This window comes from Tamandua tetradactyla, chromosome 10 (assembly GCF_023851605.1).
Source record: "Tamandua tetradactyla isolate mTamTet1 chromosome 10, mTamTet1.pri, whole genome shotgun sequence".
Lineage (NCBI taxonomy): Eukaryota > Metazoa > Chordata > Mammalia > Pilosa > Myrmecophagidae > Tamandua > Tamandua tetradactyla.
Window position 1 is genome coordinate 35977981 of NC_135336.1, and position 144179 is coordinate 36122159.

General features: G+C 35.8%; 1 long non-coding RNA gene across 2 annotated transcripts; it reads right to left on the reverse strand.

Annotated features, from left to right (window-relative positions):
- Nucleotides 1–18642: 18642 nt before the first annotated feature.
- Nucleotides 18643–85716, reverse strand: LOC143647866 (uncharacterized). Of its 2 annotated transcripts, none has more exons than XR_013158219.1 (4): nt 85580–85716; nt 84253–84370; nt 20279–20377; nt 18643–18759 (listed from the first exon to the last, which is right to left on the reverse strand). It is a non-coding gene; the product is annotated as an uncharacterized LOC143647866 (long non-coding RNA). The 2 variants fall into 2 exon arrangements; XR_013158218.1 differs by lacking the exons at nt 18643–18759; nt 20279–20377 and adding exons at nt 73061–73316; nt 76108–76142.
- Nucleotides 85717–144179: the final 58463 nt, after the last annotated feature.

Genomic DNA, 144179 nt, shown 5'->3' on the forward strand with positions numbered 1-144179 from the left:
ATTTCTAAGGTCATAAAATGCCCAAACTAAGGCATCCAGAGAAAGTTACTTGAATCAAAAAAGGCCAGTAGCATCCAGAACATCGCTGCCAACTGGGAAGGCATGTGGCTGGCATCTGTCTTCCTTTGGCTTCTGGTTTCAAACAGCTTCCCCAGGGGCATTTTCTTTCTGCATCTCCAGATGTCTCCATCTGTGTTGCCTCTGAAGCTTTTTTTCAAAATGGTTTCCTCTTAAAGAACTCCAGTATGCATATTAAGATCCACCTTGAACGGGCAGGGATACATCTCCATGGAAGCCATTAAATCAAAAGGCCCACACACAATCTCTGTAGAAAATTCTGAGAAACCTACAAATGTGGCATTCACAGAAAGATAGCCATATATCTCAATGTAATAGAATATGGAACACAGAAATAGACAAACACATATAAAATGAACTGATTTTTGACAAAGGTGCCAAGGCAATTCAATGGGAAAGAATAATACTTTCAACAAATGGTGCTTACATAACTGAATATGCAGATACAAAAAAAGAACTTGACCCTTATCTCATGCTGTAAAAAATTAACTCTGAATGTGTACTAGACATAATTTGAAACTAAGATTCTAAGAGTTCCAGAAAAAAAAACTCAGAGGAGAAAATTTTGGTGTAATTGGTCATATAAAAGTTTTAAAACAGCACCCTAAAAGCAATACACACAGGCACACAGACACACACATGCATATATATATATATATATATATATATACACACATATATAAAATATATAAAATGTATATATTCCTTTATATATATATAAAATAAACTGGACTTTATTAAAATTAAAAATATTTGTTATTCAAAGTACACTATTAAAAATTGAAGTGCCAGACACAGATTGGGATAAAACATTGCAAATCATAGACATTCAACAAAGGACTTGCATTAAAAAATATAAAGAATTTTTACAACTAAATAAAGACAAATAACCCAATTAAAAAAGGCAAAAGCTTTAAGCAGATAATTTTCCAAATAGATATTTGGATAGCAAACAGGAATATTAAGATATGTTCAATTTTTTCAGCCATTATGGAGATACAAATTAAAATCACAACTAAACACCCACTGCTAGATTGGCTAACATTAGGAATATCTTCTTTGTCTCTTTTAATTTATACTCTAGTAATATATACAAACTAAACTTTCCCCTTTTAACCACATTCATGTATAATTCAGAGCTGTTAAACATTCATAGATATTGTACTACCATCACCACCATCCATTACCAAAACTTTGCAATAACCAAATAGAAATTCTGCAATATTTAAGCATTAATTCCCCATTCCCTACCCCCAACCTATATTTTAGATTCTGATCCTATGAGTTTGCTTTTTCTAATTATTTCATATCAGTGAGACCATATAATTTTCCTTTTCTGTCTGGCATGTTTCACTCAACATAATGTCCTCAAGGTTTATCCATGTTGTTGCCTGCATCATGACTTCATTCTTTTTTTATGGCTTAATAATACTCCAGTGTATGTACATACCACATTTTGTTTATCTATTTATCAGTTGATGGACACTTCAGTTGCTTTCATCTTTTGGCATTTGTGAATAATGCTATTATGAACATTGGTGTGCAAATACATCTTTTCAAGTCCCGCTTTCAGTTATTCTGGGTATATACCTAGTAGGAGCATTGCTTGATCATATGACATGTCTAATTAGCTTCCTAAGGAACTGCAAACTAAGTTCCACAGCAGCTGCATCATTTTATATTCCCAACAGCAATGAATGTTTCCATTTCTCTGCATGCTCTTCAACATTTTTAGTTTTCTGTTTCTTTAATAATGCCATGCAAGTAGGTGTGAAATAGTATCTCATTGTGGTTTTGATTTGCATTTTGCTCATAGCTAATGATGTTGCACATCTTTTCATGTGCTTTTTTTTTGCCATTTATGTTTCCACTTTGGAGAAATGTGTACTCAAGCCTTTTGAACATTTTAAAAATTGGGCTGTCTTTATATGTTTGAGTTGTAGGATTTCTTTGTATATTCTGGATATTAAATTCTTATTGGATATATGGTTTCCAAATGTTTTCTTCCACTGAGTGGGCTTTCTTTTCATTTTCATGATAAAATCCTCCTTTGATGCACAAATGCTTTAAATTTTGATAAGGTCCCATTTCTTTGTTTTTTCTTTTGTTGCTTGCATTTTGGGTGTAAATATAAGAAATCCCTGAAGATGCTTCTCTCCATTTTTCTCCTGGGAGTTTTATAGTCCTTTTATCCATTTTGAGTTAATTTTAATATGTAGTATGAAATAGGGGTTTTCCTTTATTCTTTTTCATATCAATATCCAATTTTATCAGCAACATTTGTTGAAGAGACTATCCTTTCCCAATTGAGTGGACTTGTCAGCTTTGTCAAAAATCAATTCGCCTTAGACATGAGGGTCTATTTCTGACTTCTCATTAGTCTATATATCTCTCTGTCTTTGAGTACCATGCTGTTTTGATCACTGTAGCTTTTTTTTTTTTTTTCTTGCATGGGCAGGCACCAAGAAATGAACCCGGGTCTCCAGCATGGCAGGCAAGAATTCTGTCACTGAACCACCATCGCATTGCCCCACCATAGCTTTTTAATAAGCTTTAAAGTTAGGGAGCATGAGTCCTCCCATTTCATTCTTCTTTTTCGAGATGTTTTGGCTATTTGGGGACTCTTGACCTTCCAAATAAATTTGATAATTGGCTTTTCCATTTCTGCAAAGTAGGCTATTGGGATTTTAATAGGGATTGTGTTGAATCTGTGAATCATTTTGGGTAGAATTGACATTTTAACAATATTTCATCTTCCAGTTTGTCAACATGGAATACCCTTTAATTTATTTAAATCTTCTTTGATTTCTTTTAGCAAAGTTTCATACTTTTAAAAGTTTAAGTCCTTAACATCCTTGTTTAAATTTATTCCTAGTCATTTGTTTTTTTTTAGTTGCTATTGTAAATGGAAATATTTTCTTGATTTACTCTTCTTTTTTCTTATTACTAGTCTGTAGAAACACTATTGATTTTTGCGTGTTGATCTTGTACCCTGCCACACTGCTGCATTTATTTAATAGCTTTTGTAGCTTTATTGTAAAATTTTCAGGACTTTCTATATGTAAGATCATGTCATCTGCAAATAGTGAAAGTTTTACTTCTACCTTTCCAACTTGGATGCATTTTATTTTTTTAAATTGCCTAATTCCTCTGGGTAGAACTTCCAGTACAATATTGAAAAGAGTAGTTATTGTGGGTATGCACCTTTTTCCAGATACATGAAAGCTATATGGTAAATCCTAGAGGAACCACTAGAAACATAAAATACAGGGATATGGTTAATGAGTTAACAGTAGAGATTAAAAAAATCAAAGTACAATAGAGTGTATATTCCTTTTGAATAAATATTATTTTTGAGAGTCTTAGGAGATACTATGATTGCATTTAGAGCAATAAACTTGTAGAAAGAATAATGTTTACATGTATTATATACTTCTTTGTACTGTTTGAAAATTCTTCTCATATGAATGTTTTAGTTTAACTTTATTTGTTTTTTAATGATAGTGCTTAGTTGGAATTGTGGGCCATTTAATTTTCTTTATACATTTCTCAATAAAAAGAAGTAATTGTCATTATTTAAAAATACACATTAACATAATTATGCATGCCTTACATTTTATTAATCACAGCATAACAAACACATAATTATATTTCTGTTTCAAGTGTTCAAGTTCCAAGGTATATATAATAAACTTACTTGAATAAATCTCTACCTTACTTTTTTAAGTTTTTTTAAGTATTTTTAAAGTTTTCTATTTATTCTTTTTTTTTAACTAAAAATCCAAAGGAAAAATAATACACGTGTAATATAACTGCATTAAGTATTATTTGTTGATAAAACACTATAAAAGTAAGTTTGAGTTAAACAAAATCTACTGAATTACATATGAAATATCCATTTACCTTCTTGAAGCCACTACTTCCTGGAAAAGAACTGACTTGAAAGGGTCAGCAGAAGCTTTCCAAGAATGTGTAATAAACAAGGATCTGTTTCATCCTAGCATCCATTAGATAAGGGAAAAGCCACAGTGAGAGCTCTAGAAGGTAAAATGCCACCCTGATGGAAAGGATATTACCTTGGGGGCATTTTCTGCCTTGATGTTGCATCTAATTTTGATAAATGCTTCTGCTTGGTCTCTACATCTACAATGCAGTGAAAAACCATCATACTAAGAAACAGTATTTGATTTAATGCATCACTACAACCAAATGTTTTCTCTTTTATCAGATCACATGGTTAAAAATGGGAATAAGTATTTAAAATACCTTTTTAACAAACTAAGGTATAAATCCCACATCATATAATAAGTAGATTTATGAATTACATAGTGAATTTAATTTTTGACTTTGAACAAGAAAAAATGCCTTTTGCGTCTCTCCAATTTACCACTTTCTCCTAGGAGTGCTTAAAAATACTGAAAGTGGGCAGGCCACAGTGGCTTAGCAGGCAAGAATGCTCGCCTGCCATGCCAGAGGACCCGGGTTTGATTCCTGGTGCCTGCCCATGTAAAAAAAAAAAAATGCTGAAAGTGAACAATTGCCGTTGAGGCCTGTTTTTGGACCACTTTCCTTAGGGGAGAAAGTTAGAGAGGATAAAGCGTTTTAATATGAACATTTCCCGTGTAACTGAATGTTCTTCCAAACATGTTGTTTAATTTTTTTTATGAATTAAAAAATTACATACTGTAAAGAAGAATCACTCATTTTGTGAACTTTGACAAATACAGCTTTGTGACCACCAAATAATCAAGATATGAACTAGTTCCCTCACACCTCCCCTAAATTCCTTTGTACTTCCCCTTTATCTTTAACCTCTCCATCCACCCTAAAACTGCCAACAACTAATCTATGCTCCATCATTATATTTTTTCCTTGTTCTTATTGCCCCATGGAATCACTGAGTTATAGCCTTTTGAGTCTGGCTTTTTTTCTTTAGTATAATGCATTTGATAGTCACCCATGTTGTTGCCTTTTATTGCAGAGTTCCTTTTTAATACTGATTGGTATTTTATCCTATGGATGTACCAGAATTTGTTCATCCATTTACCAACAGAAGCATATTTGAATTGCTTTCGGTTTTTGGTTATTATGAATACAACTGCTAAAACATTTATACTGGTTTGAGTGTGAACATGTTTTCATATCTCCTGGGTAAATGCCTAGGAGTGGTATTGCTGCATCATGTGGTAAGCTTATGTTTACATTTATAAAAAATTGACAAACCGTTTCCCAAATTGGCTGTAGCATTTTACATTTTCACCAGTGATGTAAGAGAGTTTTAGTTGTTCTGCGTCCTCATCAGCTATTGTTATTGTGTTTTTAAAAACCTTTTTAGTAGGTAATGGTAGCACATTGTGGTTTTAAATTGCATTTCCTTGATGTCTGTCTAATGATGTTAAACATTTTTTTTATGTGCTTATTTGGATCTGTGTATTTTCTTTGATGAAGTGTCTATTCAAATCTCTTGGCCATTTAAAAAATTGGGTTGTTTACTTATTACGTTTTCAGAATACTTTATATATTCTGGATACAAGTGCTCTGTTAGATATATGATTTACAAATATTTTCCCCCAGTATGTGGCTTGCCTTTACAATCTCTTATTAGAGTCTTTCACAGGGAAATGTTTTTATTTTTGATGAAATCAATTTATAATTTGTTTCTATTTTGGATTATGTTTTTAGAGTATCAAAACCTCTTTATCCAATAGTCACAAAATTTTTCCCCTGTACTTTCTTCTAGAAGTTTTATAATTTTAATATTTACATTTTTTCTATGTACTATTTTGAGCCAATTTTTGTATGAGGTATGAGATATGAGTTGAGATTCATTTTTTTGCATGTTTCTTTACTTGTCCCAGAACCTTTTGTATAATAGATTATCATTATTCCACTGAATCACCTTTGTCAAAATCAATTGACCATATTTGTATGATTCTATTTCTGGACTTTCTATTCTGTTTCATTGACCTTTGCACCTACCCTTTCACCAATACTACAATCTTAATTATTGTTAACTTTATAGTAAATCTTGAAATCAGATCACATGCCTTCTCCATATTTTTCTTTCTAAAAATTATTCTGAATATTCTAGTCCCTTTGCCTTTCCTATAAAATTTATAATCTGATTGTTGATATCTTCAAAATAATCATGCTGGAAATTTGATGGGGTTTGTGATGAATTTTTACATCAATCTGGGAAGAATCGACATTCTGATGATAGTGAGTTTTCCAATTCACAAACAAGGTGATTTGTCTCTTACCTATTAGATTTTCTTTATTTCTTAAACATTTTTTTAATGTTTTGTAATTTTGGGCATACATCCTAGTCACATTTGACCTTAGATTTTGTGACTTTGCTAAACATAGTTATTGGTCACAAGTGCTCTTTTGTAGACTCTGATTTATTTCTGTGTAGGTTGTCAGATTGTCTGGAAGTAGAGATAGTTTTATTTTCTTCCTTCCAAGCTGTATGCCATTTATTTCTTTTTATGACTTTACTGTACTGCTCAGAATTTCCACTACAATGTTGAATAGGAGTGATAAGAATGGAAACCCTTGCTTTGTTCCTGTTCTTAAGGGGAAGGCATTTAGATCCTCACCATTGAGTATCATGTTGGATGTACTTTTTAAATATATGCATGTATGTAAGTATGTATGCATTTAGTGGATGACCTTTTATTCCTAATTTGCTGAGTGTTTTTATCATAAATGTATGCTGAACTTTTCCAAGTTATTTCTATATCTATTGAGATGGTCATATCGATTTTCATCTTTAGACTGTTTGGTAAGGGGAATTACATTGTTTGATTTTCAGATATTGAAGCAGTCTTGCATTCCTAGGACAATCAACACTTGGTTGTAATGTATTTTTTTTTTTTCAAATACTGCTGGATTTAATTGGATATTGTTTTGTTGAGGATTTTTGTATCTGTGTTTGTGAGGGATATTGGTTTATAGTTTTCTTTTAATATCTCTGTCTGGTTTTGGTATCAGAACAATGCTGGCTTCAATAATATGAGTTGGGAAGAGTTTCCTCCTCTCCTATTTTTTCGAAAAGATTGTGTAGAACTGATGGTATTTCTTCTTGAAATGTTTGCTAGAATTCTTCATTAAAGCGTTTTCTCTTTGGAAAGTTTTAAAATACAAATTTAATTTCTTTAATTAATATAGGACTTTTTTTTTGTTATCTAATCCTTTTTAAGTAAGTCTCGGTAGTTTGTACCTACCAAGGATTTGGCTTGTTTCACCTGAGTTGTCAGTCTGTGTTTATATACATTCCTTCATTTTGAAAATGACAATTTACGCCTTTTTTCTTCTTTTCCTGATCATTTTGGTTAAAAGTTTATACATTTCATAGATCTTTTAAAAGAAACAGTCTTTTGGTTTCATTGATTTTCTCTATTGTTTATTTTTGAGCTTACTGATTTTTGTTTTTGATTAATTCCTTCCTTCTGTTTTCTTTTGACTTTATTTTATTCTCTCTTTTCTTGTGTTTCAACATAGAAGCTTGGGTCATTGCTTTGAAAATTTCTTCTTTTCTAATATAATCATTTAATTTGTGCAAATTTTCCTCTAAGCAATACATGAGCTGTCTTCCACAAATTTTGATTTGGTAAAATGTAGAAGTCTTACAACCATATAGTTTCCTTTACTCTCTCCTTTCATGTTATACTTGTCATATGTATTATAGTTGATTATACTTAAAAATCTCACCAGATAATGTGATCATTTTGGCTTTCATTTTTGTATGCTGTATGGTGGGGGTCACATTTTCATTCTCTTTCTATGTGGGTATCCCTTTATTGCAGCACCCCATTTGTGGAATTTTTTTTTCGTTTGATTTGTTTTTCATTTGTTTGCTTGTTTGTTTGTTTGGGAAGTGCATGGGCCAGAATCGAACCTACATATATATTTTTTAAACTTAAGAGGGGAAAATGGTCTAACTAGATATTTCTGTTGCTCTTTCTTTACTCGTGAAGTTCCAAGATTCCCTGAAGTATCATTTTACTTAAGCCTGAAGAAATTGTTTTGGTATTTCATTAAGTGTTGTTTTCCCTCCATCTGATAATGTCTTTATTTCATCATCATATCTAAAGAAAATGTTCATCAGCTATAAAATTTTGGGTTGACAGTTGTTTTCTTTCACTCTTTTAAAAATGATTTTCATGTTTTCTTATAAGAAAACTGCTGTCATTTGATTTGTTGCTCCCTATATGTCATTTGTCATTTTTCTTTTGCTGCTTTGAGGAATTGTTCTTTATTTTTGGTATTCATCAGTTTGATCATGATATGGCTGGATATGGTTTCCTCAGAGTTTACACTGGTTAGGGTTTGTTGGGCTTTAATTTGTCAGTCTATGTCTTTCACCATTTTGGAGAAGTTTTTGGCTAATATTTATTAAAGAGTTGTTTTCTATACTATTTTCTTTTTTTCTCACCACATAGAATTTGACAACAAAAATGTTAGAGCTTTTAATGTTGCCCTGTATGTCCATAAGACTCTATGGTATTTAGGTTTGGGTGTCAACTTGGCCATGTGCCAGTGTCTAGCTCTGCTGCTGTGGGCATGAGTCAGTGGTATGTGAAGCTCATCTGTTGCTGATTACATCTGGGGGCAGCTAGGGGGAGTGCCTGCTGCAATGAATGATGTTTGATTTGATTGGCTAGATACTTAAACGAGAGAGCCCAACACAGCACAGCCTAAGCAGCTCAGCATACCTCATCTCAGTTCAGGCCTTTGGAGATGCAGAAAGGAATCACTCCCTGGAAAGTTGTTAGAACCCAGAGGCCTGAAGAGAAGGCCAGCAGAGATCATCCTGTCCCTTCCCATGTAAGAGAGAACCTCAGATAAAAGTTAGCTGCCTTTTCTCTGAAGAACTATACTTTTTTAACTAAGTGAATTCGCTTTTTACTTTTTTAACTAAATAAATTCCCTTTTATTAAGAGCCAATTCATCTCCGGTATGTTGCATTCTGGCAACTTTGGCAGACTACAACAGATTTTATTAATTGTTTTTCACGATTTGCCTTCTCTTTCTCAGGCTGGATAATTATTTATATCACCCAAGTTCTCCAACTCTTTCCTCTATTATCTCCATTCAGCTATTGAATGCATCAATGAAGTTTTAAAATTTTATACATTGGATCTTTTTAGTTCTGAAACTTTCATTTTCTTATTGTTTCTAATTCTCTGCTGAGAACTACTACCTTTCTATTCGTAGGTGTTTCCTTTTAACTAATGAAGCATAGTCATAATATCTGCTTGAATGCTTTTCTGTGTAATTTCAACATTTGGCATCTCTATTTTTCCTTGATAATATATCACATTTCCTGAAATTTTGTATTTTCAGTCACTTTGAAATATACATTGCACATTTTGAATATTATGTTTTGAGAGTCGGTACCCCATTAAAGTTCTTTCTACAGTGATGTTCATTTTGTTGTTATTTTAGCAGGTATTAAACTTAGCTAGGGCCAGATCATAGCTTTTCTTCTCTCCCTTCATAGTGGTTTCAAAAATATCAGTTTAGTTTCCAAAACTTGGCTACGTTGTTTTGGGTCTGTGTTATTCATGTGCCACTCAGGGATTAATCAGGTACTTGATGAGCTTTACATTTTAGTTCAGTTCTCAAATACTTTGCTATGCTTCTCTGGGTCTGTTCCATGCACACACAGCTCAGATGTGAGGTTGAGCATTTTGTTGTTTCATTCAGAGAATTAAAAAATTTCCTTCTTCAGCTGTCTCTTCTACTTGATCTCCCTACATTTTCTGTCCTGTAGGGGCCCCTTGCCTAAGTCCTCTGGCTGAAAAGACAGAGGTTCTGTTGGAGTTTTAGGTGTTTATGTCACTATATAATTTCTGGGGTCCACTCTCAGGTCTATATAGTTAGAGCAGAGAAATAAAATTCCTGGGAAAGTCACATTGCATGTGTTGCTACTTGCAGTTTTGAGTTTCCTTCCCCAATCTGCCTGCTTTTGTATACTACTCAGAATACTCAGATAATTATTTTCTGTATTTTGTCCAAAGTTTTTACTTGTAATAACTGAGAGAATTAGGCTTTAGCAGTCTTACTCTGTAAGTCTTACTTATTGCCATTTTACCTGGCAATAAACATTTTATAAACACAATTTTAATAGTTATGTTGTAATCCATTTTAGGGATATTCTAAAAATTAGAATAATTTTTTATGGGAATACTCAAGTTTCTTTGAATTTTTGGTTCTTCTAAATAACACTACAGGGCTCATCAATGAAAATAAATGTTGCTTTTTATATCTCTGATTAGTTCTTAGGAATATGCACCTCTAAATTACTCACTAGGTCAAAGCATATAACATTTTTACTGCTAAGGCATTTTAATTTTATCTTGTTAGTGATGAGACACATGTGCTGTAGAAACATTAAAATCATCTTTGTAATTGAGACAGAAAACTCTGTTGGTCATTAGGGGAATGCACTCAATGAGGAAGGGACGGGGGCATAAGGATTATTCCAGAATCAGTTGTAATGTTCTAAGTTTGGAACTTTAAGTTTTTGAAACAGAATCATGGTGACAGAGAAGTCAGGAATCCAGGTTAAGAAAAGCGTGACTAAGGCTATGGATGACTCAGTGGGCTATGGGGTAGGAAATATGAAGCTGAATAAAATGGAATCAGTTGAAAAGATTTTGGGGGAAGTGGTATTGCTGCAGAAAAATCCAAGTTTTGGTGGAAGTGAGGAAACAGATGGAATAATCTATGGGAAAACAAGGAAGCTGTGTTAGTTTGTTAAACTGCTGAAATCAGAAATGGACTGGCTTTTAAAAAGGGGATTTAATAAGTTGCAAGTTTATAGTTCTAAGCTTACAATAATGTCCAAACTAAGTCATCCAATGAAAAATACCTTAATTCAAGAAAGGCCAAATGGTCTGGAACACCTCTGGCAATTGGAAAGGCACGTGGCTGGCATCTGCTCGTCCCTGTTCCCGGTTCCTTTGCTTCCAGCTTCTGATGCCAATGGTTTCCTCTCTAGGCCCCTGTGGGCATTCAGTAAAGCACTCTGGACAAAAATCTGGGTTTCATTTTTTGGTTTAGCATCTGCCAGAGCCAGAGATTTCTTCTCTTCAGGTTCTGGCTATTTCTCTGAGTCCTTGCTCAGCACTTGGGCTATTTTTACCTTGATCTCCAAATGTCTACATCTGCTTTCTGTCAGCTCTGAAGCAACTGTTCTCCAAGTGTCTGTATTAGCTCTCTGTTGGCTTTGGCTCTCTCCAAAGTGTTTTATCTTTTCAATGATCTCAGTAAACTAATAAAGACCCACCCTGAATAGATGGAGTTACATTTTTGTGTAATCAAAAGGTCACACCCACAATTGGGTGTGCCACATCTTTGTGGAGATAATTTAATCAAAAGCTGATGCCCTACAGTATTGAATCAGGATGAAAAGAAATGACTGCCCCCCCCCCCACCAGATTGGATCAAGATGAAAACATGGCTTTTTTGGAGTGCATGGTCAATTTAAACTGGCACAGAAACAAAAAATTCTTTGGAATATGGTGGTTTTCCAAAGCATATGGTGACAAGGGATAAAATAAATGTCAGTAAGGAGAAAACAAAAGCAAAATGGAAGGTCTAAAATTAGTGTAAATGAAAATATGGGAGAAAGTGGGTGACTACAATAGGAAGTTGGAGATCAACAGAAATGAAAAGAACAAAATTAATGCTGAAAAATCTCCAGTACCTGGTGGGTTTGTAGACAGAGGTGTTTACTTGTGAATACCGCTTGTTTAATAATGTGGCAGCTTTAATGTCTTAGTGAGAAGTCTACCCCTGCTTTGTAGTGAGGTCACTGGCAGTTTACTTTGCCTTGTGCAAATAGAGTCCATCTTTAGTAACCGATTAGTAACTACTCGGTTCACAAACTCTGCCCTCAGCCTCTACCCCGAACATGTAGCCTCCAGCCACTCTAAACTTTTGTCACTCCCAAACTTTTTGGTAGCATTCATAGAACTTTGAACACTGCATCTTGTCAGTTGTGTGAGTTTTGGCAATTTTCTCAACCTACCCTGGAGGAAGTTTCCTATTGTGTACATTGAGAAGGCTAGACTATATGATTTCAAAATTCATCTGTGCCTCACACATTCTCTAATTATATCCTTTGCCATAATCAGTTTTGTAAATCTGTTTTACATACATTTGGAAAATATAAATTATACAAGCTACTTGGTGAATTACTCATCTAGTTCTCAATCATGAAATGGTTCAGTATGCAATCATTATTACTAGAATAAGCAATGGCTGCAGATCCTCATATTGATTTCCTAGGGCTGCTATAACAAATTATCACAAACTGTGGGGCTGAATACAACATAAATTTATCCTTTCACAGTACTGGAGATTAGAAGTCCAAAATCAAAGTGTCAGCACGGCCATGCTCTCCGCAATGACCCTAAGGAGGAAATCATTCTTTGACTCTTCTAAGTTTCTGTTGGTAGCCAGCAATCTTTAGTGTTCCATAGTTTGCAGCTGCACAACTCCAGTCTCTGTCTCCATCTTCATGTGGCCTTCTCTCCTGTGAGTCTCTGCATCTCTTCTCCACTTCTTATTAGGATACAAGCCCTTGGATTAAGGGCCACCTTACTGTGGTATGACTTCAGTTTAACTAATTATACCTGTAATGACCCTGTTTCCAAATAAGTTCACCTTCTGAGGTACTGGTGGTTGACTTCAACATATCTTTTTGAAGGATATAATTCAACCCATACTACTGCTTATGGGCAAATTGTAGATTAAGAGCTGTGAATCTTTCTGATCCAATTTATGTTCAATAAATGTATGATTTTTGCATGGTGGCTACTATCTGATTCTCAATTAACTAGTAAAAGTCTGGAGTGGAGGTGGGGTGTGTGAAAATCTGAACCCTTAATACTTGAAATAGGAGCCAAACAATAGATAACATTTAGCAAATGATTGTGTAAGAGTGATTAAGAAAATAAAGACCACACTATTCTAGACCTAACTCAATTATTAGAGATTCAACAAAGATGTTCTGGAAGCCCTCATGAAGTTAGCCAGAACACATGTTGTTTTGCTATCTTATTCTAGTGCCAGGACTAATGTTTAAGGTGTGACCATAGTTGGTTTTAGAAAGTGAGTTGTTTCCATGTGTCCTAAGTGCCTTCCCAATATCTTGGCTGCCTGAGCTCCTTCCTTCAAACCTCCCTGTGACTCAATAACTAGACATGTAATGCCTCTAGAGCAGTGACTGTCATTGATGTTGATGTATGTAGGCTACGCAGGTAATCATTTATTTTTATTTTAACTACTGCACATTCTCAGCAGTGGTTATTTATTTATTTATTTTTTACTTTTTTAAATGAGTTGCCAATATTGAAACATCTGGATATTTCATGTAAAAGCATTTTCCTGTTATTAAATAAGAAGATGTGATAACACAGGGTCTGTATTCCTACATGGTAACAATTGTCTGGAAATGAATAGTAGCTTCCTTCTCCAGATAAATAGCACCCCTGTTCCCCACCCTCACCCCCGTGTGCTTTATTTATGAGTCATGCTCCTCTGGTAAGGTTGACCACATTTCTCACTTTGCCTGGGACAGTGCTAGTTTACCTTTGTTGATCTATAGTTCATTAATATTATTTCCTGTTTTTTGCTATCAAAAAATGTCCTGGGGTGGGTGATCACTTATATGGTCATACTATCCATAGACATTTGAATCTGAGTCGTCTGATGTAAGAAAAGGATGCAATCTACTATCCAGAATTTGTATACTTAAAGGACTTTACTTTTTATTTTGAATATAGTCATTCATGTACAAATTTTATTAAGCATCTATTACTTGCTAGGCACTGTACCAGAGTCTGGGGATAGAGTGGGATCAAGAAGAGACAGCATTTCTTTTCCTAGAAAGTATGAAATCTATTGAGAAAGACAGGCATGTACAAGGGAATTAAAATAATACCTGATGAAAACATTTTTGAAAGAAATACAAGTTTATTTGGGAACATATAAAGGAGGAACTAAACTTGCCCAGGTGAATCAAAGAATGCTTCCAGACAGAAGCTACGATCTGAAAGATGTTAAGGGTTTATTCAGGCTGGAGGAAAATAGAATAGGAAAGGGTATTCTGGGGAGAGGATGCTAAATTATGAAAGTCTGAATATGATAGCATGTCAGGTTCAAAGAATGGGAAAAAATCTCAAAGTCACTATAAAATAGGTTGGTTTAGGAGGGAGTGATGGGGAATGAGATTGGAGATGCAAATGGGAACTTGGAAGCCATGTTCAAGAATTGATTGCTTATTATAGGGGCAGTGGGCAAAGATTCTGGCAGCAGAGTGATAAAGCATATTTATATTTGTTGAGATCATTCCAGATCCAGTGTGCAGTAACGGTGGGAGAGTCAGGAGGCAATTGTGGTAATCCAGGGGGATAATGATAGTCTAGGCTAGAATAGAGACAGTGAGTATGGAGGAAAATGGGCAGATCTGAGTAATATTTTGGGGTTAAAATTGTCCACAAAAGAACTGGAAACAAAGTGGATAGATCTGCCTTTCATTGAGATAGGGAAGAGTGGAGGAAAAAATAGGTTTAGATGTGAAGATGATGAGGCAGTTTCGGACAAGTTGCGTGTGGAGTGCTATGAGATACACAGGTGAAGAAGTCCAATCCACAGTTGAAAATATATGAGATAGGATTGTAGGACAAGAGGTCGTTCTGGGACTATAGTTTTAGAGGGCACCCTGGGTGAAAACAATCTTTATACATCTTATAGATGGAAACGATCATGATACATCTTATAAATGAAACAATAATTATGCAATCTGAGAAGGGCTATAACAGAAGAATATATCAAGTACTAGTTGAACATTCTTTGTCTCACTGGATGAATAGATAGAGAATATTTACTATGTATAAGACTAAAAAACATTCCAAAGAAGAAACTATTTCAGTTATTTGTGACTAAGTAGAAGTTTGCTAGACTAACTAAAGGGGAGATGTCCTTTAAAGCAGAGAATAGCATGACTGGGGCACCAGCAGAGGACAGTTTCTCTGATGCTTTCATCACCTGCTCTTATTAGTAACACCTGAATTCTCATTAAACAAATATGACATCATTGTGTAGGACCAATCCATACACACTAATGTCGAGGAAATCAAAGCAAATCTCTTTGTTCATGGGTCACTAAATCTAAATCATTAACTGACCTGTATTCTCATTTAACCATTGAAAGGTGGCTTCATTTTTCTGGTGACTAACAGAATCATCAAGCCACAAGTATGCAGTCAGCTTAGGCAAGGCACCAAATAAAATGGAACAAAAGAGAACAACATCATTTTCATACTGAGGCTTTTCTTTCAGGGAGTTCAGTGGTTGTCACATGTATGATCCCCTTAATAGCTCAGCATTTTTTCATTTAGAGTTAAAGAAAGGAGTTATTTGAATAATCTAAGAAAGTTTGTCAGTAAAACCCAAAGTAAAACAATAATCTCTGATGCATGTAGTTGTCTGATATCGGTTATATTGAGAAAGTTCCCATGCTGGAACATCAAGATCATTGCAAAAATAATTGAACACTCTGGTATTTTGAATAAAACATTGCTGAGTCATGGAGGAATAGATCACATTCTTGTAGCTTATTGTTTCCTTATTCAGCAAACCAATAGCTCCTGTTTTTTGGAATAGCCTGTTTTTATCAGATCCCTGTTCTTCTATCCATAAGAGAAAGGGACAGGCTTTAGAATCATAGAGACTTGGATTCCATTCCCAGCTTAGCTGCTATGGGTTCTTGTATATTTTGCTTAAGCCCAGTTCTTTCATCAGTAAAATGGGGAAAAAATTCTCTCATATGGTTGCCTTGAGCATCAAACGAGCTTATGATAGGCCCTGACACATGGTGGAAACTCAATAATGATCTGTTTCTCTCCCCTCTTCCAAACAGAAATTAAACTTCCATTCTAATGCCCATTCTTCCCTTCCTGCACCTTTCTGCTTCCATTGTTCAAATTCACCAGATAATCACTGCCTTTAATCCAAACCAGTATTACCACAACATCTCAAATACTTTCATGTTTCAACTATTACATAGCATTTTTATAAAGAAAAATAGGGAATATTGCTTTTAGTCAGAAGCCAAAGAGCAATTTATAGAAACCGGTTACTTATATTGAAAGCTGCTCATTTTACCTTTGAAATGTGATCTCTAAAGAGAGAAAACCAGGTTCCTAGGGAAAAGTATATATAAAAGCTCTTGAAGTAGCCATTTGAGGGTGGGGGACAGCCCAACAGGGATTGCTCATAAACTTCCATTAAGCAAAGGAAGCTCACCACTGATCCTGATCCATATCAATTATTACAACCATCTAAGTAAGTGTCATGTTCTTAACACTTAACAGGACATAAGACTGTACACCAAGAAGAATAATTAAGTATTAAGGTATTATTTTAAGGCTGTGTTATTGTTTTGACCTCTACTGGTGAATCCTATAGGATTATTTATTTGATGATTTGCTGTTATTTCTCAATGATGTGGCTACTGTATTGTGAACTGATTGAAGTCACAAAATGGGCATCTTTTGGGACTCCATAATTTTTTGCATTTGTAACCTTTGTTCAACTTCTCGCCAGCTTTAGTGTTCCTGAATGGCACGTACCCATTCTTTCCAGGCATTCCGGCTTATTTAATCTCATGCACATCATTCTAAAGAAGGAGAGGAGTATGGAGAGGAGGGAGACATTTTACAAGTAGTTACAGAACCAACAAAATTTCTGAATAACTTTGCATTTCTAGCTAGAAACTATCAGCTCTTACTGAATGGCCTTTTCCAGTATGGAGATAGGCCAACAAAAGACTGATAATGTATAAAACTAGCTATACTCATCATACCTAATGTTATAGGGTGAGAAAATAAGAACACTTCCACTTGTAACACCTGTACATCCACTCAGTGTATTCATTGGGCTTATTCCTAAAACAATGTTTTTGAATAATTTGGTATCATTTTTTATCTTCAAGCATATGCAGGCATTTAATTATAGTATTCAATGATTTAAGGACTTTGTTTTGGCAAATAACTTGCCAATCAGGGGATGAAAAGCTGGAAATTCAAGGTGTAAATGGTTTTACAGTGAGGAAAAATAACTAATTTATAGGAAATATTTATAATAATTGCACAAACACTTGACTTAGCAATTAGTTTCAGATAAGCATCTGCTTTAAGGAAACATACATTTGATTAATTTATCACCATTTTAGCAAGACTATATATGCAGTAACTCAAGGAGTATGGACTATAAATTATCTTTAAGAATACTTACTGCTGTCTTTTTTCTCAGGTAGACTGTTCTATGCTTGTTCAAGAGCATCTATAAAATAAATACCACTTCTTAAAAATTGAATTAAAATAATGTGGAATTGGATAGAGAAAAATTTGCATACTTTAATTTCTAGATCATTGTGAATATCAGTATCTATCTATATCATACATGTGTACATATAGACATACATAGCTGGCATAATTGTATGTGTAGATATTTTGATAAGTGTGTATACACATCCACACAAAACTAAGGGTATGTGTAAGTGTGTGTGTGTATCAGCTTTCCATTTCAGTGATCTAGTTTATTGTTGAATTATGTCTCTGATTAAAAGAATATAAATTGAGGTTTTGTAATGGGATTCTTTTCCAGAAATGGATAGAATGCCTTTAAATCTATTGTAGAACTTACAAACTTCTGGAGGATTGGGGGCACATCTGAGTACATTTTTTCCATATTTGTGATTGTAGAATTTTCTTTGATGTTTGTACTGCTATATTAAGACATGATATGGTGACTTATTTTAAATATTTATAAGAGACTTTCTTATTTTAACTTATAAGGGAACTATGCTTAGCACAGCAATTTAAAAGTGTTTCTGGGCAGATGAAGTAAATAAAAAGCAAAATCCTTAGTGCAAGTTGAAGGCCTGGTTGGAGATATTTTAATGTAAAAACTTCATCATACTTGCATACCATACTTAGGGAAGTCCAGGGATCTACTTCTTGACTGTATCTTCCAACACTGGGTTCTTTTACTTCTCAGCCACTCTAATGATAAAACCCTCCTCCCCTTCTTTTAAAGCTTCCACAGCATATTCTGTTTTTTTGTCAGAGTTGTCACAACCTGTAGCTAATTGTGAATGTTAACCTTATACCCTAATTTGCTGAATTCTACCAGAAACAAATACTCAGACTTTTTCACTTTTAAGACTTTGGCCACAAGTCTTTGGTTAAAGAAGGGCTTTGGGCAAAGCAGAGCCCCGGAATGTTTCTCACGGGGCCATTTGCTCCTCATCTCTTTACAGGGAAAGAAGGAATTTCAACAAATTTTTACAAAAGAGGAAAATGAGTCAGGGTAGGCAATTGATTTGCTTATTGATCTCTTATCATAAACCTTGTTCTAGTTTGCTAGCTGCTGGAATGCAACACACCAGAGGTGGATTGGCTTTTAACAAAAGGAGATTTATTTTGTTAAAAACGTATAGTTCTTCAGAGGAAAGGCAGCTAACCTTCAACTGAGGTTCTTCTTACATGTGAAGCACAGGGTGATCTCTGCTGGCCTTCTCTCCAGGCCTCTGGGTTCCAACAACTTTTTCCAGGGTGATTTCTTTCTTCACTTCCAAGGGCCCAGGCTCAGCTGTGAGTGCTGAAATGAGATATGCTGAGCTGCTTTTGCTGTGCTACATTGAGCTCTCTCATTTAAGTACCAGCCAATAAAGTCAAACATCATTCATTGCAGCAGGCATACCTCCTAGCTGACTGCAGATGTAATGAGCAATAGATGAGGTTCACGTACCACTGGCTCATATCCACAGCAATAGATCTAGGCACCTTCACCTAACTACCACAAACCTGATCTCATATATTAGAGCATAAACCCAATTCTCTGACTCTAGGTCTGAATCTCATTGATATAAATGCATATTTTCTTTATTTGTTTTCTTGGGTAACTGGGAATTTATTCCTTTAAATTGTAATCTGTAGTTCTAGCAATATAACATTTTCCAGGTTTCAGAAGAATGTGAGAATCATAATGACTACAGGGGTCTTGGAGGGTTTTGATGGGTCATGAGGTTTCCTCTTTGGATAAGCATCCCTAAATTTCTGAGTAAGCAAAATCTTAGTTTTAGGGGAAACTTTGGATTAGGTCCAGCCTTGGAAAGAGAAGGAACACATAGAATTATAGCTAAGGGGTCAGAGATATAAATCGTCTTACAGGACATAGGAAAGGTGCATATGTTGGGCTAGCAATGATTTCGGCATGTGGTGCCTTGATAAGTCTGCACTGGCTTCCTGAGATAGACAATTGTAACCAGTAATGTGGATTGTGGGGCCTGAATTGATGTATTTAATCAAAGGGTCACCTACCCAGTGCCAGCCCAGACCACAGAACTTTTCTCCCAGAGACAGAGAGAGTTTTAACCTTCCTTTGAATTTATGCATCCTGGAAGTATATAGGAAGCAACCATGGGGAAAGCAGTATTGTCAGAAAAAACTTTCCTGAGAGGAAGGAAGAGGGCATGTGTCTGGGGGAGAGACTGGAGTAGGGCGAGGACAGATTCTCTATTATTGCCCACTCTTCAGGATCAAGACTGCCCTTCACCTCCAAAGCTCCTCAAACTAATCTCATAAATTCTCTGCAAATGCTATTCAATCCTCAAGTATTTAGATGAAATGCTTACTATTCATGCCAATTATTATGCAACCCTATAACAATTTTATATATCCTTAAAAATGGACCACATCCTGTTCAAACATTGTATTAGTGCTGCATATGATGAATTTACTAGATGGATAACTATTACTCACATTGTGATTTCAGTGTTACTTAGAACACTAAAAATTACTGGATCTGCCTAGTAATTCTTAAGTGCTTCTATGTTCATAAAATGTTACTTTTTTCTGAAATATTAATAAGTATCTGCTAAAATAAAGATCCATTTACAATTTATATTTTAAAAAGTTAAAAAACTTAAATAACCATATATTTGTATACTGTTTTATTTTGAAATATTAAAATTTTTAAAATTCCACAATTCTGGTCTCATTGGCCCTCTAGTTGACAATATAAAAAAATGATGTCATGTTCTGGCCCGACTTGGCATCCCTTATTGAGTAACTATGGCATTGACTCTCTTCACTCTGGTGTCCAAGTCCATACTTACATTTCTTCCTGGAACCAAATTTCTTCACAGGTGGGGATTTTTCTCACTCCCATGCAGGAAAAGATGAAGAACAGACTCTGCACTGTCTCCTTCAGAGTACTGGTGGAAGAAAACTCTTAAGGAAGTTCAGAAACTTCTGTTTATGGCTCTAATGATTACATATAAGAGAGTTTAATCAGCACCAAACAAAGTATATCATGTCTTGGTTTTATTGATGCTGTTTTACCAATAGTACTGTTTCAAGCAGGGTGAATATAACATGGTAAAGTCAAAACTCTGTCTAATGTCTTTATCAAGAGAGCTGAGTCCTTGACATGGTTCATCCTTATGAAGTTAGAAGAAAATGTGTAAGTGAATTTCTAAGAAAGTGCATTTGGTTTGACGATTTTTTTTTTTTTACAGAAACCTGTAAAATTTGTATGTGTACATAAACATCTGGAAACTAGAAAGAGCCTCTGGGGTAGGCAGAGATGAGTATCAGCCCTCATAGCAAGTGGGAAATAGATATTCTGGAGTTCTGGTAGCAGCACGAGAATCCTACCTGAAGATCCCCACTTTGGAAGATATTTGGTACCAGGAAGGAACATACCAGAGGGAAGAAAGCAAGTTAGGGGTCTAATTACTTAATATGTGATTCAGATTATAAGAATAAGTAAAACTGAGCTTGCTTTTCCAGTTAAGCAATGATTAACTGGTAAACTGTATCCTATTTTCTGACTCTGAATTTTCATATTTTATTATTTCATATAAGTTAGATCATAGAAAAGTTTTGATTAATAGATGATTGGGGTAGTAACTTAACATTGTGAATGTATTTAGCACCAACAAATACCTTAAAGAGGTTAAAATGGGAAATTTCAGAATGCTACATGTATTACTAGGAGTGAAAAAACAACTTTAGAACTGTACAGCACAAAGAGTGAACCCTAATGTAATCTATGGAATATAGTTAATAAGATAATTATAATAATATTTTTTCATTACTTTTAATAAAGTTGTCACACTAATGTAAAATGTTAAAATAAAGAAAACTATGTGTGAGAGGCATGGCTTATAGGGAATCTGTACTTTCTACATTATTTTTCTGTAAATCTACAATTTCTCTAAGAAAAAAAATTAAACAAGAACAAAAAATACATAAGGAAAAGTGAAAACAAAAATTGAGCCTGGTTCTTGGAACCAGGATAAAAAACCAGGCAAAAGAGCAGTACATCAACTTTAAAGAGCAGCTATAGGATGAAGCTGTTCTTTTATTTGTCCTATTGTATAAGGATCCCTTTAGTTTCAAAATGCTAGACGGGATTATGCATACAGGAGGGAGTAAATAAGACTAATGGGGAGGTGGAAAAAAAAAGATTTATGAGGATGTCGTGAGACTGCCAATGGTAGGTTAAATTATGTACCCTAATAAAACATGTTCTTAATCTTATTCTATTCCTGTGGGTATGAACCAATTTTAAACAGGACCTTTAAAGATGTTTTTAGTTAAGGCATGGCCAGCTGAATCAGGATGTGCCTTAATCCTATTACTGGTGGCCTTATAAAGAGAAGAAGCCAGAAGTCAGAGACAGAAAAGCAATGGAGAAGAGTCAGAAGCCAGAAGACAAGGAAGCCGGGAAGACAAAAGAGGGGTCATTATCCCGTGATGGGGAGAGTCCAGGAGCCCCATGGATTGCTAGCCAGATAGATTGCTACCAACCCCACAAAGAAGCAAGCCTTCTAGTCAAACACCTTGATTTAGATGGCTTCTGAAACCCAGAGCCAATAAATTCCCCTTTTTAAGTCAACCATTGTGTGGTATTTATCATAGCAACCTGGTAATGAAGACACTGTCCTATATAATTAACTTGGGAGTTAGAGCATTTATTCCAAAGACCCTATGAATGGGTTAAGAAAAATATCTGTGAAAATTACCTGCAATGTTAGAAAACAAATTGTATTAACTCTCAAGCCTCAGTTGTATCATCTGGAAAAATGGTATTATGCCTTTTACAGTTTTGACCAAGATTACCAACAATTAAGTGAAATTAAAGGAGATAATCTATGAAACCAGATGATACAGTGTTGGATATACAGTAGGTGCTTAGTAAATATGTCCTTTATTTTTACCCTGATTATAACATTATCTGTGTGATTTTGAGTAAATTACTTAATCTCTGTTCCTCACTTTCTTCCTCAGAACTTGGAGGCTAGAAGAATTCCTACTTCATAGTATATTGTGAAGATTAAATGAGGAAATGTGTAAATTTGCTTTAAAAAGTGCCTTGTGTAAGTATTAAAATGTTGGTTTTAATGTTAGTTATTTTCTTCTTTTAAAGTTTGCTTCAGGACACTGTGGTATATTCTTTTAAGAAATTCAAAGTGACCACACTTAGAAGTGGATCTGATTTTTCCCAGATAGACAATGTTATTATAAAATAATGTCTTACTATTTATATGGTTTATAAACTATTCTTAAATGAGATATAAGAATGATTATACTAAGAGAGAGACACAGGTATAATGGGATGCTAACAGACTTTTTTTCCCGTGGGCAGCCAGTGGGAATTGAACCCGGGTGTTGTGCATGGCAGGCAAGAGCTCTGCCTGCTGAGCCACCGTGGCCCGCCTGATCCAAACAGACTTTTATTCCACAAAAATATGTAATTTGGAAACTGTAAAAGTCAGGACATTTAAAGAAGAGGGTTGGGTAATGGCCAAGCTTTGGGCATGAAGAAACACTGAGAAAGATGTGCTGAACTCAGACATGTAGGCTCAGAACTTAGAGGCTAGAAGAATTCCTGTGAATATTCATGTCTTTCTAGGGTGTGTAAGTTTGGGAGAGAGAATGCGGACTACCAGGCAATGATGGGTGATACAGGCTCCTTGTTTCCCCTATTTAGGGTACATTGGTTGGTGGTGGTATTGGATTTGGCTGAAATCTAGAAATTAGGCAGGAGATGAATGTAAGACCCCATAGCAGAAAAGGAAAAAGGTCAGGGTTTAGACACGCAGAGGAATAGAGAAATGTACAGGGCATAAACATTCTCAGCTTCCCTGGCTTAGTTTATTTCATCCCCTTACCTGAAACAACCTTTGTTTTTTCTGCCTTTGCCAAATTCCTTTTTTAAAGCTGAGGTCAATTTTCATCTTCTATATGAAGCCTTTTCTGACAACACCAGCCCTTTGGTTATGCCTACCACTTCTGGATTCTTTTTTTTTTTTTATTAATTAATGGAAAAAAGAAATTAACACAACATTTAGAAATCATTCCATTCTACATATGCAATCAGTAATTCTTAACATCATCACATAGATGCATGATCATCATTTCTTAGTACATTTGCATTGATTTAGGAAAAGAACTAGCAAAACAACAGAAAAAGATATAGAATGTTAATATAGAGAAAAAATAAAAATAATAATAGTAAAAAAAAAGACACAAACAAACAAACAGACAAACAAACAAAAAAAACCCTATAGCTCAGATGCAGCTTCATTCAGTGTTTTAACATGATTACTTTACAATTAGGTATTATTGTGCTGTCCATTTTTGAGTTTTTGTATCTAGTCCTGTTGCACAGTCTGTATCCCTTCAGCTCCAATCACCCATCATCTTACCCTGTTTCTAACTCCTGCTGAACTCTGTTACCAATGACATATTCCAAGTTTATTCTCGAATGTCGATTCACATCATTGGGACCATACAGTATTTGTCCTTTACTTTTTGGCTAGACTCACTCAGCATAATGCTCTCTAGGTCCATCCATGTTATTACATGCTTCATAAGTTTATTCTGCCTTAAAGCTGCATAATATTCCATTGTATGTATATACCAGTTTGTTTAGCCACTCGTCTGTTGATAGACATTTTGGCTGTTTCCATCTCTTTGCAATTGTAAATAACGCTGCTATAAACATTGGTGAGCAAATGTCCGTTTGTGTCTTTGCCCTTAAGTCCTTTGAGTAGATACCTAGCAATGGTATTCCTGGGTCGTATGGCAATTCTATATTCAGCTTTTTGAGGAACCGCCAAACTGCCTTCCACAGTGGTTGCACCATTTGACATTCCCACCAACAGTGGATAAGTGTGCCTCTTTCTCCGCATCCTCTCCAGCACTTGTCATTTTCTGTTTTGTTGATAATGGCCATTCTGGTGGGTGTGAGATGATATCTCATTGTGGTTTTGATTTGCATTTCTCTAATGGCCAGGGACGTTGAGCATCTCTTCATGTGCCTTTTGGCCATTTGTATTTCCTCTTCTGAGAGGTGTCTGTTCAAGTCTTTTTCCCATTTTGTAATTGGGTTGGCTGTCTTTTTGTTGTTGAGTTGGACAATCTCTTTATAAATTCTGGATACTAGAACTTTATCTGATATGTCGGTTCCAAATATTGTCTCCCATTGTGTAGGCTGTCTTTCTACTTTCTTGATGAAGTTCTTTGATGCACAAAAGTGTTTAATTTTGAGGAGCTTTCATTTATTTATTTATTTCTTCAGTGCTCTTGCTTTGGGTTTAGGGTCCATAAAACCGCCTCCAATTGTAAGTTTCATAAGATATCTCCCTACATTTTCCTCTAACTGTTTTATGGCCTTAGACCTAATGTTTAGATCTTTGATCCATTTTGAGTTAACTTTTGTATAGGGTGTGAGATACGGGTCTTCTTTCATTCTTTTGCATATGGATATCCAGTTCTCTAGGCACCATTTATTGAAGAGACTGTTCTGTCCCAGGTGAGTTGGCTTGACTGCCTTATCAAAGATCAAATGTCCATAGATGAGAGGGTCTATATATGAGCACTCTATTCGATTCCATTGGTCGATATATCTATCTTTATGCCAATACCATGCTGTTTTGACCACTGTGGCTTCATAATATGCCTTAAAGTCCGGCAGCGTGAGACCTCCAGCTTCGTTTTTTTTCCTCAAAATACTTTTAGCAATTCGGGGCACCCTGCCCTTCCAGATAAATTTGCTTATTGGTTTTTCTAGTTCTGAAAAATAAGTTGTTGGGATTTTGATTGGTATTGCATTGAATCTGTAAATCAATTTAGGTAGGATTGACATCTTAACTATATTTAGTCTTCCAATCCATGAACACGGTATGCCCTTCCATCTATTTAGGTCTTCTGTGATTTCTTTTAACAGTTTTTTGTAGTTTTCTTTGTATAGGTTTTTTGTCTCTTTAGTTAAGTTTTTTCCTAGGTATTTTATTCTTTTAGTTGCAATTGTAAATGGGATTCGTTTCTTGATTTCCCCCTCAGCTTGTTCATTACTAGTGTATAGAAATGCTACAGATTTTTGAATGTTGATCTTGTAACCTGCTACTTTGCTGTACTCATTTATTAGCTCTAGTAGTTTTGTTGTGGATTTTTCTGGGTTTTCGACGTATAGTATCATATCGTATGCAAACAGTGATAGTTTTACTTCTTCCTTTCCAGTTTTGACGCCTTGTATTTCTTTTTCTTGTCTAATTGCTCTGGCTAGAACCTCCAACACGATGTTGAATAATAGTGGTGATAATGGACATCCTTGTGTTGTTCCTGATCTTAGGGGGAAAGTTTTCAATTTTTCCCCATTGAGAATGATATTAGCTGTGGGTTTTTCACACTTCTGGATTCTTACTGCCGTCCTGACAGTAAAACTGATTTGTTACTTCATGCATGCAAGCTTTGTGGTTTAAACATATAAAATTGATGGTGTTCAACCAAACTTGACAAACAAAAACTGCAATTTCATGTTTCAACCTAATACTTGCATTATAGTTGTTAAGAGCATAAGACTCTTGATTTAGAAACTATGCCAAGTAATAGCTTTGGAACCCACACCCTGGGCAAAGCCTCAATTCTCTCAATTGCAAAATGGGTATAACAGTATTATCATGTTTGTGGGGTTGCTGAAAAAATTAAATGAACTAATATAGATAAGCCTATGACGGTGCTATAACTGGGTTATGATTATTAGCTATTGTTGTTGCTATTATTCACCTAAGATTCTGTTTCATTTATGTTTATGTCCTCTGCACATAGCACTGGGTTATTAATACGTTAGATATTTTGTAAATATTTTTAGAAAGAATGACTGATTGCATAAATATATATTGTCCTCTTACTCATTTACACTCTAACCAGACAATACATAATATAGATACATAGAAAATGCTTGTTGATAATTATTGAGTAATAATTAATGATATTCAATAATTGGAAAGATTTACTAAAATTCACCTCTGCATAAATAGTAACCCCCAAATTTAAATTCTGAGTTGTTTTTCTTCATGTTAAAATTTTTCAAAGTTTCCCAATTGCAGCAGAAATTAACCAGTATGCCAGCTGCAGGCTCTTGGCTTTCCTCGATTTCTCACAGTTAGTTCTCAATCATCATCAAATGAAACAACAAAGAATTTTAAACTTTTTCTTGCCAAATGACTGTCCAGGAGCCCCAAATTAATTCAAGATTGATTGCCTAAGTTCTCACACAAATAAAATTAAATCCAACGATGAAAATATGGGCCTTCTTTGAGGAAATTTGAACTTCAAGTTGAATTCTAATGTTTAAAGAATGTTCCTGTGCACTTCAGAGTGGATAGGTAGGATTTAGGCTCTTACTTCTGAAGCCCAGATATCCCTTACTGATCGCACTTCCTGAGACAAGCCTATTCAGGATCAGTGCTGCCAGAAAATGAACTGTAAATGTGGAGTGCTCCAGTGCTCAATCCTGTTTCTCTATCTTAAATCCAAAAACCAGAATGGAGTCCATCAGACTGAATTTAGAAATCATCTGGTCGAATGTTTTCAGGTCATGCCTGGGAACATTGAAGATTAGAGATATGCCAAGCAGAAGTGTCTGTATGCAAGAGTGAGTTGAACCAGAATTTGCAACTCCACTGGTTGTTTCCTGGCACCTTTTTGGTGTGTCAGTTTCTCAAAGGGTTAAAATAAGAGAGTCATTTGATTAGGATGCTGTAAACACCCACAGAATGTCTATCTCTAAGCTGTAATTACTAGAGTGTCTTTAGATTATTAAGATGAATGAGGCAATGTGGAGGCCTTGTGATGATCTATAATCTAGAAAGTATACAAGGGAAGACATTTAAAAGAGCTCTAGGGAACTCTGTAAAATCAAGCACTTATCATTAAAGCCAAAATACTTGTTCATATTTTAAGGAGATTAATGTAAATATTTTGCTAGATGAGATATAATCAAATTAAGGAGATAAAGATAACTTCATTTTGAGCTCTTCTTTTTATTAAAGCTTGAATCCAGGAAAAGTAAGCAAAAAGCACTTTATATTATAAAAGTTCTTCATTAGAATAGTTCAAGCTGCAAAACAAAATCCCACCTAATTATAGAAAAAAGAAGTTGATGCCAAAATACAATACATCTAAAAATGTACTTCTAATCCATAAACATTGAAAATATTCATTGAAAGGAATTTTTATTAGCAGTCAAGGGCTATGAACATTTCTCAGAATTTCCAGAAAAAAATTAATTAGATATAAGCAGAAATTACTGTTCCCTTTGTTTCTTTTAAATAACTCTACTACTTTAACATGTGAGACAGTAAAGGGAAGCAATGATGTCCCAATATCAGATGGCTGGATGGCAAGTAGACCGCATTTCTGTGTACCTGCAGGGGCAAGATTTTCTCTTTTAACAATTCAGAAAGCAGGTGATTTAACATATGGTTGCCTTAGGAAGCAAATTTCCATCTTAGAAGTTCATATTCATTGTATAAAATTAGAAAACTCAGAAAAAACTTTTTCAAAAACCAAAACTGCTTATAATCCAATCACTCAGAAATTACCTTCATTTACATTTTGGCATGTTTCCTTCTGCAAATACAAATGAACTTAATTGAGAACAAAATCTATATACTGTTTTTGCTGTCATGCCGTATGGAATTTAGTATTTCTTGACAACTTTATTTTAAAAATATGCCTCATGTCAGATAATAGTCATATTTTCCCTTTAGTTTGCATTCAATATATTTGCTATTGTGCAGTATCTTTTTTTTTTTGCATGGGCAGGCACCAGGAATTGAACCCAGGTCTCTGGCATGGCAGGCAAGAACTCTGCCTGCTGAGTCACCATAGGCCACCTTTGGCAGTAAGTTTTTTTTTTTTTAATTAATTAAAAAAAATCAACAAACAAAACATTAAGGTATCATTTCATTCTACATATACAATCAGCAATTCTTATATCATCACATAGTTGCACATTCATCATTTCTTAGAACATTTGCATCGATTTAGAAAAAGAAATAAAAAGACAACAGAAAAAGAAATAAAATGATAACAGAGAAGAAAAAGATTATACATTCCATAAGTATGTATGTTTTTGTCTACATCTCCAGTGTTTTCCTTAAGATAGACCAATAGGCTCAAATACTGGGTGAAAGATTGTGAATATTTTTAAGGGTCTTGATAAATAATGCAAAATTCCTCTCCTGACAGGTGATACCAATTAATTTCCCACAGTAGCATGAAAGGTCAATCAATTTAGATAATTGTAAAAGAGGAAGCAATCTACACGAATTTGAGCCAGGTATGGGCAGAGTTGGGCAAGCATCTCAGAAAAGTAAGAGGCTTGAAACAGAAGCAAAGGGACAAGTATCAGGATTGTTCTCAGTCACAGCCACAGTTCTAACCCCTGGCTAATCATTAGAAACAGTTGAGAAGATTTTATTTTGCTTTAGTTTTCTAACTTTTCATTTTGAAATAAAGATTCACCGGAATTTGCAAAGGAGTATGGAGAAGACCCATGTACCCTTCACCTGGTTTCCTCCACAGGCTACATAAGGTGTACAATATCCAAACCAGGAATTTGACACTGGTACAGTGTGTGTGTCTAATTCTATGTTATTTTCTCACATGTAAACATACCACAATCAAGAATGAGAACTATTGGATCACCACAAAGATCTCCCTGTGCCATCCCTTCATAGTCATGCTCATTGTCCCCACCATTCCTAATGCTTGGCAAACCACCTCCTTTCAAAAATGTAATAGAATTATACACTATTTGACTTTTGAGTTCAACTTTTTAAATTTAGCACAATGCCTTTGAGAGCAATCCAAGCTGATGCATGTATCAATAGTTATTCTTTTTTATTGCTGGGTAGTACTCCATGGCATTGATGTATTACAATTTGTTTAACCATTCACCTATTGAGAGACATCTTGATTGTCTCTAGCTTGGGGCTGTTAAAAACAAAACTGTTATGAACTATTGTGTACAAGTTTTTGGTTGGACAGAAGTTTTCATTTCTCTGGGATAAATGCCCTGCTAGGCTGTATATGGTAAGTGTATATTTGACTTTTATGTATGGACATAAAACTGCTTTCCAGAGTGGCTGTTCATTTTACATTCCCACCAACAATGCATCAGAGATTCACTTTCTCTGCATACTCACAAGCATTTGATATTAAAGTTATTAAAGTTATTTTTATTTTAGCTGTTATAATAGCTGTAGAAACACTTGGGGAATTGTTTAAAAAATAAGTTGTCTGGACCCTACTCCAGCTTTTCCAAATCTGAATTGCTGGAGAAATTGAGCATCTCTGTTTTATAAAATTTTTCCAGGAGACTCTAAATGTACAGCTAGAATTGAGAATCACTGAACTGGAGCAATGTTCTCAAGGTGAAGTTCCTGGACCTACAACATCAGCATCACCTGGAAACCTTTTAGAAATGCAAACTCTCAGGCCCTACCCTAGGCAAAGCAAGAAAAAGCCACAGAAGCAAGAAACTGACACCAACAAAACCCAGAAGAGAAGGGAGACACCAGCAGACACTGCCATGTGCCTTATCATGTGTCAGCGGAGCCAAGATCACTGGCAGCCAGTCTCAGAACCTTTGGGAAGAAGGCATCATCTTGCTGATGCCTTAATTTGAACATTTTCATCTCCTCACAACTGTAACTAATAAATTACCATTGTTTACACCCATCCTTTTTGTGGTTTTTGCTTGGAGCAGCCTGGGAAACAAACACCTGTAAAGAAGATGAAGATTAGAGAGTTGTAGTTTGTTTAGCACTAAACCTGTGTGTGACCAGTGCTCTGGAACCAAGGTGAGCTGTTAGCCTGCCGTAGGGCTATATCTAACTGTGGTGTGTTTCCTTGCCTTTTAGAAGACACAGTCAATATTATTCTGTTTTTAGACCAAAGGCTCAGTAGGGTGGATGTCTTCCTAGATACTAAGGGAGTGTCAGCTACCTCTTTCATCCCTGATGCTAGAACCGGAATTGAACTCTGGGAGTTGCTGGAATTTGCATCTTGAATGAAATCTCACTATGGCATGTGAAATATTGCTGTTATGCCTATGCAGAAGTTGAAAGACTCATAGACTTTGTTTATCATCATAAAGAACCTAATTTTATTTACAACAGATCAGGGATCCAGAGGAGGGTGCAAACATTTCTTTAGTCTTTATCTTAAATTTTTTTTCTGTCAGTATTGCATAAACTCCTCATAAGTACCAGAAATACCCTCTCCTTTTAATTTCCTTCTTGTCTACTCCCTTCCCTCTACTTAATCCTGTGTTTCAGCTGACAAGCTCTATTTCACATTGACAATTTCTACTTAGCAAAATGGAGAAGCTACTACATATATAAATTACTTTATCTTGCTAATATTTATCACCTCTTGTTGGTTTGTCATTACCACTTGGTGTCAATTCTAATCCCTTCATATCTTAGTGGCTCCTCTATTCTCCGGTTGTGTGTAAATAAGAAAGACTTTCAACTCTGTCTTCTTTTTAAATGTGACTGTCACAGAAGGGGCTCTCCTTTAAATCTCACACCTAACATTGCAATTATCCATCAGCACATTAGTTATGTATAGATAACTTAACAGGGGATTTGTTTACAACCTGTTTTTAATTGCCAGGACAAGAATGGGACACTGGATAGATGACTGTCTGGGGGTTTCAGTGTGAGCCTCCAGGGGGACAGTGATGCGGCAGACTTCCAGAAGCACCAACATCCCTATGTCATCATTTCTCTTTCCTTGGGAAGCAGATGAGATTAACTGCTAAGGAGCATTGCTTTTATTCTTAAGTGAGTTATTGCAAGGATATGGGTAGGTTATTTGCAGGAAAGAACTGGGATGCCAGAATAAATGCTTAAGAGATGAGGTTCCCAGAAACTGAGCTTTTAGGAGATTACTGGCCTTCTCTGATGACCCAAAGAGGAAAATTATGTAAATCTGGACTGTTTATTCAGGAATTCAATTTAAATTAAGGTTTCTTTAGTTGACCTATGCAAGCTTTATGTTTCTTTAAAAATGTAGACAACACATATATACGTGGAGGACATTGTTGGTTTCTACCAGCTTTCATTCTTTCTTTCCTTCTTTCTAAGGAAACCCTATTAAGTATTTTTTTCCAGATATTCATTTCTTCCTCAACCCTCCACGTGTCTCCAGAAAAATGATCACACCTCTGGCTTCAGTGTGGACCTACTTGGTCTAAGGGTAATCCATGACTCGTTAAAGAATAGGTTTGTAAACCAATTCTGGCCAATAAAATATGAAGATAATTTTGCTAGGGCTACTTGGAAATAGTTTTCCTTACTCTTAAGAACTCCACAAGAAGAAATCATTTATCCGTACATTGTCATGTACTCACTTAATTCAATATATGAACAAAAAAAGGGGGGAACATGTTTCAGAGTAAGAAAAGAAGTTGAGCATTTAGTGGGAGATTTTCATATGAATAATCAGAAAACCTTTGCATCTTCTGAATGTTGTGAAAGTCTTTGGATCCAAAACATTTGGAAGCTTACTGAGCTCTTTTTCCCTTGGCTATTTATTCAAGAAATTAAGAGGTGATTTGCTTCTATAATATTTTTCATGTTTTTCTTTTCTTTTTTTTATAATGACTGTGTTTTACAAAATAAATACCTATTCCTTGAATACTGATGAAGATATGGAAAAAGACACATGGGACATGCTACATTTTGAATGTGTTTGAGGCTGATACAAAGAACACATCGTTGGTTCATTGTTGTTCCCAAATGGGGAGGACCTAATATTTTATTCCACTGCTACTAGGATAAAGAACATGTAAGGTCCCAAGACTTTCTTCCCTGCCTCATAGATACATTTTAATCATGCATTCCCTTCTCTGTAAGATCCTTCTTCATTCAACTATTTCTGTGTAGGTCAGCTCTCCTATTTCATCTTTCAAATCATTTTTGGGAATGACTTTTTAAGAGTGGTAATTGATTTTTTATATTTGAATATTATTGTAAATCATTCGAAATTTTCTTATAAAGGATAAATCTTCACTGAAATTTTGTGATATAAATAAAATTCTTAAAGATTATAAATCTTTAGATTACTAGCAACATGCATATTATTTCTTACAATAGTATGTCTCCATAAAATTAGTTTTTATCACATTTTAAAGAAAATATGTGATACTTCATATTTACAGATTAACATTTTCAAAGAAATAGTTCATATCTTTCCCCAGATTATAGTCAAATACAGTTTTTAAGTTACATTCTGTATAAATTGCTGGAAATAATGATTAAAATTCTAAATTTGCTTTTGAATGATGTATTTTTTGGGGCTAGGGACAGTTTTAGCATTGGCAAATATCCAGGTCTTTTCAAATTCTTATTTTTTCATGTTGTAAAGTACTTTTTTCCATTTTATGCATATTTCTTCTCAATAATTTAGTTTTAGAATGTGCAACTTTAAGTTCTCTACTGTTTGAACTTTCACATAAAATTCTATTTTATAAAAAATGTTTTTTTCTACTGCAGAATGTTTGGGAAAATTTAAAAGAAAGTTAGGACAATGAAGTACTTTAAAAATCATATTTTTGCTAAACTCAAATGTACTTTGAAGAATTTTAGTTTTAGTTTAAATTTTAAAAACCTACATCATTTAGTTAGGTTCAAAGTGAGTTGCTTCATCTTAGTGGTTTAATATTATTCTACCACCTTTTTTTTTTTAATGCCTAATTCAGCCTTTCTGGAATTCTACCCTATATCTCATTAAGAATGGGTGTGATCGTCAAGCAAATTGGAAAAGTGTCACATACAATTCCCCTTCAATATTAATAATGCACAACATCATAAATAAGTCTGATGGTAAAGACGTTTGTTTGATCCATAACAGACATGTGTTTATTTATAGGATCATTTTTTCATTTCATGGCTTTGGATGTTCCATGGAACTAATGTGTCATTTCACATGGTTTTGAGGGATATCACCTGAAATAAGTCTTACTATCCACCCAAATAATCATTGGAATTTCTCTGGTTAAGCAAACATAATTTATATAGCCACAGAACTACTTTAATTATTTTAAAAAACATTTTAATTGTAAATTGTCAGTTGTCATGGAAATGCCTATTGACAAAGCAATATCTCAATTGCTTTCTCACCACTGGAGATACCAAACTTGATTGGTTATCGAGTTCATTTAACAATTTCCTAACCTACTAATTGCATTCCCTATCACTGAGGGGAGGGTAAAGATTTGCATTTTCCTTTCACCCGTATCAATTTTTGCTAGATATTTTGTTTGGGAGTTGGAGACTCAGCCAAATGATTAGTGTAAATTGGGTGGTAATGATTATTGCAAGAAAGCTAAGAGAATTTTCCCCTCATGCAAAAGGTCATTTCTAAGGTTTTTGATGTTCTTTTTCACATTGTTACACACAAACATTCTAAGCTTGACTGGAGACAGAAAACAAAAGAACACTGTGCCACAAGCTGACCTTCTTATGGCCTTGGGATTCTGAAGATGCACTGTGTGTTCTCTTGGGCTGTCATTGCATGATCTATTGCTTGATAAAGAGAGAGAGAGTCTGTGTTCTCTGACCCCAATTCCTTCAAGCCTGGAACAACACTTCACATTTAAAATTTTAAATTGACCTATCAAGTGACCATTAACTTTCCACATATAAATGAGAAATGTTTCTTAACTTATTTAAAAGAATAGTTTAGGTGTTAATCTTCCTTTCTCCCATTAAAAATGTGTAATCTATTTTATTTGTTGTGCTTTTCATACATCTCTAATATTGTCCAGCCCTTGAGAGAATTTTCTGATTTTTAAAATGTCAACTTTAATAAAGGAGATTATGAATGATTTTTAATTCTTTTCTTCCTTATTAAAGCCAAAGAAGGTATCTTGATACATGCTGTCACATGGATGAATGATTTTCTCTTGTGTGAAATCCTTAGAATAAGCAAATCCGTAGAGACAGAAAGCAGAATAGTGGTTACAAGGTGCTGGAGGTAAATGGGAATGCGGAGTTACTGCTTAATAGGTATGAGTTTCTGTTTGGAATAGGAAAACTGTTCTGGAAATAGATAGCAGGAAGATTACACAACAGTGTCAAGGCACTTAATGCTACAGTGGCTAAAATGATTTTAACAGTGTGCGTATTTTACCACCAGAAAACAAAAAAGGGGTGGCAGAACTTAAAGAGACTGATAACTAATATAATACTTTCTGTTAGGGTTTTAGGTGTCTCACTTTTAGGGGTGTATTTTGCAATGAAACTAGTCAAAACAGAAGATGTACTGCAGAGATCTGATTATCTGTCCTGACTCTGTCACTCAGTGAACATTTTTGAGCACCTGATTTCCTAACACAAACTTTCTAGTGTAATTGGATGAACATTCTGCCTGTCTTGTGACTTGAACTTCTCATGGTCCTGTGATTGTCATTCATTTCTGCCCCTAAATTTTTCATTTCTGTTATTCTCTCGGGCTGTAAGTTCTTCTCTTTTATTCTCAGCCTATTTAAACTCTACGCACGATCTAAAGAGAAGTACCTATTCCATCTCCTTAGGATATTTGCTCTGCCTCCCTTTAGTCCTTATTTAATAATCTTTCTTCTGGATTCCCACAGTACATTCACAATGAGTCATATAATTTATAGTCAACTGTATATAGTTTCACATCATTTATTTGTAAAAGATTTGTCTTCCCAGTTGCATTGTTACATTGTGAAGTCTTAGAGATCAGCAGTCCCTGTTTTTTTAGCTCCTTCAAGCCCCTGGAACATAGTAGATACCTAATAAATACTTGTTTATAGATATGCTGATTTTTTTCATTTGTTTGGGAAGACAGTACTATATAGGACTATGGTATCAGGCTATCTAGACTCAAATCTCAGCCCTGCCATTTGGTAGCTGTACCTTTGGGCAAATTGCTTAAGTTGTTTTTCCCTTCTGTAAAATGGGATGGCAGTAGATCCTCTCCACATGAGTTATTTTGAGGAATGACTGACACCATGCATACAAAATATTTAGTACAGTTCTGGAACTTGATGAAGTCAAGCTATATTATTGAACTCAATGAAAGCCATTTATTATTTCTAGAACAGCTGACACAACCCATCTGAAATGTAGTTGCTGGGAAGAATTTCAAGAATTAAGAGCATAGGCTGGGGTAGAATTAGGAAGGGAAGGCAAATGAAGACTCTTACATCTATAATTCCAATAAATGTCTTGCACTTCCAATCCTGTCTTGGCATCCGCTTCTCAGAGAACTTGAACTAACACTCCTAGCTAATCAGAAGTTTCAAAAAAATATTATTTACTTTCCTTTATATAATATGCATATATAGCTTCTTATACATCTGCTTAGTTCCATTATTTTCATCCAGACCTTTCTGCTAATTATGTTGCCATATCTTCTCCAGACATTTAATTTTATATAGTAGGAGAGCTCCATCAAATTATCTTTACTGGTACTGAACTCTCCATAATTAAAATTAATAGATTAATTAATTTTATTATTATAGAGGTTCCCATAAAGTAATACTTTTTTAGTTTTCAAGGGAAACAAATCGATTAAAAACATTAAGGCAAACCAATACTTTATGCCCTTTACCTTGTTATTCAACAAGGGAAGAAGATATGTAATATTGCAAAATTCCCATTAAATGACCCTCATTGTCCAGAAATGTTGCTTGTGTACTACTTAATATTTCTATTAGAGAATGGAGAGAAGGTACATTTTAATACTTTAACTGAGGTAAGAAAGTTGTTTTTTGATATCACATTGAACCTACCTAAAGTGAGGTAGAAGTTATGTCTAGATATCACCTAAGGCTCATGAATTCTGTTCCTGGGAGTTAAGAAAAGGAGCTGACGTGCTCTTTCTCTTCATGTACAGGAGCTTGTCTGTGGGATACGTCATTTTGTCCAAGCAAGTTTACAAGCTTAATTAGAGATCCTGGACTTTATATGTTTGAAGTGAGTCTATCTTGAGCTGAAAGCTAGAAGCAATGCAAGTATTATTTGAATGTCTCAGAGAAGGAACAAAGGAAAAGGAAAAAATTCCTTTGGTTTCTGTCCCTTTGTAGTCTGAAACTTTCATTTGCCAACACTGAAAGAATCAAAGCAATGCCTAGCCCAAAGAGGGTAGTTGCTATTCATTTTAGCAAGGTCCCAAAACTCCTTGATCTCTTTTACTTTTTACAGAATAAACCCCTAAAGTCATTCACCTACCTTGTAAATAGTGCTTTTGAATACAAACAAATCTGGTAGGAGATTAGGATTTTGGAGGAAGAGTAAATATATCCGCACAGATATAATCAATATTTTGCTTTAGAAATTGAAAGAGTAAGTCTAGTTCTGTCAACGGTTTTGGAAAGTTTTCTTATCTGACTCATTTTTAAACATCAGTCTTATGTATCCATGAATCATCTGCAGAAGAGTAAAGCTGAGATTGAATGACTTATTTACCTTAAAAAATTGTGATAAATGTATAATCCAATTTCTTTGATGATGTGGTAGTAGAGGAGACTAGAAAGAGAAAGTACTTTTTTTATTTGTTGTCAACTAATAGCAATAATATAATTTAAACTTTCATTTAAATAATGGGAATAGGATTAAGTAATTCAAGAAAAATAAAATTCTCACAATCTTCTTATTGATTCTGTATGTATACGTATGTATGTAAGACGAAATGCCTATATTGTGGTCTTTTTTTTCATCTTTCTTATCATCTTACCTCAAGGCTTATTTGACTATTGTGAAAGAGTGTTTCTTAAATTTCTAAGTTTTAACAGGCAAAGAACAGCTAAAACACCAAGAGGAGAACATATAAACTTACTTTTAGGGAGTTATAAATTTATCTTGCCTTAAAATGCTTTGTATGATGCTCAATAAATACTTGTTAACTGATTTGTCTAGCATTTAAAATAACAAATTATGAAGGCATAAAATAGCTATTAACCATTTCTGAAATCATGTTGCATTTGGACAAATTTAGCTTGTTAATTTTTGCAGATGTCACAGGATGTTACCATAGAATATTAGAGAAGGACGAGAAATCATAGATCATCTAGTTTGGAAGTATGGCCTCTACTAGCATCACCTGGGAAATTTGTTAGAAATGCAAATTCTTAGATCCCACTAACCCAGACTCACTAAATAAGAAATTTTGGGGATGGGGCCCAACATCAGAGTTTTAACAAGTTTTCTGGTTAATTCTTAGTGTGAAATTTGAGAACCTCCGATCAAATCCAATCCTTTTGATGTACAATAATATAGTTGAGATACTGGAACTACTTGGCCCCCTTATTCTTTGTTCTCTTCAGGCTTTCATATCACACATGGCTTCAAATACTATCTATACGTTTCTGACATCCAAACTGATATCTCCAGTCCTTTTTACTAAGTCTCATATATCCAGCTGCCTACTTGACACCTCCACTTGGATATTTCACAAGAACCTTGGATTTACAGCTCCAACCCCCTCAAATAGCTTTTCCCCCAGTGTTATACATTTCAGCAAATGTGAATCCTTTTGCCCAGCTGTTCAAACCATAAACCTGGGAATCTTCTTTCACACTTCTTCCTCATTCTCCTTTATTTAATTCCTCAAAAAATCCATCAGTTCTACTTCATAAATAGCTAAAAATAATTTTCTCACCACCTCTACCGCTAGCTCTCAGTGTAAGGTGTCATCATGTTCTCTTACTTTCAGATTCCCCAGTTTCTCTTTTGACTCTTCCAGATCTTTCTGTAGAGAAGAGACAGGAGTGATCTTTACAAACTGGTCATATTATTACTCTGCTAAATGTTAATAGCTTTCCATTGCACTTAGGATAACGTCATAAATCCTTCAAACTGCTTACCAGTGATCCTTCTTAAACTATCTCTCATTCTGTTCCAGCAGAGATTCTGTCTTTTTTGTTTTATTTTACTTTTTACATGCCCCAAATGGGACAGCTCTAATCTAGCCCCAGTCTCTTCTAGTGGAAGATAATATAGGCCATTCTACTCTTAACAGCAGCCCCACATGATATGGCTGTGACTGAACTTTGTTTCTGAGCCCTAAATTCTAAAAAAATGGTTCTAAAGACTGCTAGAATAAACAAAACTCTGCTAATAAAAGTATTACTGGATTTTCAAAACATATATACCGTGATATGAATTTTGCTTTAAATCATGTACTATAGCTAGCCATCATGATACTAGCTTTTCAATGAAAGTATTAGATGGACAACTGGTTTATGTTCACATGTGTACTATTTTTACTCTTTAATGTTATCATTTATATTAAAATTCTCATATGTATCATCAATATTTAGCTGCAATCAAAGGGAAAAACTGCATCCAACCAGTCAGACGTTATTCCTTTGGAAAAGTCCAATTATCACTTCCTGAATAATAATCCCCTTTCCCCCAACAATAACCTACGAAGTGGATGGTAATTGGTTGGCAGATACACATTAATTGTGAATACAATTATTATTCCAAAAGTCAGGGTATTTTTCTTTTCTTAAATAGGAGTCTAAACTCTGGGGGCAACTGTGGGCTATCTGACCAACTGTTGTGAAAATGTTCTTACAGAACATTATTCATTTATTTGCATTGTTGTTTTAAAATCAGGCTCCCAAAATTTTCAGGATAGCCCTGATTTTAAACATCCCACCTTGCTAGTGCTGAAAACATCAAACTATCCCAAGAATCCTGAAACTTTGGCAATAACAATGGGAAAACTCAAGGAGAGGCGAAAGAGGAAAAAATACTTACACAACCTGTAAAGGAACTTTTACATGATACTGAGAACACCTCCACAGAATTAATGCCAGAGCAATTGTTGCTCAGCTGAGCAAGGCAAAGCTGAATCACTGATTCAAGGTGATAAGTATAGCAAATATTTCGAACTATAATTGAAGGCAGTTATTTTACCTACCTTGCTAGTATTCTTTGAAGTGTGTTCAAAAGAAATTATATTTCATTTTAATGTCAAAGTGAAATGCAAAAATCAGGAAAACGTGTGCTTTCAAGCCAACTGGGTAAACAGATATTCCATTAAAAAAGAAATAACCCATAATCTGAGTGATATTGTGCACAATGTAGAAGTGAGATAAATATCGCTTGCACTGGGAATTCGATATGACTTTAGATACTCAAAGAGAAGTCAATTCATTTTATGCTCTATTAATTTTTAGGTAGAAAAAAGGGAGACTTTTTTTTTTGCTAAATTCAAAGAAACCTTTCTTACTTTTTAAGGAAATGGTCTTTTTAATAAACATTCTTAAAATATACATAAAGCTTGTAAGCAGAATGAGGTGAACAGATTATACAAACCAGAGATGACTAATAAGATATCGATATTTTTGATGAGAACCTTAGAATTCCAAATATAAAAATTATGTGAATTAATTGTCATTTTATTAAGTACAAATGCAATGATAGAAAGGTCATTTCTCCCTAAATGATAACTTTTTTGGGTGTGTGTGTGTGTGCATGATCCGGGAATCGAACCTGGCTCTTCTGCATGAAAGGTGAGCATTCTACCACTGAACCACCCATGCACCCTTTATTTATTTATTTATTTCTAACTTTTTGACATTAGAAACACATGTATCTCAAAAATGTCCATAGTCCAAGTGAAAATCACAGACACTTGACAAGACCTTTAGAAGATAAATCAGTATATTTTTAAAAAACATATTGACGTCTTCAAAGCTAGTACATTACTACCAGTCTCACTAGTAGTAAAGTAATCAAAATTCTGACATAAATTTCATATGGTTATTTTACTAAAAATTTGCATTGCATTTTATGTTATTTTATTTTTTTCAGGAAAGGGTATTTTTTATGTGATTGTGACTTCAAAATTAATTTTCAAATTTGCGAAATAGTCTTTAACAATATGTCTCATTTCTATATTCTATATTTCTTGAAATATAGAAATACTATATGATAAATATCTATTTTGATTCCAGGTCTGTGTTATAATAACTGAATTTCTTCACTTTGGAAGTGGACCTTTTGCCCAGAGAACCCATAGTGGCACTTGTTTATTAGCACTGGGAAATATCTGTAGGATCAGGTCAGGGTGTCAAAGGGAAACTTACTAAGGATCTAGGTGTTATGACATGCAGAGATGTCTAGAAAATGGTCTCTGCCATGAAGTGTCATCTCCTCTAATGTTCTCTAAGTCCTCTAATGTTCTCTAAGAAATTTGAGGACAAATAGGTAAATAAGATTAATTCTTACTGAGAGAAGCCATTGAGTGAATGCCAAAATGATTAAAGCAAAATTAATCTTTATATTCTAATTCTGTTTAGTGGTAGTTTACACATAGCAACTGTTCTACTAAATTAAAGTCAGCATAGACCCTTGTGCCATCTTGCTGGGGGTTGTGATGGAGAAGGCCACTTTGGTTTTTGATATAAGTGCCTGGGAACCTTAGTTTTACCCAGGGAACTGAATTTTAAAACAGTAAGTTAAGCTTAAATAACCATGAAGGTATTTTCCATTAAAGCTTAAAATTTTTTTTTTCAACAAGTGTTTGCCTCATATTATCCATCAACAGGATATGCACCGCTTTAAATGGGGACTTAGAGAAAACACTTGTCTCAAATATTCTTTTTTTATTACATAAAATTCTATAGTTGGAGGTCAATTTCTTTGTTAAAGCATCAACTCCTTGTGAAGCTAAATGTCCCTGAGAAGCCTGAAATATCATGCTGTTATCAGTTACAACACATGAGTGTGTGCCAATCAGCATTTTTAGCACTATGAATTTTTTAGTAAGAACTTAGCGAGATATATCTAAGAATGTTTCGAAAGACATTCTTTTGAATGTCCCCATTGGGCCAGTGGGGAGCCCTAAGAGACAGACTCAGAAGAGGGGAGGAGGGCTTTAGAAGAGGAAATAGGAGACATATTTCTCCAACCTCAATGTTTCACCTAGGACTAGTCTTAAGTGTAAGGTTGTGCTGCATGTAATGACTGTTCGGTAAATTTAGTCACTGCATTTTAGTAGACTAGATCCTTTCAATCACTTTAACGTGAAATTGTAATCAAACAAATATTCTGCAGGCTGTGAGGTAGGTCAGAATTCTTTGTGCAGGTCAAATTCTGATGGGTCAAGCACCCATAGTCACAGTGGGCAGCCCAGCAGTTACACGTTATAGATATAGAATAAGGGGATACCCCAAAGGAACAAAGGAATGAAGGTTTCTACACTCATGATGCAAACTACTTAAATATTCTTTCCTATTTTTCTCCCTCCTTATATTTAATGATAATATTCATATTATATTTGATATTGGAAATAGATAATATACTTTATAATATTAAATATATGTATATGTTAGCATTTATTACATACTCAGCTGTGCGAGGTATGGTTGAAATACCAGCCCAGCAGTATTGTATTGATCCTTACAACTGAAGTTCAAATCAAGTTACCTAAGGTCATACATGCATTCAATAAAAAGCAGAACCAGGATTCTAAAGCAGGACAATCTGAATCCAAGCCAGAGCTTGTAACCATTCTGAAATAGAACCCTCAAAATAGGATGGAAAGGGCGGGCCATAGTGGCTCAGTGGCAGAGTTCTTGCCTGCCATGCTGGAGACCCGGGTTTGATTCCTGGTGCCTGCCCATGCGAAAAAAAAAAAAAAGGGATGGAAAGAAAGCCCACCGGGATTCTCATTCTGCCTCAGCTTCACTTTATGCCTTTGAATTTGCCAGCTACTCTCTTGTGGCTACGTGCATCAAGGAGACTACATTAAGTGAGCTCAGTAGCCCTTCAAGCTCAAACATTCCATGCATCTCTGTACCTTGAGATCTATTAGTGGTGGTAAGGGGGTTGACATTACCCCAGAGGGAACTTTATCCCCTACTTCATGATGAGCACATTTGGCAAATGAGAAGAACGGGCCATTTGCTTTCTTGCCCAGGTGGAGCTGGAGTGTGCGTGACCTGTGGGCCTCCCAAAGCCTGCTTTCTCTGCCAAGCCTCTTGGTTGTGAATCACCGGGCATGCCATTGCCATATATGGCTAGCACACTGGGCTGCCTGGGTTAACTGGGATTACCAACAACTGTAAAGTTGGTGTCTTGATCCTCAGTGACTCTGCTTTGAAGCTGAAGGGCAAGGTGCGAAAATACTTACGTGTCTTAATTTGGTAATAATAGAGTGCTCTTCAGATGACAAGGCATGCTGCAAGTATCCAAGTTTATACTATGCATACTGTTGAAATCTGATACAATATTAAGTTAAACCATGGCTTGTCCATTTGTCTAGATTTTGTCACTTGAATTCCAAACACTTGTCATGAGTAAACTTGGGATGTGATCGAAAAGTCATTAGGGATTGGTCCTTTTACTTTTCCAGCTCAAGTGTCATACATTTGCTGTCTTCTTAGAAATTTTCAGATGATTTTATTTGTTTTTGCATACCTTTAGTTGTCAGATTAAAATGAATATTAATTTGAGGTTGCTTTGTTTTGAAGTTATTATAATTACAGGCAAATATCACTGCAGGGATTTCTAGACCCATAGAATACTAGTACTCAAATCAATCTCAGAGATCATTCAGCTTAACTTTTTTTAATCACAATCCTTCTTCCTGTGCCTACAAAAAAAGAGCACGGATTTTAGTATCTGAATCAGATCCAAATTCTTGCTGTGCTTTCTTAGTAGCTATGCAAGCATGGGTAAGTCACTGGACTTCTCATAGCCTAAGTAACCCCAACCGTATAAAAGGGAGTTGATTGCTTCTACCTTCACAGATCTGTTGTAAAATGTAGAAGCATAATGTGTATGAATGTGCATAACTCCAGAGCCTGGCGCAGAGAGTTTGCTCAGTAATTGTGTTTTCTTCTTTCTACTTTACCTCTATAATAACATGCTCCATTTCAATTTAATTTAATTTTAAATTAAAATCCTGTATATCAGAAAGCATCTGGGTAAGGTCAAAAGATGTACCATCTTTTATAATAACACTTTTTTTTTTTCTCTTTTATTCTGAGGATGTAAAAGGAGTTGTGAATTCAGATGTGGGGCCTAGATGGAAAAGAAAACTATGGTGGGAGAATAAAAGAGGATCCACATCATTTTAAATTTCCAGAGAACAGGTACAGGGATAATGAAGAAAGGAGAATGAATTCCTGAAAAATTCCTGGGGGTGGAAATGGAAATGAATATATATGCTGTGATACTGGAAGAATAATTTAAATAATGCTATGAAGGATAAAGATTTAAGATAGACTCCATGACAATGAAAAACAAAATCCTTTAATATGAATCGTGTAAGCCTACTCAAATATTTTTCCTATTCTAAAAGCCATGGAAGAGACAGGATGAAAGTCTGAATTTAACTGAAAATAGATTCATCAAGAGCATAGTCTGGCATTAAGTGAAGAAGCTGAATGGAAAAATTTCTTCCTTTGCTGTCTTTTTCTGGAATAAAGACATGTAGATTGTCATATTTAGAAACAGGGCTTAAAACATTTTTACAACATTAATGTTTCTTGCTTAAGGCAATATTAATCAATTCATTCATCCATTTATTCAACAAATATGTATTGAATATCTATTGCATACTATTCCTAGGTGCTGCAGATATAGTAGCAAATAAATACAGACAATAAACCTGGTCCACATGGAGTTTACAACATAGTAGGGAAAGAAAGACAATAAATAAACACACACACACACATATACACACAATTATGGTGATAAATGGTAAGTGTTACACAGAAAAAAGTTACAGGAAAGGAGGAGAGCTAGTGGGGCTGTAGTTTTAGGTGGTAATGTCAGGGAAGTCTAAAGGTGGGAGGACGCGTTACGTGTTTAAGGAAGAACTAGGAGGTCAGTGTGGCTGGAGCGGAACTGATGGAAGGGAGTAGTAGGAGATGGGATCAGAGAGGCAGTGGGAGTCACAGCAGGCAGGGCCTTGGAAGGTATTGTATGACTTTGGCTTTTTCTTGGAATATAGCAATTAATTTATAATATTTTGAATAACTAGAACAAAGAAAATTAATCTAGCCAACTGTCCAAGAGAAACCTCTAGATCTCATATACCTTAGTTTCCTCCTTTATGCCTCCTTGCCTTATCTAAGCATCTACCAAGGGCTGGCTTCTTTTCTCTCTCCTCATGACACTGGGGTTAGTCCAGGCTCTCATCATCTGTTATCTGGATGACTGCAATAACTCCTAAATTCCATTTTCTGCCTCTGTCTCTCCATTATCTCAAATCCATCCTTCTCACTGACAGTGATATCTTTCAAAACACTAATCTGTTTATGTGATTCTGCTGCTGAAATATCCTTTGAACTTGTCTCTTTTTTCTAAAGTCTGGCTCCTTACGAGACTCTCCTCTGTGATCTAGCTTTGACGCACATTACTACACTCAATTCTACTACTCTTCAGCCTGTGCTCTGTGTTCCCCAAATATGTTCTGAGCTTTCACACCTTGGGCTTGGATATGCAGATTTCTCTGCCTAGAAGGATTTCATGTTTTGAGTCTATCATGCTCCTATTCAACCTTGGGACCTAACAACAATTCACCTTTTCTGAGAAGCAGTTCTTGGCTTTTTCAGGTAGAACTGATAAATCTTTCTTCTGGATATCCAGTTCGCTTTTTCTTTCTCTGTAATAGCATACATTGCCCTTTAGTGTAATTATTGGTTTAAATATATTTTTCTCTGCCATATTATAAGCTCCTGAAAAAAAAAAGACTATGCCTTATTCTTCTCTGTATCTACAGCACCTAAGGTCCCATGCCTGGTACTTAGGAAATGCTTAATAAAATATTTTTGGAAAAATAAAAGAGTATATCACCACATGACTAGGCATATATGGGCAGTTGGGTATAACTATGCTAAAAATAAATAGTATGGGAAAAATAAAGGGTTATATTTTGAATTCCACTTATTAATAAATATTTGGGAAATTCTTTTCTTTTGATCAAATATTTTAGAGTTAGGTTTTTTCTTTGATAAGTAGAATGATGAGATGGATGATTCTTAAGACCCTTGCAGCTCTAAGAAATCATTCATTCATTCATCGATCCTTTCATTCAAGTGGGCATATTTAAATGCCTACTATACACAAAGCAAACAACTTTACCAAACCAAAAATTTTTTTGTTTTATATTTTAATTTAGCCAAATATTATGATGAGACTATAAATAAATGCATGGTGTTTCTTTCCAGTCTGTCAAAAGCTTATAAGATTAGAAGATGTTGAAGTGCAACCTAAATACGCAGCATTAAGGGAATTCAAGACAGAAAATGGATACTGGAAATTTAAAATAGCATTTGAGGTTGACTGACATCTTAATACCACCACAGACATGGAAAAACCCATGTCATCCTTTCTATAAGAGATAAAGGGATTTGGAAGAATATCTTGTTACTATACATGCTGGAACATATTCATAGAATTGCTGTAATAACATTTCAGCATTCTCTGCATTTAACTGATGAGAAAATGCATTGATATCTATGGTACTTGAACTTGAAAACTTATGTAGACTGAAAGCTAGGAAAGAAATTTACAATGGAATCAGCTAAACTAAAATAATCTCCCACAATCTGTCAGTATTTCCACAAAAGTGGGATTTATTTATTAGAGAATCCTGACCTTGAGGACTGCTGTTGGTATAAGGCAAAGAGGAACAATCTGAGATCTTATTTTCTAGGACTGAATGGAAATTGAGATTATTTTTAGATTAAGAAATTTCAGGTATAGATTATTCTCTATTTTCTCCTTTAATTCCTACCTCTGTGCTCTACCCTTCAAAACTGTAAACAGAATCATGTTTCATACGATGCCTATCAAAAAGATTATTTGGATCCTAATTGGGTATTTCATATATTTGTCTTTGTTGTATCAGCTGAGAGCCTAACATTAACCAAAGAAATAACCCTTAGGTCATGTGTTACAGAAAATTTGTCACCACGTGCTCTGTGAGTACAATCATGTGAAATTTTCTATGGCAGAAAGGAGCCATCTATAGAAAATGAGGCAAAGTCCTGCCCAAACCAGATGCTTCTGGATCTTATACCCTTATCTCCAGGCAACATCTTCTTGCATTCTATAATAGTAGTCAACAAATATTTCATCACCAGCATGTTTTAAATTCATATCAGTCCTTATGAACTGCCAATACTGAAAATATATCTTTTTCCAATCCAACTGCATTTAGTGAATAGTAATTCATATTTTCCTTCTTTTATACTAAACAAGCACATGATTTTTCTCTTACCTTTCTGAGATTATCTTTTCTTTTTAAAGTTTTAATTTTGAAGTAATTTCAAACTAACAGGACAGTTGCAAAGATAATACAAACCCCTACAGAGAGAACTCCAACATACCCCACTCTTCCAGGAATCCAGAACCACCAATTATAATATTTTGCCACATTTACCATATCATTCTACTTATCTATCTATCTATCTATCTATCTGTCTGTCTGTCTGTCTATCTATCTATCATCTATCATCATCATCATCATCATCATCATCATCTATTTTTTAAACATACTAGAGTAGATTGCACACATACTCCTTGAACACAATACTTCCATGTACATTTCCTATGAACTATGATATTCATTTATGAAATCACCTTTTTTAAAGTACAGTTATCAAGTTCAAGAAATTTAATATTGAAATAAAGCTTACATTCTATATTCCAATCTTTTCTTATGTTCCAATATGTCCCTTTAAACCTTTTCTCCTCCATTCTTAGATCTCATCAGTGTTACATACTGCACTTACTTGACATTATCTCTTTCTTTTTTTTTTAATTGTGGAAACATATGCAATATGTAAATATTTCCATTCCAGCCCCTCCCAAGCAGAATATTCAGTGGAATTACTTACATTCATAATGCTGCAGTTCACTCACTGCCATCCATTACTAGAACTTTCCCTTCACACCAAATAGAAACTCTACTTCGTTTTGCATCAACTCCCCATTGCCCCTGCCCTCCACTTGGGGTAACCTTTATTTTATTTTTCATCACTATGAGTTTGCATATTTTCTAATATTTTCTTTGTGTTATTTAATGTCTTAAATCTGTAACAAACTAGTTTGTTTTGATACCAATTACCAACTGCAACAGCATACATAAACTGTGTTCCTATAATCCTCTGATCCCCCACCTTTATGTAGTTCTTTGTCACAAATTGCATATTTTTACATTATGAGTCCAAACCAATAGATTTATTATTACATTTTATGCATTTGCTGTTTAATCCTGTGGAGGGTAAAGAGTAGAGTTACAAATAAAAAATACAATACTACTAGTAGCTTTATTTATATTTGCCCATCATTTTCTTAACCAGAGATTTTTATTTCTCCATGTGGCTTCAGTCAAATGTCTAATGGCCTTTCCTTTCAATCTGCAGATTTCTCATTAGCATTTTTTGTAGGTCTAGTCTAGTGGTTACAAAGTCCCTCAACTTTCATTTATCTGTGACTGTCATAAACCTTCCTTCTTTTTTGAAAGACATTTTTGTCAGATACAGAATTCTTGGTTGGACTTTTTTTTTAATTTTTGCTTTCAGAATTTAAATGTCATCCCACTGTCATCTTACTTCCATGGCTTCTGATAAGAAATCAGCACTTAATCTTACTGAGACTCTCTTGTAACATACTGCTTCTCTCTTGCTACTTTCAGAATTCTTTCTTTATCCTTGTCATTTGACAGTTTAATTACAATATGGGGTAGTATGGGTCTATTTGGGATTAGCCTGCCTAGAGTGTGTTGAACATTTGGAAGTGTATATTCATGTCTTTTGTTAAATTTGGAAAAATTTCATCCATTATCTCTTTGGATAGTCTCTCTGCCCCTTTCTCTCATTCTTCTTTTGAGACTCCCATAATGCTCCACACATCCCTCAGGCTTTATTTGCTGTTCTTCATTTTTCTCTCTTTCTGTTTGAAAACCTATTTTGACTTCTCCAAGCTCCACTGGACAACTTGTTTTTCTTCACACTTGCTAAACTTTTTCCTATCTCAAAATCTTTATTGGTGCTATTCTATCTGGAATGTTCATTAACTAGACCAGTGGTTCTCAGTTAGGGGTGATTTTGGTCCTGCAAATCACATTTGACAATTTGTAGAAATTTTCGGTTTACACAGTTGTAGGGGAGATGTTGCTGTTGACATCTGGTGCATAGTGGCCAGGGATGCAACTAAACATCCTGCAGTACACATCAGGTCTCTCTTCCCCAACAAAAAATTATTTGGCCCAAAATGTCGATACTGGCTAAGATTAAGGATCTCATCTCAAGATTTTCTCATAGCTGATTTTTTTCTAATTTTTAGGTCCAGGTTTTAGCCCATATATCATCTATCCAGAAGAGGCCAATCTCTGATCAGTCTCTATTCTATTAACTGTTTTTTAATAGCATTTATTTATTTCTGAAATTACAATTGAATATAAAGGTCCTTAAAATAATCTTTATAAGAGTAGGGCTTTATCTCTTTTTTTTTAATTAATTAAAAAAAGAATTAACAAAACAATTAGAAATCATTCCATTCTACATGTACAATCAGTAATTCTTAATAACATCACATAGTTGCATATTCATCATTTCTTAGTACATTTGTATCGATTTAGAAAAAGAAATTAAAAGACAACAGAATAAGAATTAAAACATTAATAGAAAGAAAGAAAAAAAGAAAAAACAAAAACAAAAAACCTATACCTCACATGCAGCTTCCTTCAGTGTTTTAACATAATTGCATTACAATTGGGTAGTATTGTGCTGTCCATTTCTGAGTTTTTATATCCAGTCCCATTGTACAGTCTGTATCCCTTCAACTCCAATTACCCCTTCTCTTTTTTTTTTTAATTAACAGAAAAAAAGAAATTAACCCAACATTTAGAAATCATACCATTCTACATATGCAATCAGTAATTCTTAACATCATCACATAGATGCATGATCATCATTTCTTAGTACATTTGCATCGGTTTAGAAAAACTAGCAACATAACCGAAAAAGATATAGAATGTTAATATAGAGACAAAAATAAAAGTAATAATACTAAAGTCAAAACAAAACAAAACAAAACAAAACAAAAACCTATAGCTCAGACGCAGCTTCATTCAGTGTTTTAACAAGATTACTTTACAATTAGGTATTATTGTGTTGTCCATTTTTGAGTTTTTGAATCTAGTCCTGTTGCACAGTCTGTATCCCTTCAACTCCAATTGCCCATTATCTTTCCCTGTTTCTACCTCCTGCTGGACTCTGTTACCAATGACATATTCCAAATTTATTCTCGAATGTCTGTTCACATCAGTGGGACCATACAGTATTTGTCCTTTAGTTTTTGGCTAGACTCACTCAGCATAATGTTCTCTAGGTCCATCCATGTTATTACATGCTTCATAAGTTTATCCTGTCTTAAAGCTGCATAGTATTCCATCGTATGTAAATACCACAGTTTGTTTAGCCACTCTTCTGTTGATGGAGATTTCGGCTGTTTCCATCTCTTTGCAATTGTAAATAACGCTGTTATAAACATTGGTGTGCAAATGTCCGTTTGTGTCTTTGCCCTTAAGTCCTTTGAGTATATTCCCAGCAACGGTATTGCTGGGTCGTATGGCAATTCTATATTCAGCTTTTTGAGGAACCGCCAAACTGCCTTCCACAGTGGTTGCACCCTTTGACATTCCCACCAACAGTGGATAAGTGTGCCTCTTTCTCCGCATCCTCTCCAGCACTTGTCATTTTCTGTTTTGTTGATAATGGCCATTCTGGTGGGTGTGAGATGATATCTCATTGTGGTTTTGATTTGCATTTCTCTAATGGCCAGGGACATTGAGCATCTTTTCATGTGCCTTTTGGCCATTTGTATTTCCTCTTCTGATAGGTGTCTGTTCAAGTCTTTTTCCCATTTTGTAATTGGATTGGCTGTCTTTTTGTTGTTGAGACGAACAATCTCTTTATATATTCTGGATACTAGACCTTTATCTGATATATCATTTCCAAATATTGTCTCCCATTGTGTAGGCTGTCTTTCTACTTTCTTGATGAAGTTCTTTGATGCACAAAAGTGTTTAATTTTGAGGAGCTCCCATTTATTTATTTCCTTCTTCAGTGTTCTTGCTTTAGGTTTAAGGTCCATAAAACCGCCTCCAGTTGTAAGATCCATAAGATATCTCCCAACATTTTCCTCTAACTGTTTTATGGTCTTAGACCTAATGTTTAGATCTTTGATCCATTTTGAGTTAACTTTTGTATAGGGTGTGAGATATGGGTCTTCTTTCATTCTTTTGCATATGGATATCCAGTTCTCTAGGCACCATTTATTGAAGAGACTGTTCTGTCCCAGGTGAGTTGGCTTGACTGCTTTATCAAAGATCAAATGTCCATAGATGAGAGGGTCTATATCTGAGCACTCTATTCGATTCCAATGGTCGATATATCTATCTTTATGCCAATACCATGCTGTTTTGACCACTGTGGCTTCATAATATGCCTTAAAGTCCGGCATCGCTAGACCTCCAGCTTCGTTTTTTTCCTCAAGATGTTTTTAGCAATTCGGGGCACCCTGCCCTTCCAGATAAATTTGCTTATTGGTTTTTCTATTTCTGAAAAATAAGTTGTAGGGATTTTGATTGGTATTGCATTGAATCTGTAAATCAATTTAGGTAGGATTGACATCTTAACTATATTTAGTCTTCCAATCCATGAACACGGTATGCCCTTCCATCTATTTAGATCTTCTGTGATTTCTTTTAACAGTTTTTTGTAGTTTTCTTTATATAGGTTTTTTGTCTCTTTAGTTAAATTTATTCCTAGGTATTTTATTCTTTTAGTTGCAATTGTAAATGGGATTCGTTTCTTGATTTCCCCCTCAGCTTGTTCATTACTAGTGTATAGAAATGCTACAGATTTTTGAATGTTGATCTTATAACCTGCTACTTTGCTGTACTCATTTATTAGCTCTAGTAGTTTTGTTGTGGATTTTTCAGGGTTTTCGATGTATAGTATCATATCATCTGCAAACAGTGATAGTTTTACTTCTTCCTTTCCAATTTTGATGCCTTGTATTTCTTTTTCTTGTCTAATTGCTCTGGCTAGAACCTCCAACACAATGTTGAATAATAGTGGTGATAATGGACATCCTTGTGTTGTTCCTGATCTTAGGGGGAAAGTTTTCAATTTTTCCCCATTAAGGATGATATTAGCTGTGGGTTTTTCATATATTCCCTCTATCATTTTAAGGAAGTTCCCTTGTATTCCTATCCTTTGAAGTGTTTTCAACAGGAAAGGATGTTGAATCTTGTCAAATGCCTTCTCTGCATCAATTGAGATGATCATGTGATTTTTCTGCTTTGATTTGTTGATATGGTGTATTATATTAAGTGATTTTCTTATGTTGAACCATCCTTGCATACCTGGGATGAATCCTACTTGGTCATGATGTATAATTCTTTTAATGTGTTGTTGGATACGATTTGCTAGAATTTTATTGAGGATTTTTGCATCTATATTCATTAGAGAGATTGGTCTGTAGTTTTCTTTTTTTGTAATATCTTTGCCTGGTTTTGGTATGAGGGTGATGTTGGCTTCATAGAATGAATTAGGTAGTTTTCCCTCCACTTCGATTTTTTTGAAGAGTTTGAGGAGAATTGGTACTAATTCTTTCTGGAACGTTTGTTAGAATTCACATGTGAAGCCATCTGGTCCTGGACTTTTCTTTTTAGGAAGCTTTTGAATGACTAATTCAATTTCTTTACTTGTGATTGGTTTGTTGAGGTCATCTATGTCTTCTTGAGTCAAAGTTGGTTGTTCATGTCTTTCCAGGAACCCGTCCATTTCATCTAAATTGTTGTATTTATTAGCGTAAAGTTGTTCATAGTATCCTGTTATTACCTCCTTTATTTCTGTGAGGTCAGTAGTTATGTCTCCTCTTCCATTTCTGATCTTATTAATTTGCATCCTCTCTCTTCTTCTTTTTGTCAATCTTGATAAGGGCCCATCAATCTTATTGATTTTCTCATAGAACCAACTTCTGGTCTTATTGATTTTCTCTATTGTTTTCATGTTTTCAATTTCATGTATTTCTACTCTGATCTTTGTTATTTCTTTCCTTTTGCTTGCTTTGGGATTAGTTTGCTGTTCTTTCTCCAGTTCTTCCAAGTGAACAGTTAATTCCTGCATTTTTGCCTTTTCTTCTTTTCTGATATAGGCGTTTAGGGCAATAAATTTCCCTCTTAGCACTGCCTTTGCTGCATCCCATAAGTTTTGATATGTTGTGTTTTCATTTTCATTTGCCTCGAGGTATTTACTAATTTCTCTTGCCATTTCTTCTTTGACCCACTCGTTGTTTAAGAGTGTGTTGTTGAGCCTCCACGTATTTGTGAATTTTCTGGCATTCCGCCTATTGTTGATTTCCAACTTCATTCCTTTATGATCCGAGAAAGTGTTGTGTATGTTAAGTCTAGCTCCTTTATAGTAATATTCAGATTCTCTATTTCTTTATTGATCCTCTGTCTAGATGTTCTGTCCATTGATGAGAGTGGTGAATTGAAGTCTCCAACTATTATGGTATTTGTGTCTATTTCCTTTTTCAGTGTTTGCAGTGTATTCCTCACGTATTTTGGGGCATTCTGGTTCGGTGCATAAATATTTATGATTGTTATGTCTTCTTGTTTAATTGTTCCTTTTATTAGTATATAGTGTCCTTCCTTGTCTCTTTTAACTGTTTTACATTTGAAGTCTAACTTGTTGGATATTAGTGTAGCCACTCCTGCTATTTTCTGGTTGTTATTTGCATGAAATATCTTTTCCCAACCTTTCACTTTCAACCTATGTTTATCTTTGGGTCTAAGATGTGTTTCCTGTAGACAGCATATAGAAGGATCCTGTTTTTTAATCCATTCTGCCATTCTATGTCTTTTGATTGGGGAATTCAGTCCATTAACATTTAGTGTTATTATTGTTTGGATAATATTTTCCTCTACCATTTTGCCTTTTGTGTTATATATGTCATATCTGACTTTCCTTCTTTCTACACTCTTCTCCATACCTCTCTCTTCTGTCTTTTTGGTTCTGACTCTAGTGCTCCCTTTAGTATTTCTTGCAGAGCTGGTCTCTTGGTCACAAATTCTCTCAGTGACTTTTTGTCTGAGAATGTTTTAATTTCTCCCTCATTTTTGAAGGACAATTTTGCTGGATATAGGAGTCTTGGTTGGCAGTTTTTCTCTTTTAGTAATTTAAATATATCATCCCACTGTCTTCTAGCCTCCATGGTTTCTGCTGAGAAATCTACACATAGTCTTATTGGGTTTCCCTTGTATGTGATGGATTGTTTTTCTCTTGCTGCTTTCAAGATCCTCTCTTTCTCTTTGACCTCTGACATTCTAACTAGTAAGTGTCTTGGAGAACGCCTATTTGGGTCTAATCTCTTTGGGGTGCGCTGCACTTCTTGGATCTGTAATTTTAGGTCTTTCATAAGAGTTGGGAAATTTTCAGTGAAAATTTCTTCCATTAGTTTTTCTCTTCCTTTTCCCTTCTCTTCTCCTTCTGGGATACCCACAACACGTATATTTGTGTGGTTCATATTGTCCTTGAGTTCCCTGATACCCTGTTCAAATTTTTCCATTCTTTTCCCGATAGTTTCTGTTTGTTTTTGGAATTCAGATGTTCCATCCTCCAAATCACTAATTCTATCTTCTGTCTCTTTGAATCTATCATTGTAGGAATCCATTGTTTTTTCTATCTTTTCTACTTTGTCCTTCACTTCCATAAGTTCTGTGATTTGTTTTTTCAGTTTTTCTATTTCTTCATGTTCAGCCCATGTCTTCTTCATGTCCTCCCTCAATTTATCGATTTCGTTTTTGAAGAGGTTTTCCATTTCTGTTCGTATATTCAGCATTAGTTGTCTCAGCTCCTGTATCTCATTTGAACTATTGGTTTGTTCCTTTGACTGGGCCATATTTTCAATTATTTGAGCGTGATCCGTTATCTTCTGTTGGCGTCTGCGCATTTAGACAGATTTCCCTGGGTATTGGATCCAAAAGTTTGGAAGATTTTTCTGTGAAATCTCTGGGTTCTGTTTTTCTTATCCTGCCCAGTAGGTGGCGCTCGTGGCACACGTTTGTCTGCACGTCCCACCAGTAAAAGGTGCTGTGGGACCTTTAACTTTGGAAAACTCTCGCCGTCCGGGAGGGTCGCTAGCCGAAGTGGCTTGGAAGGGTTCGAGCCGGCCCGGGGTCCGAATGCGGGGAGGGTTGCTGGCCGCCACAGCCCGGGAAAGTGCCCGTCCAAATTTCCTAGTCGCCCGGGTGACAAGCATGGCGGGAGGGCGCCAGCGGCAGCGGCCCGCCCGAGAGAGTGCACGTTCCCGGGGAGTCACGGGTTTGGAAGGGGCCTCCCCCACCCGTCACCGTTCTCCGCAGCCTGGGGATTTCCGATCCAATTCTCTCAATTGGTCCGGGGGGCCGCGCGTGGTGTGGGCGCCTGCCGCCACGGTTTCAGGGGACCACCTCTCCAATTCTCCCAGCCGGCCTGGGAAGGGGGAAGGGAGTGACTCCGGCCGCTTGCTGTCACGCCCAGTGAGGCCCGCGCGCCTCGGCAGTCTCACCCGAGTGGCTTCTCTCAGCCAGCCAGCCATTCCAGGATGGGGTACGCTGTCTTTTTTATCTCTGTTGTGGCTTTCGGCGCTGTTCTGTATCGTTTCTACTCCCCTAGTAGCTGTCCTGGAGAAGAAACTAAGATCCGCGCGTCTTACTAAGCCACCATCTTCTCCGGAAGTCTAGGGCTTTATCTCTTGCACTATAATATCTTCAGTGCCTACAAGCGTGGCTGACACACCACTGACACGTAAGAAAAATTTGTTGAATGAATGTTTGAGGACAGATGAACTGCCAATTAGTATGTTATAACTAAATGTACTCCAAATATTCACTTCAAAGGAAAAATAACCCATGATCCAGAAAAATAGCAGTCAATTGAAACAGACCATGAGCTGAGCTAGGTATTAGAATTAGTAGACAAGGACTGTAAAGTAATTATTATAAATATTTCAATTATGAAAAAGAAAATATAGTCATAATGAAAGTATAGACAAGGAATTTCAGCACAAAGGTGAGAACCATAAAAAAGAATCAACAGAAATTCTGGAACTTATTAAAGCAATATTTAAAATGAAAAAAAAAAATCACTGGATAGCTTTAACAGTAGACTGAGATACCAAAAGTAAAGGTTAGTGAACTTGAAAAGATATCAGCAGAAATGATCCTATCTGAAGAACAAAGTAAAAATATATTTATCAAAAAGAAAAGAGGCCCAGTAACCTTATAGCAGTAAGTTTACTTTACAATAGTATATACAATAGACTATTTTAACTTGTCCCCTCTTGGCCTCTACTATTGCTGTTATTCTCATGTATTTTACTTCTTTGCATGTGATAATTCAATTATATTGTAATTATTTTTCTTTAAACATTCAGTTACTGTTTAAAAGCTTTAAATGATTAGAAAATGTCAAATATTTACACATTGAGTTACTATTTTCAGTGCTCTTCATTCCTTTTTTTTAGATCTGTATTTCCATCTAGTCTTTTTCTTCTGTATGGAGGATTCCTTTAACATTTCTTATAAACTTGGTCTGCTGGTAATATATTCTTTTAGATACACAAAAAAGTCATTATTTTATCTTCATATTTTAATGGATTTACTTTTTAAAACAGTTTTTAGAAAACTGTTACAGAAAAATTGAGGAGATAGTACATAAAGTTCTCATATACCTGATACCCAGTTTCCCTATTGTTAACATTAGTATGGTACATTTGCTACTATCAATGAGCCAATATCAATACATTGTCATTAACTAAAGCCCATATTTTATTCATATTTTCTTAGTTTTTAACTAATGTCCTTTTTCTGTTTCAAGAGCCCATCCAGGGGATACAAGGGTAGTTCAGTGGTAGAATTCTCACCTGCCATGCAGGACACCTGGGTTTGATTCCTGGTCGATGCACTTCCCCCAAGAAACAAACAAGTGAAATGAACAAAACCCAAACAAACGAAAATTCAACAAATGGTGCTGCAATAATGGGATACTCACATGGAAAAAGAATGAAATGTGAACCTGCCAAACGGCATACAAAAAAAAAGAGCCCATCCAGGATGTCACATACATTTAATAATGTCTCCTCAGACTAACTCTTGGCTGTGGTATTTTCTCTGACTTTCCTTGCTTATGATAACATTAATAGGTTTGAGGGGTACTGGTCAGGCATTTTGTAGAATGCTTTTTGATTCAAATTTGTCTGGTGTATTTTTCATGATAAGACTATTGCCTTCATTGTCTAAGGATATTTTTGCTCGGTATAAAATTTTAGGTTGACAGCTTCTATTTTTCATATTTGAAGATGTTGTTTCACTGTCTCAACTTGCATTTTTTTTCCAATAAAGAATTTTTTCTAATTATTATCTTTATTCCACTTATTGTGCCATTTTCCTCTGACTGTTTTTAAGATTTTTCTCTTTGTCACTAGTTTTGGGCATTGGTTTCAGATGTGCCTAGGTATAGCTTACTTCATGCTTCTTTTGTTTGTTTGTTTGTTTGTTTTTTGGGTGGTTTGTTGATCTGCTTGGATTGGTGGATATTTATATTTGGAAAAAAATATTTCTGCAAATATATTTCTTTCCTTTGGTGACTCCAATTATACTTATATCAGGCTGTTGCAATTTATCTCACATCTTGATGATAGTCTGTTCATTTTAACTTGGTTTTTTTTACAATGTGTTTCATTTTAGATAGCTTCTATTGCTATGTGCTCAAATTCAATAATTTTTTATACAATATCTAATTTGCTTTTAATCCCATCTAGAACATTTGTATCTCAGACATTGTAGTTTTCATTCCTCCAAATTAGATTTTAGTTTTTAAAATATCTCTCATTTCTCTACTTAGTATTATCAATCTTTCCTCTAGTTTTTTTTTAACAAAAAATTAATACAGTTAATTGGAATACAGTTGCAGTACTGTCTTTAATGCCTTTTTAGGCAAATTCTAATATCAATGTTTGATTTTCTTTAGATTGACAGTACTTTTTCCCCATTATGGATCATATTTTTCTCTTTCTTTGCATGTCATATAATTTTTGAGTTGCCAGACATCATGACTTTTACCTTGTTGGTTTCTTGATATTTTTATATTCCTAAAAATGTTCTTGAGCTTTGTTCTGGGTGAAGTTAAATTACTTGGAAGGTTGACCTTTTTTAGTACTTGCTTTTTAAATTGTTTTAAGACCAGAATGGCATTCAGTCTCAGGCTAATTATTTCTCACTGCAATTTTGAGTATGTTAACCAAAGCCCCATGCATTATAAGGTTTTCCCAGTCTAAGTGGTGGAAAGAGCTACTTCTTTCATTCTTGTGGGAACACTGAGAATTGTTGTGTTTTCTCCTTTTTTAAAAAAATTAGAGAACTTAAAATTTTACAGAAAAATCATGCTGAATCCTCCTTAAAAGCCTTCTGGTGATTATATTAAGCATCACTCACTGCAGAAGACACTCCCTTCAGCTGATTACAAATACAATCAGATGTGGATGCAGCCAGTGTGATCATGGTTTAAGTCCATGAAATATCCTCATAGCAACAGACAGTCCAGCACTTGCCCAAACAGACAACCAGGCACTACTACCTGGCCAAGTTGACATTTGAACCTGATGATGACAGTTACATTTCTTTTCCCCCTTTTTGTCAGGATAGAATCATTGACTCCTTGGTGCCAGGGCTGGGTTCATCTCTGGGAGTCATCTCCCATGCTGCCAGGGATATTTTCAGCCCTGGATGTCATATTCTATGTAGGAAGGAGGGCAATGCTTTCACTTGCAGAGCTGGGCTTAGAGATAATGAGGCCACATCTGAGCAACCATATAGGGCCTCCAGAAGTAACTCTAAAGCATACCGATAGGTAGGCTAAGCTTCTCAGCTACCTACATAAGCTTCACAAGAGTAAGTCACAAGATCAAGGGCTTGGCCTATTGATTTGAGTGTCCCTAAAGTTTAACACACTGTCAGGGGTATTTCCTGATGGTAAAGTTTAATAGTTACATATATTTTCTCCTATTCCTCAAGGGATTGTGCCAATACTTTTTTATTATCTGCTTAATATAGTTTAGGATGTATCCAGGCACTACATTAAGCTATTAAATGTAATTAATAGGCCCTCTTTCTAATTCTTTTAATTAGAATTAAAAGGCCCTCTTTCTAATTCTGGGCTCTCTGTGTTTCAGCTGTTCAAATGAGCTATACAGATTGGTTGAGTTAAATTATGTGCTACAGAAAATTTCAGTTCCATACCAAAGAAACTTTTTTTTCTTTGGTCTGAAAGAGTATGTGTGGTTCTACAATAAAGGCAATGTCTTCCTTAATCCTGTGTTCTGAATTGCTTTAACTCCAACCTGGTTGGTTTTGTTCTTATCTCAGGCTTTGTTTTATAATAAAATTAATCATTTCATTCTAATTTTTTTGGAAATGCAAAGCACCTAGAATAGTCAAAACCATCTAGTAAATGAAGAACAGAATTGGAGTACCTACACTATCTAACTTCAAGTCACGATTAAAATTTAGCAATTAAGCCAGTGCTGTTCCAGAATCAGGATCAATAATAAGATCAGTGAAAATGTACAAAGAATTCCCAGGTAGACACATACCATACAATTCAATGGATTTTCCTGATAAATGCACTGAAACATTTCTATGGTAAAAGGAAATTATTTTCAATGAATGGTGCTGGAGAAACTAGATGTCCATATTTGCAATAACAACAAAAGAGATGTCAACACCTACTTCAAACCATGCACAGCAATTCATTTGAAATGGATCATACCCATAAATGGAAAAATTAAAGCTGTAAATATTCTATAAGGAAGCATAGAAAAACCTTAGCAAACTGGGGCAATTCAGGCACAGAAGACTATGCACATAAAAGAAAAATAATAAATTAAATGTCATAAAAAGATTCATCAAAAGGTACACTTAAAGCAAATAAATAGGCAAGTTAAAGATTGGAAGAAATATTTACTAAACATATATTTCACAGGGGATTTATATTAAGAACATATAATAGAGCTTGAACAATGCTCCTATGTTTATAAGATAACACAATACACAATTAACAGAATACTTGAATACATGCTTCAAAAATAAATTTTGTGAATGGGCATAAGTACCTGAAGAAGTGAAATGTGCATTGAAAGTACAATAAGTTATTACCACACACAAACTGTAATGGCTAAAATCAAAAGAACTGATAACATCACATACTGGTGAGGATTTGTATGGATAAATGGAACTATCATTTGGAAGTGTTCAACAATTTTGGCGAATTGATAGTTTCCTATCAAGTTAAGCATATACCTACTCTGTGGCTTGGCAATTTCATTTCTAGCAATTTTTCCAAAGAGAAATGAAAATATATGCCCACAGTAAGACTTGTATAGGTATGTTCATAGGAGTTTTGTTAATAATAGTCCCTGAATGGAAATACCCCAAATGTTCACTAACAGAGGCATTGATAAAAAATTTATGATATAGCCATACGATGGAATACTATTGAGGAATAACTACTGATATAAACACCCACATAGATGAATCTCACAGATATGCTAAGTGAAGAAAGCTGGACATGAAAGTATACATGTCGTGTGATTTCATTTACATGAAGTTCTAGGATAAGAAACCTGATTTGTGGTGAATACAGGCAGAGAAGTAGTTGCACTGAGAACAGGAGATTGACTTTGAAGGAGTACAGAATATTCTGGGAAGATGAGAATATTTTACATATGGCTAGAGGTGAAGATTATATGAATATGTGGTAATTAACTCACAGTTGTACAAGTAAGAGTTATGCATTTACTACATATAAATTTTACCTAAAAACTGTAGTAAATGCTAATGAGTAGGTTTCCTTTTTGTATTCTATGGTTTACCAATTCTGAAACTATTTGTGAATTCTAGGATTAAGCAAATAAGTAAATACAGTGAAGGTAATGGAAGCCATGTTTTTGTTTTTGTTTTTTTGTTTTTTTCAGTAGAAACAGATTTACTAAAGCCCAGGGTAAGACTTGAATGTAAATTATAACTTTGGATTGGATGATGGAATGAGTATGAGCTCAATATTTTGAATGTATATATTTCTAGCATTGCTTGCTGTAGAGAGGCCCTAGAAACAATGACACACCAGTAGCAATGAACACAACTAGTGTCCAAAGACTGATTTCTTAATATGATTTCCAATTGATAGAAACCAGGAATACTTGGAGAAATGACTGATTCCAGGACCGGGATAAGAAAAAATACAAGATGAGCCTAGAACATCTGTGTATCTGTTAAGCTGCTGGAATGCAATATACTAGAAATGGAATGGCCTTTAAAAAAGGAATTTAATAAGTTATACATTTACAGTTCTAAGGCCATAAATGTGTCCTAACTAAGGCATCCAGATAAAGACACCTTGGCTCAAGGAAGGCTGATCTGGGAAGGCAGTGGCTAGGGTCTGTTGGTTCTTGTTTCCAGTTCCATTTCTTCCAGCTTCTGATGCCAGTGGTTTCCTCTCTAAATGTCTGTATCTGCTCATCCAAACACCTGTGTCTGTGTCTGCAACTGAGGTTTTTCTAAAATGTTTCCCCTTTTAAAGGACCCCAGTAAACTAATCAAGACTGACCTTGAATGGGTGGAGTCACATCTCCATCTAGTCAAAAAGCGATCCACAATTGAGTGTGCCACATCTCTGTGGAGCTAATCTAATCAAAAGTTCACCCTACAATATTAAATCAAGATTAGAAGAAGTGGCTTCCCCCACAAGATTGGATCAGGATTAAAATATGGCTTTTCTGGGTACATAATAACTTCAAACCAGTACAAATTTTTTGTCAGAAAGTAAAGAAATGCCCTGAGAATTTTGGAGGTATAGCAAAAGAACACATGATCCATCTTGAAGGGAAAAATATGAAACAATTTGGGCATTAAAATACTACTATTAATAATGTATTATAACCCATTGAAAAAATAAGAATTCATGAATCCATATTAATAAAAATTTGAATAGATAAAAGGGAGAGAAGGGAAATTTCTTACTTTAGAATGCCAATTAATAAATATAGAAGGAATGATGGAGTCAGAAACCATTAATGGATGCTAAAACTAGGGAGAGAATGCTTCATGGGGAACTGAATAACTATTCTCTTACAAATTACTTTTTAATTATAAAGAAAAATGTAGTCACTTTTCAGGGAGGAATCAGGAAGACGTTAAGTTAACTAAATGAGCAAGCTAGATTTCCAAAATTGGAACAAACCAATTTCATGTGCCTCCTGGTATGATACTTGGAGGAAGATACATCATTTCTCTGTTATTCTTGCCCAAAATATTTAACCTGAATCTAATCGTTAGGAGACATCAGACAAGCTCAGATTGAGAGACACTGGACAAAAATAATTGGTTCTTGCCTTGAAAAACATGAAGGTTGAAGAATTTTCCCAGATTAAAGGAAGACTAAAGAGGCAATAAATGCAATGTGTAATCCTGTATCAGATTTGGAACTAATTGTAAATAGATTTGTAAAAAACTATTTGTAAAAAGATTTGGAAAAAATTGTAAAGGCTACTATTGAAACAGCTGTTGAAATTTTTATATGGACTCTGAATTAAATAATATTGAATCGATGTCAAATTTCCTGATTATGATAATTGTACTATGGGCTATACAAAGAATGCCAACATTCTTAGGAAGTATATACTGAAGCATACAGGAGAAAAGGGACACTATATCTCCAATTTACTCTCAAATGGTTCAGAATAACAAAAAAATTGGGACAAAATGTGAACCATTGGTAAATTTGAGTAAAGGTAACAAAGGAGTTCCTTGTAATTTTTTTTGTATGTTTGATATTTTACCAAAATGAAAAGTTGCAAGAGATTGGAAATAGCTGAATGCCCCATAATGACCTTGTGAACCCACATAGGCCTAGGACTCTTGATTGAGAATCATTGGATTGGCTTGTGTGTGGGCTGGCTTAAGTCTCTACTCATAGTTTCTTTTCCTCCAACCTTATTATGTTTCCTAATAAAGAGAAATTCCCTTCACAGGAAGGTTAAGTCAATCATTTTTAGATTTCCCCTTGAGCGTGGAAATTTTGTAATATCATGTGCTGGTTTGAAAGGAAGTATGCTCCCTAAGAAAAGCCATGTTTTAATATAAGTCCCATTTCATAAAGGTAGAATCATCCCTATTCAATACTGTATATTTGAAACTGTAATGAGATCATCTCCCTGGTTGATGTGGTTTAGTCAAGAGTGGTTGTTAAATTGGATTAAGGGATGACATGTCTCCACCCATTTGGGTGGGTATTGATTGGTTTACTGGAGTCCTATAAAAGAGGAAACATTTTGGAGAAATAGATTCAGAGAGATTCAGAGGGAGCAATACTACAAAGCAGAGAATCCACCAGCCGGTGACCTTTGGAGATGAAGAAGGAAGACGCCTCCCGGGGAGCTTCATGTAACAGGAAGCCAGGAGAGAAAGCTAGCAGATGACACCATATTCGCCATGTGCCCTTCCAGCCGAGACAGAAGCCCTGACTGTGTTTGCCATGTGCCATCTCACTTGAGAGAGAGACCCTGAACTTCATCGGCCTTCTTGAACCAAGGTATCTTTCCCTAGATGCCTTAGATTGGACATTTCTTTAGACTTGTTTTAACTGGGACATTTTCTCAGCCTTAGAACTGTAAACTAGCAACTCATTAAATTTCTCTTTTTAAAAGCCATTCCGTTTCTGGTATATTGCATTCCAGCAGCTAGCAAACTAGAACAATCTCGTAAGGGACAAAGAAGTCAAGCCATCCTGCAATTCTGGTATGATTTACTATGGATGCTCCCACTAAAAACGCCCTGGGTATTCTTAAAGCATTCTTGCTGAGTTGTTTCATTTCAGTCATGGTGAACCTCACTTCTTTCTGAGAAACACTTTCTTAAGGAACATGGTTATATTCCCTCAGATTTGCTCTAAGGATGGCAGTCCTAGTAACATATCTGAATATTATAACGAAGGCTCTGTATAGGATACCTGTCTATGTATTGCTTCTCTGCTCCAAAGTCTTGTAATCCCTCTAGGGCAGAGGTCAGCAAACTACAGTCCACAGGCCAAATGAAATTAAGTTTAATTTACACATCCATTTTCACTTGTTTATAAATAGGCTGTGGCTGCATTCCTGCTACAGAGGCAGAGTTGAGTAGTTGACAGATACTATATTGCCCACCTGCAAAGCCTAAACTATTTACCACCTGGACCATTACAGAAAAAGCTTGCTGAACCTTGTTCTAGATGGCTCCTTCCTTAAAGGCTATAGCAGAGCTTATGCTTTCTTTGCGGTAAAATTTAAAAGCAGACCTCTAGAGGACGTGGGGTAGGAAATGAGGGGTGAATAAAAACAAAAGAAATTACCCTCCACAGAGCAAAGTGACATATAGACAAACTAAATCCTTGGAGGAATCTTAACTACCCTAGGTATATATAAAAGCTAAATTTCACATCCTTTATGTTACAGAAAGAGAAACCTGATATAGATGTAATTTTAGAGCATTACAAATATATGTAATTACCCAACCTATCTATGCACATTTACCTGAAATCTACTATGAAAAGAACCTATATCAGGTGTTACTGTGAATGCATTCTCCCATATTTTGTTTTCTACCAAAATATTGTGTAAAGATCGCAGGCTATGTGGTAGATCCCAATCTTTTTGGTCTTTGCGTTTCTTTACACTATTTAAAATTATCAAGGATCTTAGAAAATTTTCATTTATTTGATTTTATCTGTGGGCATTTATCATATTAGAAATTAAACCTCAAAAGAAATTTTAAAAGAGTTTAATTATCAAAAATCCCAACAACAAACTTTTAATTTTTAATATATATAAAACATATTTTTTACGACAAAGAACTACATTTTTCAAAACCAAAAAGAATTTGTGAAAAGGATGGTGTACTGGTTTGAAAGTATAATGTACCCCAGAAAAGCCATATTTTAATCCTGATTCAATCTTGTGGGGGCAGCTGTTTCATTTAATCCTGATTCAACATTGTAGGTGGAAATGTTTGATTAGATTATCTCCACAGAGATATGATGTGTCCAGTTGTTGGTGTATCCTTTTAAGTAGATGAGCTGTGACTTCACCCATTTAAAGTGGGTCTTGATTAGTTTACTGGAGTCCTTTAAAAGAGGAAACATTTTGGAGAGAGCTCAGAGTAGAGCTGACGTGGATGCAACACTTGGAGGATATAGACATGGATGTTTGGCGATGCTTGGAGCCCAGCAGACATCACCATGACATGTTAAGCAAGCCAGAACCTGGAGAGAGCCAAAGGAAGCCAAGAGATGAAAGCCAGCCCCAGAGAAGCAAAGGGAGGAACCTTACAGCAATAGAGGCTGAAAGCAGCGGAGTCCAGGAGCAAGGGATCAGCAGATGCCAGGCATGTGACTTCCCAACTGACAGAGCTATTCAGAAAAGCCATCAGCCTTTCTTGAGTGAAAGTAGCTTCTTGTTGATGCCTTAACTTGTACAGTTTCACTTCCTTAGAATGTAAACTTACAACTTAATAAACTTCCTTTGTAAAAGCCATTTCATTTCTGGTATATTGCATTCTGACAGCTTAACAAACTACTACAGCTTGCTTAAAATTTTGCAAATCTCTTAATGTCTGCCTTAATAGAACACAGCTGGATTCTTATATCTTCTTCTGCAAACCACTTGTTGTGATAGAACATGTCATGTAGCCTGTGGAAAATGCCATTGTACACTCATGAAACAATGCATGTGGAAAGGCAAAACAACATCTTAATATTTTTATGAAAATCATTTTGATTTTGTGTACCACTGTGAGGGTCTCAGGGACCAAACTTTGAGGTCCACTGTCCTGGAAGACTTCTCTGGCCTCTTTCTGCTCTCTCACTTGAAGAGTAGAATCTCATTTGTGTGGTTAGGGGAGGGCATTGGGCATGTGTGATTCAACCTCTTTGGTCCTCTTCTTGGAGAGGCAGCCTGCCTTCAGGAAGCATGTCTTCTGCTCCTTTAGGCTGTAAATTTCCAGCTCTGCCTGTGACTCAAACGGTAAAGTTAAGTCTGGGATGTAATATTAGGAAGTTCATTGTTGCTACATTTCTTAGCAATGCCAGTTTTTGAGGTGGTAATTTGATCTCCACCATTCCAACTTTTATGGCTTTCTCTTAGTTTTTCCTAAACTTGTAAAAAAAAAAAAAACAGATAATATTACTAGACCCATTCCAAATTCCTACATCAGGATTTTTCGAGTAAAGGAGAATAAAAAGTAGATAATTATTCTAATTTTAAAACCATCAGGATATGTGATACAGATTAAAAAGTAATTTACTTTCTGTAAAATCTGTTTTGTTGGTTTATAACCCTTTTGTCTCAAAGAGCTTTGCTTGTTATCTCTTCTAATTTGCCTTCTAATAAAATGCTAACTACCAAGTATTAAAATCTTACCGTGAGGCAGGTTCATTTCTAAGTGTTTTACACACATTGTTTTACTTCATCCTCACAGCAAGTTGAATGTTGTCATCAGTATTTTAGACATGAAACAACTACAATTTGTTCAAGGGCCTCAGATAGTAAGCAATTGGGCCGTGATTTAAGGTTTGGTTAATTGTAACACAAAACCCAAGTCTCTAACCCAAAGAACACATCCCTTTCTTGACTTTAGGCATCCATTGAGACACTACTGAGTCTGAATTATAATCACCAGTGTCTTCTCCCACTAGGTGGGAACAGGATTTCTCTAATTTTCTCTCTTTGCCCTCCCGGAACTCAGTATAGTACTTTTTCCACAGCTGCTTAAGTCATCTTTGTTGTTTAAAGATTTAAAACCCTTCAAAGGCAGCAATTCTGTTCTACTCATTTTTTGTTGCACCCTTTCTACCCAGCATTAGGCTAGAAATGTCAAATGTCCTTAAATCATGTTAATGGTAAATTAGGTAGGTGATTTGGTGAAACTGATTTCACTAATCACGTATAAAAGAACCTTTCTATTATTTGTAGTGTAATTTTGCCTATTAAGGAAAAATGCAGCTTTAATTTCCTGTGATTATTTACTTATTAATTCATTTGTTTACTATAAGGAATGTGACAGCACCGCATCAAAAAGATTTTATTGGATTTGCTTGATTTTTATAACTTTGGCTACATTTGTTATTTGGACCTCTTAGCTGACCTCAGACATTTATGATTTATTCATATGGGCACCGGTGTGGTGAACAGGGGTGCAGTGTATATTTCTACAAGTCTCTCCAGCACATGCCACAATGTATATTGCACAGTGGGCATAACTTTCCATCCTGCTGTGAAGACTGGGTGTTGATATTCTTCCTATGAGTCAAGAGACTTAGCACACTGTACACAACATGCAGAAATGCTGAAGATGTCAGAACCAGGGACATGCTGCCCAACACTTGACAAGCGAGTGTTATTAGCATTGGTAATACGGACTACCTGGGTCAGTCTGCAAAGGACCCTCAGCTAAAGATCATTTACATTCACTGCACACAAAGTTCAAGCCTGGCTCCTAAATGAGCCAGTTTCAGAGAAGACAATGAAAACCCTGACAGTAAGCTGAAGAATTCGGGCAGAAGTCCATTCATCCTAATTAAAAGAATCTCTTCAGACCTGCCTCCTGGCAATTAGCACAGTTGTGTGTGGTCCCATTATTTAAACTGACAACAGCAATCTTAGGTTCTACTGGCTCAGGGGGCCCTCTCTCCTCCAGAACTCCACAGTCCAGCTCTCCTCTCTGTAAATAGATTCTCTTTGACTTGCAACAGCAAACACTACGAACATTTGCATTTCACTCATTACTTGTACTGCTGCAGGCTGAGCATGACCCTGTTGTAGAATAAATCCAGCTGAAAACTGTCTAATGACATTGGCTACATAACTATTAGATATCCTTGAAACATACTTCCTAGGACCAAACGAAAGAAATCGGATATTTGCACCATGGGAGTAACTTGGTCTGATCTCGTTTTTCATTTCTCATAGCAAACTTCTTTCTCCTTAAATGCAAATTATAAGAACTTGGCTCTTGTACACATTAAGAAGTCAGTGGAAAGGCTACCAAGCTCTGTATTAGAAAACATGGTGGGAATTTACAACAGTTTCTAATATACTTTTCTTTTTCCTTGACAATTATGATTTTGACAGTTGAAACTTGAGGTATGTAGGAATGGCTGGCAATTAGATTTGACTGTGGAGTTAAATAAAATAGCTCAAATTATGTTTTAAAATCTCAACCAGTGACCTTTCTTTGACCCATCACATTGTGTTACCTTCCATCACATTACTGCAGTTTCTCAGATTTAAAGGAGCCCAACCCTTTCTGTTTCCAGGTCAGATACTAATTTAGAAATTTGGTGTGAAGTAATGATGAATAATGGATGAACTGACTTTCTGAATTGGAGTCCCAGATTCTAAGGAACTTGGGGAATCTTCAAAGCCAGCTGGAATATGTGAACTTGACTGCTAGGGAGAGAGGCTCATCTGAAGGAACCATTGGCCACTCCACTTGTCCGGTGCTCTACCTGCTATCGGTTGGAATTTGCCGTGTTTTAAGGAAAACTCAAATTATCGCATGTTAAATAGGTGATATATTTGTTTTTAAATTCTATTTGTATCTATAAATCCTGCTTTGGCTTACCTTTAATGCACAGGACCCTGGTTTAGACTTGGAAAACACAGTCTATTGCTTTCAGAAATCTTTGATCTGCCCGTGGTATCAACCATAATCCCATTTCTGCCCTGTGTTTGATGTTCATATAGGCATCACCTTTTAGAGAGAGTTTGCTCTTTAATGAACAAATGAACCAAGTTGAGATTTAGTCTTCAGAAGTCTTGTAGTAGTACAAGGCAGTTGAATAAATACAAATCTTCATGGGAATATAGGATTATCAGAGTTTGCTTCAACAAATTAAGGATATTAGGTGATTCAGGAATTCTTTTTTAATCGTAAGACTTTTTTTGATCATCCAAATCTTTTCTAATTTTATTTCTTGATAAAGCCTTCCAAGGTAGCCTACTAGAGCTGGTCATTTTGGAGAGTAGAAACTGTGTGATAGTGCAATTAGATGATTTGTAACTGGTTAAAAGATTCTCCACAAAAGGTAATGATCAATGCATTCAAATCATCCAGCTCTAGGGTTTCTAGTGGTATTCCTGAGTCCAAGCTTGCCAAAATTTTTAATCTATGGAAAACATAGAAGGTATTTTAATAAATTTGTAGTTGACAAAAAGATAGGAGAGAGAGTGAATATACTGGATGACAGAATTAGGAGCAAAAAGAGCTTCACAAGCTGAAATAATGAGCTAAATCTATCGAAATGAACCTTAATAAAGAGAAATCTGAGGACCAGTGGGTCCAAAAATAGCCTCACAAGTACATAATGTAGGAGCGTTTATTTAGCAGAAATGTGTGTAAAAAAAGGGAATTTGCTTCACAGCAAGTGCAATGTGAGACAAAATGTGATGTGGCTGCCACAATAAAATTGCAATCTTAGATGCATTTGTAGACACATAGTACACAGGGTAGAGAAAATGATGGCATTGCTCTCTCTAGTGTGTTAGTTTGAAACTGTTCTGTACCCCAGAAAAGCCATGTCTTAATCCTGATCCAATCTTTTGGGGGCAGATCTACTGTTTAGGGTGGAAACCTTTGATTAGATTGTTTGCATGGTGATGTGACACACCTAATTGTGGGTGTGGCCTTTTGATTAGATGAAGATGTGGCCCGCCCTTTCAAGGTGGGTCTTGATTAGCTTACTGGAAGCTTTTAAAAAGGGAAACATTTTGGAGTTGTTTGCCAACTACATCATAGATGCAGACAATTGGAGATGCTTGGAGTGCTGACAGAGAGAGCGAACATCTAGGTATGGACATTTGGAGATGTAAAGCCCAACAGATACCACCATGTGCCTTCCCATGTGATGCTAAGCAAGCCAGAACCCAGAATTTTGCCTCAGAGAAGATACGTGAAAGGCCCCAGACACTTAGAGAGACAGCCCCTGGAATCAGAAGTAGAAAGCAATGGAGCCAGGAACAAAGCACAACGGATGTTGGCCACATGCCTTCCCACGTTGCAGATGAAACCCAGATACCATCTGGCCCTTTCTTCAGAATCAAAGTATCTTTATCTGGATGCCTTAGTGTGGACATTTTAAGGCCTTAGTAACTTATAACTTAATAAATCCCCTTTATAAAAGCCAACCCATTACCGGTATATTGCATTCTGGCAGCTTTAGCAAACTAAAACATTGAGTTTTTCACAATTTTTGAGACAAAAACAAACTAGGGCATGATACACAACAAGCAACATGATGCTATATGTGCAAGAGTTAAAGCTACTAGAGAAATTTGACCAAGAGATAAGAAGCCTCAAGTTAATTTGATGCAAAGATTTGTGGGAAATGTCAATAGGAAGAAGGATAAGACTTTCTCTTGATGACTTCAGTGAGGTGAACTAGGAGCAATGGGTAGTAGTTATAGGGAGATGAACTTCAGCCTAGAACATGAAATGGCTTTCTAATAGAAGTGGCAAAAGATGCACAAGCTGCCTTGCTGAAAGTGTTCAGATCGAGTCTACATGATTACTTTGAAGACATGTTGTAGGGAAAATTCAGAGGGGCAGTTCGAATCGGTAATTGGCTGTGACCCTTTTCCCCTTGAAACTCCTCATTATAATGAGAATGTACCCATATGAACAAACCTAATAAATTTGAGCTTTAGTGAGAAATTATAAATCCATTATATATAGGAAAAAGTTATAATATAAAGGTGATGGCACAGTAATCCTAAGGAGTTTCCGTCCCTGGAAATCTTTAAGAGTGGGATAGATAATTACAGAAGGCATCTGGATCAGATATTTTTTTTATGCTATGGTTTTATATCTGCTAGAAATCTGTATTCTCTCCTTAAAATTATTGTTCATCAGACTTTTTCTCTAACCTTTATGCTGGTAAGTAACCAGATGTGCACAGTTCAGTTTATGGTATGAAATGGGCTTCTCATGACCTTCTGGTCACACCAGGAAGGTCTATACTTTTTTCCTCCTTCCTGCAGGTTGCTTCTCATTTTCTCTTATCTTGAACGGTTTGAAGGATGTGAGTTAAAACATACCATTTCATCTTTATTAACGTTTGTTATTATCCATTAGGAAAAGCCCCTCACAAAGCTAAGATTAAGGTTCTTTGACATTAAGTCGTGAGAAGAAAACTGTGGTGGGATTATTTCCAGAGCACAGATAACCAGTTTGAATTGGAGTTAGATATTTTTGTCCCACTCATGCTAATGTGTGAATGTTAGAAGAAGAAACAGCAGAATACAGAATCAAGGTTAGGAAGGGGTGCCAACAGTCAGAGAACTGTTCTGTGGTAGTCATCCCAAATTTCCCAATCATTAAAATTATCTGAGGAGTAAGAATTATTTGGGGGAAGTCTCTCACTTCTGTACCTTTGGAATGGGGCTAAGGAAGGTGTGCTTGTAACAAGTGTCATTAATGATTCTTTTGACCAGCAAGGAGAATGCTAGCTAGACAATTTCAAAGCAGGAAGCTGCAAGAGACAGACCCAGTACAGAAGTTAAAAACTGGGCTGCTGTATTCCAACAAAGATGTCACAGAATTGATCGGCTAATTTATGCTGGGAGTGCCACCTAAAAACTTTATTTTTAGGCCTTTAGCTTGTAAATTATTGAATTGGCTTATGTGTTCTATATCCATGAGAGAATTTATTCACATGCATTTTGGATAGAGAGTCAGGTCAAGTATTTGCCTTGTATGAATCTATCTTATTTCTTTCAATATAAACAAGTGTTTCTTCCTTTTTTTAATGTAGCAATCAACCCCCTAGTAGATGATATAATGAACAAAATGTGCCTTTTCTTCGTGAAGGAAAACAAAAGAGTACCACCAGCTGCTTGACAGTGATATGTGGGAAGAGATTCAGTTGAAACTTGCTTGCTCCTCCCCTCCTACCAACTGCTTCTCCTGTCCTTGTTCCTTCCTTCTCCTATCTTTTGCAGACGGCTATCTGGCATTGTTCTCTTTCAATTCACCTTCACCCCTATGGGTAAAATTACAGCATTCAAGAGTGCTTGAGGTAACCGTTCTTCTTTTTCCCTTTACAATAAAATTTAAGACGAAAACTTGAATTTGAAAGGCTATATATTGCAAAAGCTATCTTTCAATTAATGCAATTTTTATTCCTGATTGTTTTCCTCACAAAAATACACACAATTTCAACGAAGAAAATTTTGCTTTAAGCAACTTGTTTATACATTGGAGGGATTTTCAGTGCAAAAAGAAGTGTTGTAAACTCTGCATGACTGTGAACTTTTCACCAGAAGTTGTTTAATTCTCAGGAGTCTTTGATATTTAGTAAATGAAAGAAGGATCTCAAAGTACTGCAATTTCAGGGTTGACAGAAGAGAAGAAGAGAAATCTAGACACTAATGTTAATTTCCTCTTTTACCCATACTTTTTAAGAGGGGATATTCAAAAGAATAGACCGATGGGATTATGAGATTAAATAGGGTGGTTCATATTGAGAAATGACACAAAGATGAAATTGGGTAAAAAATAAACCTATTTATTTTCCCGCTGTTTGCATTGAAGTTCACATCACTTTGACTGGTAAGGGTTTAGGGGATAGGATCCTCTATGCCCTTCCTGCCAAAGACGTTATTTCCCTCTCACTATCTATGTGGATATTCTTTGTATTTGAGGAAACATTACAGCAATATTCTTTTAGATTACTTGAAGGTCAAGAAAGAGCTTAAACCCAGTTCTATGGCTCACATTGTTTCATGGAGTCCCTCCTTTTCTATTTCTATTTCTTACCATGTGCAGATGCTCCTTTAATAGTTTTCAGGCTATTTTGTATTCAGTCATATCAAAGGAATACTTTCCTGCACAATTTTGGTAATATTGTTTAAAAAGTCTTGGTTAAAACTTACTACACTCCATCAATTTCATTATTCCAATAAGTCTTTTGAAAAAATGTTGCTTATTTGACTCTATTGTTTTAAGAGGATCCCATTGATATATAACATTTTAATATTATTTTCTTCTAGAAACTCTCAAGTTTCAATTAATACTTATATTAATGTTTGATATTTAATGTCCATTTATACTTTACACATCAAACACATATATTATACATATAGCTTTATTTATATATTATTATATTTAAATATAATTTTATTTGATTTGTTCTTATGTAGAGGTAAATAGGGCAAATAGTAGTCACATATAGGCACACACATAAATTAGGTAATAAATCTTATAGATGAGTGAACTGAGATGTAGTGGGGGAGATAAAGTGATTTACCCATTGTTCTATAGTTAGGAAGCAGTTCATTTGGTTTTCAGACTCAGATTTATTGACTCCATGTCCACTGCTATCTATGCTTACTGTTTCAGTCTGCCAAAGCTACCAGAATGCAATACACCAGACACAGATTGGCTTTCAGTAAAAGGGGATTTATTTAGTTAACATATAGTTCTTGAGTGGAAAGGCAGCTAACTTTCCACTGAGGTTCTTTCTTACGTGGGAAGGCACAGGGTGATCTCTGCTGGCCTTCTCTCCAGGCCTCTGGGTTCCAACAACTTTCCCAAGGGTGATTTCTTTCTGCATCTCCAAAGGCCTGGGCTGAGCCATGAGTGCTGAGATGAGTATGCCGAGCTGCTTGGGCTGTGCTACGTTGAGCTCTCTCATTTAAGCATCTAGCCAATTAAATCAAACAACATTCATTTCAGCAGCACTTCCTTAGCCTATTGCAGATGTAATCAGCCACAGATGAGTCTCACATGCCATTGGCTCATGTCCACAGCAACAAAGCTAAGCAGCTTCACCTGGCCAAGTTGACACCTGAACTTGACTACTACACTTACATTAGTTTGTCTAGTAATTACCATTATTGTTTTTCTTTTTAATGTATTGTGTAGCTGATTTGCAGTTCTCTCATAATTTTTTGGCATCTTTTTCTAATTCATCTAATTTTCAAGCTATTTGTGGCCTGTTTAATGAATTTGGCAATTCCCTCAAACTCTATAGTTGGTCAATATTCACTAAACTGGAAATTTTTCCATGACTTTTTTCAGGTTGGCAACTCAAAGATCAATTTACTTAATAGATAGCACTGTTCTAACAGGTGACTCTGAATAAGTCACATCTAGCTAGTTATGAAAATTAGCCTTGCATACAAAACAACACAAACCAACACAGATTTTTAGCTTATTAAGTTCTCCAAACATTTACCAGTTTGGATAATATTGGGAAAATTATTAAAATTTATGAAATATCTTAAGTCCATGAACATTAATAGAGAATACACAATAGTAGAGGATACATATTTCACAGTAAATCTGAATATTATTTTCAAGTACATTTAGTAAACTGAACTACTAGAATTATTTACTGATCGACAATTATGAAGGATATAGTGTGGGGTAGTGGAAAGGAATGTATTTTTCCTTCAAACTGTTTCTGGGTTGGAATCTGGACAAGCTGGACTTTCCAAAGCAGTGCAATTTTTCTAATTTTATTCAATCTCTGCGTGTAAACCCTCCCTTTTTAAAATGTAAGTGGTAACACCCACTCTATAGGGGATTAAATGAACTCATATAAGTAAACAATGGTTGAGTTTCCTCATTGCTAAAGCAAATACCATGCAAAGAATGGGCTGGTTTAAACAATGGGAATTTATTGGTTCATGGTTTTGAAATCCAAATCAATTGTTATCAAGGCAATGAAGACTGGCATACTTGGGCTGGCTGCTGACTATCCTTGGTCCTTGGCTCCTCTGTCACAGGGCAGTGCACAATGCAGCCTCTCCTGGCCTCTCACTTCTCTTCCAGTTTCCATTGACTTTCAGCTTTTTTTCTCTTTGTGATCTGCTCTATAAGGTCTTTCATAATAAGGTTAAGACCCATTCTGGGCCCTATCTTATCTGAAGCAACCTTATCAAAAGTTCCAATTAAAAATGGGTTTACTGGCGGGCCACAGTGGCTCCGCAGGTGGAGTTCTCATCTGCTGCGCCAGAAACCCGAGTTCGATTCCTGGTGCCTGACCATGCAAAAAAAAAAAAAATGGGTTTGCACCCCTAGGAACGGATTAAGTTTGGGAACATGATTTTCTGGGGTACAGAGCTCCAAATGACCACAGCCTATCACAAAATAGTTGGTCAATAAAAAGTAGTCCACTTCTTTCCCTTGTAGTTGCTCTTCATCTGCTTTTATTAGCATTGTTCTGAGATACGGCAGGGGAAAGGCAGGCCACAGAATAGAAGTTCATGTTATGAAGTCACCTGAAATAAGGCTATTAGGTGGGCCACATTTTGATTTATGGGATCTTAAAAACTAAGCAGAGAGATTTTGTCATAATAATAGCTAATATTTATTACACATTTACTATGTGCCAGACATTGTTTTAAATGCTTTTAATAGATAATTTTTAATGTGTTACTCATTTAATACTTGTAGAAACACTATGATATAGATATTATTTCTATCATTAATCCCATTTTACAGAGGAGGAAACTGAAGCATAGTGAGTTGGACTTATTTGCCAAAGGCCTCATAGTTAGTGTTTTGCAGAGCTGGGATTCAAACTCTAACAGTCTGGCTTTAGAGCCCAAGCTCTTATCTCCTCAGACCCCGGTATGGTGTAGGTAGGAAAATGAAGGTTTTAGATCAGGGGATTGGTATAATCTATATATGAAAGCTATACATGAAAAGTTGCAAATGAAAAAAATGTATATAGGGGAAGTGAATCATTCAAGTGGGGTTATTGTAATAGAGACTTGCTGAGTCAATGGGGCTATACCCTAAAGTGGGGTTATTTTAATAGAGACTTTGGCAATTATGCAGTCTGCAAAGATGAAAGTAGTTCTGTATTGTTCCAAGCCTAATTCTAAGGCCAACTAGCTGGAAAGGTGGTGCCATCGGTGGGGAAGTTAGGACAGGTGGCAGTTTTGGAGAAAAACACAATTTCTGGCTTTTAGCACATAGAATTTGATTTAGGTTTAGAAATTGTGAGTCTAGCACTTGAAAAGAATTGAGATGGATAAAAAAGTTTGTGAGTGATTAGGAAAGAGGTGATAGTGAAAGACATGAGGATAGATGGACTCTCCAAGGGAGAGACAGAAGAGAATAGAGCAGATGGTAGAAGGAGTGGGTTAATTAATAACACGACTAATGGCTAGCCAAGGGTTGCCAAGCAAAGTACCTGCCAGATTTGTTTAAACAACAGTAGTTGTGTTTACACTAACAATTTGCTTAGCCAAGCTTACCCACCCCCACCCCCCACCCCCAATATAGTTTGTGAAGAATGGGTCAATTTGGATTGGGCGTTCTGGATTTGGCTCCCTTAAAGCTCTTAAAATAAGAGCTTTAAGGGAGCCAAATAAATGAAGGCTTTACTAAATCTTCCCTCTTCCTGGCCATCACTTTTCTCCTTTTATTGAATATGGTCCCTTTATCTCCCCAAAGGTACCATTCAATTCTCATTTTTTACCTTATATATCCTGAAAGCTTTCTTTTGCTTTTTACCTAAAGGGCAATTAAAACAAAGTTAGTGGCTCAGTATTTTACTCATCCTGGATTGAACAGTCCTAATTTATTAAAGGGCTTACATTTACCTTCCTTTTTTTTAAATCACATTAAAATACTTATAACATCCCTTACTCATTCTGAATTTCAGAGCTCTTAGCTTTCCCTGGAAATATCAGTTCACTTTATGTATCTGTTCTAGTTTGCCAGCTGCTGGAATGCAACATACCAGAAACAGAATGGCTTTTAAAAAGGAGAATTTAATAAGTTGCTAGTTTATAGTTTTCAGGCCAAGAAAATGTCCCAGTTAAAACAAGTCTAAAGAAATGTCCAATCTAAGGCATCCAGGGAAAGATACCTTGGTTGAAGAAGGCCAATGAAGTTCAGGGTTTCTCTCTTAAGTGGAAGGGCACATGGCGAGCACAGTCAGAGTTTCTCTGTCATCTGGAAAGGCGCATGGTGAACATGGTCAGGGTTCCTCTCTCATCTGGAAGGATACGTGGTAAACACAGCGCCATCTGCTAGCTTCTCTTCTCCTGGCTTCTGGTTTCATGGAGCTCCCCTGGAGGCATTTTCCTTTTTTATCTCCAAAGATTGCTGGCTCGTGGACTCTGCTTCGTGGTACTGCAGCATTCTCTGCTCTCTCTGAATCTCTTTCATTCTCCAAAATGTTTCCTCTTTTATAGGACTCCAGAACCTTACCAAGATCTGCCCAAATGGGTAGTGACATGTCATCACCTAATCCAGTTTAACAACCACTCTTGATTAAATCACATCTCTGGGGAGATGATCTGATTACAGTTTCAAACATACACTATTGAATTGGGATTATTCTGCCTTTATGAAATGGGATTTAGATTAAAACATGGCTTTTCTAGGGAACATACATCCTTTCAAACCAGTACAGTGTCTTTTTTTGTTTTGGTTTATATACCACTATTTTACCCCCTCACCCTTCAATTTTAGGACAGAAAAGAGGTTACTGACACTTTTTTTGCATTTCCTTTAGAAATAAAAAGTGTTTATACTCAGAACAGTCTTCTTCCTTCTACATTATATATGCTATCTTTTTCATTTTATAACTGTTTAAAATATGCTTTTTACATTTGACTTTCCTGATTTAAGTGTATTCAATTAATCAATGTTATCTTTTCCATTTTTTTAATTATTTAAAATATGCTTTTTATATCTGACTTTTTTCTGATTTAAGTGTATTCTATTAATCAATGCTTAATTTGCCAAATGCTACCCATAACAGTTGCCCTCGGATGCTAGTTTTTAAATTTCTTTCCTTTGCTTTTATAAATTGAAAATGATTTCTTCAGAAATGGTCATTTTTCTTTTTTGCTTACCTTCCCTCCATAAATCTTTAATGATACTATGTTGCTATACCATGTGATTCAATATTTTTGTTATTAAATAATAACCTATCACATTGCTGTACTTTTGAACTAATTACTGATCTGAGAACCCTCTATTTTCATTCTTCTTTTCAAACTTGCAGGCTGGTTTTTAGCTCCTGGTATCACTTTAGCCAAACATCTGCTTCTTCATAATTGAATTGCTTGTAGAGTGCATGTCACGTGTTTCCTTTTCCATCAATTTCAAATGGATAGAGTTCCATTTTGCCCATTTTCATGGAAAAGAGCTACTTTGATTTACCTTTGGACTTCAGATCATGGGGTTGGAGGTGTTGACAGAGGAAGGCCCATCTAAAGGAACAGTGCTACTATTAGCATTTCTCGTTCGTTTGCAAACTGTGACATGATGGAGCAAGACGTTGGGCAGCTACTGGGTTAGGCTTTGAAATTTATTAGTGGATCCTGATCTATGGTCGGAATCCTCTGGTTTATGGCAGCATTTCCTAAAGCATATTATGAAATGTCGTAATATTATCATAGATGTTATAAATAAAAGTTATTTTGGGTTTAATGAAGTTGAGTAGATGCACCTGCTGATTTCTGAATTCTCAGTATACTCATGTATTGTGACCTTCCAAGAAGATATTATGTGATGTTGTCATCTCAAACCTTTCTGTTTCTTCTTGCATTTGTTATGGGCCATGTTCCAGGGGACCACGTTCCAGAGACGACATTTTTGGAAATTCCTACTTAGGATTTATATTCCAATATAAGCATTTATAGTGGGTCCAATTGTGTTTTCCATTGGCATTCCTTGATCCCAGGTTAAAATTGTGTAATTTATTTAGGCTTTGAACATATGTTCCAAACTTCTTTTAATTTCTGCATTTCCTAGTGAAACTGTGGACTACCAGCTTAAATGTTATTATCTTTTATTTTGTAAGTTTCTTTAACATTTGGAGTTTTCATAAAGTTGCCTAGTTCCTTTGTTTTTTTTTTTTTCCTGTAAGAGGAAATTACTGACTTCGATATTGAAAGATTACTTTCACTGAAATTGTCACTAAATGTATTCATCTGTACCTTCATTTTTTCAAAAGGTATTTATTGAGTGCTTACATTCAATCATAGGGTGACCAGTGATCACTGACGGTGACCTCAGTGAAACTGAGGCATGGAACTTTCAGACTAAAACCGGGAAAGTCCTGGTCAAATTGGGACTCTTTGGTCATCCTTAGGGAGGTAACAGTAAATAAGAGAGATGAGGTTCTTGCTTGATGGAACTTGCATTCTAGTGAGGAATATCAGTAAGAGACAATAAATAATTAAATAGGTTAGAGAGTAGCAAATCACATGAAAAGATCAAACAGATATTTTGATAGAGTTGGCAGGAGTAGAGTATGGTGGGACTTCTAATGTAACTACCTTAGAAAGAGGGTTAGGAACGGGAGCTCTGTGGAGGAGGCAATTTTGCTGAGAGCAAACGATGAGATTAAAAACAAAAGTGAAAACAGAGAAATAAACAGACACAAAACATCTGGGAAGGGCATCCCAGACAAAGGAGATAGCATGTATCAAAGCCTTAGGGCAGGAACAGGCACATTGTATTCAAGAATAGAAGAGTTAAAGGGGATACTGGCAGGGAGTTTGGTAGGGGTCAAATCATATGTCATAAATTATGTCATGAATTATGATTTTATTGTAGGGATAAAGGGGAGTAATAGGAGGATTTTAGTAAGAGAATGACATCATCCATTTTGAAATAAACAAACATTTTGATGATTGGGTAAAAAATGAACTATAAGGTTAAAAACGGCTATGTGGAAGTCCAAGTGATAGAGGATAGTGTTGCAGAGAGAGGTAGTAACTATGGAGAGTGAAGTAATTTGGAAATATAATTGATAGGAATTGGTCATGGGAAGTTGTGTCTGGCCATACACTTAGGATTTAGGCCAGATCAAATGAATGGATGGAGGTGTCATTTACTGAGGTGGATAATATTACAGTAGGTAACACTTTAGTAGGGAGGGTTTGTGCAGATCAAGATTTCTGATCTGGAAAAGTAAAGCTTGAGATGCAGGTTGACATCCAAATGGAAATGCCAAGTAGAGAGTTGGATATTGAAATCTCGGCTTATTGGAGAGGTCAGATAGTAAGCCACATATTTAAAATCCATTAGTTTATAAACAGTATTTAAGGTCATGAGAGTATTAGATACCGCTTGTTGGTGAATTTAGAAAGTGAAGCAAAGAGGACTCAGAACTGAGCCTTGAGACTCTTCAACATTTAGATGTTGGAAAATGACTCCATCAGTAAAGCCTCTGAAATTAAGGATTATCTAAGGAATACCAGAAACTATCTTAGAGAGAGTATATTTAGATTCCTGGTGATCAGCTAAATGAAACTTCCTTCTGAGGGTGTTCTATCTACTTAATATGCCTTTATTTGATATTTCTATCAAATATCCTATTCAACTATAATTTTATCTGAGCTGATATATCTTCTAGAAAGGAATAGCTTCTTAGATTAGGTATAAGTATAAAAATCTAATTTTGGTAAGAAAGAACTATGGCTCCAAGAATGCAGTGGGTCTAAAAGAGCACCCATGAAGCCTGAAAAGGTCCACCCCTATTATTGAGGCTTATATATTTGATGTTTTTCAAATAAAATCCATTCAACATAAACTGCAATTAAAATATAGATATCATTCCTTAAAAATGTATAAAATAGAGGAAATACGTCTTGAAAGGACGTAGATTCTGTGTTCAATATTGACACGTAGCCTGGGAAGGGTTTCCTCGGGAAGGGGCCTTTGGGGTCTAACACAAATGTGCCTGTTCTTGGCAGATGTATCCCTCTTAAGGGAAGAGATGAATCATCAGAATATTAAAAGTTGATGAAAAATTCCTTACAGACATGTAATTTCCTTTTTTGCATTTAATAATAATTTTGGAAATTTCTGTAGTTTTCTCGAGTAGCTTTTTTCTAATGGGAAGAGAAGGCATCAACCAGCAATATATCTCTTATAGAAAACTAATAAATAAATTGATATTTTGTATAAATCTGTCTCCAGGACTCAAGAAAAAAGAGATAATTTTCTCAGCTCTGTGTAATTCTCTGAACAAAATGTTCAGATTTTGAACCCAAGAAAAGTGACAGACCCATCGCTGAATGGCAAAACTTCAAGTGATGTTATCTGAAAGTTATTAGTTTGCTTCTCAGCTGCCTTAACCTCAGTCTCATTCTTCCCAGGCATCTGATTCAAAGTATGTTTTGCAGATCTGCCTTTCAAACCTGTTTTCTCTTTCTGGTCTAAGATGTGTTGTACATTTTGGATTCTGGTCACTCCCTTATATTGAATTTTAACTGTCCTTTACTTCCTCAGACTCACTCTCCCTAGGTTCTCACTCAATCACAAAACTTTGGATGCCCAAAGCAATGCCAACTGCATTCTGGGGCTGGCTCTGTCTCACCTTCTGTCTGCCTCAGATACTGTAAATCTCAGCCTAGATTCCATGCTCTCCAGCCTTAGGAAAAGGCAATTACAATCAGCTTTCATTTAGGGCATTCTTCAGTTTTCTGTAAGTTAGTGTTGAGAGAGTTTTTAGAAAGTATAGCCAGCCTTCTGGATCTTGTATTCCTTGAGGTGATATGAATTAATAACCCTTGAAATGCTGAGCTCAGCTCCTATGGAGACCAGACTCAAGGTCTAGCTTAAGAAAGTGTCCCATCATTAACTTGACTTGAAGATACAGACCCGGTTCCTGTTATTAAGGGCTCTCACCTATTCTTCATTCGTCAAACTATTCAGAGGCCCTATTCATTCAAAAAAGACTCTAACTTTTAATGTTGTAATAGAATAAGATTTTGTTATTCTTTCATCCCTGGAAATTTATTTTACCCTATCACACCATTCCGTTGGAAGTAACATATCAACTCCCTGAGAAGATTAAAAAAAAACAAAAAATACTGAGTTTCAAAAGCTGCGGACATTGCCTAAAATAATAGAATTAGAAGAACATTTTTGACACAAAATTTTTTTAATGAAGTAACCTGTCATATTCAGAGATAATATGATTATGTATATAAAATATCCCAAGGAATTTATAACTCTTAGAAATATTAAATGGGTTTAACAAAGTTGGATACAGTTTTTTTCATGCATCAGTGGAGATGAAAATTCTATGGTCTCAGGAGAAAGGGAAATCTACAGGACTGTAATACAATGACACCAAAGGAATAAATCAATAGAAGATGCTGGTATGGATCTCTGAGAGTAGTCCCTAGCTCTGCCTCCAGGGATTGGGTCCTGTGGTGAAATCAATAGAATTACCCAATAGATTCAAGGATATGAAACCTGTGCTCACTTCTTAACTGGAAGTCCTGGGCATGACAGCCTTGTAGATTTTCCTGTGTGACTATGATGTGAAATCTCTGTGAAAGATGGTTTCTTGGGATGCTGAGTCTGGGTTTTCTAGAGAAACAGAACTGACAGGATATACATAGATGTATATACTTAATAAATTTTATTATGGGAAATGGTTCATGTGGTCGTGGGAATTGGCATGTCTGAAATCTGTAGGGCAGGTCTCAAGTTTAGAATTCTGATGAAGGTTTTGGTGATTCTCCAGGAGAAGCTGGCTGACTGAAGTAGAGATAGAATTTCTTTCTGATGCCTGAAATCATCAGCCTTCAACTGATTGGATGAGATTTCTCTCATTGCTGAAAGCAACTTCCTTTTGTTAATTGTTAGGTGTAATTAGCCATAGATGCAATCAACTGACTACCGATTTAAATTCACCAAATACCCTCACAGTAACCATGAGGCCAGTGCTTGTTTGACCAAACAACTGAGCACCATAACCTCACCAAGTTGATATAAAAAACTAACCACCACAATTTGCAAAAAGCTGAGAGGGCAAATGGGTAGACTTGGTGAGGTGTTCAAGGAGAGGTTGAAGAGTAGACTGTGCAACCGGATATCTAATGGGAAAGTGTATAATCCTGCAATTGTAGGTGTAAGGGGACAATAATGGCAGAGAAGCAGATGTAATCATAAATATTTCAGCAAATGCCAGAGTGGGCACATGGCTTCCAGAGACCATGCAACTCTCCTGTCCAGATACCTTGATGCTATGAAGCCTATGGAATGAAGATACAACCCACAGAAAGAGGAGAGGAAGAAGTCCTGAGATGGATTTTCTAACTAAAGTTAAATTTTCTACTACCAGGTAGAATAAGGACTCAAGATGAAAGCTGAATTCATTTATACAAAAATAAAGTTAACTGCTTTTGTTCCCCATGAGTTTGGTCTGACATATCATATCCACTGCATTATTTTTGCAATGAAGACTGTGCTAGTTTGAAAGGATGGAGGTACCCTAGAAAAGCAATGTTTTAATCCTAACCGCATTTTGTAAAGGCAGCTGTTTCTTCTAATCCCTATTCAGTGCTGTATGTTTGAATCTTTAATTAGATCATCTCCCTAGAGAAATGATTCAATCAAGAGTGATTGTTAAACTGGATTAGGTGAAGACATGTCTCTACCCATTCTAAGTGGGTCTTAATTACTTTATTGGAATCCTATAAAAGAGGAAAGTTTGGAAAAGGAAGGAGACTCTGAGAGGACAGAATGATGTATCCATGAGAAGCAGAGAGTCCACCAGCCAGTGACCTTTGGAGATGAAGAAGGAAAATGTCTTCCGGGGAACTTCATGAAACAGGAAGCCAGGATAGAAAGCTAGCAGATGGCGCCATGTTTGCCACCTGCCCTTCCAGCGGAGAGAGGAACCCTGACTGTGTTCGCCATGTGCCTTTCCATTTGAGAGAGAAATCCTGAACTTCATTGGCCTTCTTGAATCAAGGTATCTTTCCCTGAATGCCTTAGATTGGATATTTCTATAGACTTGTTTTCATTGGGACATTTTCTCGGCCTTAGAACTGTAAACTAGCAACTTATTAAATTCCCTTTTAAAAAGCCATTCTGTTTCTGGTATACTGCATTCCAGCAGCTAGCAAACTAGAACAAAGACTTTCCCAAGGCATTCTGCAACATGCCATACCTCTGCAACAGGATTAGACAGTGAACTGTCAGAAGAGCAGTGCAGTGTTCCTGTCACGTTTTTATTTAAAGTGTTTAAAGAAAGGTGCTGTGATAAAGGCCATATTTGCTATTGAATAATGAATGAATGATTAAATGACTGTTCTTTAGCTCCAGATGCGGTAAAATGAAACTGAGAACATATAAGGCAATGGCAATGACGTTAATTATCATCATCTTACTTTAGGCAAAGTAACTCTAGAGTTGGTAGGCACTGGCTCAAGGAGCAATGAAATGCCCTTTAACATTTCTGAGACCTAATTTTATCACAAATATCAGAGTGATAGCTTCGTATGTCTTTAACTCCTTTCTAGCCACCTAGTTATTAATGATAATATAATAATAGTAACTAGCATTAGTGGTAAACACAAGTATGCCAAACTTAGTTTTAAGGTATTTCACCTCATTTAAGATCTACAGCAATTCTACAAAGTAGCAATTACTATAATTCCCATTTTGTGGATGAGGAAAATGAGACAGAGAGGTTATGTAATCAGAAACCTACAGCTAGTTAGTGCTAAGATGTGAACTCTGGGCTTGCTTTTAACCATTATGCTATTTTGTCTACAGATAATGGAAAATATATTTGGAAACCATTTGTCTATAAGTTTTGATTTTAAATATTAAGTATTTAACATTTATAAAAAATTACCTGTAATATATATCTGCTTCCGTATTTGCCACCTCCCTCTTCTTTCAAACTTATCTTACATAGCAGAGAAGAAATACTTCTTCCAAGGAGATAACTGAAACCAGTGAATGTGTTGAAGCTGTTGAGGGCAGAGGAAGAAAGTTCTGTCAAAGCAGGTCATCTTCCAGTGACTGCAACACTTTGTCCTGCTGATCATATCTGGGCTGCAGTAAGTGCCAGCAAATGCCAAAGAAAGCATCTTCACTCCTGTAGAACCACTTGGGGTCACACTAGTTGATTCAAGAAAGTATCAAACAAACATCCCTTTCAACTCTTGTGACTTTCAATGCTGTTGTGTATGGGAAGTGGCTACTCCAGTAGAGAAACTGTTTCTCCTTCATTCCTATCATACTTGTTCGGGGTGCTATTACAGACTAAGAATCTCATTTGCTGAAATGGATGGTATATCATTTCAAAATACTACTTCATGCAACATTTATGCCCTCTTTTTCTTCTTAGCTCAAAATAAGACTTTAAATTATCTACTACAGTGCTTTACAACTTCACCTTGTGAGTTTATCTACCACTTTCCTTATAATATACAATTCCCAGCAGTACTGTAGCTAGATATGTGTTATGTCAGGCATATTTTTCTGGAAATCCTCCCCATCTACAGCAGTATGGTTCTGTCTATTCCTACTTGAGTATGCTAAATTGGCCACTTTCCCTCTGAGCTCTCTCTGCTCTTTCTATCCTGAGGGGATGCTGTATTGCTCCTGAGGTAGAATTTCTTTCATAAAATAAAAAACCTTTTCTGAATGTGATGCTGATACTTTAAGGCTTGGAAGTCAATATTGCAGCTATGTCTCAGGTTCCCCCAAACATTATAGCATTCCACTTCTACTCTCTAGCATTTGATGTGTGTACCAGAGATGATTACCCTCTCCAACCTGCCCCAACCCTTTCTTAAAAAGTTCTTCTGATCATAGTATAGCTGAAGACCAAGGGTCAGAAAATTATAGCCTCTGGGCCAAATGTGGTGTGCCACTTTTTTTTGCAAATAAGGTTGTTTTTTTTTTTTTTTGGTAAATAAGGCTGCTTTTGTGCTATAACACAGTGTTGAGTAGCTGCAACAGAGACCATTTGGCTTCCCAAACCTAAAATATTTACTGTATGATTCTTTACAGAAAGTTTGCCATTTCCTGGTGTAGACTATTGCCATGACCCTCTTATACACTATTCCCATAACCCATATGACCAGTGGCCATTGGACTAGGGGAACCTATCTGGAAGCTTGTGTCTTCTAATCAGATTCTCTCCCCCAGGAATTTATGATGAGTATACTCACATGGTCCATCTGTAAGCAGAGTTTAGGATCGGGGCCATATAGAGATTAAAAATTGAAATCATTCTGAAGAAAGAAACAGATGTAAGATTGTACTTTCCTGAGAGAATGAACATGTTGGAAATAACAGCTGCCTTGGCTCTTGCTGACTTTTCTGTTCTTGGTTCTAATCTTTCCAAAGTCCAGCTGCATATTTTGACCTTGGACTTCAGGTGATAACACCACATGATTCCAACAAATTTCCCTTTCCCCTTAGGCTCATTTTGTGACTCAGTCAGTGAATTTTGGCCTTAGGTACACATTGGATTTTCATTTAACATCCTTTATTTTATAAAGTTTGCTTCATTTTCCAGATTTCACAACTGTCTTCTTCAACAGTAAACCCAAGGAAAAAGTATCTGACAAAAACACAAATTAGATTGGCAATTACATTGCAGGGAGGGAAGGTGCTGGTGGGAGAATATGGTCAGGAAATGATACTCCTGTGGTAAGTTGGAACTTTTATCAATGTAGAAAATGTATGTTTCATTATCTTTACTTTTGTGCATATGTGACAGTACAGGTTGAAAATCTAGTGCTTTATTAATTTCACAATATACTGCTTTTTACAATTTTTTTTTTTGCCACACTAAACAGACAATGCTGATTTTAACTTCTTTTGGATTCTCCAAATTTATTCCTAAAAATAGAACACAAAGAAGTGAAAACAAAAACCACTGGGCTTTGGAAGGCTTTTCCAAGCATCTACTTAGCCCAGATCTTAAAATGACACTTTGCTTAAGGCAAGTAGATGCAATGTCATATTAGCCCTTTTCTTCTTTAATTGATATCATTAGTATTTTACTCTGAAATTTAAGTCTCAAGAACTGTTTTAAAAGCAAGCAACATAGCAAACAAACAAATAGAAATGAGTAAGATCATTGTGAGTCATAAGTCATCATTATGTCACTATTGGGTTTATTCTTTCTTTAGAAATTGGATGTTGAGTTTTTTTGTTCCTTGATAGAAGCAGACACCTAATCAAACATGGCCAGTGAAGGAAGCAATGATGTTTAGAGAGCATCACCCTTATTAATCTTTGGGTGCTTTCAAACTTTTGTAGGATTAATAGAATTTATACCTTTTCTTCTTTGTGACAATATATGGTGCTGACCTTATAAAACATTTTAAATTACAGTGAATGGTTTATTTAAGAAGTTTTAGGCAAATTTCGTGGGCTGTTTGAAAGATTAAACTTAGGTTGAGAGAAGCCTCTTTGGTTCTATAAGGAACCATCAGGTTTGAGAACTTTATCCAATGTGCTCTTCACTCAGTAGAATGCTTTTTAATGGAATATCCTATTGACCAAAGAAATAATAAAACCTTTTTTTGATGGTTAGGTTCATTGTCAACTTGGCCAAGTGATGGTACCCAGTTGTCTGGTCAACAAGCACTGTCCTAACCATTACTGTGAGAACATTTCATGGACTTAAGTCATCAGTCAGTTTATGGCACCTATGGCTGATTATAACTACGATCAAGTAAGGGGAGTGTCTTTCGCAATGAGAGAAGGCAATCAGCCAGATTTAATCCAATAAGCTGAAGACTTTTAAGGGAGAGGTGATGACCTCAGCAGCCAGAAGAGAGAACTTTAGTTTCTACTTCAGCCAACCAGCCTCTCCTGGAGAATTCATGCTAAACCTTCATTGGAGTTGCCAGTTTGCAACCTGACTTAAGGAATTTGGACTCATGCAGCCCCACAGTTGTGTGACACACTTTTATAAAATCATATTTATAGATATTCCTGTTGGTTCTGTTTCCCTAGAAAACCCTGATGAATAGACATTGTATCCACAAATTTTCAAGAAATTTGAGGTTTATTCCACATTACTTCACATGTACCTTATAGATTGCAAGATGTACAACTTTGTTCTTTTTCTTATAAATCCAGTCTTATCTTTATTCTCAGTAATTTTAAGCAATGTGTTTTAGGTATTTACATTCTTTATATTTATCTGCCAAATTTATTTAATTCTTTTACAAGCATTGAGTTTTCTATGAGCTAAATACTGTTGTACTTTACAAATGCTAGTTCATTTAATCCTCACAACCCTATGAGGTAACTGTTATAGCTATCACTGTTTACAGAAGAGGAAATTGAGGCACAGAGAGGTTAAAGTAGCTTTCTCAAGGTCAGTTAGTCAGAGGAGGATGCAGGACTTGAATTTAAATCCTTCAACACCAAAGTCAATGCCAGTAACCACTCTCGTACATCGAACGCTTGCCCTAACTTTATTTTGGAGAGACAGAATTTAGTCATTGGAAAATATCTCTTACAATACTTGTTCTATAGAATCAGACAGGCTATCTTAAAACATCATGTCAAAATAAATAGACTTATAAGTCAGTGAGCTCTCTTGCTCAGTGATTCAGTCATCTACCTTTTCTAAGAACACTACTCTTCAGGGAAGAGCAAGAGGAGAATTGTGATTGTAAAAATGTCAATGCTAGTTCTAAGCATCTTCTGTTTGGAGACTAGATTGAGGTTTGAACAAAATGATCTGATAAGCCATCCCCTATTCTAAACTACTTTTCTGGGCCTGATAAGAGATAGATTTACTTCAACCAACCCAATTTCTTGTATTACCAAATAGCTTCAAGTTCTTCTATACAATAAAGACAAATGTGCCCAAGGTCTTAAAGAAAAAGCAGTTTGTTTCTGAGGATTTTTTCTCCTAGCCAACAGTAGGAATCTGTTTTGTAGTTTCATTAATTTAACTTTTTTCTTCATTGTAAATTTAAAAGTAGGCTGACTTAAGTTTGAGTAGAACACTGTTTTAGTTTGCTAAAGCTGATGAATTGGAATATACCAGAAATGGGTTGTCTTTTACAATGGGGATTTATTAACTTACAAGTTTATAATTCTGAGGCTGTGAAAATGTGTAAATTAAGACATCAACATGATACCTGGACTCTGAAGACCAGCTGTTCATGGGAAAGCACATTGTGCATCTACTGGTCTCTCCCTTCTCTCCTGGGTTTCATTGTGTTTAGCTTTTGGCATATTCCTCTCTGAAGTTCTGAATGTTTCTCTCTTTTAGCTTCTGTCTCTCTTGGCTTGGGTGTGTCTTTCTCTAGAAGCTTTTCCCTCTGGGCTTCTCTGGCACTTTTTTCTGTGCCTTTTCTCTGTCTTTTTTCTTCTTATAGAGGACTCTAATAAGAGGTGAGTCACATCTTAACTTAAGATCCTACTTACCCAAAGATCCTACTTACAATAGGTCCACACCCACAAGAATGGATTAACTTTATGAACATGATTTTCTGGGATACATAATAGCTTCAAACCATCACAAGTATGCTATTGCTTATTTTGCCCTTTACCAAAACCTAGAATTTGAAGCCCAACATACTATACATACTATAATAATCCCACAATTTCTTTTCTTTCTCTCTTCTCCCTTCTTTCTTCCCTCCTCCCCTTCCTCCCTCCATTTCTCCTTCTTTCATACTTCAACTCAAGGAAATAGATTCACTAAATCCCAACCAGGAACCAGTGGCCAGGAACTCCTTTCAGGATTATGGGTGGCAAGGTGATTTTAGTTGTGATTTCTACTCTTAAAGAGTTGAAAGTCTCATTGGAGAGGCTGACAACAAATAACTATTCATCAAAGAAATGAGCACCATAATGAGGACTTGCCAAGAGTATGGAATGTCAATGACAGCTCCTTAACACTTCATCTAGAACCATGCCAGGAGGCTGCACTAAAGAACGGTCAATGTAGAAAACAGGTTGGTAGGCAAGAGCATGGTAGAGAGAGAAGACATCAGCAACATCGGGTTATCAGAGGGAACCCAGGAGTGGAGTGGAGTGATATTAACCTCAAGATTCTGGAGTGATACAAAAAAAGAAACAATTAGGAGTAAGTGGAAGGAAAATGTGCTGGAGGTTCATTTTTCTTTTACTCTACTGTGCCTTGTTAGTACAGATCTCTTTTAAAGGAACAGAAATAAGAAGGCTTCCACAGAGAATGCCTTCTGTCCTTCTGATGCTAGGTTGCACGAGATAACCCAGAAGTACACAGGAAACAGTGATCCTTCTGCTGTGGCAAGTGAGGAGAAGCTACTGAAGAGAGTCCATTGCTTGAGCTTAGACTCTTAGATTGATAAATAGCAGTTCTCTAGGAAGATAGTTGGAGGGATGGTAAAGAGGATGGCAGATTATAGAGGCAAAGGGTGTGGTAAATTTGAAAAAGGCTGAACTGTCATCCATTGTGGTTGGAATATAGAATCTGTATCAGAACCTATTGTTCTGATCTGCCTAGCACGTCCTCTTTCTTCTACTCCAAGCATGCCCTGTATTTCTCATTGGTGCAGTCAATTACCGTGTACCACTCTGCATGGGGATGGACAAATGACTTAAGCCTGACCAATCACAATTCCTTTTCCCCTGGTCACATTGACTCCTACGGAAGTAGTCAGGTGGCTTAATTCTGCCCAAATTAGTATCTCTCTAAGGAGTATATAGTAATATTGGTTAAGAGGTTGAATTTCAGAATGTATGTTAGGCTTCAAATTCCAGATCTCCCAGGTTAGTGATCTTGGACAAAGTTACCCCACCTCTCTGTGTCCAGTTTCCTTATCTACAAAATGTGAATGATAATAGTATTGTTGTGAGAATTGAGATATATATATATATATATATATATATATATATATATATATATATATATACACACACACATACAGGGTGTATGGGACATAGTACATACTTTCCAAGTGGCAGCTTGCAATTTATTTATTTATTTAGGGTGAAGGTAAAGGTAACTTGCAGTTTTGGTCAGGAAGTTGAAAGAACGTGAGGTAGAGATTGATGATAGCCATTTAACCTGCCGCATGGATAAAACCATTTATAGCAGGAGTAAATGAAGGCAGCACTCAATCAGCAGCAGAAACAAGATTCATTCATCTGTCTGTCCATCTGTCAATCTGTTAATTGGAGTTTATCTACTTCATGAGTAACAAATTCTCTAACTTTGTTGGATTGTATTCTTATCACTTCCTGCTAAAAGAGGCCTAAATAAATCATGGTTTATAAGAGGACAATGGAAAGAGTTGAGGCTGAGCAGAATTCGTTGAGATAGGACTAGTAATTGAGTTTGGATTTCAGCTTTTAAACTACAGTACAACATTAAAGTTTTTCAGCAAGGAATGGCACAATTGGACATATGATGAAAAAAACGGTTTCAGGGTAGATAACAGAGTGATAGGCTCTTTCATCCTTGTAGTTCTCTCTGCATATATGTACTGTGAAGATATGTGTGGCAGATTATTATTATAATAAAGGGGGTTCTACCCCACTTAACTCTTTTTCAGAAACTAACCATATTGAGTCTCTTTAAAATCAACAATGATATAATAATGTACATAGAGGAGTAATTCTTGACTTAAAATGGAATTTCCTTTCAGTGGTAAGAGTAATATTCTTCTCATGAGAAACATTGAACATTTATACAATGTTATGCTATTAGGATGAGCTGCTCTAGAAGAATAATGAGGGGTTCAGGCCTTACTTTAGTTTTGCAATATACTTCAAGTGAAATTTAAATTTCTCCTCACTTTGAACTGCTCTTCCAGATGGAGCCTACTGAAATAGTTCTCTGAGCATATCACTTCTCTACCGGGAAGTTTCCATAGCTCTTTTGTCCATTGAATAAAATACAAGATCCTCAGTCTGGATTTGAGGTCACAATCTGTTTCCTATTGCAGTTGGATGGCAAGTATTTTATCAAGTGCCAGGAATAGCCTAGAACAGCCCTGTCCAAAAGAAATACAACGTGAGCTACATTTGTAATTAAAAATTTTTTAGTTGCTATATTAAAAAAATTAAAAACAAGTAGGTAAACTTAACTGAAATAGTATATTTTATTTATCCACCATATCCAACATATATATATATCAAAATGCAATAATTAAAATTATTGAGATATATTTTACATTCTTTTTTTGTAATAAGAACCCTGTGTGCATTTTATATCTATAGCACTTCTCAATTTAGATGCTAAATTTTCATTGAAATACATAATCTGCATTTAAATTTAATAAAATTTACAGTTTTTACAGTTGAAGAGGTACATATATACCTAAGTTGTTCCAATCACACTTAATATTTTTCAGTAGCTGAAATGAGTACCAGATTTTAGACCTAAGTTTTATTGATTAAAAGTAAATAAAATTTAAAGTTCAGTTCCTTAGTTTCTTTTGACACATTTCAGGTGCCACATTTGTCTAATGGCTTCTGTATTCAACAATATAAGTCTTGAAGCACAGTCCCAACACTCAAGGAGTTTATGTTAATTCATCTTTTCAGCTATATCTTCTACTTCCCTTCAATACCAGACATATTATACCCTGTCTCAAGATATTTGCTCATGCTCTTCCAGGTAAACTGTTTTTGTCTTACAAAAGGTGGATTTCTCATCTGCTGAAATCCTGCTCCCAACTCTCAGCTCAGTGCAAACATCAACCCACCGAGGGAAACACTTTTCAATCCGCTAGGCAAGAAATGTTCTGTAATTCTATGAACTCTGCAACAGTTGGATTACATCTTTCTTTTGACATTGATTACATGTGGGCTTTGGGGTCATGATTTACACAAATCCAGCTTTGAAGCCTGGCTCTGCCACACTGGGAATGTTCCATAACTTTTTGAGGCTTCTATTACATCATCTGTAAATGCTGATAAGAACACCCATCTAATGCAGTTGTTGGGGTGAGATAATGCTGATAAAGTGCATAACTCAGCAACCAATCTGTTAATAGTGGTAGTATTCACATATACCTCTCATCTGAAGTACAATGATTTCAAGATAATGATAATTGTGGTGATGATGAAGATGAAAGAAGTTTGTGCCAGACACTATTCAAGTTATAATTACATGTTTATATTTTTTCAATACCCCAATCAATTATCTGATCTGATTTAAAATATTATTATCTCCATTTTACAGATGAAGGACCTAAACTACAGAGAGATTGAGTGATTCGTCCAGTTGTCACACAGCTAGGAAAATATGCAGTTGCTATTTAAATGATAGAAGGAATAGAGTACAGTTTAAATATATTTTATTGATATTTCACCTCATATAATTTTGGGAGTTGTATAGAGGTTTTGGCATAGGATCAGAATCAGACAAATCTGGTTTTGAAAGATGTCTGCCATTTATTAGGGATATGATCTTGGAAAACCCACTTACTCTCTAAAACTCCAGTTTTTCCTCTGTAAAATGGGGATAATAAAATGGATTGTATAATGTAGAGGTTAAGTACATAGCGCCTGGCTATTTAAATTCAAATTTCGCTTTTGAATTTCTTTGCTCTATGATATTTAGCAAGTGACTTAATCTCAGTGCTACAATTTCCTGACCTGAAAAATGGAAAATATAATAATACCAATCTCATAGATTTATTCTGATGATTAAATGATGCAGTCCATGTAAATATGTAGAATTATATCTAGACATAATAAGTGTTAAGCAAAATAAACACTGAGTAAATATGAGCTCTTATTACTGTTCCAGTGCAGGTCCTGGCATGGACTGAGCGTGAAATGCATTTATTAACTTCCCATTTTCTTTCCTCCTATCTTCCTTCCTTATACGTATTTGTCTCCTTATAATATATTACTTATTATATATACTATATATAATATAGTATAATATATTATCTTGCATATACTATGTATTCAATAAATAGTTATGTGAATAAATGGAGTAGCTCAAGCTGCTTTTCATACTATTTGTATTTTACCCAAATACATAAATAATATTATTTACAGAAAGTATAGTGAACAATTGCATGTGAACAAGAGATTGTAAATTGTTAATAGTACATAATATTTCATATTTCCCTTGGGTGTGCAGTGATTTTTAGTCATGTTTGAGGCATTTTGAATTTCATGTGCACAAAACTTGCAGTTCAGTTAATGTAGCCTTCTGTCTAATACCGATAATCTTAAATTAGAATATTCTTTCAAATTCAACCACAGTAAAAGACCATACTGAAAATGAATTCATAAGGGAGGCAAATATTGCCATAAGCAGTGATAAAAAGACTTGAATAATGTAAAATGCTACAACAGAATCTGTAGACGTATAATGAATATTATACATATTGTGTTGTATTTCTACTTCTGGTTCTTTTCTGAATCTTTTTTATTATGTTTCCGATTTAATTTGACAATTGTTAGGATTTGTTCAATCTCTGAGCAAAATCATTGTGCTCATTTTTTAAAACTTGAATTTCTCCTTCTGTTTCACATCAGAACTTTGTTTTGGCTCAGGCTTTCCCAGATTATAATTATATATGTTAGACTGGTATCTTGTTCTTGGATATTTGGCAAGGTTGAGTAAAAAAAATGTAATTCAGTAGTCACTTTTATGACCATAAACTATGTATATAGTCCTCTGCCAGACATTGCAGATTAAGACTTGGAAAATCTCTGAAACGTTGGTACTCAGTCTGGTGAGAGTGTTATCACATATATGTATAAATCTAAAACAAAGCAGATGACAATGCATTCTATTATAATAAAACCAAAAATGTCTTTGAAAATAGAGAGAGGGAGAGATGGACTCTGTTAGCAGTGGGTATACAAGAAAGTGTTGCACTGAGTCTTGGGTATCTGGTAAGACTTCCACTTGAGTCGGGTGAGGGTCTGTCTTGAGCAAAGGCACAGAGAAAGGGAACAAATGGTGTGTGCTTAGAAAATAGCAAGGAACCAGGTGAGATTAGACCACAGGCTGGGAAAACTATTCATACTCATTTGTGGAGAATGTTGCCAGGATAGACTTTATAATAATTTTTATAAATTTACAGTTTTTGATTAATATAATTTAATAAAATTTTATAATGTTTGATATATTGAGATACCATAGAAAGTTTCAGCTTCCTGTGAAATGAGTCAGTGCTTTTTAAATCAACGTTGAATGATTTTAGTGTATTCCATTACAAATCACCAGTCCAAATCAAAATCTATTCTTTGGTTCTTCATATTACTTAATTGGAGATATTCATAAATGTTTTAAAATCTGAAAATGCTGATGACTTCAAGACTGTACAGCTTTGAGATTCTCTCTTTTTTTTAAATCCTGGTCTTTAAATTAGAACCTTTCAGGTACATATTTTTTATAAAAGTATTCAACATAACAAATCAAATGACTATTTTGAAAATCCAGTTTCCTATTGCTGTGTAACACATTATTTCAAACAGCAGTTAACAACAAGAGCCATTTATTATCTCGCAGATGTAGGTTAGAAGTCTGGGCATAGTATTGCTGTGTCTTGTGTTCAGGGTCTCACCTTGCTGAATCAAGTTATTGACCAGCGGCATCTCATCTGGAGATCAGGAGCCTCTTCGAAGTCCTTTCAGGTTGCTGGCAGAATTTCATTCCTTGAGGATGTAGTACCAAGTTCTCCATTTTCTTGCTGGCCATTTGCTGCTGTCACTCTTGTCTGCTAGAGATCACCATCAAGTCCTTACCACGTGGTAGTACACTTCTTCAAGGCCAACAGGATGTTTCTCACACCTGAAATCTCTTCTCGAAGGAATGGTCCAGTCTCTTTTAAGGGCTCACAAGATTAGGATACTCTTCCTTTTGACTGACTCAAAGAAAACTGATTTAAACTTTAATTACAACTGCAAAATCCCTTCACCTTTGTCATATAAAATAACCCAGTCATGAGAGTAAAATTCATCACATTCATACACAAGAGATGAGGAGGAGGTTAGGTACAGTGTGTGCATCATGCGGCAGGGAATTTGGGGACTATCTTAGAATTCAGACCTCTGCAGTAGTCATTCCTATGATTTTAATTAAAAATGCAGAATAAAAATTTAAACACACAAAGTATGAAATAACCTTCAGTGACACTATTTTCCCAATTACTTGTACTATATTTTCTATTATCAGATTTAAAATATCTATTCACCCCACATAAACGTGGCTTAGTGATTTTATTACAACCATAACGCACACCCATGGATAAGCCACAATTCAAACATACAGTCTAAACTCAAGTCAACTGTGAGGTTACTCTGCAAATGATATACCTTTCAGAGGTACAGCATTTGGTCAGAGAAGTACTTTCTATTTTATTCTATTCTTCATATAGAAGCCAAGAATGCATTTCTATATTACTTCCAAGAATCTGTAGCTACCTTCTTTCTTCCAAAGAGTTAGAGAACAGTGCTACTGAAAACAAGAACAAATCAACAAAAACAACACTTTAATTTCAATCACATCTACCAGAATAAAGAAAAAAATATGCTAGTTTGTTTAATATCATTTACAGTTTCTCAGATAATCAGTTTACTTTCTTAGTAGGCTAATAATATATATATAAACCCTATTTCATGCTATTCCATTCAATATCTATTTGCTATAACACATCTTGAAAGATACTCTTTAAATTATATATAAACAACTTAATACAATATACTACGTGAATGCATTTATTTTTCTTTTATGTTTTGAGTACTCCCAGGCAATGAAAACTAGCGTGGTATACTATATCCTGTGCCTTTGGCCAGTAGAAAAGCTGTGCTACACTTCAAACCTGATGAGCCAATGAGTTTTCTACCTTTTCATTCTGAATTGAGTCTGTCTTGCAACCTGGGTGGTTTATTTGCTATGGTCTTTTTGCTGTCATTTATTCTGTATACTACTAAGAACTCTGATCCAGAGGACTGACAAAAGGAATGTCAGTGGTGCAGAACTTGTATAAGTGAGTAAAAGGCCATCACTCTGGAGGCTAATTAGCATGTTTTACTGCAGTTTGAGGAAGACTTGTGCAAGAAAATAGCTCAGGAAATAGGCGGTAAAGATTGGCTGTGAATTAGGGATTGTTGGTAGTCCTTTCTTTATGAAGGGCATCACACACACTGTAGCTGAAAAGGACCTCAAGCATTTGTATGAATGGTAGCTTGGAGGCACTATGGTTGGAGGTAAGTATAATCCTTCTACAAGGAAGCCAGGCCAAAGGTAGGAAAGAGAGATAAAGCATGAACAAATAGTATTATTGAACTCTTCAAGTTATGGTTTCTAGTGTTTATATGTATTTTCCCAACTTCAATTTATTTAATTTTATATAAACCTATAATTGTTTTTATTTGAAAATTGAGAAAATGGAGACTCAGAGAGATCGAGTGACCTGTCTAGCTATTTCTTTCAAAATCGGTTATTTGTTGTTTGTGTTGTGAAATAATGAAATCTCTCTAAATATAACTTCCTTGCATAACTTTAGTAAAACCTTTTATAGGAATAAACATATTAATTACAAAAGCTATACCATTCTTACAAAAATGGAATCAAATTAGAAGTATATAAATTTAAAACTAAAATTTCTTTATTACCTTACTACCTCTTCTTTGTGCATATACTTGTATTGTGTGTGAGTGTGTATGTGTGTGCGTGTGTGTGTGAGGAATAAGAATATGACCATATCATGCGTATCCACCATGAGCATTTTCTATGTCAATAAAAACAGAAGAAATTATTTTTAATGGTTATAGAGTACCCTATTATTTGGTTGCACTATATTTTATTTCACTGTTTTATCATTGTTGGATACTTACTTTACTTCAAATTTTCAATATTAAAAATAAAATTGGAGTCAATACATATATTGTACATATACACTTGTGAATTCCTGTAGGAATCCCATAGGATAGATATTTAAGTCTTTAAATACTAAATTTTCTACTGCTGATAGGCACCACTGGAAGTTACGGTAAACATCACATTTAAGGCGGTCACTAAATTAGTGTTGAGACAGATTGTAATATAACCCATAATCCTTCAATTTGCTGAATTCATTAATGTGGAACAGTGGCTGAAAGGATACAGTGTAATATAGTCTCACACATTCAGCATTCATGTTAGTTGAGTCTCATGGACGGATAAGCATGGTCTGACAATCAAGGACCTATGGCTTTCTTTCTTTCGCACTCTCTCTCTCTCTCTCCCCCTCCCTCCTTCCCTCCTTTTCTCCCTACCTACCCTTCTTTCTTTCACAAGATGAAAATTTCTTATTATGTGAGCTGAACAGCTCTGAGTCACAGATTCTTCACCTGTAAAATGAGTTTAGTTGTAGGGTTTAAATGAGATAATTTCAGGGACCTGGTGCATGTATATGTGTGTAACAAAAATATGACCATATCATGCATATCCACCATGGGCATTTGAGCACTTCATAAAATGGAAGTTTTTTCCATTTGTCTTCTTCCTAAGAATCTTAAAAAGCAGGCTGACTGTTAAATATGTCCCTAGCAGGCAGGCACCTAGTTTTCTTGATTAGCAGCCATGTTCATTTGAGTGCCAGCTATCATTGAAAGTGAACACCAGCAGCCTGCTCTTCTGAGTTTCTTTGTTTTTAGAACAACATCCCATTCTCAATCATACTGGTACTAAATAGCTGTAACAGAAGTAAATGATGATTAAGTATTCAATAAATGAAGAGCTAAATTGCTCTGAATATGATTCTGGTCTAACCTTACCCTAATCACTACAGAACATAAGTTCATTAATGCTAACTGTGAAGCATGGAGTATGATGTAAAAGCATCAGTCAGATTCTTCATACTTTTTTATTTAAATGCTTGTATATTTTCAAGTGCTCTTCCCTGTAGAAAAATTGAATGGAGAGTGTTTTCTATTACTCTTCATTAAGAATAATAAATAAACAAATAGTGTTCTCATATCCAGCATACAGGAGAAAATGACCCTCAATTTCAGAGAAATGAATTTAAAAGCTTTGCTATATTTTTAAAATAGAAATACAAGATTATTTTTACAAGGTCAAAAAACAGTTGAGTAATTTAGTATATTTAGGATTTTATTTGTTAAATTTCTGTGTTTCAGTTTGCTAAAGCTGGCAAAATGCAATATGCCAGAAATGGATTGGCTTTTACAAAAATGGTTTATTAAGTTACAAGTTACAATTCTGAGGCCATAAAAATGTTGAAATTAAGTTACTGTCAAGGTCAGGGACATGTGTCAACTTGGCCAAGTTGTGGTACCTGTTTATCTGGTTGGGCAAGCGCTGGCCTGTCTGTTGCAATGAGGACATTACATAGAATTAGATCATGATCACGTCAGCTGCATTTACAGCTGATTCCATTTGTAATCAGCCAAAGGGGAGTGTCTTCTACAATGAATGATGCTTAATCTAATCACAGGAAGCCTTTTAAGGCCCAAAATAGATCTGTGCAAAAGATTGGATTAAAAACATGGCTTTTATGGGGTACGTAACAGTTTCCAACTACCATATTCCACCCTCTGGACCCCCAAAAGACATGTTCTTTAGAAATGTAAATACATTCATTCCATCACTATATCACATAACCCTTAAATAATTTCAGTAACAATATAATTACAATACAAAGTAAAAAATGGTGCAAAATCTCATTAAAACTATAGGCACGGTCAGTCCTAAGGCAAAACTCTCCTCTGGCTGTGGCTCTGTGAGACTTAAAACAAGTTATGTGCTTCCATTATACAAAGGAGGGACAGTCATAGAATTAATTTTCCTATTGCCATGGGAGAAATTAGAAGGAAAATAGGGGTCATTGGTCCCAAATAGTTCTAAAAACCCACAGGGCATACTTTACTAGACTTCAAAGTCTGAGAATAATTTATAGAATGACATCTTATCCTCAGAGCTTAAGAGGGTGGAAGTCCCACCCTCCTCAAAGGATTATGCAGAGGACCTTCTCTCTCCAAACACCTGAGTGAAGGGTGCAACATTGGGCAGCATTGGGGAGACCATCTTGTTCTTGACTCCACCCTCCTTAAGCATCTGGGTGGCACCTGCACTCTCTGCCATCTCTAGGGCACACACTCAACCTCTTCAGAACAATGGGGTCGTGTCCAGGCTCTCCCCAAATCCCAAGGAATATATTCCACACTCTCTGAGGCTTGGGGAACCCCAAATTTCCTGAATATTAAAGCAGAAGGCCCACCCTTTGCATCTGGGGCAAACTCACCCTCTTCATGTGCATGGGTATGTCCATTCCTTGGCCCAAGATCGCTTGGCTCTGGACCCTGCTCCCATGGTTCTGCCTTTGAAGTAATTTTTTCCTTCAGTATGTCCTTTTTCTGTTCTTTTCAACCCAGACTGGCCATAGTTCCATTCATTCAGATCACACAAAAAATTTATTGGCTTGGCATGCAGTGTAGATGGATCACAACCATCAGACAATAGGACTTTCCACAAATCCTTTCTGGATAACTACATTTACAATCTTGGCTTTTCCTGAAATGGTTGACTGGTTTCATGTTTGGTTAAATCATTACATAGGGCATGATTTTCCAGGATGTAACTTTCCAAAACTCAGAATTTCCCAAATATCAGTTTCTGGTTTCTTTGTACCCAAGAGTTCAATTCTCAAATTATCTCTTTCCTCTCATATTTTATTATAGGCTGAAGGAGAAGCCAGGCTGCATTTTTCACATTTAGTTTGGAAATTTCCTCTGTTAGATATCTCAGCTTGTCACTTTCAAATTCTCCCTTCCATCCAACACCAGTACTCAATTTTGCCAAATTCTCTGCCACTTTAAAACAAGGATCACATTCTGTTCTAGTTTGTAAGATGCTGGAATGCAATGTACCAGAAACAGAATGGCTTTCTAAAAGGGGATTTTTTTAAGTTTCTAGTTTACAGTTCTAAGGTGGTGAAAATGTCCGAATTAGAGCAAGTTTATAAAAAAATGTCCAATCTAAGACATCCAGGAAAAAATACCTTAGTTCAAGAAGGCTGATGACACTCAGCATTTCTCTCTCAGCTGGAAAGTCACATGGCAAGATCTGCTAGCTTTCTCTTCAATGGTTTCCCTCGGGGGGTCTGTCCATTCTGATGGCTCTGTCAGTTCTGGTGGCTCTGGCAGCTCTAAAGCTTTTTCCAAAAACGGTTCCCTCTTAACGGGTTCCACCTTGAATGGGTGGAGACACATCTCTGTGGAAGTTAAAAGTTACCACCCACAATTGGGTGGGTTATATCTCCATGGAAACAAAAAGATTCCACCCAGCAATATTGAATGAGGATTAAAGGACAGGGCTTTTCTGGCATACACAACAGATTCAAAGGGTCACACCTTCCTTCTAGTTTGCAACAATGCATTTATCATTTCTGTCTAAAGCCTTATTGGAAGTATCTTTGAGTCCAAATTTCTACCAACAGTCTGTTAAAAGCAATTCAAGCCTTTTCTATCAAGCTATCACAATTCTTCTAGAATTGTCCCCTTATCCATTTAAAAAGCTGTTCCAGCATTGTTGGTATTTACAAATCACAACACCCCATCTCTGGTACTGAAATGTCATATAACAGAATGGATTTGCCCTTCATAAAGGGGATTTATTAGGCTACACGCTATAATTCTAAGGCCGTAAAAGTGTCCAAATTAAGACTCCAAGAAGAGGATAACTTCTTGGAGGAAAAACTGCTGGCATCTGGTTTTCTGCTGTGACATGTGAAGGCACATGGTGATGTCTGTTGGCCCTTCTCTCCTAGGTTGGTTTCAAAATGGCTCTTTCAGCTCCTGTGGGTCCTTCCTGACCTCTCTTGGGATGTTGTCTTTCCTCCTTAGCTTCTCTCAGCTCTCTCCTATAAAGAGGTCCAGGAAAGGATTAAAATCCACCCTGAATTGGGTGGATCACACATCCATGGAAGCAACCCAATCAAAAGACAACAGGTTTGCGTCCACAAGGTTGGATTAAAAGGCATGGCTTTTCTGTACCAAATAACAGTTTCAAGTCAGCACATCCCTCAAAAAATTCATGCTCAGGTGCTCCACGTCTCTAGAATTTTAATTTGACTATAGTTTTATTTAAATTGGTTCTTGCCTTTTAACCATTAACACTTGTTAGAAATGTCAAATATTATGCTTGCAACAGAAATATTTCACTTCAGTTGTATAATTACCAGATAAAATTGCCTTGTACTTTATGGCATGCATTCAGTGATCGATTGTTCATGAAATGTTGATATTTTCTCCACTAGCTTACCTCTTCAATCATTAACCAGGCATTTTCCCCCTTTCCCTCTGGGAGCTGGAAATATAGAACTTTGATTTATATGTCAAAAGTGTACCTCTTATGCTTTCTAATCCATCTTTGGGTTGTTGGTGTCAAAATTGATCTTGTTTCAGTCCTATGTAATGCTCCCAATGCTGCCAATAATGTTCTCAATAAAGCTTATTCTCAATTGTTCTGTTGTAGATACTAAGTTCTGCTAACAGGGAGAAAGAATTGTATGATGGAAAGAACATGGTTTGATTTAGACAGTCCTGGATTAAAATCTCACTCCACTGCTACATGGCTGTATTACCTTGGGCAATTATTTACCCTTACAGAAAATCATCTGTTTTCTCAACCATTAAATGGGCATATGATACCCACTGTGTAAGTTCTTGGCAAATATGGAGAGTGAGAGCGAGGGAAAAAGCAAGGGCAGGAACAAAAGTGGGACAGAGAGCAAGAGAGACAGAGAACACATATAGCACCTGAAAACATTTTACTCAAACTAGGAGCAAGATGCCAAAGGCCTTGGCCAGCCTCAGTGATTTTTTGAACATCTCAGAAGAGTATGACTTATGGGAAGACCTATTACACAAATGTCACTTGAAAATGAGAAGATGTAACTTAAAATCCAAGAAAGTAGCTAAATCTTCAGGTTTTCTCCCCCCAAAAAGTGACTTTCCTGCCTAGTCTACGCAAGCTATCTTCCCAGACTTTTGAAATATAGCTTCCTTACTCACCTTCTCTTTCCCACAGACAACCACTTGAATAATTTAGCCTGTTCTTGACTTTCAATTTCTCAGTTCCCTCCTAAATGAAATTTTAAGGGTCTACTGATAGATTGTTCCTTGCCCTTCTCTGGTCCTAACAGAAAAATTCATATGGAGGTCTATTTTCATTTAATTACTGGTATGGCTATATTTAGGTCTGTCATTTGATATTTATTTTTGTTTCATCTCCTTTTGGTTTCTTTGCTTCTTTTATTGCCTTCTTTTGTGGTTAAATAAATATCTTTAGCATACAATATTAAATCTCTCTTTTGGTTTTTGCTATATTTAACTTTGTATTATTTTATTTTGGTTGCTTTAAGAATTACAATATATATCTTTAGCTCATTGCAATCTTCCAAGAGCTAACACTGGAGGTTCAAGTTGTGAGTAAGATGGGATAAACACATGCTGACCTTCCTTTCCCACTCAATACATCGATAAAAAGTTGAAAGAATGCTGAGAAAGCTATTTGAGAACTCTGAAAAGTAAATATCAGTATGTAAATTGGGAAAGAATACCGTATTTTTAAGTACCACCAAATTGGCTGGAAATTTATCACTTTTTTTCTCTCCAGGATCTGCTTGAATTCAACAGCAATCTAAAACGCTTATGTGCACTCTGGGCAAACAGAGAGAGAGAGAGATCTAGTAGAAATCCTCTAATTCTGTTTAAGGAGCAGAAAACAGAAATCCTAAAATGCAAAGGAAATAAGGAAAATGCCCTGCTGCTTTTCTTTTTCTTTTTTCTGTCCTCTCATCCCCCAGGACTGAGGTTAATGCGGGATGAGGGCCCTCTCCATTTGGGGGTTAGGGTTCTGGGAGGACGTGGGAAATCTCCATTGCCTTTTTGTTTCTGTGTCCTTCTGATCTTTCTTTCTTCCTGACAGATGAACCTAGATATGTAATTGGGGAAGTGAGTAGTTTCTGCCAGATGACAGAAAGGTGAGCAAAATTAGAAACTAAAGGAGAAAAGGCAGAAAGGAACAGGACCAGGAAAGTGGCCTCATAAATTTGTTTATGGACTCCTGGGCTAATCCATGATCTGCTCGTGTATGGGTCTGATCCTTAGTTGCATACCACTGGCTTTGAGAACAGAACCTCCACCCATGTTCCAGACTGACCACAGGACAGCATATGTGCAGAGCATATTCCAGCAGCACTGCAAATAGGGTTGCCAGCTTTAAATAAAAATATAGAATGCCCATTTAAATTTGAATCTCAGATAATCAACTAATTTTTTTTTAGTTTAAGTATGTTCCATGCAGTATTTGGCTTACCTTATTTTATTCGGCAATCCTAAATGCAAAGATACTGATAATTGAACTGACTTAGGAACCAAAGCCCACAAAAGATGGATTGGAAGCTGAGATTAGTCAAGTCAATTGCCTGCCAAAACTAAAATATCAGTGGTCTCAATAGGGTTTATACAAGATCCAGACTCTCACAAGGCAATATTTTCAAAATGTCCAGGAAACAATAAGATTATAATGTATACAGAAACCACAAAAATCTCAATCAAATGGGAAAAGATGACCAACAGATGTCAATACTGATGTAGGAATTTTCTTACAGAGACTTCAAAACCCCATAAAAATGCTTGAAAAGGCAATTACACTCTTGAACCAAGTTAAAATAGAAAGGATTAGCAAAGAAATAAATAATAATAAAGAAGTACCAAATGAAAGTTTTAGTACTTCAAAATGCAGTAACAGAAATGGAAAATAACCCCTCACTGGATGGACTCAATAGCAGATTAAAGGTGAGAAAAGAAGGGATTAGTGAACATGAAGACTGAACAGAAGAAATTTTCTGATCTGTAAAACCCAGAAAAAAAAAAGACTGGAAAAAAATGAACAGAAATTGAGGAAGCTGTGAGACAACAATAAATGTTCTAACATTCATGTCATCAAGATTCCAGAAAGAGGGAAGAAAAAAGGTGATGCTGGAAGAAATAAAAAAAAAAAAAAATAGTGCTTAAACACTTTTGAGAGAGAAAGTGCATGATACCAAAAAGAAATTTAGAACACCAGGAATGAAGGAAGAGCAATCAACTGACAATTATAATAGATAATTTTCTCCTCCAGAGTTATTTAAACTAAGTGTGACAGTTGACAAAAAAATAGCATTATTAGTGGGGTTTTCCATGAATGTAGGTGAAACTGTATCTGATAACTAATATAAAAAGGGAAGGGTAATGGCACTTGTATGGTGGAAAGGTTTCTACTTTCAATTCAAGTGCAAAATATTGATTCTAAATACTCTGAAAAATTAAGTACATAAATTAAGTATTTAATTTCTAGAACAACCCCTAAAAAAGATACAGTTATAATCACAACAGATAAATAGAATAGAAAAAGTTAACATTGAATTACTTCAAGAAAAAAGTAGGACTGCTCTAACAATGCAGTTCCTTTTCTTTTTTTTTACCCCAAATTACTGGGCTGATTTTGCTTTTATCTATTACATGATACCATGAGGCTTTTGAAGAAATTAAGAAAATAAATTGTTTTATATTTAGCCATGCCATAGGATGAGATCACATTGTTGAGATAAAGCCAGAAGAGGAAAAGAACAGAGAACTTCCCAGGGGAGGTGACAAAGTCAGGGAAGTATGGTCATACATTTTGAGGAAAGTTCAGTTAATTTAGTATGGATGGGACAAAGACAGTGAGCCAGGAGTGATGGGAGGTAAGATATGAGAGGTAGAAAGGAACCAGGTTATGAAGGACTTTGTGAGATTTTCTTGTCTCTTCCCTCTAGGAAGCTTTGGAATCAGTCATCTGGAGTTTCCATGGAAGGTAGTGCTGCTTAAGTTTTACTCAGTGTCGCAATCTTAGCAATTAGCATAGTTCCCGGCATACAGTGGATGCATGATGAATATTGACTGGATAAATCAATGAAATGAGACTTCTGGATGAAGGTGTCTTCCCATTATGACCTTATAACTACTTCCTCACCTTGGATCCATAACTCCTTTTTTAAATTTTTTTCCTCATACTCCCTCCTTCCCTATTTCTCTGGTCCAGGACCACATGCCTCTGAGGTCTCCATTCTCACTGCTCCCAGTGTCTGCGGGAAGTGCCTCCTTATGTAGCAGGGCATGCTCCATTGAAACGACATTTGTAGCTCCCAACTTGGCATTCAATAACTTAAAAAAAAATAAAGGTGGTGGATGATAAATACTCCCATTTTCCTGTACAGTGGCTGAACTTGGTAGGCTCTCCACCACACTGCACACACAAACTTTTCATTATGACTAGTTCTTTATAAACTTTGGAACAGATGATCAGGAGAGAAAGAAGGAGGGAGACACACACACAGACAGAGAGAGATGGAGAAAGATAGAGTAATTTTAAGCAAAGTTACAAGTTATTGATTTTTTAAATTGTCTTCTGACAGTTGACTGTGACTTATGAGGTTTGGAAAACTTCTCGTAATCTTGTGCCTATGCTTGACTGCGCTGCAGGATTTTTCAAGAATGCTGATAGCGCAGTGCCAAAAGCCTTTTTGCACTCTTCCACGGTCTCTTAATTATCAGTGACTATAGCTAAAAGTATTAATTTCTATTTGAAAAGTCTCAAGTTATTTTGGAATAGGATTTCCTCCAACTTTGAGAATACCCCGTTTGAATAGTTTCTGAATATTGTTATTTTATTTATATTTCCTCAAGTAACTTATTTTTTAAGGTAAGATTTGTTTATTTTAGATTTTCTTCCTGTCTTTAGTCTCAAAGAACCTAAGTCAGTCCTATGTAACACAAAACCTTGATTTGAAGAATATCAGTCTGTTTATAGAGGAATGTGGTCCTTGGTCGTTTAGAAATTAGATAGTCTTAGTTGGGAATACACAGCCCATGATGCCATACTGCCTCCACCACTGGATACACAACAGATAAATCAGAGAAGGAGGGAGGCACTAAAGAAATTTCCTTTGAATATTAGAGTTAAAAATAATTAAGGAAATGTTACAAAAAATAAGTTGCTTTAAATGCAGCTTATTGTAATTTTAATATTTTATTGTTGTATTTCAACTTTTATTTCATAAATTTAAGATTAACATTCATGTTTAAACTGGGCTATATTTTATCCACTTTCAAAACGCATTTGAGTAACACTAATTAAATTTGCTTAATCAAGCTTAACAATGCTACATGCTGTTACTCATCAGAAAGTAAGTACCATAAACATTTCTCAAAGTGCTCAAGCTAGAACACCAAATAATTTTTTCTGTTGGGGTATCCAAGAGTTCAGTCATCTGGTTTTTATCCCTAATTTTTAATAAACAGTTATTATTCATCTTTATTGTTAACCATTTGCCCTATAAACAAACATGTTTTATGATGATTATTATCATTTTTACCACACTAAGGCCAAGGAGACACAAAGGGAAATGGTTTGCATTCAGTTGCACAACATTAATGTTTGCAAGTGGTTTACCTACCAGCATCAGGAATACATAGATAATATGCAGCTAATATTTAATATCAGATTATACACTGTAATATTTAATAACATTGCCCTAACGCCTTCAGGCCAATAAGCTTTTCCCTACCAAAAAGGGAAAATGTGATCACTTTTAACATCCTGAGGGACAAGACAGTACTATGTTATTTTTTATTGTGTTTTGCTTTTGTTCATAGCTAATCACATTTTGACTACTTTTAAATCCAACCTTACAGATATACAGTAAATCATATCTGATGGAACAAGACTAAAACTTGTAGATGGGATTGCTTTCAAGCTCAACCGGACACGGAACAAACACGGACTGTGGTGAGTTGGGGTCAACTTCAGACTGGAGAGAGGTGAATGAATTTCTTTATAAATTCTATGCTAAAAAATACTTGGTGAAAAATTGAAGCGCGGGGTCTCCAGGGATAATCTCCAGTATCTTGGTGTGAAATGATTGTCTCCAGAGTGACATCTTAAGATAATATCCAGGAAAGTTCATGATACTGACAAAGATGACAAGAAGCTCAAGCATTAAGGGCTTAGCCAGGGGGGAAAAAAAAGGCTAACACTTGAGTGCAACCATGTTCAGAAACTGAGTTAGGTTCCTGATACGTGCCGTCTTATCTTTACATTAATCTTTGGAGAAAGGTACTTTTATCGAAGTTTTTCAGATAAGGATATTAGCTGAGAGGAATTAAATACCTTCTCCAAGGTCACACAAAATAGAGATATATAGCTTGAAAATCTGAGACTGGGTTCTTATTCACTTTGATATTTTAGTGAACTAACAAGGAAAGTAAGCTATCAGCCAGCATATTTTGAGGTTATTGGAAGGAAGTAGCATGTATCATAGAAAGTACTTAATGATTGTACCTCTGGAAAGTGCATAAATTAAGACCAAGCTTAGCAATAAGAACTCATTAGTAAGTGTAATTCAGAGACTGTGGCAAATCCGGAATTACCTAGAGTTCTGAAAACAAGCTAAAATTGTCCTAGCTTTAATCTGTCTTGTCAAGGCCATGGGGCGAGTGCCTTCTCTGTCATAAAGATGGCATTTGTTTGAGGGAGTGGATATCCCCAATGTTCATGAGAAGAAATGAATTTTGAACAATAAGTCTGGTCTTGGTTTGTTGAGGTAGTAACTTTTACCTCTGATAGTGCTGGCGGTGATCTGGGCTTATTCCAGGTGGGGCCTGGAATATAGTTAATTACATGGAGAGTTTGGAATGCATGTCAGAATGTGGGTTTAATTACTGTCAACAGAGTCTTTGGTTATCTTCTCAGAGACTTGAATTAATGATGCCTGCAGATCTTATTCTGTACAACTGGGGAAGCTTCTTTAACTGTTACAGTCAGGTTTTGATACATGGAATGCTAAAAATTACTCAAGTTACTACCATTCATGGAATACTGTTTTAGCACATTTTATTTCTGTCTGAATATCTGCAAATAAAGGCTGATTAAAATAATGGGAGTGGGAAGAGGGGAGACTGCCTCCTGAACCTCCTGAGCTCTTTCTTTAATGTGGTAGCATTTTATACAAGAAGCGAAAATGTACATGAACTGCTTCCCTGACCTTGAGCTTGAAGTGGTGATAATTGGCTGGGGAAAAAGGAGATTATATATGTATATAAAACAACTGTAGTACATGGATGTTGGTTTTCCCAGACCTTACTCAGGGAAACCTTCAGATCTTGTTTCACTTTTTCCAAAATCATGACTTTGGTTCTTTTAGCTATTATTAGCAGTATTTACAGCATCTTCTATTTCCTAAACAGTTCAGTGTGGGTTCCTGATGTCAGGCAGGCTGCTTTGTAAAATTAATTATTTTTTTTCTGTCATTTTGATCCAGGCTCTTCTTTATCCCTCCTTTCAGCTTTCTGGGAAACACAGAGTTGCAGAGATTGGGACAGTCTCAGAACAGCAGTGACCATTAATTACCATTCTTTCCCTAATTCTGCATTTAACCCACAACAAATGAATTATCTCAAGAAAAAGAGAATAGTCGAGGTTGCAGGGTCTCCCTTCTAAGTGGTTGAACATCCAGAGAACTTTGGTGCTGGAAAGAACTCCTCACCTCCGGACTTCCTCTAATGGACCTGTTGGAAGCTTTCCTTTTATCTGTCTAATTAAAGTGCTGGAAGGGAGTGTGGGAAGCCCATGTCCTCTTTTAGGATCAATGCAGCATAAGAGCTTGGACTCAGGAGTCAGACTGCCTGGATTTGAATTTATACTATCATTTCTTACTTGTGTAAGAAATGAATTCTTTGTCATCCAATGTCCTGGACAATTAAATAAGAATAATAGTTTTTCCTACCAGGGTGGCTGTAAACCTTAGGGGGTGGTGTTTATAAACAACCTAGCAAATTCACGTAAATGCTCAATAAAAATTAGTTGTTAGAATTATTATTGTAAGATAAATTGTTACATTCATGAGGGGTGATGAGCAAAAATTTATGTTAGACATAAACTGCAATTGCAGGTATTTAATAGGGTCCTTCATAGCATTTGCATAGCACCCTGTGGTACTAATCACAGACTATTTTTTTTTAATAAACTTAATATTAATGGATGCTGCTGTGTAAGTGGGATATATTAACTTTTTCTGTGTTTACTTACATGGTTCACAGGACATTAACAGTTACAAAAACTCTTCTTGGCTTTTCATGAGCAGTAAATATCGACCACACCCAGTTATGGTAGGAAAAAGTGTTTAATGTTTTTCTTTAAAAATATAGTTGTCAGAATTATAAAGGCTTGCTCTTATTAACTAAGCATACCTAAAACCATAAAAATATGTAAAAATACAAACATTTTTTCCAAAACCCTGACCCTCATTCTATAAAAATGGTATTGGTGCCAGGCAAAGTAGCATCCCCCAAAGGCAGCATGTATAGAAGCCATGTCAGCCAACCCAAGTGTAATATACTTATACCACCTGAGATTAACTTTCCTTAGAACACATGGAAATGAGGAAAATTATAGTTACATATATAATAATTAACTATACACTTTAATGCCCATGAGTATTTGAGCTCTTTGGAGTTGTTTGCATAAATTGTAGTTCAAAACTCAAGCTTCTAGGTGCATGCAACCATGGTTGAAGTGAGGGCAAAATCAAGTTTCACGGGATGAGTAAGGGTGCAAATAAACATTTGTTTTCAGATGGTGGCTTTTTTTTATGCTCAACTTTCAGGCTGTGACCAAAGGCAGAGTGGAGGCCATTACAAATTGGGGGCTGTGGCCCAAGTGTAGATTGTTTCTCTGCCTTATATCATGCTATGGGAACTCGTAGTCCAGCATTCCCCCTGCATCTGGGGGTTAGGATGCTTTTCCCACATAGTTCGCATCCCTAGCCTAGCTTACTCCTTTGATCTTGCCTTTTATGACTCTGTGACTGACACTATCTTTTCCACATTCCACTGGTGTCAGAGGTCTTTTATATTTGTTCTGTTGGCATTTGTTCTTTCAGTGACCCTGGGCCGTTCTGAGTTGAGTAAACAGAAAATTGTAAACATCTCTGCTCAGAGTAACAGCCAATTTAAAATCTGAGGCCTAAGGCATTTTTCTTGGTTCCTTACTCAGCCATATCCATTCAGATTGAGTCTGGGTTATATATACTTTTTGGTAGCTTACCTGTCCTGAGACAAAAAGTGATATGAGATTTGTATAGAATAATTAAGTAAACAAAGTTAAATGGGACAATGCTTGGAACATGCATATCACAGAGCCAGGCACATGGAAAACACTCAAAAATTAGTCCTTTTGGTAGATTTCTGCAAAGAGAGCACAGTGGATTTCTAAATAGTCCCTTTTGCTATTTTAGGATAAAAATGGTATAGGATTGTGAAATGGCACATGCCTATGAGAACTATTAACCTAGGTTTGTGACAACAGAAGAATTGCTTTTGCTTAGTTCCTTTTGGAGAATATTAAATCACATCATGTAGTCTTTCTCTACTTCACCTTTTTATGAAGTCATTTCTCATTTGTCCTTCAGACTTTCACATATTTCCTTTTGTCTCATAGCAGCCTAACCAAAAAGACAGGTGGAATTTATTTGCCTCTTTTTATTCTAGAGCATGCTTCTCAAATTGAATGTGCATATGAATCAGCCTGGGACCTCGTTAAATGGAGATTTTGATCCCATAGATCTGGGTTGCAGCCTGACTCTCTGTATCTTCAACAAGCCTCCTTCCCCCTCTCCCCAGATGCTTGCTAATCCCTGAATTGCACCTTGAGTAGCAAGGCTCCAGAAGATCCTAAACCATCCTGGTATATAGAAACTAGGGCAAATGAAATATAAAATATCCCTGCTGCATTGGGAAATTAAAACATCGGTAAATGTCCTTGAGTGTCTAATCTCTAATCTTTACTTCAAAAGCAGTAGTGGGGCTTAGTCTCCATATATATAAAAAATGAATCTTTGTCTTATTTCTTTAAAGTCAAGTTTTGAACACATTAGAGAGGGGTTCTATGGTATACCTTAAATTCAAATGAAGGCAGATTTCATATTTTTTAGTATCATTTTAGGATGTATATGATGTCCAGGATTAGTATTACTGTTGATAATGACTTTGGGGGAAAGAAACAGACAGAATGAGCCAAATTGACAGCAAGCCACCTCTAGCATCACAGGAACAGGTCACATATAAACCCCAGAGTTCTAATCTATTACCTGAAGCAGAGTCTGGTAAACTGCTTTTCATAGATCTGCCTAAGCAGAAGAATAACCAGGTTGCTCATGGGTTGCAAAACAACTCTAGGTGATTTCTAGCAGGTTCACAATGGTATAATATGCTTTGTCAGACCCTTCTTTTATTGACTCAAAACAAAAGTAGATTTCAAAGGATGCTTAAGCCCATGCTTCTGAGCCCTTTCTACTTATGCTATCAAAAAAAATCTGTTTGTAGTAACTGCATCCTGGAATATTAAACTTAAGACCAATATCCCATTTTTGCCAAGTATCAAAAAGTTAAAATATGATAATTATTAGTGTTTTGCTCACATGAAGAATTTGATGCTTAAAAATTAGAGATTTCTCTAAATATATTTGTTCTAGTCATCCTTGAAAGGTCTTTCAGACCCTCCAAATGTTTGGAATTTCAAATCTAGGAAGGAAGGGGATAGGAATAGAGAAGCTAACCTTTGAGTTCCTGAAATAATTGACATTATCTTGCTTGACTCATCTAGCTTCATGTATTTGCCACTATTTCACCCCCAGATTCAGAAAACAGATAGTTCAAAACTGCAGTTATTCAGAGATTTGACAACACAAAAGTGGAAATCCATGACAACCACTTAGTCAGCATAGGGGTTGATTTCATGCTTCTGCTGACCATAGCAAGTTTCCTTATGTGATTCTGATGCTAATGCATGCTCAGTACATATGAAAGGAGACAGGAGTGTGCTCAGAAATCTGCTAGTGGTGCAGGAAAAAATGGAGAGGGAGTAAAGGGCCAATATCATACCTCCCTTATCTCAAGGTGAGGCAGGGATGCCTCCTTCAGACAAGGGAGATCACAGAAGGGGATGTATTTTTCTTTTGATCTCAGAGAACAAAACCAGTGTTTTTGCTTTTCTGTGGCATTATGGCATGATAAAGAGAAAAATCTGTCTGTTGGGGGATGGGGTTTGACTCTGAACAGCAGATATCCTTTTATTCTTTGCCTTCCAATAGGGAACAGTGATTTCTTTTTTGTTTGTTATTTTCTGGGTTTTAGTTAAATTACTATGTAAGATAATGTGTGTGAAAAAATGGGTATGGGTGGGCACACATGTGTTTATTGAAGCGGGGTGAATTTCTTCCTAATTATAATTAAATTTCCTTTCATATTTCTAAAATGTGCCATTGCATTTGAGAAAAGTAAAGATCGTAAATAGTTCCAAGTAGCTTCACTTTTTTTTCCCCAAAGGATGATCATGACAGTCAGTAAAACTTCTATAATATGACAGTGCAAGAGGTCACTGTCTCTATTTACATGACTATGTATGCCCAGGTCCTGTTCTGATGAAGATTTTGGGCTGACACTATTCTTACGCACTGAAAAAGGTTCTGAAGCTTTAGATGAAAGCAAGTTACCAGCAGGCTAGGAGAGCAAGTGAATTGGGACAATTTTAGGCCAGAAGAGGAAAATTATGGTCTTTTCCTTCATAAAATGGGAGCTAGGGACTCTTCACATAGCAATAAATGTTCACATAGGGATAAATTGAGTAGTCAAAAATCAAATATTGCTCTTTATTTGTTCTTTCATCTATTACTATTTTGTTTATTCATTTATTCACTCACTCATTCACTCCTTCCAGCAAACATTTGACTGGCCATTTTATGTGAAATATTGAGCTAGAGAAATTATACATGGGTGCTAGTTACTTACAAAGCTTACACTCCAATAGAGAAGACAGACATATTAAATAATGATGATATAGTATATGAATAAGGACATCTACAAGATACATAGTATAAGAGAACAGAACATTATGTCTTCTCTGTCTATGTGGGATGTTGAGGGGGACAGGAATGGCTTTATAGAAGAGGCTGAGATGTATGATGTGGATTTGAAGAATGGATGGGGATATTTATAAAACAATTTATTAAGCAATTTGTTAATATCCTGTGAACAGAAATTGTATTTCTGGAATACCAAGGATAAATATCACAAGGAGATAACCAGGCATATACATGGACGTTATTGCAACAATGTATAAGAACAAAAGAATCTTAGGGAAAAAATGCAATAGTCAACAATATAGCACTGAATAAATAAATTATGGTTCATCCATATTGTGGAATAATAAACAACTATTAAATCTTGTTGTAGAAAAACATAGAAGAAAAGGTTCATTATATTACTGAATGAAAATAATGGATACTTGTAAGTATGCACAATTTGATTCCATGTCTTTGTACATGTATTTAAATGTAGATATAATGGGAAGAAAGATAATACTTCAAAATACTAGGTACATTTATCTTTGCATGGTAGGTGTATTAGTCAAGTTTCTCTAGAAAAACAGAACCAACAGAAGAGATCTGTAAATATGAGATTTAAAAAGGTCTGTCATGCAACTGTGGGAATGGAAGACACCAAAATCCATAGGGCAGGCTGTGAAGCTGCCAGCTCTGATGAAGGGTCTTGACGAACTCCACAGAAGAGGCTCAGTGGCTGAAGAAACAGTGAAAAGTCTCACTTCTCCCTTAAAGGTCTCCAGCTGATTGGATAATATTGCTATTATATTGTGGGAGACAAACCCTTAGCTAATTGTGGATGTGATCAGCCACAGCTGCAATCAACTGAACGATGATTTAATAAACCAGCTTTCTAGTTTATAAACCAGCCATAAAATATTCTTGCAGCAATGGTTAGGCCAGTGCTTGCTGACACATCAGCTGGGCATCATCACCTGGCCAAGTTGACACCAGAACCTAACTAACTATCACAGTAGGTGCATTAATTTCCCAGGGCAGCTGTGACAAAGTACCACAAACTAGCCAACTTTAAACAACAGAAATGTATAGTCTCATAATTCTGCACACCAGAAGTCCAAAATTAAGGTGTTGCCCAGGCCAGGCTTCCTCTTAAACTTGTAGAAGAGACTCTTCCTGGGGGACACAATCAATCTGTGACAGTAGAATTATGAATGATTTTTATTATCATCTTTGTGCTTTCCTTGACATTTCTTTTTTTTTTTTTTTTAAAGAAATAAGCATCAATCATTTTGGTAATCAGAAAAATTACTGAAGAAAAAGAGCAAGAAAAATTTTGCTGATATGTAATAATCTCTGGATGTATAATCAATTGTCTTAAATTCAAGTTCTCCTCTGATACTAGAGTGTGAGTCTATGCACTTGGGCAATTTATTTCCTTCTCATAATTTACCTGTGCTCATATACATGGTGACTTGATTAAATGGCCAAAAATAATGCATGAACATTGAGGTATTTCAAATCAATCCATCCTCTTGCTATTGTTATTATGCCACCTCCATCATGACCACAGCATGAGAGTGTTCTCTATAAGCACCTTCAGAGCAACCTCAGCACCCCATTTTCCTTTTTCAGGGGCCCTTTTGGAAGTTGTTTTTCCCTTGATAACGATAGTAGGCTGAATAATGGCCTACCAAATATCCAGGTTTTAATCCCCGGAATTTGTGAATGCTACCTTATTTGGCACAAAGACATCTTGCAGATGTGGTTAATTTAAACTCTTGAAACAGGGAGATTATTCTGTACCCCAGGTGACCCCTGAATATAAAAACAAATGTCCTTAAAAGAGAGATGCAAAAGGAGTTTTACTACAGAGGAGAAGGGATGTGATGGAAGCAGAGGGAGATGTGAAGATGCTGAAATAGCTTTGAAGACGGAGGAGAAGGCCATAAACCAAGGACTGCAGCTCTAGAAGCTGGAAAAAGGAAGGAAATAGAGAGAGTATGACCTTGCTGACACTTGACTTAGGCTAGTAAAACTGATTTCTGACTTCAGGCCTCCGGAACTGTATGAGAATAAAAATGTATGTACTCTTAAGCCACTAAGTTGTTGGTAATTTATTATAACAGTAATAAGAAATTAATACAAAAAGATTTACATATTTTTACAAGACAAGACACTTTCCCATGGAATCCCAAAGCTCTTTGCATAATTCTTCCCAAGTTGTTCTTTTATTCTGCAAATGCAAATCTTCAAGTTCTACTTATAGTTTCTCTTTTCTCATTTCCAAATAGGTTCCATTCTGGACTTTACCTACTATGATCTCTTGACATTTTAGTATTCAATAAATATAAGAATATTGAAGCAGGCTTAAAGCAATAAATCAGGTATGTAGGCTTTCATTAATCATATTTAATATGAAGAGATTGGACCAAATAAATCCTATGGCTCTTTCAGGCATATTTTTTCATGGAGTACCCATCTGTGTCTGTACTCTTTGAATATTATTGCTGTTGAAGGTCACTTTTGATAACCTCTAATTCCAATCCCTCTTACTGCTTCTCAATGGACACATGGTTTAAAAAAAATAGTGTCATTTACTCATTATTTTTTAATCTTCCAATTTTATAATTTAATAATTGGGAACTATGATACTGGGACCTTGGGCATCCCAGATATTGTAGATTTGGGCAGATTGGTAGCATATATGCTGGGCTTTTCCATAACTTGATTTAAGGGAGCCTGACTTGCATTCACCTTTAGTTGTTTTGCGCCTTCCCTTGGAGGTCAAGTGTCCTGCAAGAGTGGTTGGTGTTTCACTGGGTTCTCCATTCCCTTATCTCATTCACACTTCAACTGGCTAAAATCTTGAAATTTCATACTGTTAACCTTTGTTCCTTTGGTGTCTGCCTGAGTAGTTGCCACATTGTACATATTCAATAATTCTTCTTAAAATCAATAAAGATTCTCATCACTCACCTTCTTCCAAAGGAAAATTTCCTTGAGAAATCTTGATTGTGCTCTAATTATTTTTCTGTAAAAGAATAGCAACTTGATCTCTAATGAAAATAAAAGCACCCAAAGCTGACCTTTCCAGGTATTCCAACTTCAGACGTTTCTCAAATGAATGCTAAGTGGGGCTGTGTTTGAGGGACATAGAAGCAATTCGTTTTCTTACTTTTTTCTCTGCTTTCTCCTTACATCTGGAAAGTCACCAGATCCTGAGGACAGTTTTCTGTACTCTTAGACCATAGTAGTTTGGCCTGCCTTTGCCTTCACTAAATTGTGCTCCACTGTTCCTACCTCGGTTTACCTGAGTGATGCGACAAGAAAGTAATGAAACCTGCTAACATTTCCTACAGAAATAGATTTAAAAATATTGTGTTCTGTCTTCCCCCATTCCTATGGGAAATTTCTTTCATAGAAAAAAATGTTAAGAAATGCATTGCTTCCTTTTAAGAACTGTTTTGATTTTTAACCTCTTTTTTGTCAATAACAATTGTATAATGTATTCCATTTTTTAGTCAGGTTCCTAGGAAGCTTAGGGCAAATACGTGGGATGATTTGTATTGTCAGTTACTCATATCTTATGGTCAAAATATAGGATCACGAAAATGTTTCATCTTGTACAGCAAGCCTAATAAATTCTTTATGGATGTCTGGAGCACTGGCTGAACAGAGTTAAGTTAGAGCGTGCAGGCTTAAAGTGAGGGCTGCTGTGTTTAATTGCTTGTTCTTCCATCAATAAGGTGGTAGCATGAGTGCTGCATCTTTGTTGAGCATGGCCAAAGTATTCAAGTTGTTTGTTTACCTCAGTTCACTTAAAAAAATGTTTTTTTATTGAGAAATATCTACACACATACAGCCCAACCATATCATGTAATCAATGACTCAATATCATCACATAGCGGTGAATTCTTTACCATGATCATTTTTAGAATATTTGCATCATTCCAAAGAAAGCAATAAAAAGAAGAAAAAATAACTCATACATCCCATACCCCTTACTTCTCCCTTTCATTGACTGACAGTATTTCAATCTACCTAATTTTTACCCTTTATCTTCCCCTATTATTATTTTTTTTTCACTCATCTGTTCATACCCTGGATAAAAGGAGCATCAGACAGAAGGTTTTCACAATAACACAGTCACACCGTAAAAACTATGCAGTTACACAGTCTTTGTCAAGAATCAAGGCTACCATAACAACAGCTCGACAGTTTTAGGTACTTCCTTCTAGCCACTTCAATAGACCATAAGCTAAAAAGGGATATCTATATAATTCACAAAAATAACCTCCAGGATAACCTCTTGACTCTGATATCTCTCAGTCACTGAAACTTTATTTTGTCTAATTTCTGTCCACCCCCTTTTGGCCAAGAAGGCTTTTTTAATCCCTTGATGCCAGGTCCCAGCTCATTCCCAGGAGCGAGGCCCCATGTTGCCAAGGAGATTTATACCACTGGGAGTCATGTCTCACATAGTACCCCAGTAAACTTTTAACTCTATTTTTCTTTGGTTACAAGTTTCTTATTTCTTTCTTAGCATCTTTATCCATTTGTGTATCAATTTCACTAGGCAATTTGTTTTATGGAGTTTCTCAGAGTGACAATCACCTTCTTTAAAACTCTGGGTGATATTTGAAAGATGGGTGAGCAATCTTTCAACAAAGTAATATTGAGAAGTTTAACGCAAATATATATATTTATATATATATCATACATTATAAATACCTAATGCGTGAAGATGTTAGATTTTCTCAGTTTGTAACACCTATTTGAATCATCACTTCATAATTAGTAAATATTAATTTCTTTTCTGAAATGCATGAAATTTGTTTTCCTACCTCTTCCCCAGGACTCCAGAGGATGGGCTGAATTTGAGAAGAACTTTTTCTCAGTACTGCCTGGGTTAAGCCAGTATCATTCTTTTCCATTGAGTGTTAATAATATGCCAGGCCTCATTCTTGTGCCTTCAGTGGTGAAGGCAGAGGGCTGCCATAGAAGAGTCTCCTTCCTTGAACTGAGTGTCTTCGCTTTGTCTTTGGGAAGCCATGGGTAGCTGTCCCTGTAGAGCAGGGGGCCATGTGTTAACAAACATAATCCCTAATTCCTAATGCCGTTTGTTTGGGAGTGGTCCATCAGTTACTCTTGTTGTCTCTCATCCAGCTGGCCACCTATTTTGACTTGGAGGGAGAATTGCTTCCTTTGTTCTATTCAGTGCTAATATGTCCACTCAATCAAACAATACTCTCACCATACTCAATTATATCCATGTCTTTAATGTATTTACTGTAGACTCTCCCATTTTCTATTTATTGTTAGGCAGATTAAAAAATAAATATTCTAATGAAAACCTGGAATTATATGGACATCCCTATTCTATCAATTCATAACAGAATTATTAAGTATATAGAGATCTGCAAGGCTCCTGGAAACTGATAGTCTATTTTAGTACAAACCTATCTTGTCTCTCGTCTTTGCCTCTTACCTTCTTTCTGTACTCTTTTGCTTCCGTTAATTTTCCTTTTACTACTTTCTGACACTAAGCAATGCTCATGTCAATTGATTAGAGTTACATTCTCCATGAAATTAAGCTTTTAGCGGAGTGTTGATATTTGATATTTTGCTCAGGAGCTGCTTGATTTTGTCCTGAGAGAGAAACTATGGAACATGTTGCTGTACATAAGGATGACATCTTTTGCTTGAAAATGTATCATCAGAGTACGTTAATGCTTTTGGTGGCTTGAGGCATTTCTCCTCTTGGGGCAATAGTGCTGAACTTGGTCAATGTGGAAGTTGGTCCTACACAACCAGGAATTTGTTAAAAAAAAAAAAAAGAATTAAACAAAAAACCTGATACATTAAACATTTTCAACCAAAAATTTAATTTAAAAGATAGCTTAATCTGTTCATTAAACATTGAAACGCTATTCCCTGAGGCCTGCTGATTTGCTGTATTCTAAATCTCTGCTGAAACAGCTTCTGAAATGTGCTTGATTCAACCGGGGATTACTATGTAAAAGGGACATTCTGTCTATGTTATCTTTAAGTCAGTTTGTCTCCTAAAAGGTCACTATTTCTTTCTTGACTGAAATGTATGAGAAAAAGCAAAATAAAATACTTAACTGCCTTTGAGTTGCTAAGAATCTCAGGCCTTCCCAGGTGATTCCCATCTCCTGTGGTATGTAAGATCCTGCAAGACTTCAATAGAAATGAAAAGAGAGTTGGTGAAGGAAATAGCAAAACCAAACTCTGAAGGTCAGTATCCTTCTGTGACGTCTACAACAGCTATTTAAAATATCGCTAGGAGACTCTCCAGGTTGGCTCTTATAATCTTTACTAGAGGGCTCCAGTGACAGCCCAGTTTATTACTTCTTCATAACAATGGAGCTTCCCTTAAGGGTCAAGCTTGCAGTGAGCTCTCTTGGTTAATAATTGTTCAAGAGCAGCAGTTAGCTCACTCTGCTTCCCGCAGTCCTGAATTCCACTTCGTTTCCCGTGACACTTAAATGAAACATTTAAGTTTTGCCCCTTCCTTTGTCTTCAATTCCTTCTCAGTTGGGAATGACAGTGAAGACTTTAGCTGAAGGTATAAGCACCTCTTGTCGTTGTAGAAGCAAAGTAAGATTCAACAAAATATGAGGTGACTTTAAGGTTAATGTGCCAATTTTGGCAGCTATCAGTTGCGCTAACAGCTCTAGCTTCAGTACACTCTCCACACCACTTTCCCACAGTCATCACAGCCACATAGCTGGAAAAGACCTTGAAAGGATACTTGGCTCAGTTTCATACCTTCAGCAAGGTCAAGGCTAATTCTCTTAGGTCCCTGAAAAGGACACACTCCAGTAGCAGAAGCTGCAACAGGGATTTTCAGTACCAGCACACTCAACTCTGCATAAAGCTGCAAAGGAAACCGTACTTACCTTTTAGGTTTTCTACTTCCTTTCTGAAACCCTTTCACATCTTCTCATCTTTTCCCCTAACCAGTGGTGCATGGTGTTCTTTTGATGGTCGGAGATAATTTGGTTACTCACTCAGGCTCTCCCCTCTCTTTTTCCTTTACCTGGAGCTCTAATTTTTATATATTAATATGCATCAGAATCACTTGGAGTGATTATTAAAAAATTTGGGGTGAGTGCTATCTCTGGGGAAAAGTAACCATGGGATGTGGAGGAGAACACAGTAAATTATACGTTATTGGTAAATAGTTTACCTGTGAAGTGGGTTCATGAGTATCTGTTGTATTATTTTTAAAACAACAGCAACAAAATGAACAATAAATATTTTTTGAATTGAATGTAACTACTGCGATGTTCTCCTTCTTCTCAGTATACTAAACATATTATTTTAAGTGTCCTATATATCCTTCTTGGCCATTCACAATCCTTGCTCTGAATGAGGTATATAAGATATTAATGACATTAAGGTCAATTTCTAATTAATGGAGTTAGTGGAGGCAATAATTTTGAATAGGAACTTTTCTATACTCTGAATTTTCTGAGACTCTTTCATTCCCCTACATCTTTGAGCTAACCATTAAGAAGCAGGAATCGTCAGTTTGGTGTTCTACTTCTAGGAGATTGTGAAATTTAGGTGTACATCATCTTCTTTCCTAGTAATGTTAATAGTATGAAGAACTCAGAAGAAAGTAACAGGTATTGAAGTCATACTGTGTTCCTGGATGTGCACAGCCTTTGCATACGTTCATCAACTTTAGTTTCGCTATTATTATCCTCCTTTGACAGATGAGGAAACTGAGGCACAAAGGTTAAACAAGTTGCTCTGAGTCACAGAGCTATTAAGTGAAAGGATCAGGATTCAGAATTTGCAGTCTGACTCTGTGCTTTTAACCTCTGAAACATGGAGATTATTCTTTCACATATTTTGATAGCAGTGTAAATTGAGTGTGTTGGCGTTGTCCAGCCAAGGAGGTGCAGAGGTGACTTTAAGTCATTTAGCAATCACGTACATTTTTAGATTCTCCTCCGCCAAGTGTTTATAGAGATCTCTGGGAGTCATTGAATGTGCTTTTTCATGAGTAGCAGTTTGGCATTGCTATGGCAAACCACAGTGGAACTGAGCCTCTTCAGGCCTTTATCCAAACTATGAAGCTGTCACACTAAGCTTGTACTTGCTCTTATCAAGTTCCTGCCACTGTGTTGGTTTTTACCATTTTGAAATTATTTTTATTGAATTTTTACTTTATTGTTACTATTTACTTTTATTAAAAATAACTTTTTATCGTGCATCATAAACAAATACAAATGTAGAGAGAACAGTACCCCATGTACCCCATTTGTCCTTTAACATCATTACCCAGCTTTAACATCAACTCATGGCCAAACTTGTTTCATCTATGCCCTTGATCCCTCTGCTCACCCAAGATTATTTTGAAGCAAATTTCAGACAGCATATATTTCATTCATAAATATTTCAGTGTTTATTGACAAAAATATCTTTACAATTAACAACTAATCCATTATCATGTCTAAAATAATTAATAATTCCTTAATATGAACAAATATCTGGCCAGCATTAAAATTTCCTTGATTATTTCATAACTTTTTAAACAAGTGTATTTGTTCAAACAAGTCTCCAGATAAGTTACACAGTTTGCAATAGGTTGATATATCTCTTACATTTCTTTAATTTATAGGTAATCCTTCTATCCCTTTCCTATTCACTTTCCCACTTTCTCTTTCTCTCTGTATCTTTTTGTTTTTAACAACATATTTGTAGAAGGAATATGGCTATTTGTCTTACAGTTTTCCATAGTCTGTATATTGCTGACGTATTCTCATAGTGTTGTTTAACATGTTCCTCTTTTGCTTGTTTTTCCTGTAAATTGTGATTAAATCTAGAGGCTTGATAAAATTCAGGTTTGATGTTTTTGGCAAGACTACCTCATAGACCATGTTATGCATTTCCAATAAAAGGTAAAGAATAACTGCTTATCTTTCTTTTTGTGTTTTTTTTAATGGGATTTTCTTGTTTTCATTGCTCCAATTCTTCAACCTCCCAGAAACCACAACCTTTATAATATGACTTTGCAGTTTCTCTCACTAAAGGATAGAGATATTTTCCTACCCCCTAACTTTGGATTTGACTGTGACTTACATTGGCCAGTTTTATAAGGTGGAGGTGATGGTATCCCCATTCCAAGCCTAGGCCTTAAGAGGCCTTACATGTTACTACTTGTCTTCCTGAGCCTCTACCATTGTCATGAGAAGAACATACTTGAACTAGATTGCTGGTCCCAGGAGGAGAAAAAGAAACGAGTGGAACAGAATTATCTGTCCTAGTTATCTTTCACCTCATAATAAACCATCCGAAAATGAGTGGCTAAAAACAATCCTCTGTTATTGTCACTCACAGTTCTGTGGATTGACTGGGATCAACTACTGGTTCTCACTTGTAGTCTCTCATGCAGTTGCAGGTAGATGTAAGCTGGAGTTGCAGTCATATTAGAGTATGGATGGACTGGACATCTAAGATGTCTCACTCATTTTTCTGTCACTTGATGATAGCTACTGACAGGGACCTCAGCAGGGGCTGGTGAATGGAGCATCTATACATGACCTTCAGGTGGTTTGAGCTTCTTACAGCATAGTAGCTATTCCTCATAGATCAAAGAATGAGAGTTCCAAGAGACCCAGGCAGAGGCTTTAAGGTTTTTCATGATCTCTCTTTGGAAATTATTCAACATTACTTCCAGCATACTCATTTGGGAAACATGAATTAAGATAAAAAATTAACTCAGAATTGATCATGGACTTAGATGTAAACACAGAATTATAAAACTTTTAGAGGAGAGCATAGGAGAAAAGTTTCAGTGTCTAGAAAGAAGCAAAGAGTTGATACCAAGAATATGGACCATTAATGAAAAGAATGATAAATTGTGCCTCATCAAAATAAAAAACTTTTACTCTGTGAAAGAACCTGTTAAAAGAATGAAAATAGTGAGGAATTGTAGAAAGATGGCAGAGTTGGAAACTCCAGGAAACAGTTCCTCCACTAGAACACTATTAAATAAGCAAGAACTGTCTGAATCAACTATTTCAAAACCCCAGAGTCCAGTAGAACACTGTGCAACATCCAGGGAAGAGTGAGAGGAGGAGGTTGTTCTATTGAGGTAAGTGCCAGTACACTGTTCTCAGAGCTGGGGCTACCATCTCCCATTCCCCAACCTCATAGAAGGCAGCATTTTGGTACTAGCACAGCTTGCTTATGCCAGAGCGGAAAAAAAAGATCTAGTTCCCAAGATCTAGGGGTATACAGTCCGATCACTGATCACTGCTTATCATTAGCTACTTAAGATCAGTGGGGCCCCAGCTCTGAGGGTGGCTATTTTACTAACCAGCCCCAGACAAGGCCAGTGGAAGAGACTAAACTCAGAGTTTCAGGATACCATTGAAGACCTGCAGTATCTGGGTATGTGCCAAATCAAGGAACTATGGCTATGGGAAGCTATGGGAGAAACTCATTCTCCAAGATAGGCTATATGTTAAGTCATAATACAAGTCTCAGTAAATTAAATATTGAAATCATAGAATATATACTCTCCAAACACAATGGAATGAAGCTAGATACCAATAACAAGGAGAAATGGAAAACTCACAAATATGTGGAACTTAAAAATATACTCTTAAATAGCCAATGAGTTAAAGGGAAAATGATAAGCAAAATTAAGAAATATTTTGAGGAAGATGAAAAGGAAAATACTTTATACCAAAGCATGGTATGCAGTGAAGGTAGTGCTGAGAGGAAAATTTATAGTTCTAAATGCTTACATTACAAAAAAAGAAAAACTTGAAATCAGTGACCTAATCTCAAGACTGGAAGAACAGAAAAAGACGAACAAACAACCCAGGTGAACAGCAGAAAGGAAATCACAAAGATTAGAGCAGAGATAAATGAAATAGAAAAAAAAAAATAGAGAGAATCAACAAACCAAAGTTTGTTTTTTTGGAAATATCAATAATATCAACAAAGTTTTAGCTAGACCAACAAAGAAAAACAAAAAGAGAGAGGATGCAAACAACAAAAGTCAGAAATGAAAACAGAGACATAATTACTGATCCCATTGAAATAAAAAGGAATATAGGAGGATATGATGAAGAGCTGCATGCCAATAAATTAGATAACCTACATAAACACACAAAAACACACAAACTACCTGCATTGATTTAAGAAGAAATAGAAGACCTTAACAAATCAATTACTAGCAAAAAGATTGAATCAATGATAAAAGAAAAGGCCAAGATCAGATGATTTCACAGGGAAATTCTACTAAGTAGAATTCCATGGAGACAAATCCAATTCTGCTCAAACTCTTTCAAAAAAATGAAGAGAAGGGAACACATCCTAACTCATTCTACAAGACCAACATCACCCTCATACCAAAGCCGGATAAAACTGCCACAAGAAAAGAAAACTACTGATCTATATCTCTTATTAATATGAATACATAAATCCTCAACAAAATATCATCAAACTGAATCCAACAGCATATTAAGAGAGTTTTACACAATGATCAAGTGGAATTTATTCCTGGTATGCAAGGGTGGTTCAACATAAGAAAATCAACAAATGTAATACACCACATTAACACAATGAAGGAAAAAACACATGATCATCTCAATTAATGCAGAAAAGGCCTTTGACAAAATATAGCAGCCTTTCTCGATGAAAACACTTAGAACACCAGAGATAGAAGGAAACTTCCTCAACATGATAAAGTGCATTTGTGAAAAGTCCACAGCTAACAGTCTGCTTAATGGTGAAGAACTGAAAACCTTCCTTCTGAGATCAGGAACAAGACAAGGATGCCCAATGTCATATCACTGTTATTCAACATAGTGCTAGAAGTTCTTGCCAGAGCAATTAGGCAGAAAAAGAGCGATAAAAGTCGTCCAAATTGGAAAGGAAGAAGTAAAATTTTTCCCTATTTGCAGATGATTTGATTATATTTATAGAAAATCCTGAAAAATCCACAACCAAGCTCCTAGAGCTAATAAATGAATTCAGCAAAGTGGTGGGATACAAGATCAACATGCAAATATCTGTTTCTATACATAGGAATGAATGCACAGAAGAAGAAATCAGAAAAAAAATTCCAGTCACAATAGAAGCAAAACGAATCAAATATCTAGGATAAATTTAACTGAGGATATAAAGGACCTGTATACAGAAAACTGCAATATACTGCTAAATGAAATAAAGAATACATAAATAAAAGGAAGGACTTTTGTGTTCATGGATTGGAAGACTAAATATCATTAAGATGTCAATCCTACTCAAAGCAATTTATTGGTTCAATGCAATCCCAATAAAAATTTCAACAACTCTCCTTGCAGAAATAGAAAAGCCAGTCATCAAATTCATATGGAACCTAAATAGCTAAAGTTATGTTGAAAAAGAAGAACGAAGTTGGAGGGTTCATGCTTCCCAAACTTAAAACTTACTAAAAAGCTAAAGTAATCAATACAGCATGGTACTGTCAAAAGGACAGTCATATAAACCAGTAGAATAAATTGAGAGTTCAGAAATCAGCTCTCCCATTCATGGCCAACTGATTTTTGCCAAGGTGACAAAGACCACTCAATTGGAAAAGAAGAGTCTCTTCAACAAATTGTACTGGGAAAACCGGGTCTCCCTATTCAAAAATAGGAGGAAGATCACCTGCTCACACCACATACAAAAATCAACTCAGAGAGATCTAAATATAAAAGTAAGAACTATCAAGTTCCTATAAGAAAATGTAGGGAAGAAAATGTGCAGGATCTTGTTTTGGGTAATGGTTTCTTAGACTTTACACCCAAAGAACAAGACACACACACACACACACAAAGAAATAGATAAATGGGACCTCATTGAAATAAAAAAACTTTTATTCCTTAAAGTAATTTATCATGAAAGTAAACTGACAATCTACACAATGTGAGAAAATATTTGACAACCACATATCATATTTATAAAGAAATCCTTCAACTTAGCAACAAAAAGACAAAGAAACCAATTTAAAAATGAACAAATGGGTTGAACAGACATCTCCCCAAAGAAGCAATACAGATGACCAGAAAGCACATAAAGATGCTCAACATCACTCGCCATCAAGAAAATGCAAATCAAAATCACAATGAGATACCATTTCATACCCATTAGAACAGCTGTTATTAAATTAATCGAAAATAACAAGTGTTGGAGAGGATGCAGAGAAATAGCAACACTTATTCATTGCTGGTGGTAATGTAAAATGGTGCAGACACCGTGGAAAACAGTTTGGCAGTTCCTCAGAAATCTAACTATAGAGTGCATGTGTCCTGGCAATCACACTAGTAGGTTTATATCCAAAATAACCAAAAGCAGGACTTGAACAGGCATTTTCACATTGATGTTCATAGTGGTATTATTCACAATTGCCAAAAAATGGAAGCAACCCAAGTGTACATCAACTGATGAATGGATAAACAGAGTGTATTTATATACACAGTGGAATATTATTCAGCCATAAAAGGGATGAAATATTGATATAATGTGACCACATGAATGAACCTTGAAGAAAGCATGTGTAGTGAAATGAGCCAGATACATAAGGAAGAAATTGTATGATCTCACTAATATGAAATAATTAGAATAAGCAAATTCATAGAGTCAGAATCTGGAATATAGGTTACCAGGGGATGGAGTGGTGTTAGGGAATAAGGAGTTAATACTTAGGTTGCACAGAGTTTCTATTTGTGATGATGGTAATAGATGGTAGTGATGCTAGCACAGCCTTATAAACATAATCAACAACACTGAATTATATATTTCAATGTAGTTAAAATGGGAAATTTCAGGTTGTATATATGTTAATAGTATAAAGATAAAGAATAAATTCGTGGGACTATACAACACAAACAATGAAACCTAAGTTAAATCATGGACTATAGTTAATAGAATAAGTATAAAAATTTGCTTTCATCAGTTTTAAAAAATGTATCACATTTATGAGAGGTGTTAATAGTAGGGTGAATGGGAATCCTTTATTTTATGCATGATTTTTCTCTAAACCCACAAATTTTTTCTTGGGGGGTGTGCATGGTCTCGGAATAGAACCCAGGTCTCCTGCATGGAAAGTGGGCATTCTAACCACTGAACTACTTGTGCGCTGTAAACCCACAGCTTTTGTAATTAATAAAAAGAATTAAAAGGCAAATTACAGATTGGGAGAAAATATTTGCAGATCACATATCAATTATTGGTGATTGTGATATCTCATGGTACTTTTTAATTTGAATTTCCATGATGATTAATAAGACTGAAAATCCTTTCATGGATTTAATGGCCATTTAGATATTTTCTTTGGTGAAGTACCCGTAAGTACCCTCCCAGAGCCCCTGCATCCTGATGATCACTTCTGTGCATTTCTCCTCGGCAGTTTCGAACTGTTGCACCTGCAACTGATTCTCTTCAGAGGACTAAACCTGGGCTTGTGAAGCTTATTATTTAGTTTGTATTTTTCTTTAATGCTTATGACAGGTTTTGGAATATAATTTATGCTTGCCTAATATGAAGTTAGGAAGTTTTTATACTTTTTCCAATCATACAGAAGAGTTTGCTTTAGATTGTTGTTTCTTGCTTATTGAAAATCACATTGAAAATTGTTCTCATTTCAACTTGAATTGTAATTGTTTCACATTTCCATACACATCTAGTGATCATAATTCTTAAATTTACATCCCTAAGTGGATGTGACAGTGTGCCTAGGAGTTACACAAAGTCACAGTGTGAATATATCATACGTTCCAGGACATACATTTATGTAGAGACTTGTTAAATTGCTTTCATAATAAGGCAAATATGAATACACTATGGAATAGAAAGCAAAATCCATATGACTTTTTAAGGTAAAACCTTATTAACGTTTGACTCTCTGAGACCTCTCAGATTTTGCCTAAATCTCCTTCACATAGAAGGCACTTTGGGGTGGGAATTTGGAGGAACACTGAAATAATGTGCCTTCCATATCTACAGGAATGGGCCATGATAGAGAGGAAAGAATGTGTTTTGAAATCAAAAGAGATGTGGGTTCAAATCTCAGATCTGTCTCTTTTTAATTATATTACCTTGAATAATTTAGGTTTCAACTTTAATTTTAATTTTTTTAGTTTCAACAACTATAAATTGGAAACATTACAGGATATTATGTTGTGATACTTGTACCATGATTGACAACTGGACATAAAAGTTACTTCTGGTTAATTTTACTAAAATTTTTCTGTAAGCAGTAAACATCTAGGTTAAAGATGGAAATGGCAAATGGAGAAAGAACTTGGAGAAAATGAATCTAGAACCTCTGTTTGGGGTGGATTTCACTGGGGCAAAGGTAAGAATGTAGGTTAAAAAAATATCATAAATTCTAAGTTCACGGCTTGTTTTACTTGCTGCATACTGTTTTGTATATGCATTGACCCACCAGTTCTTAAATTTTAGTGTAGGTGAAGGTTCCAGGCCACATTAATCTCTTCTTTGAAACTCTTCACAACTTAGCTGTGCAAAATAAGCACTGGCTTGCAGAAGAATGTTTCTGAATATGAAGCCACAAGTGTGAGCTGCATTGTATTAATCTTCAATTTAAGAGAATTATGAAGTAGGAGTCAATGGAAGCTAGTCTGGATTGAATTCCTGACTTTGCATTTTAATTTTCCTATTCCTGAATTTTTTATACAGAGGTTTAACTTTTGGTACTAATCATTGGTATATACCAAGAAATGTTGCTTCAAAACTGAAGACATTCAGCATAAAATTAATATGATGCTTTAGAGGCATCCCTACCAACCTTAGTAAATGGAAATTTTTTGTGGTTCCCTTGAGTGTAGATGGTTGTAGTTCCATTTGGTGTGATGATTTTCCATGAGATATCATGGCTTTGTCAAATGTTAAAGTGTGGCTATATTAAATATTTCCAGATCCTATCTTAACTTATAATTCTGGCATTCAATAAAATCCAGATGGGTTGTAGAATCTCAAAAAGTTTAAGATTTTCTGACCTTCTGTGGTTGAAAGAGAATTGGATGGAAAGCAAGAATATGTGGGTTCTACTCTTGGCTCTGTTATTAAACAGCTGTGTAATTTTGGACAAGTCAATTTTCTTCTTAGATCCTAACATTTTTCTACATATAAAGAAGAAGCTGGTCTAAGTGATTTCGTAGGTCCTTTCCAATGTAATCCTATATAAACATGTGATCTCTGAGTTCAAATCCCAGATCCATCACCTGCTCATCAAGCCAGCTTGGGTAAATTAATTTCTCTGTTCCTTAGTTTTATTACTTCTAAAATATATGTAATAATAAAATGATATGGAGAATAAATGAGCCAATTCATGTACGGAGCTTAGCACATAATCAGTATTGAATAAAGGGTGTCTCTTATATTGTGAGTCTGGATCTAACAAACTGAGTACTGAATTTGAGTCAAATTATATCTGAGGCTGCATTCCCCATTAACTATATGACCTTATAAGAAGTCACTTAATTTTAAGAAAAATAACTGTACCCTTTCCAACCTCCCTCATTAGTACTTAGGATAAATTAATAGCAAACCTAAAGAAGTATGAGCCTTTGGGGGTCAGTGTGCTATACAGGCAAGGAAACAGTAATAACACTACATTTCTGTCCTTACACACATTTCTTCATCAGGTTCTATAACAGTGGAATCACATTTTCCCTGCAGAGAGACTGTGATTAGATGCACAAATTGATCTGTAGATCTTGAAAGTTTTATAGTGAATGTGGTGGTGTTTTTACTATAAATTAAAAGTAACTCTCTCCTTATTAAATATCAGAAATCCATGGATTTTTTTAATGGAACAATCCAACCATGCATTTAATCTAATGTTATAGATATTTCCTATGACTTTCAGGAAGAGGCTTTTGGATCCTCTCCATTTTCTATTTCAATGTTAGTGTTTTAGTCTGGATTTCTGTTGAATATACAGAGTAAATGGACAAAGATAGCATTGAAAAGTTCTAGTACATGGGCATATTTTAAAAAACAAATAGTTACAATGGAAAAATAACAGTCCCCTATCCTGTCTTTTTCCATTTCCAGTGCCATTCTCCAGAAATAACTACTTATCATTTCTCTATTTAGTACTTCTAACTATTCACCATGTTACTGTGTTTCTTAATTTTTACTTGCCTTCTACTATGAGAAACATGATTTTCCTCATTTACCCATCCCTTTCTTCTACATCTTGCTAAAATATATTTAGCTAGACTCTGTTTTCTCACTTCAACTAGCCACATAATTAAAAATCTGTATTTATTCTTGAATCAATCATATAGAATATTTTGCTCTCCTTTCTGGATGACGAGGGCATATTTCCTCTCTTTCTTCTCCTCTCTTCTACCTGGAAACTTATAGTAACTGCAACTTAGTGCATACATGGTCAAAGTTGATGACTTCTGTAATTTATGCATAGACTGATCTTAAAAGTCAAAAATGGAAAAATGTTCCATTATTACAAAGAGTAAGCATTGTTTACTACATAGCTAAGTAGATTACTATTATCACATATCTCTTTCTTCAGTTCCAATATCACAAAACCCATGACTCACAAAAGAAAGTAGTTCTAGTATCAAGTTCATGTTTATTTTTCTGGTGTATATCTCACCAATTACTCAAAATCATCCTGCTGTGCTACAGTTGGCCTGTGATTTAGACTATGCCTTTCTTGTGTGGTTACTTTTCTTTTCCCTCAGGAATTCTGATTGCCTTTATTTTATTTATTTTTTCAGTCTTTGAACTGTAGAATCTTTCGAGGAATCTTGGGTAAATATCAGAAGCCTAAGATTCTCTTGGTCAGATGCATGTTGGCTATTTTCTCAGATCGTCAGGTTTATGTGGCAGTATGAACAACTGGTTTCTTGTTGCTCTGGCAACTGAATGCTGAAGAAGGCCAGGCATGGGGGTACAGGCAGGGCCAAAAAATAAACCAGCATATAACAGCAGCACTTGAATTTTGGGTTTCCTCTTGAAAAAATTGTCAAGACGACAGAAGACTGCCTTACTTGATGTCAGCAGGCTTACCACCCTACCTATCAAAAATAATTTCAAAGCTCTGAGCCACTCAATTCTGAGAGCTTGGAGGTGAAAATGAATTCCAGGGGACACCATTGTAAAATCTTTGAAATATAATAGAGCTTTGATGACAATAGTAAATGTACTTAGAGGACTTGCTGTCAGTTCTGGTTCTAGCTGTGCCAGCTAGTTTGGTATCTTGGAACTTTTGATCTCTATGTTGGATGCATGTTGCGGTGGCACATTTTACCTCTGATCTCTGGGGTCTTTGATTCCTCTTGAATCTTTCTAGAATTCCTAATTGAATGATCTCTGAGATGATTATGGTGATGAATTAGAATATCATATCTGATAAATACATAATAGCCACTTGAATTTGAAGGACATTTATACATATTTAAAGCTGCCAGATGTAAGGTGGTTCAGACTGAAATATTGTTGGATCATTGCACCTTGAAACACTGTTTCCTACCTGCAATGGTGGTGGTGGCTGTAAGGAGCCAGTTTTGCATAGGCTTAAAGATTTCTAAAATTTTTCAGAAATCAAAGGCAAGACCTGATTGTATTGACCATGGCTTAAAAGATTTTAGTTTCTATTACTCAAATATGCTTTGTGATACCCACCAGAGTTTTGAGCAAGAGAGTTCAGATGCTCCTGTGCTCTTTTGAAGTAGTATACACAAAATGTGGGGAGAGAAGGGGTTAGCCTACCTAACAGCCAAATAGAATTACAATGTTATTGTTGGAATGACAAATATCAGAGCCAGATCATTCTAGTATCTAATTGAAATTGCACATAATTCTCTTTGCCAGGAAAAGTTTGAAAATTTTGATAGTTTGTTTCCTGTCTGAGTGGTTTCAATGTAGTTCGATCAAGTTAGGAAGGAAGACTGATAACTATTCAAGTCCTCAGGTGGTAAAATGACTCTTAATCTAGGTAGACTATTGTGAATAGTGTACTAGTTTGATAGTTGCCAGAATGCAATATACCAGGAATGAAATGGCTTTTTAAAAGGGCAATTGAATAAGTTGTTAGTTTACAGTTCTAAGGCTGAGAAAATGTCCCAGTTAAAGCAAGTCTATAGAAATGTCCAATCTAAGGCATCCAGGGAAAGATACCTTAATTCAAGAAGGCCAATGAAGTTCGGGGTTTCTCTCTCAAGTGGAAAGGCACATGGCGAACATAGTCAGGTTTCTCTCTCTTGGCTGGAAGTGCACATGGCGAACATAGTATCATCTGTTAGCCTCCTCTCCAACTCCCTAGGAGGCAGTTTTCTTCATCTCCAAAAGTTGCTAGCTGGTGAACTTTCTACTTCATGGTTCTATGGCATTCTCTGGTGTGACTTTCTCTTGGCTCTGTCATTCTTCTCTGGTCTCTCCAGATTTCCAGCTTTCTCCAAAATGTTTCCTCTTTTATAGGATTCCAGTAAAGTAATCAAGACCCAAACAAATGGGTGAAGTCACATCTCTATCTAATAAGTTTAATACCCACATTGACTGAGTCACATCTCCATGGAGATAACCCAATCTAGTTTCTGACCTATAGTGCCCAATAAAGATTAAGAGAAACAGTTTCTCCCACAAGATTGCTTAGGATTAAATCATGGTTTTTCTACGTAAATCCTTTCAAACCAGCAAAGATGTAAAGATGAGTCCTGACTTCACCTTGGTCAGGACAGAATGCTATATAGGTGGACTCTTCTACCACTGCAATTTTGCTATTCTCAAGTCCAGTATTCTCCCACAAAAAACACAATTACATGTAAAAATGTGTTCTACTTAAAGTAAAATTAAGTGGAATGATGTCAGGAAATCATATACTCCAGAGTGCCTAAAGCATAGCAGCAATAAAGCAGACTAGAATTTTCTTACAAAGATGAGGTAAATTAATAATGTTTTCTGGGCAATGAGTAAAATTATTCATTACCATTTAGCCTCAAGGGCTAAGGACCTGTTTTCATGTATCTGAGGGACTTCTTGTAGAAGAGAGACTTGACTTATTACGTATAGCTTTAGAAGCAGAAGTCAGACCAATTGGTAACTGCAAGAAATCTCAGAGGCAAATTGCTGTCCCATTTTTAGCAAATGTACAGATTAAGGAATGTGTTCAATGAATTAATTTAATTGATGGCTTTTCCTTATTTTCCCTCCATTTCCCCTAATTTCTTCACTTATTTAATTCAAATTTTATTTTATCCTCTTTAAGAGTGCATTTTTTTAAGTATAAGATAGTTTTAAATAAACAAATATTCAAATAGCCAATGGACAAAATTTGCAGTGAAGAGGATTTTTACTTATTATTAGGAAAAGAAAAAAAAACAACCGATAGGCAGTTTGGCAGATACTGACAATCACCACTAGATATACTGATGACTACAAAGACACAGTCTTTGGGGATTTGTGTCCTTTGGTGGAATTTCACAGATTTAGCAGTCTCCATGTTGAAATAAAGTTCTATGGTTGCCCTATTCCCTAGGAATTCAAAGTATAACAAGAAGAAATAAAATAGTTTTGGACTACATGTATAAAAGAAGAATGAAAAGAGAGATACACCACCAAGATTCCTTCTTGGATGGCATTGGTAATGTGTGTTACCTCCACTAAAAATGGAAGCACCAAACTGATGTTTTTAGTTGCTTCTTAACTGCTTGGATAACAATCACAAATGATTATGCTTAGAATTTTGAAGGCAGCTGCTTTATAGGGAACATGCTTTACATCAACTCATTATATGGCAGACCAAAAAAAAACTGGGGCAGAAAGAGTTGAAGGACTTGACCCAGTGGCAGTCAATCAGCAGCCAAGGTAGAAATAGATTCCCGGGTACTGCCATTCAAAGTAATTTGCCATTCACCAGTCATGCTCATGATTACACATACTAAGGCATAATCAAGTTGTACCTGGATGCATACCTAAAAGCTTCATTTTTTGATGAACATTTTATAAAACAATTAAGCCAAATTCAAGTACTGTATGCAATTGTTGATAATGGAAGACATGCAATCTCATTTCATTGTGGAGTTCAGTGAACCACACACAGACACAAATAGCCACAGGAAAAGATTCAATTTTAAAACAAATGCAATCTAAACTCTACCTTCGGATTTAATCTCAATCTAATCTAATCTAAGTATAGTATTTTCTTATACTTCTTTGAAGATATAGAATGCTTTTCTAACCCATCAGGTTTTTCTGGTTATACATTAATTTTGAGTTAATAATGAATATAGGAAGTTTGCAGCTCCAATTTCTTGAGGGGGAATTCAAAGATATACAGACTGTGTTACCTGAAGGAGGGATGCAGTGGAGAAGGGAGAGATTGACCAGGGATGGTGCTTGCATTCATGTGATTTGGAGAGGCATAAGGGTTTGCTGTTGTTGAGTCTGGTCAAGGAACGAAGGATTAAGCAATAAGCCTCCCTCACTCCACAACCCCCGCCCCCCCCCCCCCCCAAAAAAGAGGAAAAAGGAAAAATGGAGAGGATTCAAATACTTGAGTATTCAGAAAAGATTTTTTGAACTTTAGGAAATTTCATGTATTTCTCCAAATGGAATTATGAGAAGGTAATTACAATTCACAATGCATTTACATTATAATTTTGAAGTCAGGAAATTGAAGGTGGTTAAGAATAATGTTAGACAATTTTTTAAAGCATCAGCTTTCCTCTAAATTCTAAATGCTGTGAAGAACAGCCACCTACACAAATCATGTCTACTCAGCTTTTTAATGCATTGATCCCTAAACTTGTTTGATCATGATCATCACCAGGGACAATTGCTAAAAATTCAAGTTCCCACATCCTGTCTTTATCTACATAATCATATTTGATCTCTAGGGAAATAGCTCGGAAATCTATAATTTAAACGAGGACCCCAGATGATTCTTAAGATTTGGCTAGTTTGGAAAATAAGGCATTAGAGAATGTTGCTTAGGAGCCAAAGCACATGGGCATAATCCCCACCTAAAGAAGGAAGGTAGTTTGGGTCTGTTCTTTGTCCCAAGGTCACACTCTCACACTTACTTGTCATTTAAAATGAACTATTGGTTAGAATTGGGTCAAATCCAAACTCTTAGAATATTAATGAAAATCACATCTGCCACAAAAGTCACCTCTTATTGGTTCTCATCTTTGTGAAGAACTGAATTAAAATTGCTATCATTGTCATCACAGCTGCCCTTTTTAACTAGGAAGTTAAATAGACTGTACAGGCTTCATGGAAAACTTTATTTTAAGCCAGTGCACATGGCTAATTAACAGTATATGCTGTGTTAAGTCTAGTGACTACAGCCACAGTAGATAATTTATACAACAATGGAAGAGAGAGTGAATTTTAAGGCCAAATCCATTTCTTTTTAGGGTAATAACAGAGGAATGATAGATGATATAGACTGAGAACTTTCATTTGTTTCATATCTTTATTCATTTTACAGCAAAAAGAGCTCCACCACCTGCAAAATCTCAACTTTTCTTTTAAAGGTAGGAATATGAGCACTATAAAAGTGGTTATTGCTGTCGTGAAAATATTATGTGGCCTATGAAGTCAAAACTACATCTTGCTCAAATTTCAACCTTTGTTCATATTTCTTGACTTTGGACTGTGTGCCAGTTTGAAAGGCTGTATGTACCCTAATGTCATGGTTGGGAACATGTGTCAACACGGCCAAGTTGTGGTAGCTGTTTATCTGATTGGGCAAGTGTTGGCCTGTCTGTTGCAATGAGGACATTTCATAGGATTAGGTCATGATCACGTCAGCTGCATCCACAGCTGATTCCATTTGTAATCAGTCAAAGGGGTGTGTCTTCTACAATTAGTGATGCTAAATCTAATCACAGGAAGCCTTTCAAGGAGGACTTAGAGGAGACAGGCCCCATTCCTGCTTTGGCTGGTGAGCCTCTCCTGCGGAGTTCATCCAGACCCTCCATCGGAGTCATCGGCTTCACAGCCTGCCCTGTGGATTTGGACTCTGTGTTCCTGTGGTCACGTGAGGCACTTTTATAAATTTTATAGTTGCAAGTGTTCCCTGTTGATTCTGCTTCTCTAGAGAACCCTAACTAATATGCCTAGAAAAGCCACGTTTTAATTCTAATCTTATTTTGTAAGGGCAGCCTTTACTTCTTACCCTTATTCAGTAATGTATATTTGAAACAATTAGATGTGACTCAATCAAGAGTGGTTGTTAAACTGGATTAGGTGGAGACATGTCTCTACCCATTAGGGTGGGTCTTGATTAGTTTACTGGAATCCAATAAAAGAGGAAACATTTTGGAGAATGCAAGAGATTCTGAGAGAGCAGAACAACTTAGACACAAGAAGCAGAAAGTCCACCAGCCAATGACCTTTGAAGATGAAGAAAGAAAATGCCTCTTGGAGAGCTTCATGAAACAGGAAGCCAGGAGAAAAAGCTAACAGATGATGCCGTGTTCGCCATGTGTCTTTCCTAGAGAGAAACCCTGACTGTGTTCGCATATGCCTTTCCACTTGAGAGAGAAACCCTGAACTTCATCGGCCTTCTTGAATCAAGGCAAACGTTCCCTGGATGCCTTAGATTGGACATTTCTATAGACTTGCTTTAATTGTGACATTTCCATGGCATAAAAACTGTTAACTTATTAAACTCCACTTTTTAAAAGCTGTTCTGTTTCTGGTATATTGCATTCCAGCAGCTAACAAACTAGAACAGGCTATTTATTTAATTTCTCAAAACTTCAATTTACTCATATTTTTAATGGAGTACAAATATCTCACTATATGGAAAATAAATGAGATAAACCATGTGTGGTATGCCAGATTATTTCACTCTTTCCTGCCATGTGGTCATGTAAAGCATAAGAGTGAGTGATGCGCACTTGCCTACCCACTGATTTGGAGCTTGGTTATGTGAATTACTTTTGTGAATTGAATGAGAACAAATAAAATGTGCCAGTTCAAATCTATGGCCTTCAGAAGTCTTACAGCTCACTCTTGTACTCCTGTAGCCTGCCATAAAAAGACTGGGAAGCCATTGTCTCATTATCCTAGAATGATCTAGAGTGAATATATGTGGAGAAGTCTTAAAAATACAAATTTCAGCCAGAAGGAGGGATACCCCACTACGCTTGCAAACTCATGGGTGAGAAAAGTTAGTATTCGTTGTGTTACTGAATTTGGAGTAATTTGGTATGCAAGATTATCATACTAGCAAAAGCTGACTAATTCAATATGTAATACTTCTGATAGGCTCCAAAAGCATTAGCTCTCTCCTTAAATAACTTCCCATTTAGTATTTTTCACACTTAAAATATAAGAGCATATAGAGGAAGTATAAATGGATATAGTTAGTAAATGCATGTCTACTATGATAAGAATGACAGGCAACTTAAAATATGAAAGGAGATATGAATACACAGGTATTAGGAGGATATGGAAAGTGAGTGGGAAACTAGAGATTCTTAAAAGGAGAATTTGGGCAGGGAGTTGATAAAGGAATTATAGAAAAAGACAAGTTAAGAAAAAATCTAAAGGAAGTAAAAGAAGCAATTCTTTGAAGACTAGAAAATAAAATTCAGCTTTGAAAATTATTTTCACCAAGATTTTACTTATTTTGCCATGCCAGGTTCTATGTGAGTGTAAAGAAGTTCAAGACAATAGTTAATAATAGTAAGTCCACTGGGACATAAGACCCAGAGCTGGATAAGCTAACCCGATAAGTATGGTGTACAAAAACTGCAGTAAAAAATGACAATATACACACATTATCTAGCCAATGTGTGGCACAGGGTAAATGTTCAATGAATTCTGGATGATTTCCTCCTGGCTTGACACATCCCTTATCAGGGATGAAGTACTTTTTTTTCTATTTGACTGTGGAGTTCCTTGAAGTTAGTGCAGTATCTTGTGCATCTTTGGATCCTCAGCACTTCATATAAAAGACAAGCATGTATAATGAGCACACTTTTATAATTAAAGATATAAACTTTTGAGCTCACTGACTGCAATATTTGCTATGTAAGTTATTTTAAAAATTACTCACTATTTCATTTATCACTAAAAGTGATTAATGCTTTCCTATGGTTTCATTTTTTTATACTCGCAACTAACCTGTTAGAAATTTTTGGCTCCTGATGCTGTGCTTCACCTTCATATCAAAGAAAAATAAAACTTGATTCATGAAGGGAAAAGTCCTTTAGATAAACACAGATTCTATTTGCTTGATTGATTAGTTTGATTTTGCCTAGACATAAAGAGAACTAATGAATCTGGTATTGTCTTTGCATTTCAAAAAGAGAGGACAAAAACTTCAGACCTTAACTTAGATTGTATGATACCCTATAGAGCAAGGATTATGATTTGTGCAATGCACTGTGCTAAGGTCTTCAGAGGATATGAGGAAGAATAAGATACAGTCCCTTCTCTCAAAGAACTTACATTCTAGGAAGGAAAATTAGAAAGACCCACAAAGACGAAAATGCAGAGAATTCAGGTAAAGGCCATACATGCCTTTCAAATGGTGAAAACCTTTGAACTCTCTGAGGCTCAAAGGAAGTCCTAGCTAAACCATGTGGCTGCAGCCAAATAAAGTCAAGGAAATAAAGGCATTTATCTCAACTCAGTACTTAGCTTATCACTCAGAAAGTTGGCCAGAGTCAAGTGTGAAAATTCGATCTTGAATATATGTTCTCTTAATGGGGATGCTGAGAACCGCACAGTAAATACAGAAGAGCATTCTCTGCATGCTTTAGCAGCCAAATGGGATATTATTCCAATGTGTAATGAGTTCTTTAGAGGGATTCTTGAGCATAGCTGCAGTACTAGAATTTAAAAGGCATCCATCTCAACTGTTCCTGTCTGGGAGCATGGTGTTAGGAGTTGGGAGGGTTTTCACTTGATGAGATGAAGGTAGAGCAATACAAAGTTTTCTGGAGCCATGAGTCTATTAATCTGTGGCTGCTTGTCTGGATCCAGACTGCTGTCTGAATTTATGACATGATTACATTGCAGTGAGGATAGCTTAAGGTTGAAGTAAGTGCCTTTAGCATTTCCCCTGATTTCCTCTTAAATATCATTCTTCTTTCCTGAATTCACATTTGTTTATTGTTTTAGTTTCTTGGGTTGCTCAAGAAAATACCATGAAATGGATCAGATTAAACAATGGGAAGTTATTAGCTCATAATTTTGAGGCTAAAAGACAGCCCAAATCAAGGATCATAAAGGTAATTCTTCCTGAAGATGGATGTTCCGGGACTGGCTGCTGGCAAACCTTGGTACTTAGTTTGTCACGTGGCAAGGCACATGGCAGCATATCCTGGTCTCTGTTCTTTTCTGAATTCTGTTGAATTTCAGCTTCTTGCTTCCATGGCATTTTGTCTGTCTAACTGAATTTTCCTCTACTTATAAAGGATTTCAGTAATAGGATTTAGACCCATCCTGATTGAAGTGCGTCACACCTTAACTAATGCTACCTTTTCAAAAGGTCCCACTTATAATGGGTTCACAACAAGAATAATGGATTAAATTTAAAAACTTGTTTTCATGGGGTACATACAGCTTCAAACCACCACACTTATCTTTATTTCCTTTATTTTAGGATTTTTCATATTTGATAATGAAAAATAAAACTATGACTTAAAAATTATAGCTATCATAGTCAAATGAATATTGAGTTTGTGATGGACCAGATTTTTTAATGCAATTTTATTGAGATATATTCATGCAGTATAGAAATTAGCTGAAACATACAATTACTGGCTTACAGTATCACTGCATGTTTATACATATAGCCCCATGATCAAATTTAGAACATTTTCATAACCCCAGAAAAGAAATAAAAATAAAAAAGAATACCCTACTTCTCCCATGCTCTTTATTCCCTGTGCCAACTTGAAAGTATTATGTACCCCAGAAAAGCCATGTTTCAATGAGGGCAGTCATTTATTTGAATTCTGATTCAATACTGTAGGTGGAAACTTTTGATTAGGTTGTTTCCACAGAGATGTGGCATGCCCAATGGTGGGTGTGAACTTTGGATTAGATGGAGCTGTAACTCTGCCCATTCATGGTAGTCTTGATTAGTTTACTGGAATCCTTTAAATGAGGAAAAATTCTGGAGAAATCTCAGTAACAACAGAGCCAACAAAAACTTCAGAGCTCAGCAGATGTTGACATGAGATGTTAAGCAAACCAGAACCTAGAGAGAGCCAAGGGAAGCCAAGAGATGAAAGCCAGCCCTGGAGAAGCAAAGTGAGGAGCCACCACAGGAACAGAGGCTGAAAGCAAAAGAGCCCAGGAGCATGGGGCCAGCAGATGCCAGCCATGTAACCACCCAGCTGACAGAGGTGTTCCTAACCCATTGGCCTTTGTTGAATTAAGGTATCTTTCACTGGATGCCTTAGTTCGGACATTTTTATAGGCTTAGAACTCTAAACCTAGAACTTATTAAATTCCCCTTTTTTTTTTTTTTTTTTTTTTTTTTAGAAAGACAGAGAAGGAAGGAAGGATGGAAGGAAGGAAGGGAGGAAGAAAGGGAAACATTTTCTTATTTTATTATATTTTGTTTGTTTGTTTGTTTTTTACATGGGCTGGGGCCGGGAATCGAACCGGGGTCCTCCGGCACGGCAGGCAAGCACTCCTGCCCGCTGAGCCACCGCGGCCCGCCCCTAAATTCCCCTTTTTGAAAGCTGTTTCAGTTCTGGTATATCACATTCCAGCAGCTTGCAAACTAAAAAATCTCCCATATTATTGACTCATAGGGTTGTTGTGGTACATTTATTACTGTTACTGAAAAAGTATTAAAATATTACTGTTAACTATAGTCCAGAGCTTGCACTAAGGACATTTTCCTGATATATCCCTCTATTATTAACTCTTTACAATGGTGTCATACATCTGCTTTAGTTAATGAAAGAATTTTTTAATATTTGTACAGTTAATCACAAACATTGTCTGCCACAAGATTCACTGTTATAAATTCCCATGGTTTAACCTCCAATTTTCCTTCTGGTGACATACATGATTCTAAACATCCTCTTTCCACCATACTCACATCCATTCAGCACTGTTAATTATTCTCACAATAAAGTGCTACCATCACCTCTGTCCATTTTCAAACACTTAAGTTCATCTTAGTTAAACATTCTGCATATATTAAGCAACTGTTCCCCATTCTTTAGTTTCACTTTGTGTTATATATTTTGTCTATGAGTCTACATATTAGTTCACATCAGTGAGATCATAAATTATTTGTCCTTTGTGTCTGACTTATTTCACTTAGTATCCTGCTGTTATGGATATCCAGTTCTTCCAATACCATTTATTGAAGAAACTGTTGTATTTCAGTTGAGTGGTTTGGGAGCCTTACCAAAAATCAATTAAGCATAAATCTGAGGGTTTCTTTCTGAGCTCTAATTTGATTCCACTGATCAATATGCCTGTTTTTATGCCAGTCCCATGCTGTTTTGACCATTGTGGCTTTATAATATGCTTTAAAGTCAAGAAGTATAACACCACTCACTTCGTTCTTTTTAAAAATGTTTTGGCTATTTGAGGCCCCTTACCCTTCTAAATAAAATTGTTAATTAGTTTCTCCATTCCTTCAAATTAGTCTGTTGGAATTTTGATTGGTATTGCATTGACTCTGAAAATCAATTTGGGTAGAATTGACATCTTAATGATATTTAGCCTTCTAATCCATGATCATGGAATGTTGTTCCTTTTATTCAGGTCCTCTTTGATTCCTTTTAGCAATGTCTTATAGTTTTCTGTGTACAGATTCTTTACCTCCTTGGTTAGGTTTATCCCTAGACATTTGATATTTTTAGATGTTATAGTAAATGGAATTATTTTCTGGATTACCTCTTGAATAGCTCATTGCTAGTGTATAGAAACACCATTGATTTTACATGTTGATCTTGTATCCCACCACTTTGTTGAACTCACTTATTAGCTAAAATACCACTGCTGTTATTTTTTTTCTGTATTTTCTAAATATAGGATTGTGTCATCTACAAATAACACAGCTGTACTTCTTCTTAAATTTGAATGCCTTTTTTTTCTTGCCTAATTTCTCTAGTTAGGACCTCTAGCCAGTGTTGAATAGCAGTGGTGACAGTGGGCATCCTTGTCTTTTTTCTGATCTTATGGGGAAAGCTTACAATCTTTCACCATTGAGTATGGTGTTAGCTGTGGGTTTTTCCTATATTCCACTGATTGTACACTATGTAGGGACTGTATGTGTGAAGATTTGCCAGTAAAAATATATGAAAAAAGAAAGTTTATTGAATTCAGGCAGTCTCATAAGAAAGGAAAGATGAAAGCCAAGAGAACCCAACATTGTGAGGCCATTTACTTTTATAGATTAGTTTTACCTACACCCCATCCCCTTTCCTTGTTCAGGGCTTCTTCTCCTGCCACTCCACCCCCCTTCTCTTGAGGGCAGTGCCTGGTGGAAGATAATGCATTGAGGTGTGGTGGTGAGCTGCATTCTTCTGCATAGACGAATCACTCAGGTGGGGTTCTCTTGGCTCCCAGATGCTATTCTTCTCAGAGATATCTTTCCTCTTGATGTTGACTACTTCTAAGAATTTGTCCTTTGCTTAGCCAGTCAGCCATTCTAATGGTAACTCTACATTATTTCCTACTTAGAATCTTCTAACTCCCCTTAATCTTAAGGGATGGGCTATTGGTCCATCTTCCCTAATTGCTTCCAGTTGTCAGTGGGTCATAGACCCTACTTGTGGGAGTATAAAGTTTCTGACTATGTTATTGAGGACAGCTGGTTGAGCAAGGGGAGCAAGTAGTGTAGCCCCTGGTAAGAAGTTTGTTGTGAAAGACATCTAATCTGGAAAAACAAACTGGGTGAGAAATTATATACATGATCTGAAGAGAAGCATAGGCAAGATGGAGCTCAGGATATTTTTCAGAGCTTTTAGGAACATGGTTGGGGCTTGGCATTCTATAATGCAAGGGCCAGGCTCATCCTTGGGAGCAATTTCTCAAGTTGCTATGGAGACCTATTCCCCTGGAAATCATGTCATATATAGGGAGAAAAGTGAGTCTATTGTAAAGTTTGGCTTAGAGAGAGAGAATACATTTGAGTAGCAAAAGAGTTCTCTGAAGGTGATCTTAGGCATTAATTATAGGTGGGCTCAGCTTTGCTATTACAGAGATAAGTTTTCTAAGGGTGAATCTTAAGATTGAGAACTTGGTTTGTTAAATTGGAAGCTCCTGTTGCTTAAGAAAATAAGAATTTCCCAGATGGGAAAATTTCAATTTTGCTTTTTTAGTGCCTTAGGAACTTTGCAAATATTTTATTTTCTGATTAAGATTTTCTGTTTTATTTTAGGTTTTATGTAAAATAAGGCTGAATTAGGTTATTTAAATAAACTGTCTAGGTAGGTTAAATTAGATAGTGTTACAGAACATTTAAATTTTGGAAGTTTTAGAGCAAAGCAGTATAACTGACAAGTAAATTTGGTTGTTTCCATGAACTATAACTCAACATCCAGCAGCTCAGCAGTAGGATAGACCGATATTAAGCTTTTTAGGAATTCAAAAAGACATCAAATATATGGATATGTAAAAACGTATATGAGCTTAACAGAAGAACAGAAAATTTCTTTTAATTATTGTAATATTTCTTAAACACGTTCTATGTAACATGTTAAACTATTTTAACACCTCACTTTTACAAGGTGAAAGAACGAATCTTTGTAACAGTTTTCCTTTAGGAGTGAGAAAAATTGTCTTTTGAAATAAAGGATGATAAGGTCAATATAAACATCTGTAAGGATATTTTTGATATGATATAAAGTCTATTTCTAGAGTACTTAGATGATTAAAAGGAACTTTTTAAAGCATTTCA